Below are 125,835 nucleotides of genomic sequence, written 5' to 3'. Positions count from 1 at the left end.
AATATTTTTTTTTTTTATGTAGGTGGGGAAATGCACCTTAAGCACACTTCATAGAGAACGAAGTAGTGTGGGGCTCCCCCTTGGTAAGGCATACCCACTAAAACCCCACCTATGGCTTCGGCTGCTGTGGCCATTAGCCTTTTACCATTGTTTATATCTAAATGACATTTACTATTACTACATTACGGGATCATATTGTGTGCAATACTGCTATATTCCGCAAGAAGTTAATTAATTTTGTACATTTCGATGGATTTAAAGTTTTCTTCCCACATTGCCTTAATATCGTATAATTGTCGTTGAAGGTCATATTTTGCGCATGCACATATTATGTGTTCGGGGGATATTCCCACTCCACAGGTTTCACATCGAGGTTGTGCTTCCCCGGTAAGAAGAAAACTGTGTGTAAGCGCGGTATGTCCCAGCCGGAGTCTGTAAATTTTTGCCATTGTGCTACGTTCAGCAGGAATTTGAAGTAGCGGTCCTATGTTAGGCTTGACTTTCCTTAACGTAGCATCTGAATTTACCCACTGTGCCTGCCAGTGTTCCCACACCCGGTCTTTGACATTTTTTTTTGACAAGTCTAACAGTTCTGCTTCGCTCAAGTGCATTTCTCTCAGACATTCTCTTGCTCTCTCCCCCAATGATCTGCACCTTTGTAACCGCACGCTTTTGTTATCGTTTAACAGCATTTCATGGTTCGGGTGTTCATTATCCAAGGTGGTCTTCAAGTAATAATTGATGATCATTTGTTTCCGACGCAAAGCAAGGGGAGGAATACCTGCCTCCACATACAGAGCACTAATAGGGGTCGTTATAAAAGCACCAAGGGAGTATCTAATAGCCGAGTTTTGGATTTTATCTAGTTCGCTCAACATTGTATCGCTGCACGTTGAATATGCGTAGCAACCATAGTCCAATGTTTTATATGAGAGGGCTGTGGTGTCGGAGGACTTCGGCACGACCATCATCTTTCTATTCTATAAAAATAAGGGTTCTACGGATGACGTTAAATTATAGGGGTATTAGCTTTCTTAACAGTGTTACAAAAATTGTTACTGCGCTGCTGCACAATAGGGTACGGGAATGGGTGGTGGAGGAGAGGGTGTTGCATGAATTTCAAGCCGGTTACAGAAAGGGATATTCCACGGTCGGCCATATTTTTAATTTGATGGAGCAAAGATTGTATTGGGAGGGTTTATGTGAGCGGTGGGGTGTGGAAGTAAGGAGTGAGTGGAGGCTAAGACTAAGCTGTGTATGGATGTTGAACCAAATTATTGATAGACTCTGATTGGGAATCAGGGGCGAGGCTGAAAAGAAAGCTAGGGAGTCGTCCTTCTGTAATCACTATGGTGAACTCGCGGAAGGAGGGTGTACGACAAATGGACTTACTTTTACGGATATTCAGTTAAGGTGTGGGGTGCTATATTTGAATGACAGACAAGGAAGAGAGGATGACAAAAATCTCTGCTCAATGTGCAACCTTGGAGAGAGGGAGGACACCCTGCAGGTTATAGGGAAATGTCCCGTTCTTTCTATAATTAGAAAAAAAATGGTTTGGGGGACGAGATAAAATAGAAAAGAAGAGGCGCTAGATAAAATGAGGGGTAAAGAAACTTGTGGGTTATTCCAAAGAGGCTTGGGGTTTCAGATGCAGCCTCCTTGCACCCATTAATTATTAGAAGCATGTCAATTATACATGTATTAGTATTAATATTTATTCGGTTGTAATGTATGATAATGTTGTATTTCTCTTGTTATTCTATGGCTGATTGTGATTGAAACCAAATTCGTTCGTTTGTTGTTTCGCATAGTTACCATCGTCAGGGCCATGTAATTATTGCCATAAGAAATACACTGTAAACTTCGAGGCCAAAATTCCCAAATGAAATAATAATAGTGTTTAGTATCGCTGATTTTGTAATTTTTTTCTTCTGCGTCAATTTAAAACAAGGATTTTTCAAAAACCGCCATTTTGAAAAAATGTTCTACGTCCATCGAATTTATCCCATCGAATCTTGCAACTTTTATTTTAAACCTTTTTCGATATCTCTCTTTGTTACTAAAATATTTAACTTTTTAAAACTGGAGATTTTCGCTTTTTATGGAACGCCGTTGTATCTTTTAGGTAATAACTGAACACCCGGACTAAAAAAATTAACTATAATTGACGCAATGGTACTAAAATTTATAGAAATTTACTTTGTGTTAACAACAATTGCCTAGTTGAAATTAATAATTGCATATCTTCCAATAACAACTCGCAATAATTTCCTCTTTTACAATTTCAAATAACGGGTTTTGTGCGAAATTTCAAAAACGTTATTGAAATGGCATATTTAACAATTTCAAATCGGCAGTCTTATTCATATATCACGATTTAGAAATAACGTGTTGAAAATTTTAATGTTCAAAAATTATCGATTTGATATTATTAAATAATCTTTAATATCACCTTCACGCTTTGTAATAATTTTCAATTTCAAGTTGAAATAAAAAATTCAATTCTCTATTTCAGACTCGTAACTTTGGAACGCACAATTTAATTTTTAATATCAACTCTGTGATATTGGTAATTCGATTTACTTATATGTCATGACATATAAAAAATTGTGGCGCCATCTATCGAGTGATGTCAAAAGTGAGGAGCGAACCTAAACCCAACTAATCACGTTTGATGTAATTACCGCGAAAATCTACTTTCAAGTGCTTATTTTATTACCCATATCGTTCATAAATACATTGTGCGAATAATATTGTCAAAAAAAATGTACAATTACGCGAAATGTGCGACTTGATATTTTAAATTCTATTGCACAAATTACTAATTTCTAGTTGAAATTTTTAAATTGTACACGATATGAAACTTAGAAATATAATTCGTGAATTGTATATTTCAATAGGATATTAAAATTTTTTTAACTATAACAACCTTTGTGTTAATTACAATTGTCAATATGGAAACTACTTCTTCCATTGTCGCAAAAATTTCAATCCCGTCTAACGTTTTATTTGAAACTGCATACCTATTAATTGATTTTAATGAAAATTTCAGGTACGTTTTAAAATGTTCAGAATGCAAAATTATAACTTCTGTTACTGAAAAATCGGTTGATGGGTTTTAAAAACATATTTTCGTTATTGAAAATTAAGAAATGAAATAGAAAATTATTCTATGGTTGAAAATAGCTTTTATTTTTAAATATCAGATAAAAATTTTTGATATCAAAAACAGTTTGTAAACATTCAGCAATGAATTCTTCATTGTGGAGGAATAAATTAATAGGGATGGATATTACTTGAAACAAGAAATTGAAAATTATCGTTATGTTGTGGATTGAACATCCAACCAAAGGAATCAATGAAATTTATTAATATTTCAACTCTAAATAATAATAGTTTTGAAATAAAAAATTGTTTTAAAATATAAAGTCGATATCATGAAATGCGTTTGAATTAACAAACTTAACACCATAATTGAAGAATTACAATTATAAATTTCAAATAGCGAACTTCGCAAAGTATTTAAAAATTCCAAGTAGAAATTAGTAATTTGTGCAATAGAATTAAAAATATCAAGTCGCACATATTGGTAAATGAATTAAAAATACCAAGGCGACATTTTTAAATCACATATAGCAAATTGACCTGCCCTCTAGCGACAGTAAGTTTAATAATCGGAACAGAATTTAAAATCTCCATTTCGCGTAATTGTACATTTTTGACAATATTATTCGCACAATGTATTTATGAACGATATGGGTAATAAAATAAGCACTTGAAAGTAGATTTTCGCGGTAATTACATCAAACGTGATTAGTTGGGTTGAGGTTCGCTCCTCACTTTTGACATCACTCGATAGATGGCGCCACAATTTTTTATATGTCATGACATAAAGTAAATCGAATTACCAATATCACAGAGTTGATATTAAAAATTAAATTGTGCGTTCCAAAGTTACGAGTTTGAAATAGAGAATTGAATTTTTTATTTCAACTTGAAATTGAAAATTATTACAAAGCGTGAAGGTGATATTAAAGATTATTTAATAATATCAAATCGATAATTTTTGAACATTAAAATTTTCAACACGTTATTTCTAAATCGTGATATATGAATAAGACTGCCGATTTGAAATTGTTAAATATGCCATTTCAATAACGGTTTTTGAAATTTCGCACAAAAACCGTTATTTGAAATTGTAAAAGAGGAAATTATTGCGAGTTGTTATTGGAAGATATGCAATTATTAATTTCAACTAGGCAATTGGTGTTAACACAAAGTAAATTTCTATAAATTTTAGTACCATTGCGTCAATTATAGTTAATTTTTTTAGTCCGGGTGTTCAGTTATTAAAAGATACAACGGCGTTCCATAGCTTTTTTTTCAATTATGTACGAAACGAATTATTTAGGTCGATTTTGGAGAAAGTTCCACTATCAGCATTAAAATAGGTTGCTTCGTTAGTATTTACGAGGTTTATTGAATTGGTAGTTATAAGATTTTCAATTTGCCGGCTTCTGCTGTCGGTAAAACTTGGTCCCCAGAGTATGTGGTAGCTTTTGAGATCCCCTAGTAGTACAAAAGACTGGGGAGATTACGTCATTAAGATCATCTTCTTCAAAGGTTTGGTCTTTTGCACTGTACTCGTTACAAATTATGATTTTCTTCAGGATCAAACCAGTGACCTCTAAAGCTTCCTTCCAGGTTTGTATGGAGTGGGACTTTTCTGCCCATTTACTGTCTGAATAAAGCATTGAGATGTTAAGTGGATCGGGAGAACTTGTAAATTCTTGGATGAATTCCTTAAAATCCATAAAACTTCAAGGCTGCTGGATTGTTGCATATTTTTGGATCTTATTCAGCCCTGTCTCTAACTCTTCTGGACTAAATGTTAACCGTTTCTACAGTAAGAGCGTTTACCCGTTTGTTACAGTTACTTTCTGCATGCCCAGGGCCGCCGTTAGCCTCGACGGGCCCCGGGAATATTTTTTGATCGAGCCCCTATAATTGAAATTTTTGTTGTCCATCACCCTTATCTTAAACTAGACATTTTCAATCTTGACTACTTAGATTGGAAAGGAGAACATTTGAATAATTTATTACGAATTGTTAGAATTCAAATACCTAACAAAATTACAATTTAACTCTGCGGACTTTCTTATTAGCAAAAGTGAATATCACTCGCTCAAAATTAATTTCTCTAGCAAGTTGAGCTTCAAGAGCTAATGTACCGAGATCGATCTAACGATATTGACCCATAGTCGATCTCAAACGGTTTTTTACCTAGCGAGCCTTCTGCTATTGTGCCGTAATTAGGAAATTTTGCTCAATGGTATGGTTTTCTAAATCTTCTGCTGTGCATTTTTTTATATTCTACTCTCTCATATAGATTTCTGTTAAAAAATACAATTAAAAATCAGGTTTCAAAATCTCTTGGTCGGGCCCCCAGAATATGACCGGGCCCCGGGGCAAATGCCCCGGCTGATCCCCCTTATCGGCGGCCCTGTGCATGCCCATTGCCCAGTCTGTTGACATCTGTCACATGGTTGATTTTGAGAAAAATACGATGCCTTTCTCCGTCATGTATTATGACCACGAATGGTGGTAGGTTTTTTACTGTTCCAATGTTTACGTAGGGGTGCCGCCTAAAGCTTATTATATGGGAGTACCGCGGATTTCCTAGGCCAATTTTGAGAAAGACAGTGTCGGATGTTAATTTTAGTTTTAGATGTTGAACTTCGTTTTCCAGAGCCGAATTTAGAACGTTGGAGATTGTAAGTTTTGTAGAGGTTGAAAGTAGTCGTCGAATTGTTATCACATTATTATCTATAGTACTTAAAGCTTTTTGTTGTTGATAATAGATCGTCGACGGATCACTCATTTTTATGGTATATGCAGATCTGGTTATAGATTTCTGTATTAGTTAAGTACGTAAATTAATTATTATTAAAGTAAGATATTAACAATTTAGTTGGTGTAGATTTAAATGTTTAAATAGGATTTACTATAGAAATAAGTGGTTATCACTGACCTTACTGATTAACGGTAGAACACGTCTGTATTCGTAGGTACACAAACTTGCAATGACCAACTTAATCAAAAGTTCTATATGACAATGAAAATTTTATACGATTTCGGGAAAAATTTAATACAACACGTCAGTAAAATGACATTACTTGACCCGGAAAGAAGCCGAGTACATTAATATTTCTTTGCCAGTAACTTGGGATTAGGACTGTTGACGTATTGGTATAGAGAAATACTGTCCCCGAGTATACCTATAGCGGTAACACAAAAAGTCAAAAAAATTAATAACAGCATAAGAATCATTGGAAAGGGAAGGCCATACCTACTTTCTAACAGTAAAAGAACCAGATTTGAACCAGAAACGATAAAATGGGGTTGTAGCAGGCTTTTTTGCATGTAAGGGGTTTGAATCCCCCCTTTTTGAATTAAAATTGTGACACAGGCTCAGATTTGATTATGATTTGTGCTTCCAGCTTGAACAACACCTACCCATTTATATCGTATGCCGAGAAACGTAATCTTTCACACATGAAATGAACCCGAATTAATGCAGAAGTGCAATGAATTGTACTTGTGAGTAAAGCGCTAGAAATGAAACTTGGAATAACAAAAGACCAAGCCGTTTCAGGGAACATTTACTCAATGTTTATGTTTTCCTAAGCCCTCGAATACTATTTAGATATGAAGAAGAAATATAAAAATGTTTTTCTAAAGCGTGAATGTCGCAGTCTCCTGAATCATGTCGGTTCTGTTGACTGCTGTGTAAGCGTGAAAGTGCTTTTAAAATAAACACACAAGGAATCTCTATGGCATTAGGGTTCTGTCAATTGAATGCAATTTAAGGATGCCAGGATGTCGTTATGCAAATATAGCGTCGAGAGAAACAATTCCCTACAATGTTTCTGCGGATATCTTGATGGAGGCCCACAACTTGTTGGTGATGCTTTTCCATCGCGCTAATGTCGGCGAGGGAATTATGTTTACATAAATCTGACAAAGATAAATGAAGTTTGTGGTCCACGCTCTCTTTCATTTTAACAAGGACGAGCACTTACTGGGATTGGGTGCAATGAAGTACAGGTGAATTGCACCAGACTGTTAACGTGGACAACGAACACAGCCCTTGGGCATTTTTCCACAGCACCGCAATAAAATGTTCCCCAATATTTCAATCAATTTTGACAGAAACGCATACAGCTAGAAGCAAATGGAAGTAAAATTATTAATGGCGTAGAAAATAGTGCACGCCAAATCGTAAATTTTATATTATACGAAAAGCACTACTGATTTTATTTAAAATTTAAATGCAATAAATTTTGAATAACCCGTAAATCACCTGTATAGTGAATAATCGATTCTCGAACTAAACTAATTGACAGAATAAATTTATATCAACTAAATCCATCATCCGTCCTAAATTTACTCTGATGTTCTGTTTATTTTAAATCACTGTCTCGAATTGATTCATATTTATGTAGTTGACTTATGTATAAATTATTTGAGTTTATGTTGCCATTCCTATCGAGATTTTATACGATATTATTTATTGGGGAATCTTTTCGTTCTCCTGTGTGGCAATGACGAGTGCTACTCGCTCCATTTCAATTCTGGAGACTCGACGCTAAGCCATTTGTCTGGAATCTATAGTCTTCCTGCTTTCCTATACATTGTGGGCGCTGCACATTTTCGCTAAACAACCAAACACAGTACCTTTAATGAAACAACAAATCCTGGAATCAACATTTTTGACGAAACTATTAATAAATCAAATTTTAGTACATCCAAACGTTCACTTTAATAAACGTGATGTTTAACTATCAAATTACGAAAACCTTAAGATAATAACAAATAAAATCCCGCCTAAGAACAACTATCAATTTATTTTTGATTTTTTTAAAGAATATGCATTATGTCAGGAAAAACATATTGTATGTTGTACTTCCATACAAACCAATTTTACGCAGATTTTAGTAAAGTATTATAGATAACTTTTCAGAAAAAGGCCCCAAATTATTTCGTTGTTTTAAAATGGCCAATACGATAACAGACCCAGAAGAACAAATAATGCTATTCAAAAATTATCACGAAGGTAAGACCAATCACATCAGAGTTATAAATGAGACTTTACAAAGATTAAAAAAATTATTATTGAAAAAATATGAAACCGGGTCCGTTAACTTGGCCCCCCCACTGATTTGATAGTCGTATTATTTTGAAATAAATGCGCTCGTTATGCGCTCATATCCGCCACCGATAATAACTCTTGCGCCATTATCGTTTTTTTAGAAATCCAAAAAACATTTGGGGGGGAGCCAAGTGAACGTAGCCCCCCCCCCCCAGTACGTATTTTGTCCCTTGTAACTAGGTCACCTGATACATTTGGTTATGCGCTCAATTGCGCCACCTGAATTAAAGCTAGCGCCATTACGGTTAAGCCGTGAAAAATTTTCAAAAAGTGGGGGGGCCAACTTAACGTTTTTAAAAGGCCCCGAAAAAAAAATTTTCTCAGATCGACCAGGAAAAAATTTTTTCTTATAGAATGTGGCCTGTAGAATCCATAATTTCAAACAGTTCCAAGATTGGGCTACTAGTTCAAAAGTTACAGCCCTTTGAATTTTCTTTCCAAAATTGGTTTCTAGTCTATAACTTTTGATTGAGAAGTCTGATCGAAAAAGTACGAATTGTTTTGGATTCTACGCACCAAAATTAATAAGAAAAAGTGTTTTCCCGAGAAATTTTGGCGCAGTCGATTTTTGGTAAAAAAGGAAGGTATACACTGCCTTTTTTTGGGCCAAGAAAAAAAAATTTTCTCAGATCGACCCGGAAAAAAAATTTTCTTATAGAATGTTGCCTCTAGAATCCATAATTTTAAACAGTTCCAAGATTGGGCTACTAGTTCAAAAGTTACAGCCCTTTGAATTTTCTTTCGAAATTCGTTTCTAGTCTATAACTTTTTATTGAGAAGTCCGATCGAAAAAGTACGAATTGTTTTAGATTCTATGCACCAAAATTAATAAGAAAAAGTGTTTTCCCGAGAAATTTTGGTGCAGTCAATTTTTGGTAAAAAGGGAAGGTTTATACACTGCCTTTTTTTGAGCCCCGAAAAAAAATTGTCTCAGATCGACCAGGAAAAAAATTTTTCTTATAGAATGTTGCCTGTAGAATCCATAATTTCAAACAGTTCCAAGATTGGACCACTAGTTCAAAAGTTACAGCCCTTTGAATTTTCTTTCGAAATTCGTTTCTAGTCTATAACTTTTGATTGAGAACTCTGATCGAAAAAGTACGAATTGTTTTGAATTCTACGCACCAAAGTTAATAAGAAAAAGTGTTTCCCGAGAAATTTTGGTGCAGTCGATTTTTGGCAGGGTTTACGCAGTGAAATCACAAACAAAAACTAGAACACGTTTATAAAAATGTTACTGAAAAAAGCAAAAGCAAAAAATAGTAGACAAACGTAATAACGAAGGAAATGTTAACTCCGTTTTCAAAGTCGAACAAAAAGTATTCAAACAAAATCCAAAATCCTCCCACGGTAAAAAAGCATAACTAATTTTTAAGACCATGAACAATAACTAGACTTTTAGAAAGAAGCCGTGCCGAGGTGAATCACAAAAAGAAAAGGAAGCGTGCATATAAAAGAACTTAAAATGCCCCCTATTGTTAGAGGTTCCTCATCGGAACAAACGGGGACAAGAACCCCCCAAATTCATTCCAATGAACGACAACCCTGGCATACTACCTTTGAAAATAGGCACCCAAAATAAAATAGACCATTGGTCATTTATTCAAATTTACGACATTATCTTAGTTATTAAAGAATATTATTCGTTTAGCAATTGTTTCACAACAATCCAAGACTAGTAATACGATCTCATTAATAATTTAGAAGAAAAAATTTACACACAAATTAAACAATTACATTCTTCGGATCATAAAAGGAAAAGAGGTGGACTAATTAATGGATTAGGATTGGAACAATAACAAAAGCTTTGACAAGAAAACTTGATCAAGAAGACGCGGAGAAATACGATTAATTGACTGCGACCTTATCAGATAACCAACAAATTACAAAATTCAATTAACCTTTTTAAAACCAATGTTTAAAAAATGACACATAATCAATATATTTTGAAATTCAGAATAATGCAAATTGGTTACGTTCTTAAAACTAGTGAATTGGGACACATTGAAACTCGCAGCTATTTTCCGATTCAAATGGTAATATTTCAATTAATAACAGCTTTTCAAATTATATACGATGTTTTACTTTTTCGAAATTAAATACTGTTCATAACTCAATTATCGATCCAAATGACCTTATTACAAGAAATGAATTTAATAAACCAACAAATGTATCAAAATAAACTCCCCTTTGAACCCACAGTAGATAATATTTTATTGTTCGAAAAAATCATTGAAGTTTAAAGCTATAGCAAGGGAAACGACTCGGGAAACGAGACAGTTTTTGTTTTGTAAGTTACTTTAGTAGAAAGAGAAAATTATAATTATTACCATTATTATATTCCTTTCCGGCACCCACAGTTAATCTATTCCAAGCAATATTTCCAAAATCCAAATATTTAATCCTTAACAAAAAATCCTATGCTCTTCGACAACAAATGCCGAGAAATCACGTCGTATTGTTTGCGTTTTGTCCGTCCGTCCATCTGTCCGGACCCATTTGGGAGGTTTTGACCTACTTCTAGGGGAATTGTCCTAGAGTCGTTGTTTTCCGATATCTTGTTTTTAAAAGTATTACGTTTTACATGTAGCAATCAATTGGTGTCAGATTGTGCATACGCATGCCTTTAGTTGTGCCAAAAGGAACTACCAACTACCTAACGCTTTTCTTTCGCACCCCTTATCAAAGAGACTATAGGTTCTCATAAAGGGCAAATGGAACGTCAGTGCCAGACATATCTACTGGTGATGTCAAAACTTTCCGTGCGAAAAGTGACCCTAAAATTTACCTTTACACTCATTTCTGGCGTCAAAAATAGTAGTTGCAACTTGCAATTTGAAACACTGAAGTTTTTGACAATTTTTGATAGGTAACTTTGAAAAATCGCAGCAGCTCTGGAAACTTTTTAAGACTTTCGGCGGCCACTCAAAAAATTCCTTACACTTAATGGATTTGAGTATTAAATAGAACGATCTCTTATGTTAAACGGTTCTGAATGGACCCTGCATCAAAATTGACATATGTCAAAAACTATAACAGATAGGTAGGTACTCAAATTTTAATTGCGTTGAATTCGGAATAAACTAACGCATTTAGAAGAAAATAGAAAATGCAATGTTTCTATTTAAAAAAACCAGGATGGCACCAATTCCGGTATTTATGAAAGGAGCGCCATCTTGAAATTATTTTATATTTCAATTCGCAATGGTCGGCTATAGCTGTAAACCAAATTTAAAGTCTATTTCAACTGCAATTTTAAAAACGTTTTTCATAGCTTACGCCTACAAAAATAACATTTTGCCAATTAAGGCTTTTAAACCCAAAGAGGAAACCTCCGACATAAAGTTAACAAATCACAGCCCTAGGATTTGTATTTAAGGATGAAGCGAGGGATGAAGTAGTTATGGTAGCCCTTCACACAACATCAGCAAATTCCTCCGATAAGAAATACTTATAATTATATGTAGTTTTTGCTATAATTGCAGGGAGTTGAGTTCAGTTCGCATACTCAATGTAACTTCAAAGAAATTAAAGTTGTTTTTTTAAATCGTTTTCCATAATTCGGTTTTTATAAGGGCTAGAATTAAATCCCGCAGTATTCAACACGAAAAAAGCATATGTGTTTGACTTATTTTTTCAACAGTATAAACAACTAAAATTTTCTTTCGTTTGTTATTAAATTCAGTACGAGTAAACAATGTCATTTATTTTGTTCTAAACTTTTGCTTTTTTTACTAATGCCAATTTTAATGTGCCTTGGAGCAGTTCAGCGAGTTATATTTATCAAATTTTACCACATGTAACAAATTGGCCCTGAGCATCAATTACTCACCAAACTATAACTTTTATATTTTCACCATATAAATACAATATTTCAAATAAATATTATCAAGTTTAGTATGGACCCTTGAGCAATAATATCTTAAGGCTTCAAGGCAAATGTAGGTAGAGATACTTTCTAGGACCACCACAATAAACTTTTACATTGAAATGGGAAATAAACAGAAAAATTCTTCAATAAACTCGCCATAAACAAGTAAGTTACGTACCGAAATGTTCGTGTTAGAGTTTAATTTGACTGCCGTTATCGAGTTTCCATTCCGCAATTTTGAGAACGCCACAAAAGGAAATAAACGCTTTTCAGCGTTTATTAATGTTGAATAATCAATAACAATTTCTTAATAGAGCCCGTTTACGAACACACTAAGAATGTATGTTATGCACATAACCAAATTGAATTTCGGGAGTTTAATTGGATCCACGCGAGATGGGCGCGTTATAATTCTTAATCAAATTACTCGGATAAAATGAAACTGATAGAGGGGCAATATGTTCGTATTACGCGTCAAATCAATGCCCAGAAATTCTCCCTGCTTTAGAGCTATCAAGAAACTTGGGGAGGTATGCGAAAATTATGTAAGTGAGGGTCGAAAATGTTTGTAGATTATACCATTGGGATTTATAAGTCTGGAATTTCCGAATAATTTCGGGTCATTTCTGATTAGTTGCCACTGACTTGTCGTAAATATTTAAGAGGGTGTGTGTTACCACCCGAAAAGTTACATGCATCGAAAATTTAACTTACCGAACACGAGCATGCTCTTTGTTTTCCTGTCTTCGCTTTGAAACGTTGCTACGTGGCAAGTGTAATCTCCGGAGAGATCGGGACTAGACTTAAGAATATGCAGAGCTCTATGGACACTATTCGCGTCTACACTAGCGGCGTACTCTAAATTTAAACGTCCTCTAAGTACACCCAATTCTTGCGGCCTTTTACTGCTACCTGAAGATAGGGATTTGTAAAATTGCGATTTCGGTTGAAAACCGCTCACCTGGTATCCATTGGTAGACTGGCTTGTGGTCGTTTTCGTTAAAATACCATTTCACAACTAATCCGACGTCTTTGTCGTCGACGTCGTCGAAATCTTCGAGGGCGAAGTCGCAGTCCAGAACTACAGGTGCGCCGTGCTGAATTACTTTCGGTACTTGCAGCTTGTTAATCTTTACTCCGATTCCATTGTGAATTTCAGCTGAAACAGAAAACGTGCCGTCAGGATCTTCAACTAAAGTAATCAAAGTTTTAAATCCTTTTACGTCGCGTTTGAACCGAAATGGTAAAAATAAAATTTACAGATATCGTAAGTTTCCTTCTTAAATGTGAGATTGCCTTTTACTCTATTTTTCTTCCTCAAAAATAAATGTAATGTCAGTAAAGAAACTGAAGCGATAATAAATACTGAATGAAGACCTTATTCGGTGGAAGCTGCTTTCGTTCTTTCCACTCAAATTACCGTGGCAGCTCTTACTGTGTCGCTTGAACCACAATTGCACAAGATTATATTTAGTTAAAAATATTTCCGGAGTACTCGTTTTATGTCATTCCTATCAGATATACAACAAGAGATCCAAAAACCCCTAACACCTTCACGATGAATTCAGATGTGAATTACATTTAGATTGAATTGTGCTGTAAGAATATCGAGGTAATCTTAAAACCACCACACCATTATCTGTCACTTGAAGACCTGTTTCCCCTGGCTATCCGAGGCCAATTCCCTTTTCCTTCTCGAGGTCCGCTGCAAAGTCCCTTGAAATGAATCTTGGATTATTGCAGGATTCAGGAAATGACTAGCACTTATTACACAGTTATTATCGTTATTAAATTATAAGTTTATTGAAAATTATATGAACAATGACTTTTATTATATCTGACATTTAGAAAATTACTTGCAGTTAACTTGATCCGAATTCACGTATCAATCATTTTAACAAATTATCTTCAACACTTCCCCTTGATATGTGAATTATTCTTTATCGACTATTTCACATTTAGACATACCTAATATTTCTAAACATTTTTGAATGCTTTGGCTTCGGTAATCCCATTGTCATTATATCTGCAGCCATTTCCTTCGTAGATATATTCGATTTTTGGACCCTCCTTACTTTGAATAATTTCTCGTATAAAGTGATGTTTCACATCAATATGTTTAGTTCTTTTGTGAAAAACTGGGTTTTTCGACAATTTTATTGCTCCATTGTTATCACAGAACAATATTCCTTTCGCTTTTTGCTCAAATCCGAGTTCTGTAGAAATCGATGTAAGTAAACAGATTCCTTTGCAGCTTCGGTTAAATCCATGTATTCTGCTTCAGTAGACGATAAAGCTGGGGTGCTCTGTTTTCTCGATTCCCATGAAATTGGACTTCCTCCTAAAATGAATGCGTATCCAGTATACGATCTTCTATTGTCGACACAATTTGCGTAATGCGCATCCACGTAACCTTTTAACGATTCTGCTGTCTTCTGATATTTTAGACCAATGTTTGACGTACCCTTTAGATACCGGAGTACTCGTTTTGCAGCTATCCAATGTGTCTTGGTGTAACAGGAGTTGTACTGACTAAGATAACTGACTGCGTGAGCTATATCAGGTCTCGTAGAAACTGCTAAATACATTAATGATCCCACGAGTTCTCTGTATGGGAGATGTTCTGAACCTTCTAGTTCTTCCTTGCTTGTAGGTTTTTGTAATCTGGTTCCCAATTCAATCGGTCTACTGACTGGTTTACAATCTTCAATTTTGAACCTTTCGAGGATATCCTTCAGATATCCTTTCTGGCACATTATAATTCCATCGTCAGTTCTTGAGAATTCTATTCCTAAGCAATAGTTTACGTTCCCGAGATTCTTGATTTCAAATAAATTTGATAAATAAATTTCAAATTCCTTTATCCGTCTCTTGTCCTTTGAGATAATTACAATATCATCAACGTATACCGCCAATAGGAATATTTCTTCCCCTCGTCCCAAATAGAACACACACGGATCATAATTTGATGGTATGAGACCGAATTTCTTCATATCTTTTTGAAATCTCTCAAACCATGATCTTCCAGATTGATGAAACCCATAAAGTGCCTTTAGCATTCTGCACTTTGTTTCCTTCCAAGAAAGATTGTAGCATTTCTTTGGTCTTCTTGCTGATTGTGTTGTTACTTGGCTCTGTTGTGATAATTTTTCGCAACATGTCCGCCAAGTGTTCCGGGGTTTCCATATATGTTTCTTCTTTTAATACTCCATTTAGATATGCAGATGCAACATCATATTGTTTCATTTCCATCTGATGTTGAGCCGCTAGAGGCGTAATCAATCGTATTGCACTTTGTCTTGCCACTGGTGCATACGTCTCGTCGTAATCTATGCCGGGACGTTGGCCAAAACCTCTGGCGATGATTCTTGCCTTCCTCTTATCAAGTGTTCCGTCAGCCTGGTACTTGTTTCTTAAGATGACACGACTTCCAATAATTCGTTTGTTTTTCGGTCGATCTACAAGAACCCATGTGTCATTTTTGATACTGGATTTTAGTTCCGATGCCATTGCTTCAATCCATTCGTTCGAATCTTTTCCGTTGAGTGCTGTTTGAACTGGTATTTCGGCCATGTTTGCAAACTCATTAGGTTCTTCAACGATTCTTATCATATTGTATTGCTTTTGAGGTCTTCCCCTGAATCCAGTATGTATAAGATGAGGTCTTCCCCTGCCTCGTTTCATTAATACCTCTGGTTCAGGTCCTTCTATTTCATCGTCTGGTACATCGTCTTCTGCTCGATAATTCGGTTGCTGATGATTGAAATTTCTCTCTCCTCTGAAATTTTCGTCGTTTTTAACATTTCCTTCTCTATGTGCTATTTCTTGATTTCTTGGATTCTCGTTGTTGACGTCTCCATCTTGCTGCATCATTAGATTTTTAAGAATTCGGTTGTATTCTTCATCAGTTTCTTCCGCATCGAACCAATTCTCTTCTTCATTAATTTCGACATCTGGAACTTCTACTGCATGTGATTTCATCGGTATTTCCATTATTTGTCTACTTTTCTTAATTTCGAATTTACAATTTGTTTCTTTTCGAATTCGTTAATAAATTTGATATCTCGTGTGATGTCAATTTTTCTCTCTTCTGGGATCCACACTCTGTACGCCGTGGATATTTCTGCATACTCGACATATATTCCCGCTTTAGATCGAGCCTCGAATTTTCCTGGATTTTGTTCCCTGTTTCGAGTATATACTTTGCATCCAAATTCCCGAAAATAATTAACGTTCGGTATTTTTCCAGTCCAAAGTTCGTGTGGTGTTTTTCCTCTCAAACTTCTCGATGGACATCGATTTCTGGTGTAGTGGGCTGTGTTGATTGCTTCGCCCAGAACCATTGAGGTAATTTAGATTGTATCAACATACATCGCGCCATTTCTACCAGTGTTCGATTTCTTCTTCCGGCGATCCCATTTTGTTGTGGTGTGTGTGTGACGGTTAATCGTCTATTAATTCCATTTGTTCTCAGATATTCATCAAAGACTTTATTTACGTATTCTTTTCCATTATCGGATTGTAAATATTTAATTTTCTTTCCTGTCTGATTTTCAACCAGTACTTTGTAATCTTTAAATGCGTTGAAAACGTCACTTTTATTCTTTAAAAGTTTTACCACACACCATCCAGAATACTCGTCGATGAATATTACAAAATATTTTGCTTTTCCATTTGATTCTACTCTGGCTGGTCCCCAGACATCGAATGAATTATTTCTAGTAATTCTTCTGATTTCTTTTCTCGTATGGAGTTCTTGTCATTTTTCCTTGAATACAGATTTCGCATTCGAGACCATCCCTGGCTGCACCGATGTTAATACCTCTCATAATACTCTTTCTCGAACCTTCTTGAAGATCTTTAAAGTTTACGTGACCCAATCTTCGGTGCCATATTTCGATTTTATTTAGTCTCGATTCCTTCGTCGTCACTTCTGGTACAGAATTGCATTCATTCGTTTCTTCTTGAATTATGTACAATTCGTTTATTCTCCTTGCTTGGAGAATCAACTTCCCAGTTTCCTTGTCGACGATATTTGCGGTTTTATCATTGAAAGTGACTATCATCCCATTGTCTGTTATTTTTCCCACAGATAGGAGATTCATTCTCAAATCTGGAACGTAGAACGTATCTTGAATTTTTATTTCCTTGACTTTTCCGTCAAAATTCGACTTAATTTCCACTGTTCCTTTTCCTTTGATCTCTGTCGATGAATTACTAGCGAGTTTTAGTTTCCCTCCATTTGTATTCTGCAGTTTTGTGAAACTTTCCTCATCTTTGCATAAATGTGACGTACATCCGCTATCAACACACCAATTGTTTTTCCCATAATTGAGTAATCCTCCAAAAGCTTCTGGTACAACTTCAGAGTACATTGTTGTAGCTTCCACGTTGTTTGCTTTAGCGGAATTGTCTGGCTTTCCTTTTCGGTTACAAAATTTGGCCATGTGTCCTTTCTTTCTACAGCGGTTGCATTTATACGGAAATTTCTTTTTCTTTTCAATTTCCTCCGATGACTTTTTATCGAAATTCTTCTTTGCGACCATGACATTTTGTATTCCTGTTTCTGCATGATGCTTCCTTGAATCTCGACATTCAATGATTTTGATTCTCAATTCTTCGGGGTCCGGTAATGTGTCTTGAGACTCCATTGTGGTGCAAAATACCTCAAAACTTGGCGGAAGGCTTAGTAAAACGAGATAATAAAATAATTCCTTACTAATTTCCAGTGATAGTTCTTTGAGTTTCTGCCACGTTGTAAACATCTCATTTAAATGTTTCCTAACATCCTCTCCGTCTTCTAGTCTCGTTACCGCTAATTTTCTGATCATCATTGATTTTCTAAGTGGTTAATTCAATTTGCTCACCGGTCATTGCAAGAGTCATCAAGGATTGTGCATGCTCATCCTTTTTCAACCAGACTTTTCTTGCAACTGTTGATGCTGCTGTTGAATTTCCATTTTCTTCGATTTGTAATTCTGGTTTCACATTTTCTCCTGATGTGAATTCCCATAAGTGGTTCAGATTTAAAATCGCCTTCATTTGACGACACCATGAACGATAATTTTCGTGTGTCAGTGGTTCAATTTTTGCTGGTCCATACGATGTCATTTTTTTCTTCAAATTAAAAAATGTTTCCCACGTATGTTCGTCCAGTTATTATGATGTAACTAATTTATTTCCATAACTTCCTGGTCTGGGCCCATAACCTCTTGGATTATTGCAGGATTCAGGAAATCATTAGCACTTATCACACAGTTATTATCGTTATTAAATTATAAGTTTATTGAAAACTATATGAACAATGACTTTTATTATATCTAACATTTAGAAAATTACTTTCAGTTACTTGATCCGAATTCACGTATCAATCATTTTAACAAATTATCTTAAACAATGAATAAAAATATCTAAGTGGGGTTATTTAACATTAAAAAACGTGGAATACGGATGCATTGCAATCATGAGATTTTAGTTTAACTTACAAAGTCTAACACTGTTGTAAACGGATACTACGGATAATTTAGTAAAAAAAAGTACAGGTAAAGGCTTAACGCAACTAAGAAAGGTAATAACAATGAAGCAGCTTAAATAAACTAGAAGACGAAAAACGTTTCCATTTAAGCGAGTACTAACTGATGGATAATTAGGTGCATTCACATACAGACGAGCTTAATCATTACTAATCCTTTAATTGAATTAGCGAAACAGGATTGAGTAAACGAGATTTTGTTTGAATCTGAGTACGGTTTCAGTGCCGTCTTTATTATTAAAATTGAAAGAGGCGAGGCACACTGATTAGAGCGAAGAGAAGGTGAATAGGGTATAAGCCGATAGGTAAAACTGATCCATCAACTTGACAACCCCTATATGTGCGAGATGATTGTTGCTGTCAATCTGCGAATTTACTACAAATTACCTGCGCCGAATACCGAAAAGATTCTTTCGCTCCGTCATTTTCTGATATTGAATGCGAGAATAATGCCCTTCTCACCATAATTTTGAAATTACGAGTAGGTAGTGGTCAATGTACGTGTAGTTTATTTTCAGATGCAGTGTTCTTTTACAGATAATTTTCGGCTTAGAAAATTCCAGCTTCATTTATTTATTTATTATCCCTCTCTTGTTCTGGGCCCTCAACTGTATTATCTTTTAAGTTTGATGCAATAAATGAAATCCACCCTTAGTGATCAGCAACCTTGCATTGGGTCATATACATACAGTCTGTCCTGCAAGAAGGACCAAAGGCTGTAGCGACTTAAATTGTAAAGTGGAATTTTATATTATTATAGAGCTTAACTTCCACTGCGATATTCTGGGCCAAAAGTTGTATAACCCAAAAATGCCATCGGGGTTTTTATCCCCAGATCTTTTTGTAGTTTTTTTTTTCAAATTTTGTACTAAAAGGTTAGGAGTTGGTAGTGGAACTGTAAGAATAAATTAGCAAGCATTCGGTGGAATGGAAAATTGTCCTTTTCGCATATTTTAATGTCTATAGAGAATTGTTTTCTTAATGGATTCCGGATGTCTGTAGAGCTATCGGAGATTTGTATCATATTCTGTTATCAGAATTAGGGCTACTTGATTACAGGTCCTTTCAACATGGTGGAATTTCCCCTGACTCTTGATTGATTCGTAGGGCGGGAATTAAGTAAACGAATTAACGATTAAAAATAGCCGCCTAAGTTAAAAAGAACCTAAATTGTAGGCGTTATAAAATGTAAAATAAGAACATTCATTGTTTATTTTAAAAGTTACAGGAAGTTACGGAAGTTACGGAAGGTAAATCATAGCAAATCGTTGCCACTAATTTGATCTAGTCATGTTGAAGATTATTTTGGAAATAACCAATAAGAAAGAATTTGTGAATATATACGGAATTAAGGGGTTTAATTTCGCAAGCAAGCAATTTTCAGAGAAATCTAGGGAAAGAGAAAGATTTGTTGGGGGAATTGTAAGTAGATCTAAGACACGTGGTATTCAATATAATATGTAAAGACCTTAAAATTATAATGAGCGGTGGAACGTCGGGAGCTAAATCCTTTGAAATAATGGAAATGTTGATTTCGAAAACAAAGAAGTAAAACTGCGGTTATAAATCACAATTTAATCCCGTCTTAGTTTTGCTCGGACGTTGTTTGTCTATGTAAATTTTTGTCACGAAATTGAAATACACATAAAAGCCTTGAATAAAATAAGCAAGCACATCTGGATGTTTATTTTATTTTCTTCCAAAGCGGATGAATTAAAGAAAGCTTCAGATTATGTAAAAGAAAAGTTTAATTAACAAAAATATCTTTATTATACCTTATGTGACGCATATACAGGCAGTTTATTTTACAAAGTACTTTAGATAAGTTGCTACCAACATAAGGATATGAAAAATTAACTTAAATACTCCCTCGACAATTTCCTTCGCTCGTGGCCAGACGAGACTTTCCCCGATAGTTCCCCCTTTACGTCCTTGCTTTTCGCGATAATCTGACTTTTCGCTGCGGCAACGAAAATCAGATTTTGCATTAGTGAAAACCCCCGGCAATCGACATTTTCAATTGCGTGCAATAAATCCGACGCGAAACAATTTTTTTTCGGGTCAACTGGCCCGAGATGAGATTTTCCAGTATAGATTAAAGCGTCAGTGAGAATAAACGCGTACATCAATTTTAGTTGTTCCCCTGTTTACCTGAAACAAATAACGTAGAAGTGCCGCGATTTAATCTCTTCATTAACGAGCCATGAGATTTGAATACGATTCTAATCAGGTGAACAATTTGAAAAACAATAATGGAAATGTTTGAGCACTCGGATGCGGGTGGTTCGCGAGGGTGTAACTGATACCAAGGGAATCAAAAGTTAAATTGTTTTATTTGAGATATCAACTTTACCTATAGAGTACAGGGAGGGCGGAAAAACAAACCTCTCCGTATGCCTCTCCCGATGTTAAATTTAATTTCTTGACATACGCATTATTTTGCCTTTAGCGGAAAATATACACTGCGTCGGGACCATTAATCATTTCGGTCGAACCTTTACCTTAACGTTAGATGTATTTTCGCATTCAGTATTGATTTCTTTGTTGCCCGGAATTAGCTTACTCGGCCGTAATTAATATAAAATTAAAATGAGTTCGAATTGGTTTGACGAGTAGCCGTGTTTTCTAACTCCACACCCAGAGCTGGGCAGTATTCGATTTTGTAAATACTTTTTAGTATTCAAATCCTTTAAAGTATTCAAATACTTTGTAATTAAATACTTTTATGGAAGCAGTATTTGTATTAATAACTCAAATACTTTCACAAATATTTAGTATTCAAATACTTCGCAAAGTATTTGGATACTTTGAGAAGTATTCGAAAAAAAAAATCGACTACACCAAAATTTCTCGGGAAAACACTTTTTCTTATTAATGTTGATGCGTAGAATCCAAAACAATTCGTACTTTTTCGATCAGACTTCTCAATAATAATAATAATAATTGTGGCCATTAATAGCTATGTTGGTAAGAATGAATTACATACTATCCCTAGATATCCCTACATAACTTCACCAGACACAGACACAGACACTAATCGTTACTTGATTTTAATCCGTGCGATTAGTTAACCAGGCTAGACCTGAGTTCTCACAAGAAACACCGACCATAATAATAATAATAACTTTATTAAACGCATTCAATTTAAAAATTCTTTGGTTACGTCACATTCACAATAGGTACTAACATAAAAAAATCATGTCTGTGCATGTAGGGGCAGCCATGTACTCATCAATACTGTAAAAACAGTTCTTTAATAAAAATGTTTTGATTTGTATTTTAAACAAATTTAGTGGCAGACATTTTAATTTGTTATTGACTTTGTTGTAAAGTGCAACATTCAATGAGTTTTTTGTTGATACGCATAGTCTACGTTTTACGGGTAAAAGTAACTTACAGTGACGAGTGGCATAACCGTGATTGCTCGTGTCTGACACATTCTTGTTTGAATTTACTAATTTATGAATATGGATTAACGTTTGGTAAATATATATGCATGGTAGTGGCATAATTTTAAGTTTTTTAAATATATCCCTGCAAGGATCCCTAAAACCCCGGAAAGCGATGATCCTAATAGCTTTCTTTTGCATTCTGAAGACGCGCAAGGAATGAGGGGATCTGCCCCAGATAGTTATACCATAGCTAATTCTAGAATGTACAAACGCGAAGTAGCTTGATCGTAGGACATCATGATTTAAGGATTGTCTCAGTCTAATTAGCAAATACGTATTCGATGCTAGAACTGTGCAGAGTTGATCTACATGGGCCTCCCAAGATAATTCATTATCAAGTGTTATTCCCAGTAATTTTGCAGACGTTCTCCTAGCAATGGACTTGGTTGTGGTAAAATGTATATTTAGGGTTTTATCTGAATTATGTTTAAGTTTATTACATTCCAACCATTGCTGTAGTTGGGTGTTCACGTTGGCAATATAATCGGTTAGAGTATTTATGACAGGGGAACTGCACAAGATCGTTGTATCGTCTGCGAATTGAATGCATTTACCAATGCTGATTGCGTTAGGTAGATCATTCACGTATATCAAAAATAAGGTGGGCCCCAAGACCGATCCTTGCGGAACGCTAAGTGTTATTTCCTTTAGACTTGAAGATTTGTTATTAAAGCTAACACATTGAGAACGGCCTCTTAAGTACGAATCCAATAATTTCAATGGTATTCCCCGTATACCATAATGATTCAGTTTTTCTAGGAGTATTGAGGGTGTAACGCAGTCAAAGGCTTTCGTTAAGTCATATAAGAGGGCACACGAACGAATCAAAAGTTATAGACTAGAAACCAATTTCGAAAGAAAATTCAAAGGGCTGTAACTTTGGAACTAGTAGCCCAATCTTGGAGCTGTTTGAAATTATGGATTCTAAAGGCCACATTCTATTAGAAAATTTTTTTTCCTGGTCGATCTGAGACAATTGTTTCTTCGGGACTCAAAAAAAGGCAGTGTATTACCTTCCTTTTTTACCAAAAATCGACTGCACTAAAATTTCTCGGGAAAACACTTTTTCTTATTAATTTTGGTGCGTAGAATCCAAAACAATTCGTACTTTTTCGATCAGACTTCTCAATCAAAAGTTATAGACTAGAAACCAATTTCGAAAGAAAATTCAAAGGGCTGTAACTTTTGAACTAGTAGCCCAATCTTGGAACTGTTTGAAATTATGGATTCTACAGGCCACATTCTATAAGAAAATTTTTTTTCCGGGTCGATCTGAGACAATTTTTTCTTCGGGGCTCAAAAAAAGGCAGTGTATAACCTTCCTTTTTTACCAAAAATCGACTGCACCAAAATTTCTCGGGAAAACACTTTTTCTTATTAATTTTGGTGCGTAGAATCCAAAACAATTCGTACTTTTTCGATCAGACTTCTCAATCAAAAGTTATAGACTAGAAACCAATTTCGAAAGAAAATTCAAAGGGCTGTAACTTTTGAACTAGTAGCCCAATCTTGGAACTGTTTGAAATTATGGATTCTACAGGCCACATTCTATTAGAAAATTTTTTTTCCTGGTCGATCTGAGACAATTGTTTCTTCGGGGCTCAAAAAAAGGCAGTGTATTTACCTTCCTTTTTTACCAAAAATCGACTGCACCAAAATTTCTCGGGAAAACACTTTTTCTTATTAATTTTGGTGCGTAGAATCACAAAACAATTCGTACTTTTTCGATCAGACTTCTCAATCAAAAGTTATAGACTAGAAACCAATTTCGAAAGAAAATTCAAAGGGCTGTAACTTTTGAACTAGTAGCCCAATCTTGGAGCTGTTTGAAATTATGGATTCTACAGGCCACATTCTATTAGAAATTTTTTTTTCCTGGTCGATCTGAGACAATTGTTTCTTCGGGACTCAAAAAAAGGCAGTGTATTATTACCTTCCTTTTTTACCAAAAATCGACTGCACTAAAATTTCTCGGGAAAACACTTTTTCTTATTAATTTTGGTGCGTAGAATACAAAACAATTCGTACTTTTTCGATCAGACTTCTCGATCAAAAGTTATAGACTAGAAACCAATTTCGAAAGAAAATTCAAAGGGCTGTAACTTTTGAACTAGTAGCCCAATCTTGGAACTGTTGGAAATTATGGATTCTACGGGCCACATTCTATAAGAATATTTTTTTCCGGATCGATCTGAGATATCGGCCTTTGGTGTACCTAGGTCCTACCTGCTCTGAATAGAGTAGAATAGAAAAGGCATTTAAGGCAGTTAAGAGGCGTCTGATAAGCCGAGTTTCAGTCGAGGTTTCAGTTAATTTGCAAGCAATAAAAAGTGTATAGTCTGAAAAGGTTTCAGGCAGGCATGGAGAATTTCAGGGGTTGAAAAATATTCAAAGGGTTTCAAAGCAGATTTTAGAGATTTTTAGAGGGCTTCTCAAAGAATCGAAAAGTTTGAGATCGGAATTCGGGTATCTTTTCATAGATTTTAAAATAATTTATCCGAATTTTCAAGTGGAGCTTCACAAAGATGCTTGCCCTGGTATTAAATTTCCCGCAAATATTTGGAACTAAGGCCTGTAAACTTTCGAATTCACGAACGTTAGCTCATATTTCGTCTAGGGGTTTCACGTTCAAAGGGAACAAGACCACGTATTTCGTACAATTATGTAATTATTTGTCATGAAATAGGACTACGTAACCTGCTAAATTGTAGGACTGGGTAAGTTGAAACTCGCTACTCAAATAACGGAACGTGTTGGTGACAGTTACGTAACTAACTAGGCAAGGCACTTCTAAATTGATTTTTTTTTCAAATTGATAGTCTTTTATCTACGAGTTTCCAAAGCAGGTAAATTATTACTAATGAGCTTATAGAACCAGTTAGTTGAATAGAACACCCTTTACGTGCTTATAGTGCGAAAGCTCTTGCAAAACTTTCAAGCCATTCAGTATTGAGTAGTGTTGTGAAGGTAATCTGGTACTTAGGCAGTGTACGTGCAGAAAAACCTCCGCTTCCTGGGATGATATTGGAAATTACTAGTCAACAATAAAAAGCTCATTATTTAATTTTATTCACATTATGCTTGAGGTCCGTATGCAACGTAATCAAGTTATGGAATCACGTTAAATAATCCCTTTATACATTAGGGCATAAAAATAGTCTTAAAGATAAAGAATCTTCAGTCAAAGCGTATCGACTTGCCAAAATTTAGAGCTCAGTCAAACATTACGAGCCGATTTATGGACGATAAAATCAGGATTGGTATCTACTTATTTATTCAATTAGGTCTTAGTAGTTTCCAAGGAGCACCATTTTTGTTCGCTACAAATCAATAGGAACTTTCCTCAGTGGGGCATCCGTAAAAGTTCGTACCGGAAAAAGAAGACAATGCTTTATGACACACTTTTACAACCCCTAAAATTGTTTTATGCGTGAGAACAGCTTTATTGGAATAGTGTAGCCATAAAGGACAATATTAGGGTCAACGGATTTAGTTTTTATAGGAATTTAATAAGTGACTGAAAGGGAATTTATGTATCGAAATTGGATAACGACGTTCGCGGCTTCAATTAATACCCAACCACGATATACTAAAGTTGTCAGTTTCAATTTGTATGCAAACTAGGGTTTGTGTTTTCCAATTTGTGTATTACCGTTAATAATCCACATTTCCACAATGAAAAATAAGGCAACATGTAAAAAGAGTGCAATCAAAACCGCTGTCTGCATAAGAGGCTCTTGGGCTCCCTTAATTACAAAAAGCATTTTAATAACAACCCGCGGTTTAATTACGGTTGCATTTAATAAACGTACGTAAGATTAAATTAAAATTTATTTATAACTTTGGGCGAGTTTCCCTGTACCCCGTAAGTCGAACGCGCTCGATATCTTTTCCTATTAAATTATGCTTCGGTGTTAATTAAATGCCGCCCTATTGTTTGACTTTGAATGGAAATTAATTAACCCAATTCTTACATCAATTAATTACGCCAGTACGGGTACTTGCAGAAAAAAAATTATAAGCCTAATTAGAATTTATTGCCGCAATTTATTACTTATAATGTGTGATCCTCCAACACACAGCGCCATAAAGTCTAATGATCGTGAATGAAAAACGCCGCCTTTTAACAAATTAAATAATTCATATTTTCGACGTCGAAATTATGTTAAGTAATTGAATTTTATTTATCCCCGTACACACATACATGGGGGAGAAGAATAATTTATGAACCTCGCATAAAGTGAACCTGTCGAAAAAATCTGGGTATTGCTGATGGGCTGGCTAAATATAAAATATGAACGCACTAGATGGCATCCTACATGATTTATGAAAATATACGCGGTCAGCCAAAACTGTTGGAAATCAATAATTCTTTTTCGAACAAAAATGTGGTGATAAAAATGGATACCATATTTACTTGACAAATATTTTTATAGGTCTCCTTAAAAGACATCAAATTGACGACCATTCGTTTAGGGACCTTTTAGTGTACTTTACGCTGTGTAAAAAACGTTATTTTATGAGCGACTTGTCGGCAAATGAAAACAGTCTTTGCGTAAATTAATAATCTTTCCTGAATATTCCATAGGGGAGGGAAATGAGTTTTTTGTGTCTACGTTCAAAATATGTCAGTCAATGCCTGATGTCGTTTACCTAATGGATTTTTCGTAATCTACTTAAATATCGGCAAAAGAACGGGATATTTAGATGGAGATATAATAAACATTCAAGCGTTTATTCCAAAAAAAGTCAAATAAAGAAGACAAATGCAAATTGCAACATGAGTAAATAGAGAAGCATTGCTATACCGTAATAGCATCCAACGTTATTAATAAAAACAGGGGTTGCTAAACGTTGACGTTACAAAGGGTTTACTTTAAAAATGTAAGATAGCTACATGCTTTTTAAATTGGGAAAAAAGAGTCCTATTTTCTTGTTTATTTAATTACATCTTTAAACCATTAGTAGATTTTGTCATAGAACAAGATGCAAATTGTAAAGTAAAAGCGCACACCACCATATTTTATTATTATGTGCAACAACCACCAAACTTGTTTGTTATAGCCCAACGAATATGCTTTAGTACCGGTAATTACATCTGTGATACCACAGGGTTCGTTCACTTTCAGAAAAACAAAGAAGTCTACAAATAAAAAAGTGCATTCTCAATCCAGAAACCGCCATATGTGATGGAATAACGTTAACGTCTGCGTTTTTGGATCCGCGTTCTAGTGCAGGCCAATTAACCATATTTTAGGCAAAAATTGGTAATGGAACTTTGCCAAGTGCATATGTTAAAATGACCTATTTATAACAAATACAAAAAAAAATAAATACGTGAGCAGGGGGGTGGGACTAAGTTTTTGGGGAGGGTGAAAAGGGGTGAAAATCGTATGATGGCAATTTCCGACAAAAGTTGAGATCCGAGACAAAAGTGTTCAGCGGAAAAGTTGTAGGTAGAACGTGAAAAACTCTACAACTTTCTCACATAACCTCAAAATAACCGAAAAACTGGTGGAAAACCGTGTTTTTCATTTTAACGAGACTTGATTGAAGTATTTTTTTATGTTTCAAATAACCACAAATTTTTTAAATATACAAAATTACGTTGTTTCCAAAATTGGTTTTTATCGGCAAAAAACTGTTTTTTTCAAATGAAAATTGTCCTTCAAACGTGATGGTCTTTTTATTTTTGCAAGGCCCCGACAAGAAGGTTAGATTCGGGTAAATTTGAAGTTAGGTTACCTGTTTGGAAAGATTATACCGTTTCTTCGTTAGAATAAACTATTTCAAGTTAAAAAAGTAATCGTAAACGATTTACACTTGCATTCATTTCCCATTTGTAAGGTGCAACTTCTATTAAAATTTCGTAAAAATTCGACCACAAATAAGAAAGTTAGAGTTGCATATGTGCAAAATTAAAAAAATTAAATTCCGCATGCGCAAAGCCAACTTTTTAATGGGCATTAGTTTTACTTTTACTCGAGGTGCCTACATACAAAATATCAATTTAGATACCTTACCAATTAAAAAAATGGGATTGCGTATGGGCAAGGCACATTTTTTAAATAAGCACCAATTTTACTTTTTAACTAAGAACATGTGTATCAAATTTCAAAGAAATCGGATATTTCTAAACAAAGGTATCGTTCACACGGACAGATAGATGGACAGACAGACAAAGGAACAGACGGACAGATCAACAGACAGGCGACAGACAGCAATACAAAATTATAAACGAACTCGAGGATAGTTAATAAACGGCAAATGTATAAAATTATGGAACATGTAAAAAATGGTTTTTTGGTTTTTTTACAATAACTTTTTTAGCAATAAGCGCAGAAAAAATTCCTTTCTTGGTGCAAGCCTCGACACCATAACGAACAATAGCTCTTAAGATAAGGAATGAGTAGCGTCCGGACGGACAGACGCGACAGGCCGACGGACAGACGGACGGACAAAGTGGCCAAAATAGCCCATTTCTTTTAATTTGTGTGGAAATGCGCTAAAAAGTATTCCAAGATCAACAATACTGACGAGATGCTACATGCGAATGATTTAAATTTTGGTAACACTTCTACAGGGTGTTTTAAAATTAATGATCATGTTTAATAACTTCTAACCTTAAAATGTTGATTTTTTCAAATGAAACCTGCTTTATTTTTTTGCACTTTCAAATGTCGAAAAACAATTCCACATCATGACCGTTATATGCATCATTTTCTTAGGAAGCCTTGAAATAAACGCGTTAGAGCAGATCTGACGGACAAATCTATTTATGATTATAATTTTTACCTTTTGTTGTTCATGGCATTTATCTCGGTAAATATGAAAAAATCCTATTTACAATACCACAAAAAAATCCGCTGAATCCGAAAATATAGTCCCCCTGGCCGGAAACTCCCGGAACATATTGTTATAAACAAAAAACCAAGAAAAAACGGCAAAATGTCGTTTGTTTTCGCATTTGACTTCAATTGTCTCATTAACTATTACTCTGAGCAAAAAAATAGAAATAGAATAGAAATGAATTTGTTTAAAATAGAATTTTCTATAAAATACAGTTGGTATGGAACGTTCATTTTCAAAAGTCTTTGTTTTTTATGGAAAAATATATAAAAAGTAATCCCGAGGTCTTCCCGAGAGCTTTCCATTCGCCTATTATAGATTTACATTTCTTGTTGTATTTTGGAAATGATTCCATTTGTTAACTAAGGAAATTCTTCGGATTTTTAAAAAAAATTCCCCAGTCCGTCGATTTGCAAGAATCAATTGTTGAAAAATGTTGTTTTAGGGTTCACTAACTGTAAAAAATTGAGAATTCTCTGGGGGTTGCCCAGTGTGAATAACAAAGCATCGTTTTTTTAAATTTGTTTATATAATTAATCAATGACTATGATACCTACGGTGCTCGGGTTTGTAATAAGGTTTTTGATCAACAGCAGTGACCAAATACGGATTTTCAAAAAGATCGGATGAATTTTACTTAGTAAAAACAGATTGTTAATGTTCGGGATTTCTTTTTTATATTTTTCCGTAAAACACAATAAAAACAAAAATTCGATTCCAAACAAATTCGTTTCTATTCATTTTTTCACTTAGAGCAATTGAGATAATTGAAGTCAAATGCGAAAAAAAGACATTTTCCCGTTTTTTTTTGTTTTTTGTTTAAAACAATATGTTCCGGAAGGTGCCGGCCAGGGGGACTATGATTTTTGAATTCAGCGGATTTTTGTACTACATAAAATACACTTGGTCTGGTTGAGTGAAGTGACAACATCAAGCTTAGACTACTTTTGGGGTTAATTTGACTAGACTAATAGGGAAATTTGGTATTAAACGATGTAGATTTTCACACAGATTTCGAAAATTCAATAAAATAGAGTATTCTATTTAAAATAAGAAAATTGCTATCCACATCCGGTAGAACCGGAAGTGAAACGATCATAATAGTAATTTCTTTCGATAGATCATGAAAAACTACGTTGGTATGAAATTTTCAGATTTAAACTATTCATGGAAGTCTAAATACTTTTAGGCAACGGTTTGCGTGAAACAGCCTGTATAATTATGTCGTGGTCTTTTAGTGGCACATTGCACTTTCTGAGACTATGCGATTTGGTTCCCTTCTCTTGTAGATCGATAAATGGCATCCCTTATCGATGTAGAGAGGGAAGGGAAACTACTCGACACGTAAAATTGTCAATGTTTCACTAAATGAGTAGACGTTTCGTGAAATGATGGATTTTACTAAAAGACTACGACATAAATAATCTAATAAATAAAGACAATTATTATATACCTATATTATATATTTGAATTTCCTTATAGTTAGAATTAGTAGCGAAAATAAACTGATCTTATAAACACACGTCTTCTTATGGTGTGGTCATAATTGACCCAACATTTCTTTTTGTTAATATTTTGCGTGTTTCGACTTTATATTTCAATTAATTCCCTTTGTGAATTCTTTTAAACGTGTATAATAAATCGTTTTATAAAAAATAAAACATAATTTTAAAATCACCAAGGATTATGAGATGGTTAGCATTAAAATTAAAATACTTGCCGTGGGTCAGTTGCAAGGTTTGCCATAAATGTACCCTTTTGATATAAAAACCCGTTGCATTGTTAGTTGTCGTCTGTAATGTGTGTACCTTTTTAACAGTCCCTTTACTTTTTGTGTAGGAAAATGCACTCACTATGCAAAATTTATCCCCGTGTAATGTTTCAGTTATTCATACTTGTGTAGCCACGTAAAAACTTATCGTTCGCCTTTAATTATTATTTATTCGGGCGAATTCATCAGCGCACCGCGACGCCGTTCTAATTTAAATGTATAATTGGAAAGCGTATCTATTCTAGTTGTGAAAAAGGGGAAAATTTCTACCCGCGCGTCCGTAGTGTATTTGTAAGCCCTAATAAAGTTTTGTTATTAAAGCCCTCTCCAACATTCATATTTAAATTAAACTGTGTAGAGCATGTCTTTGGTGTCGGCTTTATTTCACTCCAAAACCCCCATTCTGTTGAAAAACCGTGACGAAAGTCATCTGGTGCGTTCATTTAAGAATTCATTACGTTAACCTAATTTAATAAAATGCAACAGTTGTTTTTAGACAAAGGTTTTTTTGAAATATGAAAATAATTGCAAATAGGTCCTGCAGTAACCGCATAAGAGATTCTTGACGAAATTTAGTCAACGTACTTGAGGGGGTTGTAAAAATGCTATAAAACACTAGAACAGACATTACATTTCTATCGCCTACAGTCAACAATTTTCTGCGATGATCAAATATTTATCGAGGATTGAGAATGTGAGTTCCGCATTAAACGTGATATACAACCGTTGACATGACCCAATTTTGAATTTGGCTAAGATCGAAATTTAATTAACTTAAAACATAGCACAATGAAACGAAGTGGCTTTGGCCAAAATCGGATTTTAAGAGCATTGTTTCGGGAACGTAGGAATGGCAGGCTTTAATGATAGCTAATGAGATATTAGAATATAAACACGGATGTTTATTAATTAAATACAACGGGGCTGGGTAAATACTGAATATCTATATGTTGGCCCAAGCTTGCGATATTTGTTCAGTTATTAATAAATCCCCGCAAAGATATAATAAATTATTAGGAATTAAAGCGAAAGTAATGGAAACTGGAGAAGATCGTACCTACACACATTACAGACTACGACTAACAATGCAACGGGTCAATTTCTCACGCTGTAAGGACATTCTACTTCAAACTTTACTTGAGACTTTTTAACTTCACTCGCACTTGTTTTACTGAATTCTTAAGGCTGAGACGCGGATGATTGAAGCGATCTGAACTAATCTTTGGTGCACTGTTTTATTTTCTACATAACTGATGAAAAATTGATTTTTATCGAAGCGTCCGATTGGTTTGGTTTGCGGAAAATAGTTGGGAGATTGCCTTGATACCGCTTGGCGAGATGTAACCGATTGCTATTTCACCAATAGCAATAGTTTTCCTATTTTTATTTTGTTTTGATTGCACGCTTGGACAAATAACTTAGGGTTACGCTGCGTAGTTTAATTGCTACTAATTAAACAATGAGTCAGAGGAATCTTTTTTATTAAATTAGAGAATCCGTCAGGTGCAATTTATTTTACTTGATTGTACAAAATGCCAATTGTAATATAAAAGTCACTAATTGTAATTTAAACTGCATTAAGTATAAAGTGTAAGTAAAAGTTCATTACATTTCAATTAGTTTCTTCATTTAATATCCAGCAATTAAGGTACACCAGTCACCAGTGTAAGTAATATGGGTAGGTAATAATGCTTATTGAATTCCCTAAACTAATAAATTAGGTAGTTACATGTACTAAAGCTTTAATAAATAAATACTAATTTAAATTACAATTGCCACGCCTCCCTCTAATTAGAATTACAGAAATTCGTTTGCTAATTCATCAATCGCACGCTGAGATTCTAAATATCCCAAATGGTCATTCATTATATAATATACGCGATTAAAAATTTGCAGCCCAACCCTTGTTCTAGAAACCTTGTTGTCTATGTGGGAGTTAATTAAACTGAAACCGGATCTACTTTTGAACTAATCAATGAAATGTTATCAAAGCAGATCTAGAGAGCTTTCATATCCTCATCTCATTAATTCACTGCCCCCACACTCCTCATCGTCGGCAATGGAGAATTAACATTTTTATCATCTCGGAACGCCAATTTTCATTCAAGATCATTACGTGAGCATTAGACCACGAAACACCCTCGGAAACTTCATTGCATACAGACTAAAACCGGTAGAAAAAAATCGTCGGACGATCCACTTGAAAACTTCATCAAAATGGCTACTCTCAGGTTTCGCTTGACCTACAATCACTTCGATTTACTATTGCGATCACGAAGGCTATTTCGAAGTCTAACAATTGTGGAATTGCAATTTAGTAGTGAAAGGAAATAGAGAATCGTAAATAAACGAATAATAAAAAAAGAAAGCACCACACATAGCACAATGATTACGTAAAGATTTTCACCCCGAAAACGTATAGCGATTGCCCCTTGTATTGAACCCTTTAATCTTTGTACCTATTCTCAGGCGCCTTAATACAAGAACTTTCATACAAAAAGAGCGCGATGAAAGCTTTTACTCATAAAAGGAAATGAAATTGATCTTAAATAAACAATAAAGGGTTTAAATGGGCATTTCCTTTCATGAACTTAATCATCAATAAACTTGAGGCAAATTAATTTAAGATCCCTTTAATTAATTTCAGCAGCAAAGAACTATAGTAATATCGGAAGATTTATCACACTCGGATTACTCGATGTAAAGACCGAGTAATGTGTGTCATTTTATCTAAAACGTCACGGCACCGGCCCTTCTGTTTTATTTGTGGATATTCTTCAACCAAATTCTCACATTTTTGCAGTTGGAATTGAAGAGAAATCTAAATATTTCGAAATTTTGCTCTTTCTCGTAATGGCCATAATAAATTTACAACTTTTCTCTCCACTTTAGTAGAAAAGTGGACGAACGGTTCTTGGCTCACTTTCATAATGGATAAAGTGTTTTAATTGTACCCTTTGAGTTATTGCAGTATACTAAAAGGGAGTAGACACGTATTCGGGAAATATTTCGTTCAGTGTTGGTATTAAGTTACTGTACTGTAAAGGGGCCGAAATTAGAATTTCATAAAGGTGAACAACTCACCATCAGTACGTAAAGTTCTTTGTGGTGATTTAATCGACTGTAAATGTCCGAATCATCAACTGCTACTTTTAGTTTGTAACGGTAGCTACAGATTTGTATTTAAATTTATTCGAATTTTGGACTAGTTTTCTAAATAAATGGAATTTTTAGTGAAAGTTCAAAGAATAAATTTGTCAACTGCGAGGGAAATGACGCTACTCTTGGCTGCGTTGTTTAATTTGAGCAGGGCATTGTTTCACAATGGGTTTCGGAAGCCTCTCGAGCCGAGATATCTGGCATTTATTCATAAAACGTCCTCTTAATTATATTTATAATTTTTTTTAAGTTTATAATTATAAATTATATCATCTATAAAGTATAAATAAGTTTAGTTAAATATTATCAATAATCAATTTTATGTTCCATCACCTGCATTACGATTTCCATTATCATTAAAGTATTAGTACCGCTGTCATTATTTAGATTTAGTACTTTAGTTATGGTGTTTTTGTGAATATATTTACTTATAATTGAACTGCTTCGTTGTAATTGGGAATTTCCTGTAATGAAGCATGGAAATAAATAATAATAATAATTAATTAGTGCTATCGGGTTGCAGTTGTTGACTCAGCATTAAGTTACTCTCTCGCTCATAAGGGATTTTGGTGCTTAATAACAACTTTTTTCTTTTGCGCTTTCATGAATATAAAGATTTCAATTGGTATAATTAAATGACAACTTTCTTTGGGCAACTTTTCACCTAGAAGACATCTGTGATTTTTCCCGCCGTCCAAGTTACCTTCCCGTTCTAAGCCGAAAAAGAAAGAGAAAACTTGCTCGCGGGTACCTGCGACGATACCAACACGCCGTTTTTAAATTCGAGTTATCCCTAGAATTCCATCGCCGCACAATTACGCTCCTCCACGTCCCCCATGATCTCGAGAAAACCACAAAAGAAAATCCGGTAACGTTTTCAAACCACGAATTTTCTCCAACATTTACAAACTTTATCATCAAGTATATCATCAAAGGATAGGGCGACCCGTGACCCCTCGACTCGCGTCCAGATTGCGCAATTTTACTTTTCGCTCTAACTCTAACTGTTTACCCTGTAGAGGGACTCCAAGTTGGAAAAAGGCTTTTTGTAGGAAATTTTATTACCTTTAATTTCAGACACGAGTAATGTTCCCGTAGGGGGGCATCCTTTTAAAGTTCTAGGCGGAAAACTAAAAAACTGCGAAAATTTTGAAGGTTTTCGCGCATTAAGAGTTGCGCACCACGTTTTCAGGTCGATAACTTGCTTTCATACCCTCCTTACTATCTCCCACAACCCTAAAAAAAAATCTAATTAAGCAATTAATGCACGCTCTACCCTTTATTGCCTACCCATTTACTGATCTATTTTATACTATTATACTGTATAGATTTGTGTGACTGACTGTACAAGAGATTGATTCTGTGAAGAAACCCAGATCCACAGCGAAATGATTATTTCGTATAGTATAGAAGGAGACATAGGGATTTATGTGTATTGTTTTTCCCTATGTCTACTTTTAAATGACAAAATATGAAGGACGCCTAATCTTATGCAACCAAAATATCTTCTTAAAACAAATAAAGGTCTGGCTGTCACATTAGTTAATTTGAATATTGCTGCTTTAACATCGGTATTTTTATTTTCGTTCGTGTGCAATGTATTTCAACTGAAGGAAAAGTTGATATTGTAAATTTGTATAGTTTAAACAGTTATTTTGGATGCATAGAATTAGGCGCCCCTCTTAAAGCAGATACCTATAAGGAAAAAACATACACATAAATCCCTAAGTCTACTTCATTCAAAGGGCTGTAACTTTTGAACTAGTAGCCCGATCTTGGAACTGTTTGAAATTATGGATTCTACAGGCCACATTCTATAAGAAAATTTTTTCCCGGGTCGATCTGAGACAATTTTTTTTAGGGCCTCAAAAAAAGGCAGTGTACAACATTCCTTTTTTACCAAAAATCGACTGCACCAAAATTTCTCGGGAAAACACTTTTTCTTATTAATTTTGGTGCGTAGAATCCAAAACAGTTCGTACTTTTTCGATCAGACTTCTCAATAAAAACTTATAAAGTAGAAACTAGGGAATGCAATACCGGGATTGCGGGATCCCGAAATACCGGGATCCCGCAGCATTTTTGCGAGATTAATCCCGCACATAAATGGAGCGGGATCCCGCGGGATTTGCGGGACTGAGGAATTTGTCGACCAAGGGGACGACTCTGTTTACTTTGTTAATGAAACTGATAACGGCGAATTATTTTTTAAATAATTGTTAAACTTTTTTCGTTAAAAATGTACTATGATTTTTGAGGCACTTTAGAAGACTTTTTGTGCTTTACAGGTAAGGTTTTTTTTGAGTTCTAAGTTAGGCCGAAGGTACTTTTTTGTTAAATATTGTGATAATTAGCGATTTATTTTAATACAGAAGTTAACCGCACAGAATTGCTTATTTGCAAATTTATTTAAAGTTTTGCGGGATCCCGCAAACACCGGGATCCCGCGGGATTAACATCTAACAATCCCGCAAATACCGGGATTGAGATTTTGCTGCGGGATTGCATTCCCTAGTCCGCACTGTTAAAAGCGCCTTAAAAATAGGCAAACCACGTAAAAACCTTAAATAAATTCTCCCTGGTTATTTGACAATTCCCTTCAACCTTCCTAGATGTAAGAAAATACAAAACAAACCCTGGCATTTTTGATGGGCGGGTATTGATATGCTACCTTGCGCTTAAGAAACCCGCTATAGCAAGTGCCGTCCGGGGTTTCGGGGGTGGCGGCATAGCTGAAATTGAACCTTAGGGTGTCTAGAACATCCTCTGAAAGTTTCATAAAGTTATCACAAAATGCAAGGTTGAAACCTATTTTGGCTCTTAACCACTGCACTATTGCCATTTCAACCTATGCAAGCGTTCCAGTTAAATTTTTTGAGAAGCTGGTCCAAATCACCCTAAAATGATAGTTCAAGCACGCGCTTGAAATCTTCAACAATTACCGCAAGTCTCTGATGAAACCTTCCCTTATTCGTCCTGCTTTATACCGTAATTGTAATTACATTGTACAATCGAGTCGGTCATTTTCAAGATCCAATGGAGTGTCCAATTCAGACGTAACGTTAATTTTCGATATCGCAGCGTATATTATCCCCTTAATCAAACTGGATCCCTTACATAACGGGGTAAGTGAAACGTTCCCAATTTAACAGAAACACAGTTTAATCTGCGAAACCGCACGCCGTATCTTTGAGATTTCTTGATAACACCAGATGCGTTTGTCGTTAGTTTCCTTTATATCTCTTCCTAATTTTCCAGTTACATGTATTGCAGGAAAAGCTCGGAGCGGATGCATGTGCTGGCATATGCGCAACTGCGGCACATTAGAAAATGGGAACGCAATTCTAGCGGAAGTAGATTGTCGCTTTTCTCTTGTTTGTGTTTTTCTTTTGTCGTACGACAATGGCCAAGTCGAACCCTTACATAATTAATCAAGTTTACATAAACGCGACTCGACTACAAATGACTAGGCGCGCAGATTTTCACCCGACCGATTTTGCGTTAAATCAATCACTAATAGCTTGTAAAAACGAGCCCCTTCCGATTGGACAAAACGAAAATTACGTTCTTCCGCTCATTTCCGTTAAATGAAATGCGGCACAAGTGTATGACCGCTTTAATACGGTGGTTGACTTTGTACTCCGAAGTTTCCAAGAGATATCTACGGACCTTTCATAATAGGAGGGTTGTAGGACCGATCGATACGAAAGGTGTTTATTATGAACGATATTTCTGCGGAAGTGTTCGCATAGAGTACATAATTAGAAAACCCGAGCTTTTCAAAATGGAAATGTAATTTATGCCATTATTACAATTTAATCTTGGAATTACTGCAATTTATTTAATCGTCAGTAATTCGTTTACTCCGCCTTACTGCACAGAGAAGCACAATTCAGCTCGAATTTGGGTTGGATGAGTGGAAGCAATTTTCTTTCTGTCCGTTTTCAGTGCGGTCACATGCGGCTTTTTTCACCGCTAACTGAAGTACATGTTACACGATTTAAAAGCGACGCCTAAACCTTTCGCAGGAAAGAGGAATTACTGACATGCGACGCCCTTTTCGCAAGAATAAGGGATGATATTTGCATGCTCTAGAAAAAAGATGCCGTTTAAGTTTTGGACGAGCTTGAATTTAATTTTAGGGGGCTGTCGTCCGATAGTTGGGTAGTAACTACCGGTGTAAGTTAGTGAGACTGGAGTGGATTAAAGGAAGTTGGGCCAATTTGGTTGCTAAGTTCAAAGTTACGTTGTATACTTCACAAATTGTGATTGTACCTTTAATGGGGCTGGGAAGACACAAAAGGCACGATTGTTATACTATCAAAGCACCTGATTTCACCTAAAGGGTTTGGTTTCTACAGTAAATACAGTCTATTGGAGTTGACTAAACATTATTGCACCTTTGTTTCATGAAATATCTTGTGCTTTGAATATCCAGATACTCGGATCATAATTCCTTTACCATATAGTAAGTGCCGACAGAAGTGACTATTTCTTTTATTTCAAATGCGCTTTAAACAATTGTGAGCTAGTGAGCCGGCCGAGCTCCTCTTCAGCTGCCGAGCGTTACGTGTGACAAATATGTAGGAGACATTAAAACCAAATAAAGCTCCGGACTAGGATAGAATCCCACGCAGTTTTACAAAAACTGCCCTGAGAATTTGAAACTAAGGCTATTACGGATTTTCAATGTTTTGTATGCGAAGGATGTGGCGCAGGAGGAGGTCATCATCTTTCCACTCTATAAAAATAAGGGGTCTATGAATGACGTTAAAACATGTAGGACTATTAGCTTTCTTAACGCTGTTACAAAAATTTTGGCGCTGCTGCACAATAGGTTACGGGAATAGGAGGTGGAGGAGAGCGTGTTGCATGAACCTCAAGCCGGTAACAGGAAGGGATATTTCCACGGTCGACAATATTTTTAATTTGATGGCGGTAGTAATAATTTTGCAGTCCAGGGGTGTTAAAAAAGTGTACTAATTGCTTTTTCATGGGACAAAATCTGCAGTTTGAGGGAGGGAGGGTACATCTTCGTGGTCATTGTAACATGGAGGTTATGGGGAGTCCCTTACTATTGGCTTATTTTTGAATGATTTAGGTTATTAATGTATGTAGTCTTGTAGATGATTTGGCGATAATTGAACCAAATTATTGATAGAGTGCGAGTGGGAAGGAAGGAAGAGAGGATGACAGAAAGCTCTGTTCAATGTGCAACCCTGGAGAGAGGGAGGACATCCTGCACTTTATAGCGAGGTGTCCCGTTTTTTATAGAATTAGAAAATGGTTTTGGGGAAGAGACACAATAGAAAAAGTTACTAGAAAAATGAGGGGATATGGAGTAAGGGACCTTGTGGGTTATTCCAAAGAGGATTGGGGTTTCAGGTACAGTCTCCTTGCACACTTTAGTTATTAAAATTGACCATTAGTTTTAAAACACCCTGTAGAAGGGCGATCGAAATTTAAAATCATTCTCAAGTAACTCCGAAGTTCAAGTCAACGGAATAATAAAAGTCCCAGCCCAACAGAAAAGCAGTGAAACGTCAAAAATTTTGAAAATTTTTGAAAACCATTGGTGCTAGGTATACGGAAATGTGGTATTAAACGATTTAGATTTTCATATTGAAAATGCAGTAAAATATAGGGTGTTCTGTTTAAAATACGAAAGTTGATACCCACATCCGGTGAAACCAGAAGTGAAACCCTGCGTGAAACGAACACGATAATATTTTCTTTCGGTAGATCATGAAAAACTATGTTACTATACAACTTTTCAGATTTAAATTATTCATGAAAACCTAAATACGTTTAGGTAGCGGTTTGCGTTAAACATTCTGTATATGTTGTTGTGTGCAATGGTATGTGGTCACTACACCACCCATGAAACACCTGTCTATAGCTCAATTGAAACTTGGAATTTTTATCAAATTTCCTCGTACACATCCGGTATCCGCTATAAGAAAAGTCCAATATTGACTTAAGATTTCTTAATTCGTGAGACTCGGGGTCTCGATCAACTTCCATATAATTTACGTCAGAGCTTTTGATTGTCCCTGAAATAAATCTTGGCACTAATAGACAAAAATCCCAAATGAAACGCGTAATCCTTAAGACTTTATCTCGATTAAACACGTGCGTTAATTAATTATTAAAATTTCTAAAACGAAAACAACACAAGAGATGCAAATTCAAATTAAACAAATTAACTCTGTGCTTATTTCATAAATAGTCCCCCAGATTTACTTAGTAAATTCATTCTCACGTATAGGATGTCCTGTCATTATTTTGAAACTTGAAACTTTGACATATGCCTGGCGTCGCCGCCTCTCCCAGGATTTAGTCTTAATTAATTAATTTATTTATTGTCCTTCTCTTGTTCTGGGCCCTCAGCAGGGTTTCGCTCAATTAGAGAGTGACTCGCGTAATGCTTTTTAGAGGTGCCCCTGCAGAAGGTCTGAAGTTGTTCTATACTACTCCGGTATTTATCTTACGAATCAGGAAAACTGCAGAAAAATCTAATTCGGAGTAGCCCGCAGAATGCTTGAAACTGCTTGAAAAATTCACCTCAACTCAGGTTCGAACACACGACCTCTCGGCTATGTAGCCCAACGTTCTACTACTAAGCCACACAGACGATTTTTGTTTTTGTTGTTTAGACCGAAATAACGTCTACCCGACATGGTTTACATCACAATTTTCTTTGATACGAATTGTCCGGTTGCGAAATCTACGGGTGAAAATTGTCCGAATGCGAATTATTCGACCGCGAACTGCTCTAAAACCGTCTGAAAAAGCCCAAAAATTGGTGATTACATGAAGAACTCGTAAATATTGATGATAGTTATATTCCAAAAACACAATTAGAAGGTGTAGGTATTTATTCTTTGGATAAAAAGAATACAGTTCTTCAAAATAGACGGACTTTGCCTTGTTACTGACATTTTAATCCAAAAATTCGTCATGATAGCTGCTACTTGATATTCCGTAGAGGCACTCAATTTTCCCTAAGTTAAATTTCTCCACATGAAAAAGTATTGGATGGAAATGTGCTTAGTTCTCCGATGGAAATCCAGGCAGTGGGCCAGTATCACTGTGTTATCGACTTGAATAACAGGAACTTCTTTGAGTTTTGTGATTTCTTTGAAGAGCCTGCTCAGCCAAATTCCCTCTTTGGCTCTTCGTCCGCTGCTATGATTTCAGCTTCAGTTGTTGATGTAGCTTGTCGTTGACGGAACCAAGAAATTGCTCCTCCCGAGTATTTTACGATAACTCCTGAGGTTGAACGGCCTGTTTTCGTACATCTCCCGAAATCAGTATCACTATAGATCTGCAGAATCTCCAGCCTCTGCTTTGCTCCTACAGTAGACTATCCTTTGATCCAAATTCGCTGCTATGTACCGGAAAACTCTCTTGACCGGTACGACATTCTCTTGACTTGGATATCATCAACTTAAATTCCAGTGATTTTTCCATCCCTTTCTTGAATGAATAAGCATGGATCCTGACCTTGAATCCATTTTCATGAAGAAAAGCTCCCTGACCTTTCTTCCAGCATTTTGGCGCTTGTTTGAGACCGTAGACACTTCTTTTGAGTTGACAGACCTTCTTCATATCCTTGGGGCTGTTTCATGAAAACTGTTTCTTCGTACAGGAATGCAGTAGAAACATCCAATTGGATCAAATGCAAGTTTTCTTTTGCTGCTATGCTAAGAATCGATCTGATTGTCCCCATGACGCTGACTAAACCCCTTGACAACTAGCCGCCCCTTGTACTTGTCGATACTACCGCCAGGAAGTCGGAAGACCCACTTGCCTTGAATCGCTTTCGCACCAGGTAGAAGATCCGTCAAAATCCAGGTCTAGTTTTCCTTCAATGAAGCGATTTCACGATCCATGGCTTTATTCCACACTACAAAATCACTGCTTTTTAGGGCGTCTTCAAAGGTCTTAGAATCCTCAGTCACTTGATTCTCCACCAGCATGGTATACGGTTCCAGATGTTGGGGTTTCGATCTATCCCTCAAGATTCTTTCAGAATTCTTCCGAAGAGTTTCTACTTTTTCCGTCTTGGACTTTTTTTCTGCATCCGCTGCTAGTCTTCTTTTATTGGAAATCGAAATTGACTTTTACATTCTTTGATTTTTCCTTGAAATTGAACATCTCTGGAAAGGATAACGTTGTGATCGTTTGGAATATAAATTCTGTAACGCTTATCACCATAATATCCAACAAGGAATCCTTTGATTGCTTTTGTCCATCTTCTTTCTCTAATAACTCGCAGATGTTTTATCCTTGGTTCCTTCCAACCCACAGTTCATAAGGACTTACCCATCCTTTTACAGATTTTCCTGTTCTATTCAACACGTAAATGGCTGTCATCACCAACTCTATTGAATCTGGAAAATAAACTTCACTCTTTGAGTACTGGAGGGTTCTGGACATTTCGATTGTTGTTCGATTTTGCTAAAAACTGTTTTAACACAACTCGCACATCCATTTTTTCACAAAACCATAACGAAATTTTGTGTAATTGTCTTTGACAATCACAGGAAATCGTTGTACCAAACGGCAGGCGATGCGCCTTTCCAAAAATACAGGGCTCTTTCACCAGCTTCACGATGTTTCCCATTGCCCAACTATTTTTTGAGCATCTCTCTCACGTGTCGCTTGTCTTGGTGTCCCCATCTCTCACGATATAACTGCAGCATTGGGTTTTCTGCTTCTGCGATGTCGATTCCCTCTGTTTTTTTAAGAATCACTGGTTCGATGGCTGCCTTGTACACTGTACAGTGTCCCGCTTTTTTCACGACCTTCACATAGCACAGCTTTTCCATTCACTTCTAACCAGCACTTAGTCACAGTTCAGTGGAACTTGCTGTTTTCGTTTTTATCTTGAGCTGCTAAATCAGAAAAAAGATTTCTTGAGAGAAGAATTTCAATTGTTCCCTTTCCAATGGCACTTCTTTTTCAGCAGCCTTTATGGCGCAGGGAGGTTTAAATTCTTGAAACTCACATTGAAAGATTTTTTTTCAAATACGCCACCATTTCTGCCAAAACTGCTTGCCTCACGACCCGAAGTAGAAATTTATTCTCCAATTATTGGTTTGCTACATAGTTACTAATTGTGCTAAAACATTAAAACCGAACACAAGCTGTGATTTTTTTCATCTAATATCAACAGTATTAAGGCTAGGATATTGGCAAACTTTCTTTTTTAGTGGATACGTTATGAAGGACTACGAGTACATGACCACATCCTTTCAGAGGCGTTAGTGCTTATCAAAATTCTGTGTAGATTTCGTTCTTCATTGAAAGTGTAATTGAAAATGGACAGGGTCAACTGTATTAACCTAAGCTGTAGTTAAATAAAACAATGTATTAATGAGAATTCTAATCGCAGAACTGATCTAATTGTGTCGGTAGCGTATTCTACGGTACCTATTCCAAAAGCTGAAATGAGATTAGCATAGAAGCGTAGGTGCCCGTTAACATTTCCGGCACGGCGGAGTAGCATAAAAACTATTCGAGGTGTAGTATCGATCGCCGTAGGCAATTTTCACCTGGGGAGAAAGCTCGTAGCGTCCCACGTAATTAACTTAACTAAATTTTGGTTAGCGACAATCGACACATACAACGCCAGGAAATTAACATTTGCATAAAGCCGTAGGAGGTTCGCCTATAGCCGCCCTTAATAAAAGTTCAAAGTTGACAGGAGAAATTTTCGGCAAGTCTTCAAGCTAATAGACCTGTGGGGCGTCAGAGTCGAGAGATAGAAACTCATTTGCATTCCACACATGTCCTCATCGGGTAACTCCACTAATACAAGCAAATTTCCTTTATCCAACCGAATATATTCTAATTAGTTGTCAGTGGGACGCATAGCAAACAGTAAAGACAAAGAGATCGCTGCCTGTCGGCTCGAACTAGAGACAACAAACCTGAAAGCGAACAAAATGTGCACGCGAATTACTCCAAAATTATTTAACAACAAACTATTTGCATATTTACATATGATAATCGAAGCCTTAACTCTAGGATAAGGTGGGCTGGATTTCTAATCTTAGATTTTCGAGATTACCCCGGTTTAAGTATACCTTTTCTTAATAGCTTTTCTGCATGGAAAATACACACACCCCACCACAACCTATAGTTCCAGTTCGGTAGGTAATTACGTTGGATGAAAGTACTGAGTATTCCCGTCTCCCGCAACTTAAAATTCCACTGAGATGTCCTAACGTTGCAAAAGTTTTTGTGTCCATGCAACTGAAATGCTGATCATACTTTAGTTGGGCATGTGGTAAGTGAAAATCTGAGGTATTATTAGGCCTATAAAATTATACAGTTTTGTGAAAATTATGTTTGATGAATGATTTAGTTCGAATGTTGACGCCCGAGCTTATGAAAAGTTCTTTGTCTTAGAATGATGTAACAGGTGGTCGTTTAGCCGTTAAAAAAATTTGGTTTTGAATTTCTAGTTTGTTAAACAGCGAAATTTCCGCATGTATGCTTCATAGCGAACGTGAATGAAAGTATGTCTGGTGATAATAACAAGAGGATACGTATTGCGGAAAGCAAGCGCGGTTGCCAGGATCTTTGGACGCTAAAAGTTTCGTTCCGTACTGTTTACAGCCAAGCACGTCAAATGCGGGTTTTCCATTGGTTGTTAGGGCACTTCAATAGAGGTCATTTACGTTCAGAAATAAGTTTTTTTCCAGTTTTTCTCGTGGGCGAAAGAAGTGAAAGAGCGAGAGATTATTGCTTTATTTCGCGAGTCGAAACGTACCGCTTGAGTGCGTTAAAAATTAGATTAAAAAAAAACACCACGTACACGGTTTGAGCGTGAATTTTTCTATCGTTGAAAATTTATTCTAAGTTTAAGATTTTCGCGAACCATCGCGGACCATTTTATGTGCGTTGAAATTGAACTCTTAGTAAAGTAAAAAAATTATCAAAGTCCTCGTGTGAGATAGAAGGGACTTCAGCGCATTTTTGTGTGGCAGATCAGTATTCTATTAGCCACTTTTGACTCAACCGTGAATAAAAGATCTTGTCGAAGGATACCACATTCCCTTTGACGGTACCCACTTCCGACGTCCCGTTCACCCGCAATTCGCGTTTGAAGATTTTTCTCCACCATCAGTTAGATCTTGTCGGAGGATACCACATTTCCTTTTTCGGTGCATACTTATATTACACCCACATTTTGGTGGATCTCGCTAAAAACCTTCCACAAGATAGTACTTAATTTTTGGGGGCACTTCTCATTGCTCGAGCTTCTATTGGCGACACGAGAAAGAGAGACAGCCATTCGAGATTTACGAAACGTTAAAACGCGTGACAGAATTCGCAACGGAAGGTAAAAAGTGCCCGAAGTTGACTACGTGTCGAAGACGCGCGCGCGCGCCATGCAAAAGGTCGTTAATTTTCCCCCAAGGCCAAAAAACAAAATTCCGCCACGCAGGAGTTGTGCGCGTTTACAACATCTTTCCGACGACACCAATTTGAAAAGAATCGGACCAAAACTGTAGTAGAAGATAGGAAAAAACTGAAAAACCTTCACGGTAGTATACTACGCTCGAGGACGACGCCCAGATGTCGCCAACCCCACATCATGTAGCCCTGTCCCCAAGGTTTACAAATTACACGACCTTGTAGATACACGTACACCCGTTGCCTTTCTGCAAGAGTTCTTCTACGCGCCCACATTTGCTGCCAGCCAGCCGACCAGCCAGCCAGCCAGCCAAAGTGAGATTAAAAGCTACTTTTTACAAATAAATTTGCAAAAATGCGCTAAAAAGCAGGCGCGTACCATTTTGGGTTACGCCAGATTTTACTTTTCGTCTGAAAATTAACCATAGTAGTAGTAAAGAAAACATACAAGAAAACAACAAACCCTAAGTTAATAAATTCGGGAAAATTAATATCAACACAGCGAAACATTGGCATTTTACTTCTGTACATAAATAATCACGATCTCGAGTACTACTTTCCCGAAAATGAAACCGGTATGCTCAGATTCGGAATACGTAGGTACATTTTTGTTTTGCATTCATCACGGGGTCAACTATACATGTTTCTACATTTCTAAAAAGAGTTGCATTTTCCAATGGGGACATAGGGTCTATTGTTTCCAGAAGAGAATATTACCGGCGTTGATAATTGTAAGTTATTTTAAAATTTTTGATTTGTAGAAAGTAGTGGTTGGCTGTTTTTAGGAATTTTGATAATCCCAAAGGAATCGACCCAAGAATACCCATAGATTTTAAGCTACGCTGAAGTTAAGTTCCGCTTAAATTTGTCGCTGCAAAGGGCTATAAAAAATCTAAAACTGTACCAGTCAGGGGCGCACGACACAAACTGGTTCTTGAAAAAAAAAATGGTTCACTTAATTACCAGGCGCCATTTTGAAGGGGCATTAATAATAGGTAGGGATTAATCCGGAGAAGAATTTTGGAAGATTCGGGCTCTGATATTTCTGATTCCACGTACATTACTTTTGTCGTTACCGTCTACTTAATTTCGATTCGTTCATGTTAGATTGATTCTATTCTTCAGAATTGCTTGTTATATGAGATATTTAGTGACTTCTGCTTTGTAAATTAGTTTTTGAAGTTACGATTTTTATTTACGTTACTTGTGCCATTACGAAGAATTTGCTTGTGTTAGTTTATTTACATTTGTTGTATAGAAATTTAGGTATTTATACATCGAACCCAAATAACACAAGTACGTACATTGCAAATACATAGTACGTACAGTGCTGGATTTATGGACGTACATTTACGGCTTATGTACGTACATGGTACGTTATTTTTGCACTACTTTGTACATACTAGGTACGAACTCTGCCGTACGTACATTAACGCATGTATTATGTACGTACTCATGCACCCGTACATAGTACGTACGGCAAAGTGCGTTCTTAGTACGTATAAAGTGGTGCAAAATGAAATAAAATGAAATTTCACATGCTCATGATATAATCTGAAACAAAAAAGTTCACTTCTTAAATTATAATAACTTTGGTGTAGTGTCTTCTACCAGCGACACTGTAATCAGAAAAGACACGAGTGGCATCTCATTTCTCGTAAATTACACCTACACAAAATCGCAGAAAACGTCAAAATCAATGATTAATTAAACCGCGCCGTCGACAATGCAAACTCTAAATTAATAATTAAATCTTTCACAAAACAAAGTTCCACAAAAAGAAGAGCGAGTAACTAAATGGAGTGTACCTAAAGCGTTTAGAAACTTTATCGAAGGAAAGCAGCTCAAGATGCGATTGCAGAATCTGGCATTCAATCTTTAACAGCATCAAAATCCTATAATACAGATTGGCAAGATTTTTAACCCTTATCACTTAACAAATGGACCATAAAAAGGTATAGGACCATATCATACTCCCCAATTCTATAACTTTACAAATATTTTCGGAAGGCAGAATGTAAGAGTAAGCTGAATTTTAAGCGCTCAAATTTAAATATTTAGGAAAAAATCCATAATCCACGTTCGAAAAACCTCACGATCGCTCGCCTCTGACGATTCGCCTATGTATTACTTTAAGCGAGAGTACGAAAATTTTCTATGAATGCCAAACACACACAGGGGTTATGCAGAAGTTCGATTTACTATCACTTCTTGTACTGGAAAATCATATCTGTAATTTTGGCAAAAGGGATTACCTTATGGCAATGACTGAAATCACGCTTCAGGTATGTAGAGTAAAAGTTTCGTTTTTATTTTTACCTTTGCAAAATCGTGTGGCTGAACCCTGTTGAATACTCAAAAAACAAAACATTACTGATTCGTAATTTTCAAAACGTTGACTACGCCAAGCAACACAGTTCCGTATAAAATGCGTTTATTTCTTACTCAGTTGTAAACGTTGATTAATAAGACAAAACGCAAACGGGTAAACGTCATCTTTAAACGCTACTGACTTGTAAAACTGACAGCTGACCTGTAAAAGTTTTACAAGTTAGTAATCTAGTAATTTCATTGGCCAGAATTAATGCGAAGTCTCTGTTACATGGATAATATGATATTTTAGACATTCCTTCGAGATCAATTTAATTTAATTTAATTTTAGTTTAAGTTTAATTTAAGAACTAATTATTTACGTTTACAAATGAGTAACAAATAAAATATTGTACATTATACGCCAGGTAATAGTTTTTACTGATTCTAGGAGATGACAGGCTCGCCTGACGGCTCGCCAGTCAACTTCTCCTATCGCCAGTAAAAACTCACTTACCTGGCTAATAATGTAAAATACTATTATAGTATACTAAAACCTAACGTGTAAAAAGACGTACTTATATACTGGTATATAGTACACATAAATGTCCGGCGGATATTACAGTATTCTTGTAGAATATTACGCGTTTATTATTCCCATTGATATACGATTTATATTTGTTTACTGAACACGTATATACCGTTTGTCAGATTAATACTAAAAAACGTATATTTATCTACTTATTTTCACCGTTTCGTTAGAATATGACATCAAATATACCTAATTTTGATACGTAGAAGATACCTAATTTTTATTCGTATTTTAGAGGAAGTAAGTAAACCAAAATGGTATTAAATACTATACGTTTATCATATTATCAACGTAGAACATGACCTCTATGGTTTATATTTATAAATAAAAATCGTATTTTAAACGAAGGGTATAAATTTGGTCTACAAAAAACGTGTATCAATACCGAATTCACCCTTTCAAAGCGCTTTAAAAACGTCTCTTAAACGCTTGTTGGGACACTTTCCAAGCTTCTTAGCAATTAGATATCTCAAAAGATCTGAGATTTTCAGGACATTCCAGAAGGCGTTTATAAAATTTCATACAAATTTCCAAAATTTTGGCCACGTGTTCGAACACTTTAGACATTTCAAAATCTTTTAAAGTCATTACTTCACCTAGAAATAAATCTGAGTCACCGCGGGAGTTTCTTATTTAAGGTCAAAAAATTGACATTGATTGGCAACGTGGAAAATGTGGAAAACATACGTATACCTCGACTGCCGAATTACATACGTTATTGAACGCGCAGAAGGCGGCCAATTTAAAATAACCAATCACGTCGTACTGCAAGCAGCGTTGCCACGTTAACTTCAATCTTAGTGAAGCTACAGCTTAGAAAATCGGGCTGGTGCAACAGGGCTTAAAGTCCGATTGAACCAAGCCGACCTAAGACGCGTTTTACCTAAGCTGAACTCAGAGTTAAGCCCGGCTTAAGCTGTAGCTTAGCTAAAATTTAAGTTAACATGGCAACGCTGGTTGCACTACAACGTAATTGGTTACTTTAAATTGGTCGCGTTCTGCGTATTCTATGAACTGGGGCAGTTCGCACACAAGGGGTGACTTTTAAAATTAAAGAATATTAGCGGAATAATAATTGGAAATTAATTTAAGATATATAAACAAATTATGTTAGTTAATAGCTACAGTAGGAGCAGTCTGGTGCAACCGGAGGAACGGCAGCCAGGAATCGAACGGTTCCAGAAGATCACGCGACGGCGGTCACTTCGGAAAAACTAAAACAAAATTACTGCAAACACTAAAATAGTAATCAGCGGAAGCTGCGGAAAAGCAATTGCAGAAAAGCAAATAATATTCTCCCTCTTATAATTAGCGAAAGGTAAAATAAAAAGCCCACCTGGCAGTGAACGGAGCGGTAGAAAAAAATGCTAAAAGCAAATTCCAAAGAATATGGATAACTTAATACAAAAGAAAAATAGAATGGTACGAATGCACAAAGAATTCGGCAATGGTGGAAACTAATAGGGTACTTCCAAAATGTAATAGGCAATAATGCAAGAAAAAAGACCTAACTACGTTTGTATCAATATCGTCACCTGAAGAAAGGCAGTTTTATATGGGGTACCGTACGTTGTATTCGGTGAAAACTGAAGATTATCAAGGAAGATTGGTTCTGTATTTTGTTAAAGATATCACTCTCTGGGCAAATTTGAAGCGGTTTGTATTGCATGTATTTTCCATTTGTGAAGACCATTAAAATTGAATTGATTAAAAAAACTGTTTTTCATTTAATGTTAGGTTGTTCGAAAAAGTCTAAACTCATGGGTACATTCTGATTAACAAAGTAATTTGTGTATAAAAAATTAGATCATTTACTAAAATAATGGGCAACGAGTCTAAAGCAAACAATTTATACCGATACATGTTTGCGTTTCTAAGAGCAGTATTCATGTCACCATTAATAATAAAATAATACACGAGTATGATGATTTTAAATCACGAGCAAATGAAAGGCCCACACGATCTTACGTTTCTGTTATATAAATATAACCGAAACGATCTTCGTGGTCTTTGTAGGCGCATCATATGTCGTGTAACAAATTGTTTCCGACCGATAAAATTTGAAATAAGGATAAGAGATTGCGCTATAAATACCGAACTTGCATGCCCGTTTAAATGGAAATGTGTTGTAAGAACGATTGTTAACATTCCTCATGCGATTCTATTATTTCCATGCACTTGATCATTATGCACACTTTTTTCTGCGTAAATGGTTGTATTGATTTATTTTACGATGCTCGGTGTTCACCCTCATTTCCCATACTTTGAAACTCAGAGCCAAATCTGGCGAGTGCATCAACTGCAACAGACCTGTACATTTAAAGCAAATCGTATTACATCGGCTGATAGTCAGTGGGTGGATTGTTGTAGTTAATAAATCCCAACTCTCAAAGTTACACGAGCGGAACCATTGTACAAAACTTCGTGTTTGGTTATTACTGTTTGCTAACGAACATTTTCATCGCATATGCTCGGAAAAGAAACGACAGATGAAGCATAAATTATGAGTGACATTCCAAACAAGAGCTCGCCCTTTCGATATGGTTGATAATTTGGTTTTCTAAGGGCGGCGGGCCCATTCATTTTCCCCAATAATTGTTATTCCTGTCATTTCCATCTTTGTGTAATACACCTTCATTATAATTTTAGGCGAGTCAATAATTTTCCGGACGCATACGCGTGACAGTGACGAAGATTCCCTTAGAACTTTCAGTCAAATTGGAGTTAACAGTCACATTTCTGTATAGCGAAACTTTGCGCCTGTCGTTGGGTTTGGGGCTGTCGCCCTTTTTTAATCTCAATTCGTACCTTGTTAATAATCAAATATCTATTATACGTTCATTATTGATTTTGGAACCTGGGATTCGGGGATTAATATGTGATTAACGAGCACTTCAAACATGCCGTATTTTGATTAATCATCGGTAAAAGGCAAAGACTGACCGACGGTTTGCAATCGATTACCAGCCTCGTAACTCTTTTTATCTGCGCCTGTAGGATAACTCTCACTTATCCCGGTCATTTTAAGTGGGATAAGAACTTAATTACCACACTCAGTGGGATAAGAATTTCATTACCACACTCAGTGGGATAAGCTCTTGTCAAAACAATGTATGATCAAAAATCAACTATCAAGATTATATATTGTAAACATTAACGTCTGATGGAAGAGTTCCAGACTCACTCATGACATAAGCAAAGAAATCAGAAGCAAAATTTTTGACGAACAAATTTTCTTGACGTTAGGATTTTCTTGTTTCTATGGCGTCGAAAACTGCTAACTATGCTACTTCGATTGGAATTTAAAAAAATGCATCAAATTTATTTTTCGTTTTTAGCAGTAGAAGAACAGTCGCAGATAAAAAGTTGTATTTATTACTTGGGCTAACGGCCATTAACATACTCATGCTCTTACAATAGCTCGGGCTAACGCCCTCGTATGCGCAATTGTCGCATTCGTAAGTTAATGAGGCCGTTATCCCACTGATTAAATAAATAACTATTAGTTGTGAGTGATTGCTCAAACAGCGATGAAACACCCAGGGGGATAAATGGGTATTAATGCAATGGAACTCCCTCTCTTATACCTAATCGGTTTCTCTTGCGCACGTCCTCAATCCAATGGAATACAGGGTGTTTAGGGTATCTGCGAAATTATTTTGTACGTAGTTAGAGTGCTATGCGTATTTATATATTTTAACGATTTACATGAAAGTGATTTTAAAATTCACTACGATGATTTTTCGAGGCTTTTTGTAGGGGCGTAAGATATTCATTGGAGTTATTTGCAGTAGTATTTTACCACTACCTTAATAATTTTGCATAAATGTAAAATTTGATACTTTTTCATGACTCCTGAGTATCTGAATTTTTATGATATTTTTGAAAACGGTTATGGAATATGGATCTCGAAACCCGTGAGACAGCTTATATCCTGGCCAAAATTCTCTTTCTCATCTTCTTCAACAATTAGACCACTATGACTTTTTATGAATTATGAAAGGTTTTTTTTAATACTTCTATACGTTTTTCTCGAAAAATGTATAGTTTTCCAGTTATTTGACTTTGAAAATCTCATTTAACATTTGACGAACAAAAGCTAACTTTTAACAAGACATAGCACGATTTGTGTTGGCCATACAGCTTCATTAAAAATCATTTTCTTTGTTTTAAAAGCTACAATTTTGTTCTCCACAGTTTTTGCTTTTTGGAATTTTTCGCGGATAACCAATTACAAAATTGATCTTCTCTATGAAAAAGTCATACTTTCGGTCGCGAATAACTCGAAACGTATTAATGTTACAAATTTCTAAATTGTAAGGTACTTGTCTTTAAAAAACACACCAAAAGTTCTATTCCCAAATGACATCGTTTGTGGTTGCGTTACCACCATAATAATTTAATTTCCGAAATTCTTTAACTAACACGCTTCAACTACAGTATTTTTAGTTAATTTTCATATCAAATTTAATTAGCTTGGTTTGATAAATAGCACCCGAAATTTAAAACATCTCTAAAACCGTCGTTTTAGATGTTCCACTTACCCAAACCATGTCTTTACGCAATTGGCTAAAAAATTTGAATTTTCTACAGCATTTCTAATGAGCTTTACCACATCCTTAGGGGCGTCGTTTGGGGTCGCAAAAAAGCACCTCCTTGGATAGGAATGTTACAGATCAGAAAGGCATGCTCGAAACCTGGGTATAGCCGCAAGCGAGGTTTCTAGTCTATAACTTTTGGATTCTACGCACCAAAGGAAAAGTGTTTTCCCGAGAAATTTTGGTGCAGTCGATTTTTGGTAAAAAAGGAAGGTAAATACACTGCCTTTTTTTGAGGTCCGAAAAAAAAATTGTCTCAGATCGACCCGGAAAAAAAATTTCTTATAGAATGTGGCCTGTAGAATCCATAATTTCAAACAGTTCCAAGATTGGGCTACTAGTTCAAAAGTTACGGCCCTTTGAATTTTATTTCGAAATTGGTTTCTAGTCTATAACTTTTGATTGAGAAGTCTGATCGAAAAAGTACGAATTGTTTTGGATTCTACGCACCAAAATTAATAAGAAAAATTGTTTTCCCGAGAAATTTTGGTGTAGTCGATTTTTGGTAAAAAAGGAAGGTTATACACTGCCTTTTTTTGAGCCCCGAAGAAAAAATTGTCTCAGATCGACCCGAAAAAAAAATTTTCTTATAGAATGTGGCCTGTAGAATCGATAATTTCAAACAGTTCCAAGATTGGGCTACTAGTTCAAAAGTTACAGCCCTTTGAATTTTATTTCGCAATTGGTTTCTAGCTCGGCCGCAAATTTAATCGTTCCATTTGTCATGGTTGCTGAGACACTTATGCAAGAGGTAATAATACAAGTTCAAGACAAAATCATCTGGTCTGAAAATGCGAAAAATAGAAATCCACTTTTCGATTCTTCAACTCTTAAGAAGTTTGTGAATACGTTGATATATTGAATGAATTTTTGGGCCAATTAAATGGCTCTAATAAAGACCCGGATTTAACATGAATACAGAGAGAAAGAATGAAATTGCTAGTCACCCTTTTCGTACAGTTTTTAGGCATGAGGTGACACAATAATCTTGAGTTGCATATTTCGATTTCAAGACATTTCATTTTCTGAAGGGATTTGGTTCATTCGTATCAAATTAATTCAAAGTTAATAAACTCTGCCACAATTATTATTAAAGCTAATAAAAAGGCGGTTTTTGTTAAGAATGAAATTATCAAGAGACTTCTAAACACCTGTTTAAAATGCCGATGCCGCCGACGCAATGGACTACACGTGTGTTTCCAATTTTATACTTGGATAGATAAGATGATTGTAATTGTCGTGTATAAATTTTTGATATGGAAAATGATTGATTGAAACTAACGGCAGTTACATGTGTGGAGGTAAATTTCCATACACAATATTTAGTCACACTTAGCCTATTGTGCAACTCCAAAATCATTTTGCATTGTATGCCCTATGTTTAAATTTAAAAATTCAAATTACTTACTGCATTTTACGCGGTACCTAATCTAGGCTTGTCTAAATTCACCCTCAGCTTTCTTGCTGTCGGTACTAGGCACTTTCCTTCGAACCATTTGAAAATTTTGGAGACCATTCCGCACAATAAGCACTGCACTTCGCGTTAACACGATCGAATGATTTGGTCATAAGTTATAGGTATTTTGATAGAGGGGCCGTAACGTGAGCAGGTTGAGATTAATCACCTGATGCGCTTATCTGCACATGCGGTCACTTTTACCTTTCAATAATTGTTTTGCCGCATCGAATGAAGTCGTTCCTGATAAAATATGACAAGTGAACTACAATCTTTTAACCCATGAGATTGTGTTCTAAATTAATTTTCATTCGTACATGGAAAAAGTCAAAATCTGACTTTCCTTGTCTACCTAATTCCAATTGCACTTTGTCACTGAAATAGCTTTCTTTGGCTCGTTCAAAAATAAACTTTAGCTTCTAATTGTTTTACTCAATATTGCCACGCAGTATTTGAAATAATTATAACAATCGCAAATATTGTTATTAATTTATGATACTGTGAGAAGGTGCGTGTGCGTGACGAAGCGTAGGTTTTTCTATATGAAAGCGGTAGTAGTAAAGTATTGGAATGTGTCAAAAGCAAGTATGGGAAAGAATTTAAGAAGATTTCGAAAGGATTTCTGAGGATAAGGAATTTTATCTGATTTCAGGGATTTCCGTGGATCTCCAGGAATTAACGGGGAGCTTACGGGATTGCTTTGATTGCTTGTAAAAATTTTCTATTTGATCGATTTTGTTTGTTCATTTTTTGAAAAAAGTTTGAGATTTTTGGCTGCCAAAAAATTGGTGTGCATTCTTCAAATCCATGTTATTTGGACCCAAATGGACCATTTAAAATGATAAATAAAATCGTGTACACCTCCTTTTGCAGGAATCGGCCCTTCTAACTGCTCCGCATACTTGTCAAAGTTGATTTATTGAACAAAAAACATGGTTTTAAGGGCAAGTTAAGAAATTTTAAAATTTTAGGAAATAGTAGTTTGCATTACTGGAAAGCGATTAACGCTTAAATGAAGTAGATTAAAGCATTTTTAATTTTCATAGGAATGGGTGACTTTCACCCTTAAATCTGTTCTGAATGAACAGAATACACATTTTGTTATGATAGGTATAAGGAAACCGTCCCTTATTTTAAGGTGTTATATAGTGCAGATCTAAGAAAGCGTCTAGGGGCCATAAAGGAAATTAATTTTACTTTTCCTGCGATTGCTAGTTTTTTCTTACAATTGTTAGATTTTACTTGCAATTATTAGTTCTTTCTAGACATTGCTAGTTTTTTTTAATTGAAATTGCTAGTTTTTCTTTGCAAATGAAAAAACAAGCATTGCAAAAAAACTAGTAATATCGAGAAACAACTAACAATTGCAAGTCAGAACTGACAATTGCAAAGAAAACTAGCAATCGCATCAGGAGAAGTAAAATAATTTCCTTCATGATCCCTATAGGTACGCTTTCGTACAGATGCCCTTAATGAAACAAACCAAATTTTTCGAAATTTCTCCACCATTGACGTTGAAGTACATAATATAGAGGGGGGATGTTCCGCGAAAAAGCAATGGTTCTGAAACGTGAAATAACTAAGTTCGTTATGTCTTCTATTTTAATGGTTATAGACACTAATTTTCTAACGTAGCGAAAAATTGCATGTATAACAGAGCTATACAAGTTTGATCAACAATTAGCGGTCGCGTCTAGAATCTATTTCATGCTATTATAGCTTCATTGTTCTCTAGAGCACCAGAAAAGAGGCAGTCGTCGCGTGGCGTATTAAGAAGTCTGAGACCAAAATAAAACCCAAATGATTTTCTCTACATACTGAACTACTCGCTTGTAAAACAGAGAAACTTAGAGTTAAATTCACTCAAACGTGCTTTCAGGAGACTCCTTACATGCAAAAGTCCCGAACTATTAATTGAAATTCGCAACGAAACTATTCCAGCCATTTAGCGCCGTCTTGCCGACACCTATCCAGGGAGAGAAACACAGTCTCGGAGCAATTTACTGAATTATCAGCTAGTTAGTCAACACAAAAAATAAGCGCATAAAAACATTAAGAGGTCGGAGCAAAAAATATTAGCAATTCTTTTTTGCCGGGAGGTGTATTTTAATTAGAGTTAATATCTACGAATATCAGGCAGGCATAAAATTATAACGAGGCAGAATACAAATTATTATTTACATAAATTTTTGGGCTCCTAACCCCCTGAATTATAAATATATGTATGCGAGGTTGGGTTAGGCTTAGTTAAAAAGTAGAGCCGCGGAGATAAAACTCGGGACATAATTAATGCTGGTAATATTTCGACGCTCTTTACTCTTACTATATACAGAATTTTGAGCGTAATACTACACGAATTTAGTGTGATATTTATTTTCTTTTTACTTGTACAAGTGAAGATAAAATAAATTCTTTAAGAGATGAAAATATAGTTTTCTTTTATCGCTGACATGCAGATTCTTGCAAGTAAAGCTAGAAAAACGCAAGCTTGGTCAAAATGTGTAAAGTAGGGATTTTAATATTTCACTTTGCTTCGGCACGTGTTCGGCGTGTGTGCTTTGCGGTTAAGTTCAGGAAAGCCGAATCCTTTTGATTTCCTACCCTAATGCCTTATTCCTGCGATAAGGAGGTCAACAAATGTTACTTTGCATCAGGTATCCGTCACACTCAGTTTTCCTACAAAATTTATAAGGGGGAGCCGCATTTGAAAGGGTAGATGGAAAATCGGCAAAACCATTTCGCCGAGATGCACTTAGTTTTCATTTCCTCGAGAAGCTTATTTCGGTCTAACGCATATGAATTGCAGGCGAATGCACACCATATAAGCCATTTTTCATTATCCACACTAAAAACAGACATGTAATCGGCTATTGGCATCGAATACATTATCATGCATACCAAATTCAATCGATGCATTGTATATTTCAAGCAGTATTGACATTGCAATCTAGATAATAATGATGAATAAATTGCTTTGTGAAGTTCGCGTATCAGTACAGTATGTAAATTTGAATTACCCTCTTTTTTCGGAGCTGCTTTGCATTTGATGCAAGTTTGGAAATATACAGTTTACGTTGTTAATTGGCGTTTGTGCAATATTTTTCAATAGTTGATCCAGATTGTACAACGACGCAACGGTATCTGGCGAATTTTTACGACCGACCACCGGTGGACAATCTCTATTGCAGTTGAACAAATTTAACCTTTCCCAGCACGCAAATAAATTTCGAATAACAAGGGCGATTTTTGTACATTTCATCGTTTGGTACACGGTCTGGCTACAATTCAAATTACAAAATAGAAGGTAGGCCGCTTCATGTTGTTATTTCAAATATAGGTACACATTTTGACACTAACAGAATAGGACAAAGGTTTCCGGTACCGCCTCTTAATTTAGGAAGAGAAATTGATTTTCGTCCAACCGTTAACAATAATTATTTGTTAGCGCGTTTTAAAGACACACCAATTAAACTTGTCCTTGTCTTTTTTTGTTGCGCTCTGGCAGGTTAAACTCGAATATTTTATAAGCCGAACTTTACGAAGGACACAGACGGAATCTCTCCAAAAACTTCCTCCGGATCAATCCCTACTTCTTTTTTAAGTAATTAACACCCCTTTTAAACTGCCGTCTAGTAATAATGAAGTGAACCATTTCTTTTTAAGGGCAAATCAGAATCGCCGCGCCTCCTGAAATGTACGAAAGGTAGGTTGATCCTAGAGGACTCACGCACGAAATTCTGCTGAATTGTATTCCCACAATACAGTGGATGACCTATCCATGACCGTGCGAATAGGAGCACGCAAAACCAATGAAGATAAAATTTATTTGTTGTTCCCTCCGAGCCCACGAATTCCTAAAACCATAAACAAGTCAACAAGTTACGGAACTCAAATGAAATGACATGAAGAAAACAATCGCTTAACTTAAAATGAAAACTAGAAACTTCCCTAAAAATCTACATTTTTTTTAACTATTACTTCGACCACCCTGCATATTCCCTTATCACCACGGGCACACCTAAAATATCGAAAATTTAAACTTCAGTAAAAAAAATTACACCCAATCAGAGCTGGGCAGAATACTTTCAAAAAGTATTTGAATACTAAATAGTAAATACTTTACACAAATCAAAGCTATTTGAATACTAAATACTTTTACGTCCAGCACAAGCGAATACTAGATACAGATACATTGAAAAGTATTCGAATACTTTCAAAAGTATTCTAATACCAAAGAGTATTATGGTTACTCTTTGCTAATACTATCAAAGGTATTCCAATACTTTGAAAAGTATTCGAATACTTGTCACTCAAATACATTAAAAATTTAAAATAGTATACAGTACACAGTGTGCATGATAACTTGTTTAGAAACGTGCGATCGCTTTGAAAATTGGTACACATGGTCTTAAGGATATAAGAAAAGTCCCTATTGTTTTTAAGTTACGTAGACCATCGAGTTCGGTATTCAGATGTATCGGATTTTTATATTTGATTTTGTGACAATGGAAACTTTCCCTAAGCATTTCTAAATTGTTCTCAAATATTTGAATAACTTAAATGCCTCTTTTTGAGGCCGGAAAAAAAAATTGTCTGAGGTAGACCGGGAAAAAAACATTTTCTTATAGAATGTGGCCTGTAGAATCCATAATTTCAAACAGTTCCAAGATTGGGCTAGTAGTTCAAAAGTTACAGCCCTTTGAATTTTATTTCGAAATTGGTTTCTAGTCTATAACTTTTTATTGAGAAGTCTGATCGAAAAAGTACGAATTGTTTTGGATTCTACGCACCAATATTAATAAGAAAAAGTGTTTTCCCGAGAAATTTTGGTGCAGTCGATTTTTGGTAAAAAAGGAAGGTTTGTACCTACACTGCCTTTTTTTGGGGCCTGGAAAAAAAATTGTCTCAGATCGACCCGGAAAAAAAATTTTCTTATAGAATGTGGCCTGTAGAATCCATAATTTGAAACAGTTCCAAGATTGGGCTACTAGTTCAGAAGTTACAGCCCTTTTAAATTTTCTTTCGAAATTGGTTTCTAGTCCATAACTTTTGATTGAGAAGTCTAATCGAAAAAGTAAGAAAATTGTTTTGGATTCTACGCACCAAAATTAATAAAAAAAAGTGTTTTCCCGAGAAATTTTGGAGTAGTCGATTTTTGGTAAAAAAAAAGGAAGGTTAAGTATTCAAATACAATGCGAAGTATTCGAATACTTTATGAAGTGTTCGAATACTAAATATTTGTGAAAGTATTTGAGTTACAAATACAAATACTGCTTCCATAAAAGTATTTAATTACAAAGTATTTGAATACTTTAAAGGATTTGAATACTAAAAAGTATTTACAAAATCGAATACTGCTCAGCTCTGAACCCAATTGGAAGCAACCGTTACAGTAGAAGATTCGAATTAGGATTAGGATCTTTATCCTGGGGACCTCGAAAACCATAGAAGATTCGAAGATGGTCAAATTAGTTGCGCAATTAAAGAGCTATAATTCTTTGTTAATGCGTTTAAAGACACATCAATTAAAATTGCCCCCCGGCCGATAACAGCTACCCTTACTTAATTAGTTCACTTTAAAATTTCTATTTAATTGCAATCCTTTCGGAAAACTCGCACGAAATTAACGTTTAAAACAGTGCCCGACAGAGAACTTTGGTTCCGGACCAATTCTTCTTGTAACTCTCTGGCCGAATATTTTCTGACCTGAACTTTAGGAAGGCAAAAGGCGGAATCCCCCCCCAAAAACCTCCTCCGGGCTAGTCTACCTATTTTATAAAATTAATTAACCCTCCTACAATGGCGTCTAGTAATTTAGTGAACCATTTCTTTTTAATAGCAAATCAGAATCGCTGTACCACCTGATGTGCATGAAAGGTAGGGTTATTCCTAGAGAATTCAAAAAAGCGGTCAATTCCGAAGATCGGATGTGGTAATGGCACCGAGGTCTATCGCTTCAACCCCAGAGCAACCTCGCATTCGAGTGGAAAGACGATGGATTGCCCTTTCCTCAAGAATGGAAGGGGGACCGCGTGATCTGGGAGTAAGGGGGTATGGAATACTCCCCGGCCACACACAGGTATATGTCCTAGGAGGCAAGAGATTTTGGAACTCCAATTACGATTAACCGGAATATTTCTTTCTTGGAATGTATTTACCTGTGGAGTATAATACCCCCTAGACCCCCTCGGTTTTAGACTTTCGCTTAAATTGATAAACCATTAGTACTAAATATGACGCGTTTGCTCGAGAACATTATAGATTTGTTCCAGATCTTTCGAGAAAGAGCGGGCAATTGCTATATAAGCATATCGAAGTGATAGACAGTTCCAATTTCAACCCCGAAGTAATAAATAGTTGTTGTAGAATGTAGCTGCTATAAATTGTGCATATGTGAGTGATAAATAATACCTTAATTGTTACAAATCAATTCATTTCAAGACTGTTATAAATTTATTGTTAATTAATTATAAATAAATACTCCACGTAATTAAATTTATGCTGTATTATTTTCAATTTCCTCTGAATTAGAAGAAATCCTTGGGATTCGAAGCGTTTTCCGTCCCTAAATTAGCCACTTTTATCAGTAATTATAAATTATACCATTGGTTTTCAGCCCTTTGATGTCACTAATAATTGATAGTACTTAGACCTTTGTAGTACTTCGTACACTTTTTAGGGAAAACAAGATCCCCCTTTTTTCCATCTATACCACTATACATTTATTTCATTTTGGTTTTTTCTTGTAGATATTATTGGAAACAAGTTGTAAATCAGCGTATGCATGATTAAGGCGCATTTTTGACAATACAAGTCAGTATCTGATTAGCGAAGTTTAAAATTATCGATCTCACGAGTAATTTTGGCTGCGTTAAATAATTAATTTTATTTAATTTCAATTGAAGGTACGTCTTTATTTTGTAAAACAAATCACCAAGTAAATAATTAATTTTTTATACTGGTAACGCTATCTAACGGTAAAATTATAGCACCTCCGAAAACCATATCGAAATTTTCTTCAATTATCGATCTCACAAGTAATCTAACTCAAAATAGACTAGTGCCTGCACATCTACACTATAGCAGAAAGCTTTTAGTGAAAATTTGAAGTCTCTAGCTATTTGTAGCTGCCGATATCTCACCCGGACAGCCGGCCAGCCAGCCATAAGGAATATAATAGTGTATTTTTTTCAAAAATGCGCTAAAAATATACCTTCTTCGTTTAGTGCATCAGACGATAGCGCTTCGGTGAAGGCTTTAAAAGTAAGAATCTTAAAAAAAAAGAGAAGGTTAAAATAAAGACACAGTCATCAACCAACTATGTCAAAGCATATTTAGTTCTTTATTTAGTAGTAAATAAATGAATTTATTTTGTTACGAAGTTGCATGGTTGTAAAGGCATACCCTACAGTTTGCCTAGGGCAAACTTTTTTGTGACACCTGCCTTTACACAAGAGTAGGAAGGTAAAATCTTGTAAAGGTGGATGGATAATGCATCCCTATGCAAACGAATAACTACCAAGCTCATAAAAAAGGTAAGCAGAACAGTTAACACTCTCTTAACCTTAATTATACTTTGATTCAGAATATTCAGTGGACAATAAAAAGCGGTAATGAGAAAACCAGAATACTTAAATTATTGAACTAAAACAACTCAATATTTGGATGGCCCAGAACCCTTTCCGTGCCAATGTGTGTCATCTTGTGGGCGATTCGGTATAACACTCAGATTGCTTCCGTAAGTGTTTAAACTAAAACCACTATCTAGGTTTATATTACGTAGCATGCATTCGCTCGACTAAAACAGCAACATATTATAGTTTTCTGATCAGCCCACGTATGTTATTACAGTGTCGGAACCGTGTCTTGTTGAACCAGCGACGCTAATCCACGAAGTACCCCTCACGCTAATCCTGTCGCCCGTACTAAAACCATCGGTTTGCCTTCTTGTCTTAACGCGTTTAATCTTATCCATCACGTGGTGGCGCAAACATAGAGAGGAAGATTGGGAGACCTAAAACAGATTGTGCGGTGTGAACGAGTCAATTGGGCAAATTCCGACAATTTCGGGAAAGTCGTCTCTGTTTGTCTGAAATTGAAACTTGGATAAATCCTTTGCGGGAATTATCATGAGCTTGGGATCCACGGTCGTTTCGGAATCGTGAAATTCACTCTTGGGGAAGTATATTTTTTGTACTGTTCTGCAAGTAAACAAAAAGTTACAAAGTGAACAACGAGAATTTACCTGGGGATGCTGCAAGGTGCCACGCTGTACGTGCCACTGTTCGGATAAAGAACCATGCCTTCGATCAGAATCAGATCCTCCATCATATCGTTAATGTCTAAATGTGTGTATTTAGACAAATTTGGTACGAATCCGCGTTGTAGTTGAATTTGAATTTGTTCATAACTGATCGACTGGTAAGCTGGAGTTTCCATTAGAACAGACGCGCATAGTTTAAGAGAAACAAATTTCCACATTTCCGCCTCCAGTCTGAAACAGGTGGGTTTCGGAGGGGTAGCGGTGTGACAATAATTACCCTTTGATAGGATCCCTGGTCAGAGTTAACGCTTTCAGCAAGATATCTCTACGAATGTGGTACACTTGAGAAGCCGTTTCGGCTACTATTGTACAGTCGTACGATCGACCTGTTAATATACAAAGTTCGCCGATGCTGTTACCGGTAACGAGATATTCTTCAATTCTTTGGTCAAATTTTGTGTTGGACATATAATCCATAATGGGCAAGATCCCAAACGATTGAAGGCGTTCTAAAGTGTGCGCGTTCGGCACGTAAGTCATTTTCAATACTCCTGAAACGTGACAGTGAATGGAAACCGTAAACTGTGAGCGTTACCCGTGACGACTATGTAGATGCCTTCCATGACCTCACCATCTACGCACACAACATCACCGGGATCAAAGATTTTTGTAATGACGTTGTTATATAGATAGTGGTAGATTAGTTTGTCACTCATCCAAGGGACTTCGCTTAGTAGTTCTTTAGGAGAGAGGGGTTCGACCGACGCCATCTTAGTGTTAACGTATTTCACGCGTTCTTGAACGGCTTGATTTAGTTTGAAATACTCGTAATCGTCCAAGCACCCTAAAAGTGCAGTGGTAAGGATGGTCGGGCAATATATTGTTTACCTAGAGCCTTTAGGTCGTTGACTGTAGCGTTCATACTGTTGAGCGTGGATCTCACCGCTTGTTTGGTTTTAACGGTGACGGCGATCCAAGGTCTGTCCTTTTGGATGATTCCCAACTCTTTGGTAACGGCAAGCCGGTCAGCATCGAGTCGCGCTTGGCATTTTTCTCTGATATCTTTATGATCGATCATTTGCGAAAGCAACGCTGCCACCTCCTCTTCGCCAGTTACGTAACCCTAAATCACTTCATTATGACAGTAGGTACCTCTCGGTTATGACGCACCTTTCCAATGTCATAGGCAAATGCTAACCGCGCATCCACCTTGGAACTGAAGTACCGTATCATGTTGGGGTACCAAAGCCTACATACTCCAAACAACCGGCCAAGTCGGACTAACCGAAAAACCTTTAATCCCAGACTGACATGAGTGAGATAATTGTGGTGGTCTATTAGAAACAACAAAACGTAGTCTAGAATTAGGTCAGTAAACTGGGTGCAAAGTATTGTGAATTCGAAAACCTTCGAAATTGTACTAAAAGAATAATATTTAATGTTCAGATCAAGGTGCAAAAGAACTTACCGGAAATATGTCCTGAAACCATCCTTACAGACGTATATGAAGGAGTAGGCATATATATTTAGAATAAATTCTGCCAAAAATATACTAAATAATATTGTATTGCATGCAATTAGACCGTATCTTGGCTTAGAAAGCCAAGGTGGATTGTAAAACAGTTCCACCATCACCGTAACTGCACTGCATACAATGATAAAGTAAAGGAAAAAGTCGAAAATCTGATGGTTAATCAGCCAGTAGCACGCCCGCCTCCAACGTTTGCGAGGAGGTTGTACCTTTAAAACGTTTCCTCGCAGCCAAGGTACAACAAATTTGTTACAAACATAATTGAAGAAACTCTAAAAGGTGTCAAGTAAGCGTTGCGATACCGAAGTGACTCGGGTCCGTTAACTTGCCCCCCCCCCCCCCCACTAAGAGATTTGATAGTCGTATTATTTTAAAATGAATGCGCTCGTTATGTGCTATATGCGCCATTATCGTTTTTTAGAAATCCGAAAAAACATTTGGGGGGGCCAAGTGAACGTAGCCCCCCCCCCCCGTACGTATTTTGTCGCTTGTAACTAGGTTACCTGATACATTTGGTTATGCGCTCAATTGCGCCACTTAAATTAAAGCTAGCGCCATTACGGTTAAGCCGTGACAAATTTTCAAAAAGCGGGGGGGGGCCAACCTATCGTTTTTAAAAGTTACTTTTTTTTAACATCTTTTCATACGAAATCGTACTCTCAGGTATGCGCTGAAATGCGCCGTAAAAAGATATCTTTGCCCCATTCTTGTTTTTTGGTTATCCGTAAATATGTTTGGGAGGGGCCAAGTGAACGGAAACCCCCATAACGCATTTTGCTACCGATATTTGTGCCACTCGATACATCTGGTTATGCGCTCAATTGCGCCACTTGAATTAAAGCTAGCGCCATTACGGTTAAGCCATCAAAAATTTTTAAAGAGTGGGGGGCGGCCTAACTTAACGTTTTCAAAAGTTACGTTTTTTAACATGTTTTTTCTACTACATCGTACCTTTCATCATGCGCTAAAATGCGCTGTAAGCCAAAATCTTTGCGCCATTATAGTGTTTCAGAAACACTATACAGGGTGTTTTTTTTGGGAGCTTTAGTTAAACTTTTCTGGGAAAGTAAAATAGGAAGGTTTTTAAAAACTTGTACTTAGGAGTTACTCCGAAGGCCGAATCGATGTAAAATATTTTCAAAATGGACGCACTTCCGGAAATAACGGAAGTGGCTAGTAACTTCGTTATTTTGAATGGTAACCCCTATTTTTTATTACATTTTTGGATTCTACGTGAAATTTCAGTTCTTTTGATATCCACATGTCTATTGTCTATATCTACCATTTATGGTTTTTAAGTTATTTTGACTTTAAGCAAAGAAAAGGCGGATGGAGATGGTACTTTGATAATTGATTACTTGAAAACGGTTGTAGTTATAGCAAGCCATTTTTATCAGTGCATAGAGAATGAATAGGGCTCTCATTTAGTGTACTTAAAAAAAGTTAAGTTGCGGACAACCGCACCTATGGAGATCCAAAATTATGAAACTTCAATGATTAAAAACTCAGGTTTTTTTAATGGAATGACCATTTTCTTACTATTACTATTACTACTATTAACAGACGATCAAATCAAATAACACGTATGGATGTTAATCCATCGTCTTAATAGTACCTTTGACTTCTCCGCATTCCTATTACATTACTCGAGGTGCGTACATACAATTTCATTTATCTGAACAAATTCAAAGTTAGTGTTCGTCGACTCCTCCTAAAAACATAATAAATATGTAAAATATTTCCGTGTTAAAAACAATTAACAGCTTACTTTGTAACCCACATCTTAATTGTCAAATTCTTGTTTCTTGAGTTTTAAATGTAGTACTCCATTTTTTGTTTCACTTTTTGTATGTATCATGACCTGTCTAGTTTAATACACTAACATAAAATAAATTAAAGGTTGAGTGGAAGAGCAGACACGGATGATATCCCTGTCTGAACTCCGCCATTTAGACAGGCTCTGTATAGAAATTGTCTATTAAAGTCATTTATTATTATTATTATTAAATACAAAAATTAGATTGCGCATGCGCAATATTATTTTTTCATCTTCAAAATTGTTTGAGGTTTAATGAATATTTACTGACACAGAAAACCGGGCATTTATATGATCTTTGTAACACGAATTTATTATAAAAGATACCATTCTTTGAAAGTTCGAGCAGTTTTTGGGCTGTAACTGTTTGGTCCGTTAGTCTACGTAACTAAAAGACAATAGCGACCTTTCTTATATCCTTAAGACCATATGTACCAATTTTCAAAGCGACGAGGACGTTTTTAAACAAAGTTATCATGCACAGGCAGACTGGCAGAGGGCAGACATACAGCAGTAAAATAGTATATTAAGATACAAGTGTATAATCAAGTCTTTAAAACACGACGCGAAGCGGAGTGCCTTTAACGTTGCAAGTGCTTTAAAGACCAATTATACACGTGTATCTTATAGTCTTTTTTATTATACCTTCAGTATAATTTAAAAATAGGAAATACAATGAAATCATATTGACGTTATACTCGGATACATGTCTAATTCAGTGGGGTGGGTGTTTGTAATTTCACGATTGCCATAGAAATGTCAGTTGACGTTTGCTTATAAAATTCCTTGTCTTTGTGAATAAAACGATTTCCGTTGAAAAAGATAATACACCGTCCATTAAACCGCTTGTTGTAAAATCTAAACAAACGTTGGTAGATGTAAAATCCAAATCCAGTAAAGCCTATTATAAAGAATATGAACAGTTGTTTCCATGGATGAATAGGTAGCTACTTCCGAATAATGTCTGAAATGCATCGATAATGCTGGCTTATATGAAGGAAATGTCAAAGGTCTCTCTTTTGGTGCATTCATTCAAAACTTCAAACAATGCTACGATTAAAAAGTGGAAGAGATTTGGAAGCATACCCTAAATTACGCGCGTTTGTGAACGGTTCAAGCAAAGGATAGGTAGGTACAAGCCAAAGAAATGTTTTGCATTTACAGAAAGCGACCTAAGAGGATTTTTATTTCAGCCCCTGATGACAGTTTCAAAAGTCATACTTGAAGTATCGTTACTTAGCAACTTTAAAGCACGTGTTTGAGTGTTTAAAACGGATATTGTGATTCAGGTATCATAAAAAATTATAAACAATCTCGAGGATCGTTAATACATGAACTATATTGCGGCATAATGCATCAACTCCAAACCAAATAAGTTAATACCTATGAGTTATTGGCGATTATTGCAAACCGAGTTAAAATTGCACAAATAGAACATAACTTCTCCGCATCCCATATATATACTGTATTCATTATAAGAAGGTAGTAGATGGCGCTGTGTTTGAAGATCGACACAAAATATAAAACGGCACAAAATTTGGAAAATATAATTATAAATCAAACGATATCACGCTTGGATCTTTGAAATTGACAGCTAATGACAGTTCGACAATTTAGTTCGTAATTGAAACTTCTAACAGACAGAATTCGTCACTCGTTTTATTTTTCAGGGTAATAGTGACTCGTGTTTTAACCAATCACAGTGGAGGTCAAACTGTCCCTATGCTTTCTACCGCTACCTTCTTAAAATGAATAGCGTTATAGTTCTATAGGTACTAAAAAAAGGTTCTCAAAAACTATAATGCGCAAAGATTTATGTTTACGGCTCATTTTAGCGCATGATGAAAGGTACGATGTAGTAGAAAAAACATGTTAAAAAACGTAACTTTTGAAAACGCTAAGTTAGACCCTCCACTTTTTAAAAATTTTTTATGGCTTAACCGTAATGGCGCTAGCTTTAATTCAAGTGGCGCAATTGAGCGCATAACCAAATGTATCAGGTGACCTAGTTACAAGGGACAAAATACGTACTGGGGGGGGCTACGTTCACTTGGCCCCCCCCAAATGTTTTTTCGGATTTCTAAAAAACGATAATGGCGCAAGAGTTATTATCGGTGGCGCATATGAGCGCATAACGAGCGCATTCATTTCAAAGTAATACGACTATCAAATCTCTCAGTGGAGGGGGGGGGGGCAAGTTAACGGACCCAGGTGACTCTACCTGTCGTTTGAAGTACTTGTGTAAGCCGGCCAACTCAATCACCGCATCCGGCGTGTTTATGGCAACTTCAATGGCTTGGCACAAGATCTTAATGCTATCCGCGCTGAGCATTCCGTTTTGATACTGACGGATGTAAGACATCTTCTTAGACCTTAGTATTCTGACCCTTGCCTCCCTATAAACCGATTCAGGTATTGAGTACGATCAAACGATGGGTTACCTTAACATCTCCTTCTGGTCTCGCTTGGTAGGCTCATACTGTACCTCGTGTTTGCAGTCAGGACAGATAATCGGGCGCGATCCTGAGTAGGTCTCCTCATCGCCATAGTCTTCATCCGGTCGCACTACCTGTTCGTAGGGGTGTTTAATTTGGGTCACTTGGTAAACCACCCTCCAGTTCACATCGGCTAAAAATCTACAGCAAGTTTACTATCGACGTGCGAGTCAATGGGTACCTGTTCAGTTTTGTTGCGGCGATAGTGTGAATCCTTCGTTTTTGGACGTGGCGCATGCAAGAACTCATGTTCATCTTCCTCAGTTGAGACATTTCGGAAATTCCGAACACATTCAAAAGAAAGGGCGCACTCAGGCCGTTTATTAGCACGGTCAGTACTTGTAAAGCGGAAACAAGTAATAGCATGTCCCTCCTGACTTGTGTTTCAAGTTTTAGTTCAGTATACATATATAAAACCACTATAAAGGGAATTGGCCCTTTCATTACGCTCCAAATTGCGATGATCATCCCTTTGAATGTGAAACCGTAACCAGTTCTACTGATGATGGGTGTTAGCACGGCGTAAGTCAAAATTCTGCCGCATAGCGAAACCACGTATGTGACCACAATCAGTGAGCAGTCGTACATGGCAGTTTCATTCGTTATAAGTTGCACAGTAAAAAGTCCAGACAAAACGCAACTCAAACAGTTCACAACATTTCCAACGAAACTCCAGAAGGCCAGTAGAGAATGGTCTATTTCGCTTGAGAGTCTATGTCTTTCTCCAGCGATCATAACCCCTAGTACGCATACGGCGATTACCCCAGACACGGACAGATAATAATCCGCAATTTGATAAGCAAGACAAGGCACTGCTAACGTTAAGGTCATCATGCTGGCGCTGTCGCTGTAAATAGCACGCATCACAAAAATCAGCAGTTTCGCGACAATTACCCCTAAAAGCATCCCCCCCAGAGAACGGCGCAAACACATTACAATAAATTCGGAAGCGTTCACGATGTCATGATGAACTATTTGGAGTAGTAGAGTAAGAACTATCAACATCGTACCTGTGCCAATAACCGATTCCCCTTCCAGCAATGTGCTCAACTGCTTAGCTCGCCCTACGTCTTTAAGCGCATGCACCACTTCTGAGGGCTGAGTCGAAGAAATAAGTACTCCAAGAGCGATTGACGTACACACACTCCAATGCTCCCGCATGAGCAACAGCTTCATTGTGAGACCGGTTGCGCATCCGCAGATAATCATTCCCGGCACCGCAACTATAGCGATTTGCGCCCAGGACCGCAAAAACATGTGAGCGTCTATGCTAAACGCGCACTTGAACAGAAAGAAAGGTACCATTAGTAATTCCACCGTTGCCATTTCATAGCTCAGTCCTTGCAGTATAACGTCCCAAAGAGTAGGCTGTATCTTAACAATGATACCCAGTGTCAAGCCCACGAGTACCATTGTGGCACGTTTGGAGAATGACGACCAGTAGTACCTTATAAACGACTGCAAAATTTCTACGGTCACAAGTGCTCCGACGAAACCTAGGAACAGTTCGAGAGTGTCTTCGTGATAATCCATTGGCACATTAACTTTATTTATGGACACTTTGACGTTTATGGATTATTTTTATCACTTCTCTTGTTTCCTTGACTACCTATTCAGTGGACACTCGATTACTTAAAAAACTATTATCATTAATGGCCTCTTACCCAAGGTTAGTAAACTTAATAGGTTGCATGGTAACTACTAGCAACCATAACGAAGAGAGGGGGCCGAAGTACGAATGACGTCACAGTGTGCAAGTGACAGCCATTGAACTGTATTTAAGGCAGCAAGATTTAAATTTGAAACCATTTTAAATTGGCTTTTGTGATATTTAAAACTTGTTTTCATTGTGAGATCAGGTAAAGGTAAGTTCTACATACCAGTTAATATACTTATTAATCAAGGCACGTGCAAAAAAGTCTTCTCCTGTGCTGGAAAATATACATACATGTAACCTGTACTTCTTTTAAACTTTATATTCGATGTCTGTCGAATCATATTATAGCTTTCACGGGAAAAGAGTTTTTCTTGCCCGTTGTTGGAACGAATCAAGATTCGACATTCTTACATATCAATGTAACTAACGTTAATATTTTTTTAGATGTCGGGAGGTATGATGTGCAGTGTGGCAACCTGCAAAAGTAACAGGCGTAAGGTCACAGGTGAAAGCCTAAAATTTTTCAGTTTCCCCAAAAACCTGGTAGTACAAAAACAATGGGTACAAAAATGCTACCAAAGAGATAAGTTTGATACGAAGAAAGAAAAGATTTGTAGTAAGCATTTTCAGCCCAGTGATTACGAGGATGAAGTGATGGCTAATATAATGGGAATTCCTGCCAAAAAACTAAAAATAGATGGTAAATGTTGTAAATATCCGATGTCTTGCTATCCCTCATAATTTTTGCAGCCATACCATCATTGTATCTACCATTTTCTCGTAAAGAAACTATCACTGAGTCCTCTAGAAAAGAAAGAGCTGCAAGACGAGAAGGAAAGGAAATAGTACAAGCGTTGATTCAAGAACCAAGCTTAGAAGTTACTGCTGCGATTGAAGTTTCACCGATAGTTGAACCAATTGAACAATCACCCAGCATTAATATCTCAGGGACGGTATTGGACAGTCGTGATAATGAGATAAACATCCTTAAAAGCCAGGTAGTCAAACTTGAGGAAGAAAATAAGGCATTGACAGGAAAATTAAAATTGTTTCAAGAAAGTGAGCAAAAGTTGAAACAAAAAATTGCTGCAATGGAAATGCAACTAAAGGAATTAGGTGGTTTAAAATTTGAAAAGAGGGTGAAGGAATGTTTTAAGGATGTTCTTACTTCAAATCAAGTGGACATCGCCTTAAAGAAAAAGTCAAAGGCACGTTGGACACAAGAAGAACTATCGATGGCTTTCACGTTAAGATATTTTAGTAAAAGGGCATACATCTATTTAAGACAAACTCTTCATTACCCATTGCCTGCCATTTCAACACTACAGCAATGGGCCGCAAATATAAATCTAAAAAATGGGATATTAGATGATGTACTGAGGATTATGGACACCGCTGGCCAAATAAAAACACCCTTGAAGAGAATTACTGTCCTCTCATACGATGAAGTAAAAATATCCTCACAATACGAATATGATCAAAAAGAGGAGGAGGTAATTGGGCCATTTTCATATATGCAGGTTGTCATGGCTAGAGGTCTCTTCGACAACTGGAAGCAACCAGTATATATTGGATTTGACCAAAAAATGACGAAGCAACTTTTACACAATATCATCACCCATCTTCACACTATCAAGTATGAGGTTATTGCTTGTGTATCAGATTGTGGAGGCGGCAATCAAGGATTGTGGAAGGAACTAAACATTACAACAAGTAACACGTCGATAGCACATCCTGTTACTGGTAATTCAGTTTATTTTTTTGCCGACGCCCCCCATCTAATGAAATTGTTGCGCAACTGGTTGATTGATACTGGTTTTGTCACCAGTGATGGTGTTAGCATAAATAAATTTCCCTTTGTCGCCCTTATTGAGTCGAGAGTTTCCGAAATCAGTTCGTGCCACAGGCTGACAACTCAGCATGTTAAATGTGAAAAAGCGCAGCGACAGAATGTAAGACGTGCCTGTCAGTTGCTTTCACATACCACCGCAACCGCCTTGAAGCGTTATAGGCCTGGGAACGATACAATATTAGCCCAAAATGTAGGAAATTTTACCGAACTTGTGAATAACTGGTTTGATGTATTAAATTCATATACCTCAACTGCTTCTCTTCCAACAAAAAAGCCGTATGGTTTAGAATTGGAAATGCAACATAAATGCCTTAATGAAATGGAAGAAACTATTGAAGGAATGAGGTGTGTTGGAAAAAACGCCCTCCAGGTGTTTCAAAAGGGTATCCTAATAACTTCAAAGTCACTACAGTGCCTATTTACTGATTTGAAAGAGAGGCATGGTATTTCATATTTACTTACTCACCGCTTAAACCAGGACTGCCTAGAGAACTTTTTTTCCCAGGTTTGTATACGAATTATGATAAATAATTTTCTAATTTTATTACTTTTCAGTTAAGAACAAAAGGTGGTTTACATGACCACCCTTCGCCATTAAATGCAATTTACCGGGTACGGATGATTTTATTAGGGAAAAATCCAGGAATGGTCCAAACGCATTCCAATGTTGAAATACCAAAGGAAATGGATGGAGAGTACTTGATGGCTGCTGCTGTCAAGCAGGCCCAACTTAAAAATTTGGTGGTAACAGAACCATCTAGTACTGAAGAAACCGAACTCAATGAAAGCTTCAGTTCGGAGAGTACTGCTTCTGATGCCCCATTAAGAAAATCTTGGGTGGAAGATGATGGTACTCAATATTTAGCAGGATTTATTGCTAAGAAATTTATACATAAATACCCATACCTAGGTGGGCACAGTTACAAAGATGAAGAGGCTCTTAATTTACATTCTTACGCCATGCCCTCATGGGTACAAAGTCTATCGTTCGGGGGTCTGATTCAGCCATCGGCTGAGTGGATGCGTCAGATGCAAGTTATGGAAACTTACTTTATTAAATTCCACAAAGATAATTTTTCTCCAGGTAAAATAATTATTAAAAGGACAACAAACTACATTATCAAAAAATTGCAAAAGAAAAAAATAGATGTTCCATATGAATTAGTGAAATCATTTTCGAAGCAAAGAATTTTTATTAGAATTAAATATCTAAATTTAAAAAGAGAATGTACTGATAGAAAAAGAAGTTCTGAAGGTGCTGAAAGAAAAAGAAAATGTAAAATAAGGAAAACTATTAATTAATTTTTGTATTTGTGCTTTCATGTGTTATTATTAACTTTTAAATTTTATACTATAGTCACTAATTAATAATGTTTGACAAAATAATGATAAATTTTAATCTGTACATTAAGTGAAGTACTGAATTATTAATTAATTAATTATTAAGAATAACATGTACTTATTTAACAATCTTGTAAATTAGATAAGACCGTAGTTAATGATTAATAGATAGGAATTCAGGAGTTTGAATAAGGATAATGTAAGACTAAATCTGCTAGTGATTACTTACCGACTGTGAAGTAGTTTATCTGATTAGGATTATTAGTATTTATTTAACATGTGATCAGTTACCCGACTATGATTCACATATGTGAACGCTCACTTTCTCATACTTTACAATATGCCAGGAAAAGAGGATTCCGTGCTGGTACTCGGGTAGAATTGCTTTATGTATTCGTAAGTCTTGTTTCATAAATTACACTAGCCTTTGTGGTCAGAAAACCATTTCCTGTCTGTAGTGTTTTTTTTAGAAACTACGACACTTTGTTAGCAATTTGACATATCCTAAAAGGTAATAGGCATAGAACTTTATAAAAAACGTCATTTAACGGCTTTGTTTTTATTTTTTATAACAATTTAGGAGTAAAAGGAAACATACTCCCACTTTCAACTTTGATGTAAATGTTCATAACCACACATCGCAACACAGAAATGTATGTATGTTATCATAACTTATATATGTACCTCTTGAAAGAACGCAATTAATATAGAAAATATCCAAAACTGGAGGAATTAATTAAAATTTTGAAAATCAGTGTTTAGCTGTTAAAATGGATTTGCACAAAGTTACGTCACACGCTCGTGGTCCCCTATTGGCCGAAAGTTACCATGCAACCTATTAAGTTTACTAACCTTGCCTCTTACCACTCTTTAGAAACGAGAGAGAATATTTGGGAACAGATTTTAAATTTTTGTTACCAATCGTATAAAAACATCGACAATTATTGTCGTATCCAGTGCTCGATCCAGCAGGAATAGACGTTAAAATATTCAAAACGTATTTAACAAGGCATGTTCTTTGGTACAAAAAAAGAGGCGTACTACAAATAATTAGTGACATTTTCGGGCTGGACACCAGGTATAATCCCGATCGAATTTCACTTGTGGTTCGTGACACACAAGATGTGAGAATCTCATAGGATCCTCAGTATAGGCACCTATGGGAAGTGCTTTTAATCAACTAGATTTCCCTAAACGTTGTCATATTTAACCTTAATATTTCATTTCTTTGATAACCATTATACAGGCTGTTTTCTGCAAACCGTTACCTAAAGGTATTTAGACTTTCATTAATAATATTAATTTAAAAATTTGCATACCAATATAGTTTTTTATGCTCTATCGCCACAATCAGAGCTTTCAAAAAGTATTTGAATACTAAATACTTTTACGTCCAGCACAAGCGAATGCTAGATACAGATACATTGAAAAGTATTCAAATACTTTAAAAAATAAGTATTCAAATACTTGTTAGAATGTATTCGAATACTTTCAAGAGTATTCTAATACTATCAAAGGTATTCGAATACTATAAAAAGTATTCGAATATTTTGAAAAGTATTTCATTATCTTACTTTGAAAAGTATTCGAATACAGTAAAAAGTATTCAAATACTTGTCACTCAACTACATTAAAAATTTAAAATTGTATACTAGATAACAGCCTGGATAAAAGTCTTAATACTACTTAAAAAATCAAATTATACTTTGTATGGGGTTAGCTTTTTTTATATTTCTATTGTTATATACAAATTTAAGGGGAGTAAAAGCGTATTATTATTATTATATAATTATATAGGAGGTAGCTACCAGGACCTTTCTTATACCAGTTATATCCTTAAGAATACGTGTACCAGTTTTCAAAGTGATCGTACGTCGTGCACATGATACGTACGCATTTCTGAAATTAATCCTAGCGATTTTGGAACAGATCCATTTTTGACCATCCGTTTGTCTGTGTGCATGATAACTTGTTTAGAAACGTGCGATCGCTTTGAAAATTGGTACACATGGTCTTAAAGATATAAGAAAGGTCCCTATTGTTTTTAAGTTACGTAGACTATCGAGTTTGGTATTCAGATGTATCGGATTTTTATATTTGATTTTGTGACAATGGAAACTTTCCCTAAACATTTCTAAATTGTTCTCAAATATTTGAATAACTTAAAAGTATTAATAATAATAGTATTGCCTTTAATTATCCCAAAAAAAAAACAGAAATAAAATATACTTCTACAAGACGAAGTTCAGTTCGGCGGAAACTACCGCCGTTTGTTCTTCCACTTAACCTTGGAACTATTCCGACTGTTATCTACATTAAAAAAGTACACAAACTACAATATAAAAAATAAAATAAAAAAATAAAAAATAAAAAAAATACTTTCCTTAAAACCTTCCAATAAAACTGCGATGAAATGACTAGATATGTTAAATTTGGATTTGATGAACGAACAACAATTTGCGCAAGTTAAGCTTGAATGATTTAAGCGATAGCAACTTAAGGTTTGCAGGAAGCTTATTATAGACCTTTGTGATCCTATATGAAAACGATCTTTTGAAAAATTGCGTTCTATGCACTGTACTGCCTTTTTTTGAGATGGTTTCTAGTCTATAACTTTTGATTGAGAAGTCTGATCGAAAAAGTACGAATTGTTTTGGATTCTACGCACCAAAATTAATAAGAAAAAGTGTTTTTCCGAGAAATTTTGGTGCAGTCGATTTTTGGTAAAAAAGGAAGGTTGTACACTGCCTTTTTTTGAGGCTCGAAAAAAAATTGTCTCAGATCGACCCGGAAAAAAATTTTCTTACAGAATGTGGCCTGTAGAATCCATAATTTCAAACAGTTCCAAGATTGGGCCACTAGCTCAAAAGTTACAGCCCTTTGAATTTTTTTAATTACAATTACAAAATCGAATACTGCCCAGCTGTGGTCACAATTAAAAAAAAACTTAAACAAAACTAAAACCATAACAGACAGGTATAGGAAATGTCGAGGGAAATGTAATAATTGATCGATGTAGAAGTTCACCAGAATTTCATGAGCGCAAAAGTGCACTTTTTTTTCTTTGAAAGTGAAACTGTACCAAAAAATATTATACTTTAAATTCGAAATTAGGGGGAAAGGTCTCGAATTAATTACACTTTTTAGCTAAAATATCTTTGGAAGACAACTGAGAAGAAGAAAGACGGAAGAACTTTCTCGCTTGCTAGGCACTCTTTTAAATTATAAATTTTCCAGTGAAACGTTAGGTACCTAGTAAATGCATAGACAGGCGGAGGTGCCGACAGACAGATGATTTTCTTTGTTTTCTACAACTTACAACATTGTTTAAATAGGGGTTTAATTGCGTATCCCAGTAAAGAATTAGGTGACTACACTTACCTCTTGTAAGAAAAAAATTCTCCAAATCACTCACTTACGGAGAAACCGAAGGAAACGACAGTTGAACTCATGGATGAATGGAGAAAAGAACGGATAGAAATGTAGTTTTTCACATTACCTTACCACAAATAGCTATTTGTACAACTAGAGAAGAAAGTGGAGTTTTTCAACTCGAGTTCAAAGTTTGACGAGAGTTGAAAACCACTTTTTGTACTCATTGAATGGAAAGATAATGTTTCCAAGCATCCTCGATGCACGGGAAAACGACTTTCCCGCATCGCGGTGTTTTTTAGTTTCCGCTGGAGAGAAGGGGTTATGCGCGTTCTTCGGTTGGTAGTACTTATTGAAGTCAACGAACGTCATGTCATGGTTAACTGTCATCTGCTGTAAAATCAATTAAACCGTTGGTTGAGGGTATTTAGTGCGATTAATCGGAAACAGACGTACAGTAAGTTTTACGTAAATATATAAACAAGAACTTATAACGCAATCAAATTATTTTCCAGAATTGGAACTCAAGAAAAAGTAAAATTTATTGTTAAAACGTCTTAAAATGTGACCAGTGATATTCTGCAACTATTCGCATATGCAGTTTAAGAAAGCACATATTAACACACACAAAGCTTCCAAGGATTTTAAATGTAACGAGTGTATTTACGCAACTCAAGATAAATCAAATTTGAGAACACATTTCTTCACACATGTCTTCTGGGAATATTAAATACGATCAGTACACTTACGCGACCAATAAGAGCACTCTTTTCAAAGCATATTTCTTAACATTGAAGACTTCCAAGGATATTTAGTGCAAACGATGCAATGCCGTGACCAGTAGTAGCACTCATTGCAAAGGCAAAATATGTATTAACCAAAGATGTGGAAGTTTTAAATGTGACCAGTGCAATGGTAGTTACAAAATTATGTTACCAACCAAACATATGATTGTGTTACCAACTCATGATTAAAAAAAAACTAATTTACAAATCTTTATTAATTTTGACCTTTTTTTACGCAATTCGTTACAAAAAATATTGTACCTAACTCTTTCGGAAAGAATTTTCCCGCATTCGCACTAAATGCAGCACTCCCTACGGTCGTGCTGCAAACAAAGTGCTCATGCGGGAAAATTAACTTACCGAACTTGTTAGGTAAATAACTATTCTTCTCAAGTTTTACACATATTTTTATATTAAATTATCGTATGCAATAATGAAGTATAGCGTTAGCAAGCTAGATACGAGTATGTTTCAATTTCAAATGTCATTATTAAGATTAACGCAGTAATTTTTTTTACTTTCCTCCTATTAGGGAGGAAAATCACATTTTCTTTACCCTTTTTAAAGAAGAAAGTAGTTGTTTCTAAAGTAGTTACAGAAAAATGGAATTATCTTGAAGTAACGCTTTCCAGTGAATATTTAGCTTGAGAATGAAAGATTGTACAATGTACATTTTGGTTGTTCGTGTACTATTTCTTCTTATTCTGACGTATTTATTAAATCACTCATTATATTCAAAACTGCTATAAGATATGAGTTTGCTGTTTGGTAAATGGCCTCAAATTTTGGGAACCGTCCAACTGAAAATATCAGCCGGCCAGTTTCACATGCGTGCTGTACCTTTGAATTCATTTTATTGTTAGTATACTTTTGCCGCTTGAAATATTGAAGAGTGAAGAAAATAAGTTTTCTTTATGCCGACTCCTTTTCACTACTTTTGTACGTTTTTGGTATTGAAATGCGTACAAAGAAATCAATTAAATTTCTAAGTTGCAAGTTAATTTCCACCTTTTAGCGATAGAAATTGTATATACGCATAACGGAATGGAATTTTTGCCTGTTTGCCGCAGGTTTTCAATGCCCTAATACACCGCATTTATGTACAAGAACGAGTAATTACCTCAAAAATTTTTGGACTGTTCTCGAAAGAAATTCGTTTTACTTTTGATTGTCATAATAAATACGCATTCCATTTGTTTTCAGAACTTCACTCCAACGGCCACACGTGTTTGATGACGTGGCGCGTTATCTCTGTACAGATGCGGCAGGTAACAATTGAGTTTCTATTTCTGATTTCATATTCGGATAATATTAAGAAGAAGTAGAGAAGCAACGTTATAATTACTATTGATCCTGGTTTGTTTGTATGATCAATAATTACTTTCTGGGACATGAAGTGACGCGGCCGCAATTCAATTGAAGATGCTAATTTTTTGACATGATTAATCAAAAACCCACTAAAAAAGTTAAATCTACTAAATAAATAGAAAATGTTTTTTTTTAATTTTCGTTTACGTAATATATGAATACTTTTGGCCTCTACCCATAAGAAGATATCTCGGGAGATATGCTACCCCTTGTGGTGGGTGCATTTGATTACGTTGGCTTTTGAATTGTACAAACAAAATAACTCACCCCGTAGCCTTAATTAATTAATTCTCTCCAAGGGATGATCCATTGTCTATCACCATTGGAAAAAACACGATACACTCCACTGCACTACGAAACGATTCAAACTATCGCGAACAAATGCAATTTGAAAATTGTGAGGCAGAGGAAATGATAAAGTAACGGAGGTCAAATTCGCGCCGACGCAACCGCCTTATCTCTAGCCGACAGGGAAAGGCAAAATTTATTCGCAAATTTTGTATGCACCTGTTAACTAAGCGTTGTAAAAGTACATTCGGGTTCAAAACTATTCAATTTAGATTTTTGGCGTATTTTGCCAAATGCGAGAGGTGGAATTTTATGGACTCCTTCCCATCAGTATCACCTTTACTCAAATTTTACTTCACTGTGGCATTCTCAAATAACCTGATCTTTTTTTACAAGATACATTACGGAGACGGCTCCTGTACGAAAAATATCTCCACATATCCAACCCTCGGTCTGTTCATCCCTTTGATAAATTTTTAATTGTGAACTGCAATATTGACCTAAAATGTTCCTAATTGTAATGACCAAGGAATTTTTTCATAACGTCCAATTGAAATGTACGCAGAATTCCTCTCTATGAGGATCGTCTACGTCCTCTTTAGAGTTAAAACAGCTCTCTTGGCAGTTTGCAAAGCAATGGTGCAAAATAGCTGTGTTCCTTACTGGGGATGATGGCCATCGTCACTTTTTTCTGAAGGGAGTGAGTTTTCCAGCCACTGCTGAACTTGGATACTTTACAAGGCATTTTTGCCGTTGAGATACTACCAATTGTGGAGCTAGGTGTGGATGCAAGATGGCTGGCGTCTTTTGCACCATTACCTGTGCCAATTGCCAAGGGAGCTAATTATCAATTATTCATGAGGGAAATTTAATTTTATACAATCATCCACTTGTACGTTAAAAGCGAGGTTAAAAGTGAACATGAACTGGAGCAAACGTTCGACTGAAAACGTGTTTTTTTTTAATTACTCACATTCAAGAGCTCGTAGGTAGAAAACAATGGGTTTTTATTGGAAGAAATATATAGAAACAAAATTCTAGAAATCTTTTTTCCCCTACCGCCCACCATTTTGGAGATATGACGGAAAAATCGCAAAACTGTACCCTCAGTCCTCACCCCTCCCACCGGCGGCACCGAAATCGTTCGGGACTTTGTTGCACAATCATCAGGGGACCTTAAACCATACAAACCAAAAAATTTGGAACTACACGAATTATTTTTCTATTTGCCGTTTTTTGGCATAGTATAGCTGAACTAAAAAAATATTTTGGAAATTGCAATTGTTACACCGGGTAATTTATATCAATGTTCCGTTCTTTTTAAATAGAACCCCTTGTATATTGTTACATATTTCGACTGTTATTACACAAGGTATCTAAAATGAGTCGTTTATCCGTAATCTTTCATTTTTTACCGCCCGCATGTTAGTAAGGGAGGTATTAGGATTGTAAAAAATGCCCCCCCCCTTTTTTGAAATACGATAAGTCTTGACCAGACCAGAAATCCGAATCAACGACAAAATCTCGATAATGTCGATCGGTCTGTCGGTATGTCTGTCTGTGCCCTGATTTTCGACTAAACGGCTGAACCCACTGGAACCAAATTTAGTACACATATTCTTAGAGATAAAAGCGCAGAATCGCGCATGTGCAGATCTGCGGGTGGTATCTGTGCTGGATACAGCAAAATTATGAAATACGTAGCGCAAAAGTAGGGAAGAAGAAGATTTATTAATTTCTGAAGACCATTGAAAGAAGAAGAATTTAAGGGAAAATTAGGGATAATAACTTATTATAAAGAATATAAGTGACACGCAAGGGATAGCTTCAGCTTATACAAGAGCGAAAGTTTCTGTAGTATTCGGAGAAATATAGAGGGTGTTATATACAAGTACGAGTTTGTAAAAAAATGGGGTGGTAGAGGGGATCAAAACAAACACTTTTTCCATATAAACCAAGGGTCCAACTTGTTTCGATTGAGAACCACCCTCAAAAAGGGACGAACTTGCATCTCTTCTTTAATTTTTCTCCCAGCAACCATAAGGGTTTCAAAGACTTGTGACACGTCTTTGAGTTGGTTTTGGGGTATGCCCTTTCCGATTTTGCGAAATATTTTTTTTTAATTCCTACCATGAACGGTTGCACTACTAAAGGGGGTAGGAAAAAATTCTGATTTCGATTAAATTTGGTATCTGGGGGTTTTTGAACATCGCGAATCTGAAATTAGTTATTGAAAATTCGAAAATTTGTGGCCGGGCTACGAAAATGGACACAATGGAACGAATTGTCAAACAGTTTTCTAAAATTTACAAACCAAAAGCCTTTGCAAAATCGGAAATAGCACACCCCAAAACCTATTCAAAGATGTGCTGATAACAAAATTAAAGATGCAATGCAAATTTCAGCACTTTTTTGAGGGTGGCCTCGAAACGATACACGCTGGACCCTCGGTTACTTGGAAAAAGTTTTTGTTTTGATCCCCTCTACCACCCAATTTTGTTTTACATACTTATGTGTTACATTACATGAAGGGCAATTGCCTGTAGGGAGTTTGGTGAAAGTTTGGGTAGATGGAGGGGTAGACAGTTTGTTACAAATTACATATTTTTAACATTTGGAATTGTCCAGTAAAAGGTTTGAATTCATTTTGGGTAGTTATATTCTTGCTACTTTAAAAATCCAACAAAACAAGCTTCCTTTACGCCGACTCTTTTTTACTAACCTTTTACGTTTTTGAAATTGAAATGCGTACAAAGAAATAAATTAAATCTCTAAGTTGGAAGTTAATTTGCACCTTTTGGCGATTGAAGTTGTACGCATAACGCAATGGATTTTTCCTATTTGTCGCAGTTTTTTACTGCCCTAATATACCGCATTTATGTACAAAAACGAATAATTAACTCTAAAATTTAGACCTTTGTAGAGCGTAATTAACTTTACCTTTGATTGTCAACGGCCGCACGTGTTTGATGACGTGGCGCGTTATCTCTAAACAGATGCGGCAGGTAACAATTGAGTTTCTATTTCTAATGTAATATTTGGATAATATTAAGAGCAACGTTATAATTACGATGAATCTTGGTTTGCTTGTATGATCCATAATTACTTTTTTTGGACATGAAGTGACGTCACTCTATGTGTGGCCCCAATTCAGTTTGGAAAATGTTAATTTTTTGCCATTGTTGACCAAAAACACCGACTCAAAAAGTTAAATCTACTACATTAATGGGAAACGCTTTTTTGAATTTTTGTTTACGTAATCGGAATATCCTTGGACTTCCCATAAGAAAGTATGCTACCCTTTGTGGTAGGAGCATTTGATTACGTTGACTTTTACGTTTACTTTTATACAAATAAAGTGACTCACCCTTAACTTTAATTAATTCATTCTCCCCAAGGGGTGATCCATGGTCCATTACCATTGGAAAAACACGATACACTTCACTGCACTAACAAACTGTTTAAACTATCGCGCACAAATGGCAATCGGTAATCGTGAGCTGGAAGGATAGGTGATGACGCAGAGGATAAGTGTTCTTTGATAGAGGTTAATTTGGCGCAGACGCTTTTATCTATAGTCGCCAGTTAAAAGCAAAATGTATTCACAAATTTTGTAAACTATGCGTCCTAAGTATAGTTGGGTTCAAAACTTAATTGATTTTTAGCCAAAAATGGGAAAGGTAGCATTTATAAACTTCTTGCCCATCAGTAGGTGCCACTCTTACTCAAATTGATTTTCACTGTTTCACCGTTTATTCTTGACTTGGAGCCTGGATTCTACGCACCAAAATTAATAAGAAAAAGTGTTTTCTCGAGAAATTTTGGTGCAGTCGATTTTTGGTAAAAAAGGAAGCCTTTTTTTGAGGCCCGAAAAAAAAATTGTCTCAGATCGACCCGGAAAAAAAATTTTCTTATAGAATGTGGCCGCTAGAATTCATAATTTCAAACAGTTCCAAGATTGGGCTACTAGTTCAAAAGTTACGGCCCTTTGAATTTTATTTCGAAATTGGTTTCTAGTCTATAACTTTTGATTGAGAAGTCTGATCGAAAAAGTACGAATTGTTTTGGATTCTACGCACCAAAATTAATAAGAAAAAGTGTTTTCCCGAGAAATTTTGGTGCAGTCGATTTTTGGCAAAAAGGAAGGTAATACACTGCCTTTTTTTGAGGCGCGAAAAAAAAATTGTCTCAGATCGACCCGGAAAAAAATTTTCTTATAGAATGTGGCCTGTAGAATCCATAATTTCAAACAGTTCCAAGATTGGGCTACTAGTTCAAAAGTTACAGCCCTTTGAATTTTATTTCGAAATTGGTTTCTAGTCTATAACTTTTGAGAAGTCTGATCGAAAAAGTACGAATTGCTTTGGATTCTACCCTGACTTGGAGTTACTATAGCTCCAAAATTGGATCAACGAAAATTTTGATTAATTCCTGATTATGAAAAATGTAGGAGAAAGGTTTGCCAAATACAGGATTTATTTTCCTTAATATCAGAGGATTTCATTTTGAAAAAAATTGTGAAAAAGTGTACAGGAGTGGAACTTTATTAATTCTTGAGTATTATATTTTATTAATTTCTGAGGACCTTATTAGGACAATTCAATTCAGGCATGGTGCAACTAATGGCCTGCTATTAAGGATCAGATAATGTGAAAAAAAGTGGAATCTCTCTAAATAATGGAAAATGCCACTTCCTTCAGGTGCCGAATTCAACTTATGAGATTGAAATTTCCGAAAGTCGGCAGTCGGAAGCCTGTACTCATGCCACAGTTCGAAAATCTTCGGAAATTGCAAATTGGTAATAAATTAGGGTTAGCTTTAGTGGGCAGAAGAGTGAACGTTCACTAATTCCCGAGGACTTTATTGTAAAGAATTTAGGGGAATAGCTTCAGTAGAAACAGGGGCGGAAGTTTCATTCGTTTCTGGGAACTTTATTTAAAAGGGGGAAAGTAAGAGTAGCATAACGGGATACATGAACAGAGTCTCAATAGGTTCTGACCTCATTATTAAGAATGTATGGGAAAAATAAGCATAACCATCAGTATAGGGGATACAGAAGCAGAAGTTTTCCTTATTTCCTAGGATTTTATTATAAAAAATTTTAGGCAAAGTTTCACAGGAGCGGAAGTTTCAATTATTGTGTGATAAAAAAATGTAGGGGAGGGTAGGTTACAGCCGTAGGGACGAACAAAGTGGCCACAATACCGAATTTGATTTTTTTGGAAATGCGCAAAAAATGTAGGGGACATGTAAACCGTTTCAGTAAATACAAAATAGGTTTATTAATAGAAGATTTTCATTATAACAAATTTAAGGTAAAAGCAGGGATAGCTTTATAGTGTGTACAGAAGGGGATACCTTCTTTTCTGGAAATGTAGGGATAGGGACATTATAGCAGATTGAGAAGTGAAAGTTTCAATAGTTTCTCAGGAACTAAAATTTAAAAGAAAAGAAATACCAGCTTTAGTAGATACAAGAGCGGATGTTTCACGAAAGGACCTTTGAATAAAGTGTTTATGGGAAAAGTAGGGATAGTTTTGCTGGATACAGAATCGAAAGTTTCATTACTTCCGAGGACTGTTATACAGAATTTAGGAAATAAGTACGAATAGTTTTAGTGAATACAGGAGCGAAGATTTCATTAATTTTCGATTATGAGTATGGCAGCTTTTTTCTTGGTAAAAAATGTAGGGTAAAAATTGTGATAGATTTTGTGGTTACAGGAAGATTTTATACACTTCATAAGTCTTTATTATAAGAAAACTAGGAACTTCTTTAGTAGAACTGGAGAGGGAGCTTTAACAGTAATTTACGAAGATTTCATTGTATGGAATTTGGAGCAAAAATAAGGGTTGAATGGATACATTTCTGATGTATATTCATTATAAAAGAAAGATTTAGGTATTGATATCTATACACGAGTTTCATAAATGTCCGACGACTTATTATTAGAAATGGGGGGAAGAGTAGGAACAGTTTTAGTAGAAACGGGAGAGGACGTTTCATTTTTTTCTGGGGAGTTTATTGTAAAGTGTTTAGAGAACGGGCCTCAAATGGTTACATGAATGAAGGTTTGATTGGTTTCCGATAACTTTAATATAAAAAATGTTTATGAAGAATAAGGATAGCCCTACTGGATACAGAAGCGAAAGTTTAACTTATTTCTGAGGATTTTATTGTAAACAATTTAAGGAAAACTAGGGTCTGCCTCAGGCGAGGTTTTATTTATTATTTATTGCCCCTTTCTTGTTTTGGGCCCTCAACAGCCTCAGACTACTTTGTTATAAAAAATGTCGAGGAAAGTGGGTACAGCTTTTGTAGATGCAAACGCGAAGTTTCATAAATTTCCGTTGCAAAGAATTTAGGTCAAAGACAGGAGCGAAAGATTCGTTAATTTTTGATTAAGGTGTTATATAAAACGTGAGGGAAAAGCATGGGTCGCTTTGGCGAACACCGGAGCCGATTTTATAAATTTTCTAGGACTATTTTTTAAAAATGTAGGGGAAAGTGGGGATAGTATTCCGGATACAGAATGACAGATTTTTTATTTCTGAGGACTTTGTTATAAAAAGAGGACAAGTACGAATATGGAAGCGGAGATTCGTTAATTTTTGAGGAATTTATTATTAAAATTATATAGGGGAAAAGTAGAGACAATTTTAGTAGATACAGATGAGGAGGTTTCATTAATTTCCGATTACACGTTTACGAATTTTCCAACGAAGTTGGGTACGTTATTGCAGCCACTTTCTATATCCGTCCGTCCGTCCGGCCGTCCCTCTGTTTATCTGTCCGAGGTTACTAGTTCGTCTTTTTTAATTCGGTTGCTTACTCTTATAGAGATATTTTTTGAAAATTTAACAATAACATGCACGGGCCTGTTTTTTAATTACAGATGCTGCTAAAAAAAGCAAACGTATTCCCTATGTTTAAACTCAAGTACGTACATACGCGTACATAGCATAACTTTTAACTCGTCCATGTTGATTATGCTGGGCCGTTTTTGAATCACCATTTCATTTTGATTCGAAGTGGACTGGGTACTCGCAAGATGATATTCTATACTTAGAAAAGTATTCTGTATGACGCTATGTAAACATACTTTAGTGATGACATCATAATAAACCAATGACATGCGCGCAAACTAGGGAAAATCCTACTATAGTTTCATGGTTCATTAAAGTTCATGAAACCAAAAAAGGAACGCGGCATACATACTGTGTTCATTAAGACGATACAAATTTAGGAAAATCACTCACCGTTGGCGTATCTGACACAATCGCGTTTCATCTTGGAATAAGAGAAAATCCGCGATATAAAAAATTCAACCGTAAATGTCATGCAAAGGAAAACTGACACAACAGACAATCTCTGGCACTTAGTACATTCAAACTTGGGTATTAACATTTAAAGTCGCTGACATCAGGAGTTAGGTTACCGAAATCCATTAACCCTAAAAATTTGTGAATAAAATAATCATGAAGCTGGAGGATGTAGACGAAATTAGATTAACTTCCATTTTTACACGGCCGAACTAATGGAATTAGCAAAATTTTTCAGGAGCTTACTTATGTGGTGAAAAGTGGAAAACGTGTGAAAATGTGTTTTTAAGCTGCAATAAAAGAGCAATAAAACTTGTTAATAAAAAAATTCTATTATTACGAGAGGAGGAAAAATTACTGAATGTGTTTTTAATTATATTGCAAACATGCTTTAGAATTTCCATTTATTTTATCTGAGTTGCTTGTTATGAGTAATTTAATATAAGCTCAATTTGCTAGCAAGTTTTAATGATGTTAACCGTTTCTGAAGCACCTAGCATTTAGCGAGCGAAAAGGCAAAACATATAATCTTTAAATTAACATTGAATTGAAAAGTTTTCCGAATGCTTAATGTCAAAGGGAATTTGGCTTATCCTGGTTTAGCTGGAGTAATACGGCTTTTACGGGTTTTGTAATTGTAATAAACAATTCCATTTCTTATAAAGGAACTCCTCTACCTGAAATTATTCATTTATGGACCTTGATCTAGCAATTTTTGAGCTAAAGCTCTAGGCAGATCACGCAAACAAGAAACTGTGCAATAATTTCCTATACGATTTGTGCTAGTGCTAGTGTCATTCCACCATGAGACCAACTGTATATAAATTCCACACCCCCATAGCCTCCGGTGCTACGTTCGACGGCGTCTTAACGAAACCTGTAATAAGAGTGGTGAGATCAGTCGGTTTTAGGGGAGAATTTAACAATGAATACCCCTCAGTAACGGAAAATTCAATTACCCTTCCTCTATAATCATCATTACCTCAATGAGACCAACTGTATATTCATATAAATTTCAAACCCCAGACCAGGCGATGTCATAACGACAACTGTGGTGAGAGTGGTGAGGCAGACGGTTTTAGGGGGGAATTTATGACTGGCGGTCTGGGGGGTGGGAACATTCAAAAATCTTCCCCTACAATCATCTTTCGCGGTTTGAAAAATAAAAGCAAATTAATCAAACAGTGTATTCTCAAATTTCATATAAAAAATCGCCAAAAATCTCGCCCCCATAAAAAGACCACAATGATTTAGGCAGAATTCATACGAGAAAAACGCTACTTCGCAGCTTTTTTAGCTTGAGTAACTGCCTTATCGCCGTCCTTCGCCAAATCCCCAACCGTCTTCTTCGACTGCTTCTCTATATTTCCGATTGACTTTCCCAATTCCGTCTTTAAGCCATCAATTGACTTGCCTGCTTTTCCTTTAGCATCCTCCGCCGCCTTCTCCAGCGCTTCCTTGGCATCGGCAGCTCCCTTCTTTGCGTTGTCCTTAATTGATTTCGCTTGATCGACTGCTTTTGTCATTTCCTTGGATACGGTGTCGATAGACCCGGAGAAGTCCTTTGCGTAGCGTTTACCAACGTCTTCCGCCGTAGTTTTCAGCTTCTCGATTTCCTTATCCACCCGCTCTCTACATTCTGCCATGGTTTTTTCGGAAGCAACTTGAAGTATCCTTGCCGAGTCAATAGCGGTGTGGAGAAGCTGTTTGAGGTCCTGGAGCGCCTTAGCTGAATCTGCTGAAATTTTCTCGGCATCTTTTTCAGCTTGGCTTTTAATTTCTGCCAGTAGTGGACCCAAGCTGTCCTTGGCGTTTTGGAAATGCGTTTGCGCTTTACTTGGGTCAACCTCGTCAATCGCGGCATGGGCGGTGCTTTTGGTTCGTTCAATTGCGGACACGAGTTTTGTTCGATTTTGTTCGATCAATCGTTCAGCTTCGTCCATGGTCGATCGAAAGCCTTGCTGCAATCCTGGCAAGGACTGCGTAATGGCGTCCTGCAACTTTTGTCCCTCCGCGGTGATCTTCTCAATGCTCTTAACACCCTCCTGGACGTACTCGGTTACATTCTTCCCCGCCTCCGCGATCAAATTACCAACCGATCCAGCGAGATTTTTTAGCGATTCTGCCATGTTAACAAAAATTTCGACGTTGACATATGTCGCGCGTAAATGTAACGACACGCGCCGCCTATAAATAAATAAGGGCGCCCGCACACTAGCAGCCTAGTCGCGCTGCTGCTGCATTTCGCGCGCTTAAAAATCGCCAATGTAAAAGCAGTCTTAATCCTGTGACTTCGTATTCTGTTGAGGTTTTGTTATTCGCAACCGGGTTTGAGGTTTCGTATTAACGAAAACTGTAATGACAGTGGTGAGCCGACGGATTTTGAGGAGAATTCAGCACCTATGGGTCTGGGAGGTATGGAGTACCCCCCAGTAAAGGATAATTCAATTACCCTGTTCTCTACAATCGTCCTTATCATCACGATGCCACGCGTATCTTCATATAAATGCCGGCCTATGTGGCGCAGTGGTGTGGAAGCGCGACTGCGGTACGGGTTGCTGGTTCGAATCCGGGTTCGGGCACGGATATTTGTAAATGTATGGTGCAACGAGTGCAGATGCGTTTTTTAGTGAGCGCTGTTGAAGTAAAGAATCTGTAACTTTGAAACTCGAGGCGGGTTCAGGTATAATTCAAACTTATATTCAAAGTTCAAGCGGGAGTTTTCTTTTTCAAGACAAAAAAAACTCGCGGGGATCTAATTAAATTGTGAGGAGGTCAAGACAGTGTAGGAATTTCCAACCAACAGGTCAACAAAGGTGTAAAGAAGTGGCAGTGCTAGAATTGATACGTAATACCTAGAATTAAGGCTAAAATTAAAATGAATTAAAGGAGAAAAGCTAGAATAGAGAGGCGCAAGTCATGGAGGGCAATTAAGCAGGCTGATTGGACGAACAGGGGAATTGCGAAAGGTAGCGCTCATACGCACCCGCAAATATGCCTACCTCGAGGGGGCGGAAAGTTGGACCCTCACAATGGGAAACATAAACTTGTCAATAATGTCAATCATTGAAATACAGGTACCGTAAACCATAAATCTACCTTCCTACTACATATTATACAGGGTGGTCAAGCTAGACTGCATGGGCACTATTTTAACCCATTTACTAATTCAATTATTTCTCTTTGCGTTCAAGTATCTCTCTCAGAGAGCGCCCATTATCTCCGACCAAGATTAAGACGGCAGAATACCACCTAAACGACTAGCAAAAGCGGCCAAATAAGATGATCGAAAAAGTGCGCACAAACGAGTACATCCTAGATTGCGTCAGGATAAATAAGAACGGGGACTTCCTGTTTTGAGCGATTGGGCACCAACTTAGGGAATTCCCGGTGTCATCAGAATCACACAGGAGGTTAACCAAAAGGATTAGGGAAGAAACCAACACATACATCAATGAGAACCGGAAAGAAATCTACTGACGATTGATAGGGAACGTAGTATGTTCAGTATACCAATAATGAGAAGGTAGAAGCTTACCTCAGGGATCACAGAAAGCATTCTGGGAAGGATACGAGTTACTGGTGGCAGCGACCAACACACAACAGTCAGATCGTGGTTTACGAAGACGAAGGGGGGAAACATGTCATAGAACCGCGAGTTATAACGGGGACCAATGTTACATAGCATACAGACTAGGGAGTAACAAAGTCCGGAACCACTACGACAGCGTGGTGAGGGCAGTAAACATGATAGAGGAGGTAAAAAAAGAAGAGGAACTACGGAGAACAAGGGTGCTGGGGGAATACGAAGGAGCGAGAGGAGCCGCCGTCCTCGAACATAGTCTGAGCGTGGTATCCGGAAGGAGTGGCACGCCGAGGAAGAGCGGAAATAACAACGTAGAACGTACAAGGGACGAACGACCCAAAGAAAAAGGAACGAATTGGTGAGGAATTAAGGAAACAGGGAATACATCTAGCTAGCCTACAGGAAACCAAACTAACAACTGGAATGGGCGCGACAAGGAACTGGCGGATAGTGAGAAGGAAGAAGGAAAGAACCAGCACTGAGGAACTGGACTGAGGGTGGAAAACACATTCAGCAAATCCAAAACGGTGCTGACAACATGGAGGAAAGCAAACTCTGAATCACATATCGATCACATGGTAAGGGTCAAATCAAAGACAATAAGCATCACAAACACAGTAGGAGTATGGGCCTGAACAGTAGAACCGGACCACAACATGGAAAGGGGAAGGGGGAGAAAGGGAAGAGGATGGAAGGACAGGGAGCAAATCTGGTGAACTGAATGGTGGGGTGTGAAACTTGTGACAGGAGAAAAGAAAAGGGAGGAGTATAGAAAGGAGCAGGACTAGATCAGAAACAAAAAGGGGAAAGAGGCACTCGCTTGGAACAGGAAGAGGTTTGAGCAAAAGCCACATAAGCATGAAGCAAAGTCAGAGACAAGGGGGCCAGAGCGAAGAAAAACAGAGCCTTTGAACAACATGAGATAAATGACAGAATGAGAGGAGCTCCTGAAGGAGGAACAAAAAGCACAGGTCCAGCTAATGGACGAGAACGATTACTGGTCACAACCGCCACCCACTATAGAAGAAATGATGGAGATACTAGGAAGATTGAAAAAGGGAACAATGCCAGGACAGGATATAGGATCCAGGTCGAAAAAAAAATAAAGGCAAAAAAATTTGCTACAATACGCATTAGGGTGGCTAATAAAAAGGTATCGTAACTTAAAAGGTATAAATACTGATCAATTTAATTCAGACTTAAGATCAATTCCATGGAATAACATTTACTACTATGCTGATATCAATGCCAAAGTAAACTTTTTAAATACCTCTCTCAATGACTTATTTAATAAGCACGCACCCTTTAAAAAGAGCCTTATAACGTAATTACCGGCTTCTTGCCTAAACGATAACGTCAAATTCCTCATGCAGCAGCGGGACTTTGCTTTTAAACTTTATAAACAAAATAAAACTCTTGATAACAAAATTCAGTATAACCAACTACGAAATGAAGTTACCACATTGTGTAGGCGTGTCAAAAAAAATTACTACGATGAGCTCGTAAGAAACGTACAAAACAAGTGTGCAAAGATCTGAAAAATTGTGTTACTACAATATCCAAAGATAAGTTAACCCTGCCTGAACACTTGGAAGACGTTGATGCAATAAATGATTACTTTTTGCGGTCAGTTCCTAAGTTTCAAGTAAGTCAGAATTATATCGCCCATTATTATAGGCAACGTTCTAATATCGATGGTGCCGATACACAGTTTAACTTTCATTCAGTCACAGAGTCTGATGTCCTTAAGGCGATAATGTTAATTAAATCCAACTGTGTGGGTCATGATGGACTTAATGTCACCATGGTAACACTTTGTTTACCGCACTTATTACCTATACTTACGCACGTAATTACCTTCGGCTTTAGGAGTTCTCAGTTTCCCTCTGATTGGAAAATTTCAGCTTCCGCTTACAAAGACCTTAGGCCAATTTCGATTCTTCTAGTGCTGTCTAAGGTCATGGAGCGTATTATGGATACACAATTAAGAAGCTACTTAACAACTCACAATATTTTGCCTAAACACCAATCAGGATTTCGAACAGGTTGTAGTTCAGTCACTGCGCTACTTAAAATCACCGACGATATTTTCTCAGCAATAGATAAACAACTTGCCACAATCCTAGTTCTGCTTGATTTTTCAAAAGCATTTGACACTCTTGACCACGCTTTGCTTTTGGTCATTCTCAAACACTGTGGTTTGTTCCTTCAATCAATTTCACTCATTGAGAGTTATTTGACTAATCGTAAACAGGCCGTAGTCTACAAGAATAATAAATCCAAATATGTGGATATCACCAGAGTGTTCCGCAAGGATCCATTCTAGGACCTATTTTGTTTGCGATTTATACGTCAAGCATTGGAAGCTGTATCAAGGACTTGCGCATGCACGCAGACGATACTCAAATGTATTATTCTTTTCCTCCACGTGACGTTAAGCAAGCGTGCGATATAATAAACAGAAATCTACAATCGTTTGTGCATTTAGTTGAATTACATTCGTTAAAAATAAACCCGCAAAAGTCCAAAGTGATGTTGCTATGCAGTGAATACTTTTATAAAGAAACGCTTCCACATGAAAAGATTAACGTTCAGAGGAATCTGGAAGTATGCCAAAAGATCAGAAACTTAGATTTAGTTATTGATAGCCATTTAAGGTTTAAATCTCACGTTAATCAATGTATTAAAAATGGTTTTCATTACCTACGCCTAATTTATCAAAATAAGGACTTTCTCAATTCAAGCCTTAGGAAAACGTTATGTGAATCCTTGGTCTTACCGCACTTCAATTATTGTGATGTAATATATGGACCCTGTTTAGACCAGAGGGACACACAACGTATTCAACGTCTCAAAAATTCCTGTTTGAGGCTGATACATGACGTGCCCAGAACTGTTCATAGCATTTCTAATAAACTTATTAGTGCCAATTGGCTTAACATGAGAAATAGACGTGATTTGCACTCTTTATGTCTATATATTATTTTTCATTTGCCTATTATATGTCAATTATGTCTGTCATATGTGATATATGAAGCAGTCTATTACGCCCAAGGGCATAATGAGAGGGCATATTGGATTGTCATCTCATTATGCCCTCAAACGGCCTGTCAAATTGATTGACGGAGTTATATTATGTCATATAAAAGATGTAACTTGATTCGTATGGAGCACTTTAATGTTGGGCAAACAATAATCATGACATTTGTATATTGGAAATGCATTCTTTGGAATGATGAAAAATAAAATGTTGTATGCACCTCAGGCATTACTCAATATTTAACCCTCGGGCGACTTACAATCCCTCGGGCCGGAGGCCCTCGGGCTCTGTCGCCCTCGGCATAAATATCGCCTTAATGCCCTTGATGCATAAATAACTATAAGTCACAATCCCCTCCGTATTTAAATTACAAAATAACTTTTAGGACTTATACACATAATCTAAATCTAAGATTTCGTGGATTATTAACAACCCCCAAACATAACACCTCCATGTTAAGACGATCTTTTTCGTACAACATCGCGGTAAGTTGGAACAATATCCCCGCCAAATTAAGAGAATTAGACGGAGTAAGATTTAAAAAACAACTTAAGTCATACCTTCTGGATAACCAAAATAATACCCTCTGTTAGCAATGCGTTTTACCGGGGTCCAATTTTATTTTATTTTATTTTTTTTATTTTAAATTTCATCTGTATGTACTTTTTGAAATGTGACCAATCTACATTATGGTTCTTATATATTGTTTACTACCCCATTAAAGACTCGCACACATGTACAGCACATCTAATCTATGTTTGACGTTGCAAAGTTTATTATTTATTGTAATTAAACCTAGAGGTTAAGTGAAAGAACAGCATTCGCTGAACTTCGCCTCTACATATTTTTGTATCCCAAAGAACTCTTTTTACTGCAATAAAGGCACTATTATTATTATTATTATTATTATTAATAAAGGACCTACATGAATTAATTTAGGAAGTATGGATCAGGAACTTGGTTCCTAAAGAATTGAAACAGATAGTGCAAATCACAACCCCAAACGGCAGGTTACCACAAGGAACAGACGATAGGAGGATCTCGCCAGGCAGTTCGGGATACAATATACATAGTCCATTATGAAAGTAATGAGCATGTTTTTATTGTGACGCGACTATCCACCACAGAGCGATAAAACCGGCCGGGAATTGTGGTGGGGGGGTCTGTCTTCCAACTCAGCTGATCGCCTGTTTACTTCGAGCAGTCTGAGCGGAAAGACGTGCCTCTGCGTAAAGTCTATTTTTCGAGCTTGTAACACGGCGGGAAGGAAGGGTCGCTTGGACAGCGATACGCCATCAAGTTTTTGCTTGCGGCTTGGAAAGAATGCAACGGAGACATTCCAGATGCTTCAATGGCGACTTCATTTCAAGGTCACAGTCCGGGAAGTGGCACAAGGCGTTCAAGGAGGGCAGGAAGGAGGTGAACCCCGTTCTGGACGCCCAACAAAGGCCAGAACCGACGAAAACGTTAATCGTGTGCGAAGTTTTGCGTCCCGACCGTCGATTAAGCATCCAGCCCATCCCTGACACCCTAAACATTTATTTATTTATTTATTTATTTATGTGTTTGCTCAAAACAACAGAAAAACATTCCATATAAAGTTTTGAGGACAATGATTGTGACTAAAAAAAAAAAAAACGTATAAGTACAAGTAACTATCTGATAAATAGTATTTTTATAAACATAAAACTAAATTTTTCTTAAACTGCGATAAAGACAGGCCAAATAAGTGCAAATTGTTCTTTTGAACTTTGTGCAAATCATTGTACAACGTCATCATTCGGTTAATTGGTGAATTGTCATGCGTTTTTGAACGTACTCTAGGGATTTCAAACATTGTGAATTTACTTCTCGTTCTATGATCGGGGACATTGATATTGATTAGAGACAGCAAATAGGAACAGTTTATCTGATTATTAAGAAGCTTAAACAAAAATATTAATGAGATATTACGTCTTCGATCACTTAGTCTCGTAAAATTATACACATTTATTAAATATTCATAATGTTCGTAGTGGGGGTATACCCTCGTAAGTCTAAAGTGAAGAGAGCGTAAGAATTTACTTTGAATCATTTCGATTGCCTTTATATGCTTTTTCGTATATGGTGACCAAATGGTAGCTGCATATTCCAGCTTAGATCGCACTAATGCATAATATAGAACACTAAACGTTTTTTGATTTCTAAAACAATGCGAACATCGCAAGATAAACCCCAAGCGGCTTTAATGACATTCTGGATATGTAGGTCAAATTTCAATTTGGCATCAAAAAGCACTCCCAGATCTTTGTGATTGCTAACAACCTCTAATACTCTTCCCTGAATGTTGTACTGAAATATAATATCATCTGCCTTACGAGAAAAACGTAGGCATTTACATTTATCTATGTTCAGGGGTAAGTAATTATTAGAACTCCATTGTACTATGGAATCGAGATCAGTTTGTAGCTTTTGACAATCCGAGTAGTCTTTTATTTGGTAGCTCAGCTTCAAATCATCTGCAAACAGTAAAACATTTGCATACTTAATTACTTCGGTCAAGTCATTAATTAACATTATAAATAACAATGGTCCCAAGTTTGACCCTTGTGGCACCCCCGATGGTACACTGAACACCTTAGACGTAGTCGATCCAAAAACCACAAACTGCTCTCGAGAAGAAAGATAAGACGAAAAGAATTTTAATAGACCATTCGAGAATCCAAACCGAGCTAACTTTTCGAGCAAAATGTCATGGTTCACACTATCAAAGGCTTTATAAAAGTCAGTGTGTAATGTATCGTATTGAGTTTTGTCATCTAAGGCCTTTGAAGCATTATGTGTGAATTCGATTAAATTTGATTCAGTGGACATGTTTTTTTGAAAGCCGTGTTGTCGCTCGGAAATGCTCCCCTTCACATGATTATACGTCGGTGTAATATTTTTTGCCGGACCAGATAGGATTGCGATTGGTCGATAGTTAATAATGTGTACTTTAGATCCGGTTTTATGAAATGGACACACCTTTGTGATTTTCCATATATCGGGAAATTTATTCGACCTTATGCACAGATTATAAATTAACGTTAATGGAGGTACAAGTACGTCCTGGCAACCCTTAAAAATGTATGGCGGAATTCCATCCGGTCCAGCAGCCTTCTTCGGTTTGAGCTCTTTAATGGCCTCTCTGACTTCATCCTCTGAAATCGTGTTAATATCCAAAATGTCACATATGGAAACATGGAAACATGTCCACATTATCGATACATGGGATAGTAACCATGGTTAAGCTCCACCATGGCAATGCCCCCAGCCGCACGGCCTTCATCGTTACTAACTTCGTGGCCCGTAGCAGCATTCCGGTGGTTCCCCAACCTCCTTACAGTCCCGACTTGGCTCCGAGCGACTATTTTTTGTTTCCTCGACTGAAGAAGAGTTGAAAAGAAAGCACTGGGAGTCCATGGAAAACATCCAAAAGAATGTTACAAGATTCCTAAAAGACATTCCCGCCCAGGACTTTTTGGATGCTTTCCAAGCGTGGAAAACATGTCTCCGCAAGTTTATTGATGCAGGGGGGGGGGGGGATAGTTTGAGGAATTTTAAGCATTTATACCGATACGATCAATATAACTATTTTTTCCAGAAAATGCTCATTACTTTCATAATGGACCCTGTATACGCAACCTACCTACTACCAGTATACCAAGCAGGCTTCATAACAGGCAGATCAACGGACGACCATATAATATATTCACGACCAGGAGGATTCTAGACGTACGCTGAAGGAAGGAACCAAAATATGGCTTCTATCCTGGCTTCTAGCAATGGATCTGGCGAAGGCATTCGACCAAGTGAAGCATGAAGCAATGGCCACTTCTCTGGCGCTGCTGGGATTGCCCAAATTTCTAACTTGTAGAATTATAAACGCGTGCCTAAGAGAGCAGAGGATGTCCGCTGTCCCCAATAACACTGGGTAACGTCATAGAGCAAACAAGGAGGGTGGTGGAGAACTTCAGCATAGATGACCAATTACAACTACCGAAATTATTAGCGTACGCGGACAACCTACTCGTAATCGCAGACAAGATGGAAGACCTCGAGGACTTCGTCCAAACCAGCGAGTCATACCTGGAAATGGCAGGCCTACAAATAAAGAACGAAAAGAGCTACATGATTATAAGAGATCCAGGAAGCAACACCCAATACAAAGAAAGAGGAAAGATGACAACCGGGAGGGAGATAACCATGAAGCACAAGGGAGCGTACATAAGTAGCACACTCAGTAGGCACAACACAGTGAAAGACAGAATAATCAACGCATTCAGAGTCACACACGGAATCCGGAACTTCACGCGAGAGACAGAATCAGACATGAGCACAAGCAGTTAAGAGGAGGAGGAGACAGAACCGGTGGCAGGGAGGCGGTTTTGGGGGGAAGGAAAATTCAATGATCCTTTCTCTACAACCATAATTCGCGCTTGGACAAATAAAAGCAAATGTATCAAACATGGTGTATTCTCAAATTTCATAACAAAATCGCCAAAAATCTCGCCGCCTTCAAATGTACAAATACTTCAATGATTTAGGCAGCTTCTTGAGCATGAGTAACTGCCTTATCGCCGTCCTTCGCCAATTCGCCGACCGCGTTTTCCGACTGCTTCTCTATATTTTCGATCGACTTTCCCAATTCCTTCTTTAAGCCGTCAATGGAATTGCCGGCTTTTCCTTTAACATCCTCCGCCGCCTTCTCCAGCGCCTCCTTGGCATCCGCAGCTCCCTTGGTTGCGTTATCCTTGATTGATTTCACTTGATCGATAGCCTTCGTCATTTCCTTGGATATAGTGTCAATGGCATCGGAGAAATCCTTTGCGTAGCGCCTCCCAACGTCCTCGGCCGTAGCTTTCAGCTTTTCGATCTCCTTATCCAATCGCTCTCTACATTCCGCCATCGTTTTTTCGGAAGCAACTTTAAGTATCTTTGCCGAGTCTATTGCGGTAAGTAGAAGCTGTTTGAGGTCCTGGAGAGCTTTAGATGCTTCTGCGCCAATTTTCTCGGCATCTTTTTCGGCTTGGCCCTTAATTTCTGCCAGTAGCGGACCCAAGCTATCCTTGGCGTTTTGGAAATGCGCTTGTGCTTTACCGGGGTCAACCTCATCAAGGGCAGCATTGGCGGTGCTTTTGGTACGGTCAATTGCGGACACAAGGTTTGTTCGATTTTGCTCGATCAACCGTTCGGCTTCCTCCATGATCGCTCGAAAGCCTTGCTGCAATCCTGACACGGATTGCATAATGGCATCGTGCAACTTCTGTCCCTCCGCGGTAATCTTCTCAATGCTCTTAATCCCCTCTTGGACGTACTCGGTTACATTCTTCCCCGCCTCGGTAAACAAATTACCAACCGATTCAACGAGATTTTTGAGCGATTCCGCCATGTTAACACAAATGTCGACGTTGACACCTGTCGCGCGTAAATTTACAGACACGCGCCGCCTGCAAATTAATAAGAACGACGCATTCGATAAATTAGATTGAAAGAAAGGGGCACATGAATGACCTAAAAATCGGTAAATCCTGTGACTTCGTATTCCGTTGAGGTTTCGTTATTCGCAACAGGGTTTGAGGAACATGAGCCGTTTAATTTATAGCCCGACGTCTACTTTCAGGATCACCCAGCGGGGCATTCGTTGGTTTTCCCTTATTTACTGCCCACAAGGGCCACGTCACGCTTTCATTCACCTCTAATGCGAACCACACCGTTGCAATATCTTACCTAATTTTTTCAGTAAATTACTCTCAATATAGCATTTTATTTATTTAAAGGTCTACGCTTTAATTTCCAACATAAATCCCGATTTGCACAAAGGAAGAGAAAAAAAAACGTATTTTCTTTCACGAGAACTTATCGTAGCGATGATTTTTCTTTAGTTTTCTTTTCGTGGAAAATATATCGTACCCTACGTTTGGAAGTTGCGATGGCTAAGGGTGTTATGTTTAATGGAGCTAGAAATTATTGATCCTTTACAGAAATTTATGGAAAGCAGATACAGAAACAGACAAAGGTCATTAATTTACAGATTGGATATAACAGACGAGTTCGCTTTTATAGATAGTTTCCTATTACTTATTGTTACGGCCCTTTCAGATTTCTGTTTATCCTCGTAATCCGCCGTGTTACGGTTATGAAGAGGAGTATAAGGTAATTGATCGTATTCGTTATGTTTCCAATATGTTCGTAATATCACTATTATTGCCTTACTCCCACCCATTAAAGGACAAACTTGCCTACACGCCTCGAAAATTTATAATTTTTTAAAGTAAAATTTTGAGTTTCTAAGTGAACTGGAAAATTCTTTAGCAAAGTAACTAATTGACTAACGTCTACCTCCTACCACAAATTTTACGGAAACCTAAATCGTCCCCAAAGTTTCTATATTTACGATAATTATACTAAACTGGAATTTCCCGTCGCACCCCTTTCCGTCGTAGAAACGGTCAGGGAGCTTTTGATCTCTGAATGAAATTCGTTAAACTGCTTAAAACGAAAAACCTTTCACAAGTACCACATTCTACCCGTTAATTTTTTAGTACTGTTTATTCAACTACCAAAGGCTACAACCTCCTTACGGTTACGAATTGCACAAGCAAAGTTCAATCCCCTTTTGTTCACTAACGACGTTAAGTAACAATTCAGAATTTTCCATACTAGTGCGCTGTAACGGGAAAGAAACATCCATCAGTAGTCGAATTTTCCAGAATTGCGAACGTTCAGGGGGTTATGAGAAGTCTGATCGCAAAAGTACGAATTGTTTTGGATTCTACGCAACAAAATTAATAAGAAAAAGTGTTTTCACTGCCTTTTTTTTTAAGGCAAGAAAAAAAATTGTCTCAGATCGACCCGGAAAAAAAAATTTCTTATAGAATGTGGCCTGTAGAATCCATAATTTGAATCAGTTCCAAGACTGGGATATTAGTTCAAAAGTTACAGCCCTTTGAATTTTCTTTCGAAATTGGTTTCTAGTCTATAACTTTTGATTGAGAAGTCTGATCGAAAAAGTACGAATTGGTTTGGATTCTACGCACCAAAATTAATAAGAAAAAGTGTTTCCCGAGAAATTTTGGTGCAGTCGATTTTTGGTAAAAAAGGAAGGTTATACACTGCCTTTTTTTGAGGCCCGAAAAAAAAATTTTCTCAGATCGACCCGGAAAAATTTTTTTCTTATAGAATGTGGCCAGTAGAATCCATAATTTCAAACAGTTCCAAGATTGGGCTACTAGTTCAAAAGTTACAGCCCTTTGAATTTTATTTCGAAATTGGTTTCTAGTCTACAGGGTGGTGACTTGCGTAACGCATCATAGCGATTTCAATGTAAAATTCATAACATGCGATTATTGGCTCCCCAAATTATTTTAGAGCAAAAATATATTAAGGTTTTTTGTAGGAAAATTTTTTTACGTCATTCAACCGTATTAGTTTTCAATTTTTTGCATAATAAAGACGGAAAATTGGAAAAATAGAAAAATATCTTTTGCAATAATCTGTGATGCCATGGAATTTTATAATACAAAAAGAACGCTAATATCCGTCATGCCATGGAATGTCTGCTATAAAACAAATCAAATTCTATCAACATAAAGACAGGCCAAATTACTAAAAACGGTTTCCTAATATAACAATTTACAATAAATGTTCGAATATGTCACCATTAACTGCAATACAGTAACCAAGTCGATCATAAAATCCATTTCGAACTGCTGCCAATTGATAACTGGACATCTATTTGTTTTAGAAAATTCCATGGCATCGCAGATTATTGAAAAAGATGCGGGTTTTATTTTTCCAATTTTCCGTCTTGATTATGCAAAAAATTGAAAACTAATACGGTTGACTGACGTAAAAAATTTGTTTCTACATAAAACCTTAATACAATTTTGCTCTAAAATAATTTGGGGAGCCAATAATCGCTTGTTACAAATTTTACATTGAAATGATGCGTTACGCAAGTCACCACCCTGTATAACTTTTGATTGAGAACGTGGCTAGTATGTATCAGTAACTAAAAATTATAATAATAATAATAATAATAATAATAATAACACTACACTACAAAGACAGGTCCACCCAATAAAGTTACACGTCCTAGCACAGTTAAAAAACGCAATACTCCTTCTTCTCAGAAACAACCCACTCGTATACAACCCAAACGCAAAAACCTTGACAGCACTACTAGCTCACAAAATACTGCAATATCTCCACCAAAAACCCAAGCAACCACACAAATACAACCTCAAGAACAAAGAAACACCACAAATACAAGTAACGCAACTTGCACTACAAAGACAGGTCCACCCAATAAAGTTACACGCCCTAGCACACTTAAAAAACACATAACTCCTTCTTCACAGAAACACACCACATTGTCACAACCCACTCGTATACAACCGAAGCGCAAAAACCTTAACAGCACCACAGGCTCACAAAATACTGCAATATCTCCACCAGAAACCCAAACAACCTCACAAATACGACCTCAGGAACAAAGAAACACCATAAATACAATTAAAAAACACAAAACTCCTTCTTCACATAAACACACCACTTTATCACAACCCACTCGTATTCAACCCAAACGCAAAGCCAAAGAAACACTTACACAATAAACTCTATTTAATAAAATTACAGGAATTATTATAATGATATTTTTGTTTTGTTTTCTTCTTTCCTGATAGCGTTGACTATTGTGGCCATTAATAGCTATGTTGGTAAGTATGAATTACATACTATCTCTAGATTTCCAATGTGAGTGTGTGAATATTTATTTTATTTTTTATTTTTTATTTTTCTTTAGAACCCTACATAACTTCACCAGACACAGACACAGACACTAATCGTTACTTGATTTTAATCCGTGCGATTAGTTAACCAGGCTAGACCTGAGTTCTCACAAGAAACACCGACAATAATAATAATAATAATAATAATGACTTTATTTGGACACACTGTGACAAATATATAAACAATACCAATATTATACATTCAACTTGGCGTCCAAAAGGCGAAGTTCACTAAGAGGCATGCAGCCCTTTGTGCTCTTCCACTTAACCCGTTTAATAGCAAACTAAAATTAATAAAAAATTTTGATGGTCTAAATTAACAAGAAAAAAAAAATATGCAATAGAAACAGAGTAACTTGAAAGTAGATTTGTAACTATAAGATAAAAGATCGTGGTAAACTTTTTGTTTAAATTTAGATGGTATTAATTGTTTAACGTTCGACGAAAGTGAGTTATAGATCTTGGCTATATTATATGAAAATGACTTTTTAAATAGTTCTAAGTTATGGTTAGGAATGGTAATCAAATGTTTCCGACGAACATTAATATTATGAACATCTGTTCGAAATGTAAATTTATTATATAAATAAGGTGGTGATTTAACCAAGATAATTTTGTGAAATGCAGTGGCAGAGTAGAGAAGTCGACTTTTTTCCATGTTTAGCCATGGTATACACTTTAACTTGTGAGAAACCATTTCAAACCTCCTAATTCCATAAATTAAACGAACACATGAATTTTGAATAATCTGTATTCTTCTTTCAAGAAATTTAGAAAGACAGGGGCCATACACTGCGCTACAAAATGAAAAATGGGATAGCACGAGGGATCGACAGAGCATAATTTTTGAATTGCGAGAAAGTAAACCTTTAATTCGATGTATATATCTAAGGCCAGCAAACGCCCGTTGTGAACAATTTTTGATATGCGTTTGATAATTGAAATTCGCGTTTAAGCTTTGCCCGAGATTTTTGGCTTCCTGAACCAACTCTAATTTTTTATTTCCGATTCTTATATCTAAGAGTGAGGAAACTTCGGCACGAGTAGCTGTGTTGTGTGATGCACCAAATAATTAATAGCAACTTACATTTACTGGGGTTAATATGTAATGAATGTTGTTCAGCGTAATTTAGGAAGGTATTTAAATCTTCGTTTATTTCACCATTTGCCTTCTCAACTTCAGTTTTAGAAAATGCATAATATAACTGCGTATCATCAGCATACAGGTGGTAATTGCAATATTTTAATTTGTTTATAATATTAGCAGTATATATTGAAAAAAGCAGAGGCCCTAAAATAGAACCCTGGGGAACGCCATATCGCAAATTAATCATTGTTGAAGTCTTCCCATTAATGTCAACTAATTGGCTCCTGTTTTTTAAATAATGAAGGAGAAGTGTAATAGAATTCGGGTCAAAGCCAATATAATGTAGTATTGCTAATAAAATATCATGATCAATCGTATCAAACGCTTTCGAGAAATCCAATAATATTAAGACTACAAATTTGGACTCGTTGACAGCAGACAAAATGTCGTCAGTAACTTTAAGTAATGCCGTTTCGCAACTGTATCCCTTTCTAAAGCCAGATTGATGTTCGGGAAGAATACGTGATAAATCTAGGAAATTCTGAATTTGATTAAATAACACTTTTTCAAACACCTTAGAGACTAAGGGTAAAATACTGATGGGTCTTAAGTCAGAATACGCTTTAGGAGAGGAAATTTTTGGAATCGGGCGCACGATTGACGTTTTCCATAGATCTGGATAATCGCAACGTTCTATGCAAACATTTACTAAGTGTGTGACAACAGGTATAATACTTGGACAACATAACTTAATCATTTGTAGTGAAATATGATCAATCCCACATGAATTTGATTGAAATTTGGTAATAATTTCAACGACGTCTTTGGTGTCGATCATACGAAAGGTAAAATTTTGGATTTACTTAAAGACAAATTAGAGGCAAAATACTGATTAACAGCATTAGCGTCTGTTAAATGAGAAGGTAATTTGTTTCGAAAGCTATTGTGACCTACCACAAGATCCGAAAATTTTTTATAAACGTTACTGCTATTAGATTGGTATTTAACACTATACTCCATGAACGCATGTTTTTCCCTTAAAATTGCGTTGTTGGCATAATTTCTCAAGCTTTTATAGTAATTCCAATGACTATCCAATTTTGATGCACAAAACTTCCTAAAGGCATTGTCACGCAATTTTATCAGCAATCGTACATTATTGGTTAACCACGGAGCTTTTGGTTTCGTTACTCGACATTCCCGCAAGGGAGCGTGTTTATCAAATAAAAGAAGTATACTATTGTTAAAATATAAAATCTTATCATTTAAGTTATACTATGCTGTATAAGTGATACCAAATCATGTGTGAAAATTGCTGTATTGATTGACCTGAAAGATCGATACTTTAAAAAGGTAGGTTTCCTGAAAGGGGACATTAAATTTAGCTGAATAAAAATGATACCATGATCAGAGATAGAATGATTAATATCCACAGAAGAAAATTTGATTAAATTAGTGTCCGATGATAGTACATGATCTATAAGGGTGCTACTTGAACTAGAAATCCTCGTTGGCATATTGATAACTTGGGTGATACCAAAACTATATAGCATATCAACATACTGTTGCACTCCAGGTTTACTTAAATTCAACAGATCAAAGTTAAAATCTCCTACACAAAGAATTTGATCAGAAATCAATAGCAAATCCGAGTACAGAAGTTCAAAATCGTTTGCAAATCCCGGGTAGTTGTGAAATGAAGGTGACCGATAAACTACCAAAAGTATAAAAATTTGATTAGCTACTATAATTTTAGTAGATATGTATTCAAAACTTGTTGATTGCATACGATTGTTTAATTGTTTTATGCTATTTTTATAGAAAAGTGCAACTCCTCCCCCTCTCGAATTCCTATCATTTCGAACAATGCTGTAGGTATCTGAAAATAAGACTGAACTATCAGGAATATGTTTTCCTAACCACGTGTCAGAAATTGCCAACTGATCGATATCGAAGTTACGAAAATAATCGGTGAAAGTAATATAATTTTTTTATATTGACCTTGTATTTACTCGTATATGCGCTATTGTCAAGTTACTCATACTACCATATATTGTTACTAAATTTAATGAAAGGGATTATTAAAACTAGAAGAAAAAAAACACACAAAAAAAAACAAACAAGAGGGCAGGCACAGACTTGAACACTTTCCCCGCTAAAACTATCACTATATATACCTAAAATTACCTAGGTGGTCTCTAACATATCAACAACCGCAAAACGAAAACTTTGTGATTTCTGTTTGATTGAACTCCAGTGAAAAAAAGATTACATATTTATATGTTCATAATATAAACTCATCTCCAATCAAAACCTTAATTAAATATTAGAACGTCAATTAAAAAGAAAAGAAAATACTTAAAAACAAAAAAAAAATCTATTCCCAAATTAAAACTACATATGTATTGGCAAATGTATAAATTCAAAGCACAGCATAATGCTCACGTAAGATAGCAAATTAAAGGTCCATACGCCACACACAGATAATATACCCATATTGGATTGGATCGAATCCAAAAACGTAACTTCCTATCCTATGTGATCCAGTTGAGATGCCGTGGCTACTATCTTCTTTTCTCCAGATGGGGTCAGGACGATGATCATGCCATTAGATGTCCAGGCATTTTTTTGGCCGAATTTTTCTATTGCAGTTTTTAGTAAAGTATGCCTAATAGTTGTCAATGATTCAGTGATAAGAATTTTAGATCCTTTTAGTTTCTTTTTAATTAACCATACGGTTTGTCTGCATCTGTATGAGGAAAACTTCACTAGTATGGCACGTGGTTTATAACCTATTATTATTTTAACAACGCGATGGCAATAATCTATATTTAATAAGGAAAAGTCGCACAATTTATTGTAAATGATTTACGAAAAGAACATTTTCAATCCTCTCACCCTTAGTTTCTGGGATACCATGTATTAAAAGGCAATTTTTTCTTGAGCAATTTTCCAAATAGTCAATTTTACTTTCGAAAATACACACTTTTTCGCGCATTTTTTCTAGAGCACTTATCACAAACTTTTTAAATGCAATGAAGTTGTCAGCTATTTCATTAATAATGGGCCCCTCAGAATTTGACTGCTTTACCATCGCAGATTGTAGCTGTAGTTCAAATCCCTGCATTTTGGATGTAAAGATATCCGATAGCGCTTGTATATCGCTGATAACACTCATGTTTACACAAAATAATTATAGTAAATTCTATTCCGTATATATTATTTACAAACTGTAATTGTTGTATTGCAGACAATTAATTTCACCACCAGGTAATTTGAGAACTTGAGTAATTAGTAAGAGCGCGGGTTTTGCGTCCGTCTTAGTTGACCATCACGAATTGATTCTTTATAATTATGTGAAATAGAGACACGTAGAAACCCTCCTCACTTATATAGAAGATTCACCTCCATTCTCTACTAGCACTTGCCCACGATGTATTCCACCCTGTAATTTGCGCACCATATTATTCTTCTTACATGGAATATTTGCTTGTTAGGTGTCCTCTCCTCCAAGGATCCTCGACAGGAAAAAAATTGCTTACGAGCGTTCTCATGGAAAAACAAATTTAGGGTACAAGAGGGTACGCCATTCACCCCTTCACTGTTCAAATCTGGCTTTTTGCGACCTTTAAAAAGACATGTACAGCTTTTCGCAAGGCACACATTTTTCGGCACTGTACGTACAAAGCAATTCACACGTGTCACAAAATAAGGTAGGTAACACAACCTGTCTACTTTTTAATTTGAAATTGTGCTCAAATTTTGCTAGAAAATATACAGAAATTTAAACAAAGCATTCTTCCTAAAACAGCAACATAAAGGTAGCATCTCTAATTGAAGACACATCGTCCGGTGACTTGCCATCCTCGTCAATGCCATTCGCGTCATTCATTGTGGGGGTACTCCATCGTCCGCTTGCAGCAAATTTGTTGAGCTTGTTCACCACTTGCATCACTGCCTCCTTGGTCTCCTTGTAAGGGTGGCGTAGAAAATTTGAAAAACTACCCTTTCGCTTGACTGCCGGAGTAGACGCGCCATCTTCCACCTTGCTATTAACGGAATAGTTCGCGTTTTCCATTTTGAGTGTGCAATTTGAAATTTAAGAAAGTTTGGACTGATGTGTCACAGAATAAACAGGTTACTACGGTAACGCGGGGGATATACTTGTGATTTCATTTGTCCAGGTACTCCTATTTATCTGGACCAGTGTGCAAGACGTGTTGAAAGCTTAGCTAATGTCAAAAAATTACTACAGTCAAAATACGCATGGAATTTAATAAAGTCGAGGATACATTACTTAATGGCACAAAGTAAAACTAGGAATTTTGTTCGTATTTAGCTCAGTGGGAAAATGCCAAGTCTTCGAACGACACCTCACCTTCTTCGTCGGAAACTTCAATTTCTGTGGGTAGTTTACCCTTCCCGCTCCCAAACGGTGAGAACTTAGACGTTCCACTGCCGCCATCCGCCTTCGTCTGCGCTTGTTTGATGGCGTTACCGATCGCGTGCTCGTAGTGTTGCTGCATCTCTAAGACGGAGTCCCCGAACTTCCTCGTCTCCTCCAAAATTGTCGCGGAACGCTTCTTCGCGGATTCGATCGCAATGTCGATGTCCTCCTTGGTCTGCCGAATGGTACCGTTAGCCGCGGACGCGAACGCGTTCTGGAAGTCGTTCTTGACGTCTTCCAGAGTCGACGTGGAATAGGCCTTGAAGCCTCTCGCTTTAGTGGCCCTTTCGAAAAAACTGGGACGCTTTTCGTCTTTCATGCTGCACGATAAATTTTTACACACTGACACGTTGCCACTAGATTCAGTTTAATAAGATAAAAAATTCCGGGTGATCGATGAACGACAGCCAATCCTTGCTTTCGCCGGTTTCGGATTTGTACTCCACCTCGCTCAGCTTTAAGGGCGACTTTTCTTGGAATTTAAGGGAATTCGGTACCTGCTGTTTGAGCACCTCCGCGTTCCTCAACGTTTCGTCGAGTTCTTCCGCAAATAAGGCGCTCGCTTCCAAAATAACTTTGTACAGTTCCTGACTTCCCTTCGTTAGGGAGTTCGTGCGCTGCTTCGTTTCGCTAACGTCGCCCTTCCGGCCGATTTCCTGTAGCAGATTTTCGTATTCGGATTTAATTTTACGTAAACCTTCCTGAGATATCTGGCTGAGGTTGGAATTTGGGTCTTTGAACGCCATTTACTAAAAATTTGATAGACTTTGACAGATCATTACTTGATACTTGAAGTGTTTCGACACCCTCGATTCGCAAGTTGTGTGTTTAATCCCACCCGTTCGGATTTGAAACCAGAAAGACCCGAGAATTATTTCAGTTTTCAACGTTGCATTTTGTTCAGATGCTTGCCGGATTATGTAAATAACGCGAGCGTCTCGGCGGCTTTCGGAAAACAGGGGGAAAAAGTCTACAAAGTAACTTAACACTACTTGGTATCGTGTAAAGTGTAATAAACCTAAAAGTACGTCTAAATGTTTACTGTAAACAAAGAGATTTAGATTGGCTTAAACTGCGGAAAGTGTCAAGCTAGTTACTTTGTGCGTGATATTTAGGTCTTGTGTACCCTACAATTTGCAGTGATAAACGTCAAGTCAAAGTTGATAAGTTTCTTGTAGGCGAAGATAGTGTCGTGATATGATGTTTATGCTGTTCTACAACTTCACGAAGGTTTCTTAACCCCCACTCGCTTTGTTTCTAACGTTTCTAAAAGTACGCAATCGGTCTCGTAGGTTTGTTTAAAAAAAATGTTCAAAATTTGACTTACCACCAATATAGCGAAAGGAAGGGTAGACATACCTGTAATGCAAAAGAAAGGTATTAAGTTTTCATAGATACTTTTCCAGTATTCGCACATAACGTTTTTGGGATGTTAGACACAGATACCGTGCAGCAATACCAACGTAAAAACGAATGTAAAAATAATATTAGGAACTACATTTTAACGTTAACCTTTACCACTTCGAAATAAATGTATACACATGTGGGTACGTTATAATTACGTTTAATCAGCACTGTGAGGTATCAGTAACGTTAAACTTAACGTGCAGGTTATCTGTTGTACAAATAACTATTTCTAAATGAATCTGTGCAGTGATCCTTAATTAAAGATAGATTAATAGATAAAAGGGTAGAAGGGAATTTTCATTTTTTCTCTTCTTTCTAATAGTCTCTTCATTCACCCCTCTTCCCCCCTCTCATCCAATAGCTCTCTCCTGCTTTTCTTTGTGCGTTCTACTTCTTTGCATTCTATTATCAACTGAGATTAAAATCTTCCTTTTTCTCTCCGCATAATATACATTTTCTTCCTTTCTCTTCTCTCCACTTCCCCCTTCTGTTCTTTTAATGTTTTTCTTTCTCCCCGACACCCTCTCCGTTATTACGTTGCATTTGGTATCTAAGTATTTAAATTCTCTTACTTCCTCTACCCCGAATGATATAGGAAAAAGGAATGCTATGCAGCAACAGTATAAAATTGAACAAACAAAATATACGAAAATATCAGGAAAGCGAAAAACCAAAATTTAAAAGAATTTATATCAATACACGGAAATGACGAACCAGGGGGAGCTATCTATAAATTAACAATTACAATAATTGATAAAGAAACAGCGAAAACTTGAAAGGTAAGTATTTATTTAATACCGAATGATGACTTCTTGGAAAAAACAGAACCACAAAAAATTAAAAAAAACTGTTTCGGAAACAATTATCACTAACTGTATGGACATTCAGAAAGTCACACACAATGAAATTTCCAGTGCAATTTATAAACAAAAAAACAAAAAAGCTCCTGGCCCAAGATAAAATTAATAATGAAATTATCAAAAAGTTATAGCCATTCATAAGGAAAAAATTAAAAGTTATTTATAACTCTTGTCTGAACTTGATATTTCCCCAAAAAAATGGAAAAAGAGTGATCTTGTAATAGTTAAAAAGTCTGGCGATAGAAAAGACCCTGCAAAAAAGGAAGGTTGTACACTGCCTTTTTTTAGGCCCGAAAAAAAAATTGTCTCAGATCGACCCGGAAAAAAATTTTCTTATAGAATGTGGCCTGTAGAATCCATAATTTGAAACAGTTTCAAGAATGGGCTACTAGTTCAAAAGTTACAGCCCTTTGAATTTTATTTCGAAATTGGTTTCTAGTCTATAACCTTTGATTGAGAAGTCTGATCGAAAAAGTACGAATTGTTTTGGATTCTACGCACCAAAATTAATAAGAAAAAGTGTTTTCCCGAGAAATTTTGGTGCAGTCGATTTTTGGCAAAAAAGGTAGGTTGTACAGTGCCTTTTTTTTGAGGCTCGAAAAAAAAATTGTCTCAGATCGACCAGGAAAAAAAATTTTCTTATAAAATGTGGCCTGTAGAATCCATAATTTCAAAGAGTTCCAAGATTGGGCCACTAGTTCAAAAGGTACAGCCCTTTGAATTTTATTTCGAAATTGGTTTCTAGTCTATAACTTTTGATTGAGAAGTCTGATCGAAAAAGTATGAATTGTTTTGGATTCTACGCACCCAAATTTATAAGAAAAAGTGTTTTCCCGAGAAATTTTGGTGCAGTCCATTTTTGGCAAAAAAGGAAGGTTGTACACTGCCTTTTTTTGAGGCCCGAAAAAAAATTGTCTCAGATTGACCTGGAAAAAAAATTTCTTATAGAATGTGGCCTGTAGAATCCATAATTTCAAACAGTTCCAAGATTGGGCCACTAGTTCAAAAGTGACAGCCCTTTGAATTTTATTTCGAAATTGGTTTCTAGCCTGGAAAAGATCCATCGAACGTTAAAAATTACAGTTATGTTATTGAATAATTTTGGAAAAATTCTAAGAAAATCAATAAATTATCGATTGAACTATTTCTTCAATACAAAGAGTTACTTACAAGACAGAATTACAATATACAGTAGTAAATTTCAATATATTGAAAAAGAGGTCAGCAAATGGTGCCCACAGGGATCGGCCTTAGGACCGACCGTATGGAATATTGTATTTAATACAAGTTTTGAAAGAGATACTGATGAAATCGCTTAGCCCGGTGACAAAATCATTCTTGCACATGAAAGTTCTAGAAAAGATCTATACATAAAAGGAAATAAAATAATGAAAAACTTAGAAGGATGGTTTCTGGACAATAAATTTAAAATTTAAAATGAGAAAACTGAAATGATCCTCGTTAAAGATGAATTAGACATAAAAAAAGCCACATAATACCAAAATTAATAATAAACAAATAAAAATTTTATCAATATTCAGCAAAGTCTGTGGCTAAATTTTCACATTGAAAATATCACGGAGAAAATTAAATATTTATTTGAAAAATACATGTGGGTAAGTAAAGAGAACCGGGTATTAAATAGGAAGACAATTCTAACAATATATAAGGGAGCCAGTACTGTTGTATGGATCTGCACTGTGGGGGAAAGGATTAAAGAAGAAGGATAAAAAAATTATTAGCGCACAAAGATCAATACTTAGCATAATATTCAATACATACAGTAGAACTGCAACGAACTCTATTACAACAATTGCAGGAATAATGCCCAAAGACACAAAAATCAAATTAAGGATACAAAATTGTGAATTTAGAAAAAATAAAAATATTACATTAGGAAACAGTATCATAAATGCTAACGCATATGAAAATAAGAAAATCAAAACAGACTTTGGACATCCGGCTTTTGTTCACAAAGTTCAAGATCAAAATCAATGAAGACCAAATACCAAGAAATGAAATTAAAAAACAAATAGAGGATCATTTTATTAATGAATGGAAATTAAATTGGGAACAATCGATCAAAGGAAGGGAAACATTCAATTCATTATATACCAGACATAAAAAGAAGATTGAAATGGTAATTGCGGAACCCTAATCGAGGAGTAATTCAAATTATAACTAACCAAGGATTTTTTATTATTCATACAACATAGGAAAGAGTGAAACCACAGAATGTGCGTGTGGTAATAGAATTGAAAATGGAGAACATTTAATATTCGAATGTGGAGTTTCAAATACAACGTGAAGACTGATATAGCCCAACCCAGGGAGGAAAAAAAACCAGAGACCATTTCTTCTTTCTTCCCATCAAGATCGTCCTTCATCCTCTATCTCGCAAACTTTCTCCTGGTTCCCATGTAGTATCTTCCATCTGTATTTCTCTGTCACTAAATGTGTTCTTCACTTTTCCTCTGTTCTTCTCTGATTTTATTTCCCTTTCCTTTTTAATACTCTTTGTTTTTCTTTTTTTCCTTACATATTCTTTTGTACGTTTTTTATGCTCTCTCCCGTCCTTCTCTCTCTCTCGACCTTTGTTCTGGATCTGTTATTCTGTACACTTTCCGTCCCACCACTCCTTTATTTTATCTCTCCCTTTCTCTTCCTTTACCTGTTTCCATGTTATTGCCTTTTTAATACTCCTGCATATTTTTTCACTTCTTCTCTGTCTTCTGTCCAATTTCACATACTGGCTTCTCTAGTCTCCTTCTATAATCCTCTTCTCCTGTCCATAACTGCATCTCCCTTCACTTTTAACCTTTTCATTTTTTGCTCTTTTTATCTTCCCTGTTAGCCTTATTTCCATAGATTGGTGATTTGATTCTGCCCATGTTCCTACCATAAAATTGCTTCTTAAACTTTTCCGTGTACTAGTACCTATGGAATCAATTATCGACCTTCCTCTCCCTTTCATGTATATGTATTGACCATCCCTATCTCTCTCCATTTTTCCGTTTAATATTCTCCTACCTCTCTTTTCTGTTAATTCCAGTAACAACTGCCCCTCATTGTTGTATTCTTTATTTCTGGATTTTCTATCTTGTGTAGTTTCTCTTCCCATCTCCACCCAATTTCTTTTATTCGTTGTTTTGGAATTTAAATCTCCCTCCAATTAATTCTCCCTTTATCATATTTTCTAATTAATTCTTTAACTCTTTCATTCCTTCTCTATTATCCATCGTCACCACTCTCATCCTCTTTTCCTCCTTTTCCACTCGCCTATCTTGTATATCTTCTTCCTCTTCCGTTTCCATTCCCGTATATTTTTTACAATGTGCCCTTCTACTCTTCCCTTTGCGTATTCCCTTTCGCATTTAATTTTTTTCGAGGTGTCGTTGTGAGACAGCAATCTGGATCTATTGAAAATAACGGTTCCGGTTCTGACACTTTTATAAAAAAAATATTTTGGTCCGGGTTCCGGTTCTAAAAAAGGTTGCGGTTCCGGTTTAAATTTTTTTTTCGGTTCGACGTTGATCCGTCAAAGGGATATGTAGATTTCATGGTAATCCGTCCACATCGTACGTTTACAAGGTATAACCAATAACATATATTATTATATAATAATATATTTTGTATCAATCCATCGTGATCTTAGGTACGTAGAAATATTTGAATCTTTTGCCTTGAATCTCGAAACTTGCACTTTGATCGATGAACCTTAAATTTGGAGTTTCTAGTCTCGTATCAGGGGACTTTGAGCTTTGAGCCATTAGTCAATGATTCTCTTGCTTTAGAGTGTTTATTCTCCAACCTTGATACTTGAGTCTTGGGGGTGGCGGTGGAGCTTTGTGTATCTTGAACATTTAGTTTTGCATAATGACGGGTTTTCCTACATTTTGGAATTTATTAACTGCTGAAAACTGGAATCAGTCTTTGAAAGTTACGACATCTTAGAAAACTATACAAATACTCAATGTTTCCACCGTTTCCGGACTATATCTTCGAAAATGCAGATGGAGAAATTCACATCAACTTTGGAAGAAGGAAACCTAACCTTACCACCTCGATCAGTCAGTATTTGAGATCAGAATGGTGACATCTGTCAAAATTTTCGTGCTTTCTCATAAAATAATAAATTGGTAGTATGTTTAACGAAGAAAATGGTAAAATAAACTTTAGCAAATACTATGCGACCTTTCAAGGGATAACTGGTAACGTTTTCACAAGAGGACCCTCACTTTCTAAGGGAAAATCGAGCGGTGGTAAGGAGTCGAAAGTATGTACGTTCGAACGCAATTACGGAGAATCAGCCATAAAGCGGGGGGCTGATAAAATTTGGGAGGAGGGTAAGAGGTTGTCGGAAGCCTTAGTTGGAATTCAGCGGGTCGTGAACGAAACCTTCCAGTACGCGGCGGAGTGCAGGCGTAATCGAGAAGAGCAGATTTTGCGCGCGTTGGCCATACAAAACCCGAATGCGTCTAAGGTCACAGGCCAACGTAATGTAGCTAAAGAGAGTACCAATCAAAATGTTTTAGATACCAAAACCAAGCTCTGCGGTAATTACCCGAGCGCTTGGTTTAGGCGAGTCGATTGCGCGAGCACGACGCTCGAACGCGCCGATTTCGTAAAGGACGAACCGCCACAGCAAACCGCATTTCAATCCGTTGGTAGATTCTTTGCGGACTGTTTCGAGAATGTAAAAGGCAAAATTTTTCCGCGAAACTACAGTGATGGTGGAAACGTTCGAATTTTAACTCTGAATAACCCATCAGACCCACTGGATGACCTTGAGTCAGTTCACGAAATCAACCAACATGCTAAAGAAAGCCTGAAGAACTTAAACAAGAAGATGAGCCATAAAGTTTCCACGTACTTGAAATCCACCCGAAGACAAATACGGCGCGCGATCGAAGAGGTGAAGCGAGTATCTGAAGATTCGCTGAAACTTGTGTCAGCTGATTCGAATACACTTAGCGCAGCGTTTCCACACTTTAATCAATGGCAGGCTTTAACGGTCAACAATGAGTATGTCACTGCAGTAGTGGAATCTCAGCAAAAACTGGAGGATAATTTAAAAGAGCTGAGTGATACGTCGTGCAAAGCACTGAGAGGAAGCCGCAAGGGTTTCAGGCGCACCACGTCCAACGCCGCCAAGGAGTTGGACGAGCTCACCTCCAGGTTAGAAAGTCTGGGCTCCTCGCTGAGCCTGTCCCTGGTCGATGTCCGTTCTAGTGTACTCTCACTCTATGATGAAGTGGAAGAGTTCGGTCTTGAGTGCAAAAACGTGCTAGACGAGTGCAAAGGAAAGGCGTGCGAAACAACCAAGACGTTGACGGAAAAGTACAAGTGTCAAATGATACAGATGCGAGACAAGGTTATCGATTGCGGCAAAGCGGAACTTGTCAGGCACATTTGTACGGTCAACAGAAAGTTGGAGCAACGAGACACGGAAACCGAGGAAGAAAAAGAACTGGACGACCCAGTTAAAGCTCTACAAAAAACAATGTCCATTTGCAAAACTCAGCTCGACGAGACAAGGGAGCTGAAGAACAAACTACTGAGTAAGGCTAAGGAAAGCGCGTGCACTTGTGTCGACGAGTACCAGGGAAAGTTTTTGGAGAACGTGCGGGATCTGAAGGATAAAGTTGACGGCGTCGTCAAAATCGCAAGCGCCCAAATCGAGAGCGTCATGGAGGACGTGAGCGCGGTCGGAGGTTGCATCAGGAACGAAATCGAGGCGGTCGTCGGAAGGGCGCAGGGGGAGTTTGAGGTGGTAAAGCAAAAAACTTTGGAAGTTAAAGAAAAGGTCAACGAGAGAGTTGAGGGTTATATGAAACAGTTCTTTGCGGAATTGGAGGACGCGAAAAGAAAAGCCTACTTACATTATGATGATCTCAATCAACGTGTACAAAAGATGCGTCAAGATTTTCAAAAAGAGTGGGAAAAATGTAAAGAGGAAAGGAAAAAGGCTGCGGATGAATGTGGTTGCTGCACCTGCAAGGATAGCAAAGATTAATTTATACATAATAAACTTGTATTTTACTATTTTGCTTATTTACATGGTTCACTGAATGAGGTTTTGGTCTTTTCAAATCCTTCGAATTCTTATGATTGCGTTTTCCTATTCAGATACCTTCTGTTATTAGAAATCGTTAAAATCTTTCAGTTATTATCAGCCGCACGTTAGTAAGGGAGGTATTGCATTGGGGAAAAAGGTGACACCCCCACTTTTTCGACGAAAATACACCAGAATTCCGAATCAAACAAAATTTCGTTGTTGTCGGTATGTCCTTCTATCGGTCTGTTGGTCCGTCTGTACTCTCATTTCCAGCTAAACGAGTGAATCGATTGGAATCAAATTTGGTACAGATATTCTTATGCACGAATTCGTATTGTTTTTCGGATTCCTTTTTGTCAATCAGTATGGAAATGCGTTACGGCGAGAAGCACCTCAAACAGATGTATTACGCGCAACTGAAGAACCACCTGCAGAAAGCTTCTTAGACCAAGTAGCCGGGCAAACATTCACGCTGTACTAAATAGTGAGGATCAGCAAGCACAAATCGTGGTACTCATCGCGTGCGAGCCGTGGAATCCAGCACCAAAGAAGAGGAATGCACAGAACTGCTTCGAAAATTAGTAGAAAGAGTTAACTATCTTCATCAGCGTTTATCCAACAAGGCCAAATTACGTTGCTGAAGGCCATGTCCCAAGAGCTGGGGGCATTGTGCTCGATTTCCCACACATAGTGCAATGGAAAATACAAGATGATGTTTTAAAAGGAACAGTAGGAAACGATGATGGAAAAACTATTAAAATGTCTTGGATTATTGCAGGATTCAGAAAATGATTAGCACTTATTACACAGTTATTATCGTTATTAAATTATAAGTATATTGAAAACTATATGAACAATGACTTTTATTATATCTGACATTAGAAAATTACTTTCAGTTACTTGATCCGAATTCACGTATCAATCATTTTAACAAATTATCTTCAACACTTCCCCTTGATATGTGAATTATTCTTTATCGACTATTTCACATTTAGAAATACCTAATATTTCTAAACAGTTTTGATGCTTTGGCTTCGGTAATCCCTTTGTCATTATATCTGCAGCCATTTCCTTCGTAGATATATATTCTATTTTTGGACCCTCCTTACTTTGAATAATTTCTCGTATAAAGTGATGTTTCACATCAATATGTTTAGTTCTGTTGTGAAAAACTGGGTTTTTCAACAACTTTATTGCCCCATTGTTATCACAGAACAATATTCCTTTCGCTTTTTGCTCAAATCCGAGTTCTGTAAGAAATCGATGTAAGTAAACACATTCCTTTGCAGCTTCGGTTAACGCCATGTATTCTGCTTCAGTAGACGATAAGGCTGGGGTGCTCTGTTTTCTCGATTCCCATGAAATTGGACTTCCTCCTAAAATGAATGTGTATCCAGTATACGATCTTCTATTTTCGACACAATTTGCGTAGTCCGCATCCACGTAACCTTTTAACGATTCTGCTGTCTTCCGATATTTTAAACCAACATTTGACGTACCCTTTAGATACCGGAGTACTCGTTTTGCAGCTATCCAATGTGTCTTGGTGTAACAGGTGTTGTACTGGCTAAGATAACTGACTGCGTGAGCTATATCAGGTCTCGTAGAAACTGCTAAATACATTAATGATCCCACGAGTTCTCTGTATGGGAGATGTTCTGAACCTTCTAGTTCTTCCTTGCTAGTAGGTTTTTGTAATCTGGTTCCCAATTCAATCGGTGTACTGACTCGTTTACAATTTTCCATTTTGAACCTTTCGAGTATATCCTTCAGATATCCTTTCTGGCACATTATAATTCCATCGTCAGTTCTTGAGAATTCTATTCCTAGGCAATATTTTACATTCCCGAGATTCTTGATTTCAAATAAATTTCATAAATAAATTTCAAATTCCTTTATCCGTCTCTTGTCCTTCGAGATAATTACGATATCATCAACGTATACCGCTGATAGGAATATTTCTTCCCCTCGTCCCAAATAGAACACACACGGATCATAATTTGATGGTGTGAGACCGAATTGCTTCATATCTTTTTGAAATCTCTCAAACCATGATCTTCCAGATTGATGAAACCCATACAGTGCCTTTAGCATTCTGCACACTTTGTTTCCTTCCAAGAAAGGTTTTAGCATTTCTTTGGTCTTCTTGCTGATTGTGTTGTTACGTGGCTCTGTTGTGATAATTTTTCGCAACATCTCCTCCAAGTGTTCCGGGGTTTCCATATATGTTTCTTCTTTTAATGCTCCATTTAGATATGCAGATGCAACATCATATTGTTTCATTTCCATCTGATGTTGAGCCGCTAGAGATGTAATCAATCGTATTGAACTTTGTCTTGCCACTGGTGCATACGTCTCGTCGTAATCTATGCCGGGACGTTGACCAAAACCTCTGGCGATGATTCTTGCCTTCCTCTTATCAAGTGGTCCGTCAGCCTAGTACTTGTTTCTTAAGATGACACGACTTCCAATAATTCGTTTGTTTTTCGGTCGATCTACAAGAACCCATGTGTTCTTTTTGATAATGGATTTTAGTTCCGATGCCATTGCTTCAATCCATTCGTTCGAATCTTTTCCGTTGAGTGCTGTTTGAACTGGTATTTCGGCCATGTTTGCAAACTCATTAGGTTCTTCAACGATTCTTATCATATTGTATTGCTTTTGAGGTCTTCCCCTGAATCCAGTATGTATAAGATGAGGTCTTCCCCTGCCTCGTTTCATTAATACCTCTGGTTCAGGTCCTTCTATTTCATCGTCTGGTACATCGTCTTCTGCTCGATAATTCGGTTGCTGATGATTGAAATTTCTCTCTCCTCTGAAATTTTCGTCGTTTTTAACATTTCCTTCTCTATGTGCTATTTCTTGATTTCTTGGATTCTCGTTGTTGACGTCTCCATCTTGCTGCATCATTAGATTTTTAAGAATTCGGTTGTATTCTTAATCAGTTTCTTCCGCATCGAACCAATTCTCTTCTTCATTAATTTCGACATCTGGAACTTCTACTGCATGTGATTTCATCGGTATTTCCATTCTTTGTCTACTTTTCTTAATTTCGAATTTACAATTTTTCTTTTCGAATTCGTTAATAAATTTGATATCTCGTGTGATGTCAATTTTTCTCTCTTCTGGGATTCACACTCTGTACGCCTTGGATATTTCTGCATACCCGACAAATATTCCCGCTTTAGATCGAGCCTCAAATTTTGCGGGATTTTGTTCCCTGTTTCGAGTATATTCCAAATTCCCGAAAATAATTAACGTTCGGTATTTTTCCAGTCCAAAGCTCGTGTGGTGTTTTTCCTCCCAAACTTCTCGATGGACATCGATTTCTGGTGTAGTTGGCTGTGTTGATTGCTTCGCCCCAGAACCATTGAGGTAATCTAGATTGTATCAACATGCATCGCGCCATTTCTACCAGTGTTCGATTTCTTCTTTCGGCGATCCCATTTTGTTGTGGTGTGTGTGTGACGGTTAATCGTCTATTAATTCCATTTGTTCTCAGATATTCATCAAAGACTTTATTTACGTATTCTTTTCCATTATCGGATTGTAAATATTTAATTTTCTTTCCTGTCTGATTTTCAACCAGTACTTTGTAATCTTTAAATGCGTTGAATACGTCACTTTTATTCTTTAAAAGTTTACCACACACCATCCAGAATACTCGTCGATGAATATTACAAAATATTTTGCTTTTCCATTTGATCCTACTCTGGCTGGTCCCCAGACATCTGAATGAATTATTTCTAGTAGTTCTTCTGATTTCTTTTCTCGTATTGGAAATGGAGTTCTTGTCATTTTTCCTTGAATACAGATTTCGCATTCGAGACCATCCCTAACTGCATCGATGTTAATACCTCTAATAGTATCCTTTCTTAAACCTTCTTGAAGATCTTTAAAGTTTATGTGACCCAATCTTCGATGCCATATTTCGATTTTATTTAGTCTGGATTCTTTCGTCGTCACTTCTGGTACATAATTGCATTCATTCGTTTCTTCTTGAATTATGTACAATTCGTTTATTCTCCTTGCTTGGAGAATCAACTTCCCAGTTTTCTTGTCGACGATATTTGCGATTTTATCATTGAAAGTGACTATCATCCCCTTGTCTGTTATTTTTCCCACAGATAGGAGATTCATTCTCAAATCTGGAACGTAGAACGTATCTTGAATTTTTATTTCCTTGACTTTTCCGTCAAAATTCGACTTAATTTCCACTGTTCCTTTTCCTTTGATCTCTGTCGATGAATTACTAACGAGTTTTAGTTTCCCTCCATTTGTATTCTGCAGTTTTGTGAAACTTTCCTCATCTTTGCATAAATGTGACGTACATCCGCTATCAACTCACACCAATTGTTTTTCCCATAATTGAGTAATCCTCCAAAAGCTTCTGGTACAACTTCAGAGTACATTATTGTAGCTTCCACGTTGTTTGCTTTAGCGGAATTGTCTTGCTTTCCTTTTCGGTTACAAAATTTGGTCATGTGTCCTTTCTTTCTACAGCGGTTGCATTTATACGGAAATTTCTTTTCCTTTTCAATTTCCTCCGATGACTTTTTATCGAAATTATTCTTTGCGACCATGGCATTTTGTATTCCTGTTTCTCCATGGTGCTTCCTTGAATCTCGACATTCAATGATTTTGATTCTCAGTTCTTCGGGGTCCGGTAATGTGTCTTGAGACTCCATTGTGGTGCAAAATACCTCAAAACTTGGCGGAAGGCTTAGTAAAACGAGATAAGAAAATAATTCCTTACTAATTTCCAGAGACAGTTCTTTGAGTTTCTGCCACGTTGTAAACATCTCATTTAAATGTTTCCTAACATCCTCTCCGTCTTCTAGTCTCGTTACCGCTAATTTTCTGATCATCATTGATTTTCTAAGTGGTCCTTGCGTAACATGAATTTTCTGCAGTTTATCCCACATTTCTTTTGATGTCTGACAATCATTGGTTAATTCAATATGCTCACCGGTCTTTGCAAGTCATCAAGGATTGTGCATTGTCATCCTTTTTCAACCAGACTTTTTTCGCAATTGTTGATGCTGCTGTTGAATTTCCATTTTCTTCGAATTGTAATTCTGGTTTCACATTTTCTCCTGATGTGAATTCCCATAAGTCATTCAGATTTAAAATCGCCTTCATTTGACGACACCATGAACGATAATTTTCGTGTGTCAGTGGTTCAATTTTTGCTGGTCCATACGATGTCATTTTTTCTTCAAATTAAAAATGTTTCCCACGTATGTTCGTCCAGTTATTATGATGCAACTAATTTATTTCCACAACTTCCTGGTCTGGGCCCATAACCTCTTGGATTATTGCAGGATTCAGAAAATGATTAGCACTTATTACACAGTTATTATCGTTATTAAATTATAAGTTTATTGAAAACTATATGAACAATGACTTTTATTATATCTGACATTAGAAAATTACTTTCAGTTACTTGATCCGAATTCACGTATCAATCATTTTAACAAATTATCTTCAACAAAATGCAAATAGTTTCTCCCAAAAAAAAAGGATTTCGGAGATCCTTCGTCACTTGCACGATGGCTCATCCAAAAGTCACGTGGGCTTGACTAAGACTACAAAAATTTACGTAAAAGGTTCTATTGGATAAATTACAAAAACAGAAGTACAGAACTGGTGGCAGATTTATATACAGGATTTTTATATGAAACTAGCGGACCCTGCGAACTTAGTATCGCCTTTGGGACACCTCGTTTTCTTGGGTGGGACATACGCTCGGTTTCGGCCGCTTCGCCGCCTCACCTCGCACGCCCCCCGAACTTCTAACACCATTCCGTCGCAATTAAATAAACTGTTTAGGCAAGAGACAATTATATACATACAGACAAACATTCATATTCATTTATATAGATTTCGGATTTTATAGAGACGCGCAACTAATACAAGGTGCATAAATAAGAAAAGGGAAACACTTGGACGAGCATTCATTTAACGGGCGACATGGCAGCAGACGGCGGACATCTTAATCTCTGTAATCTTCGTTCCTCATTACAGTTTTAATGAGGGAGATGATGATATATTTGTAGTGTTTCTAGTGCACACTTCCAGATTCATTGCAACTTCGCCTTTTCTTTTAAAGCGTCTCTTGAATATTCATTAAATTCCGTACAAATAAAGGAGCGAAATGTTATTTTCCCCTCGTCGAAAGCATATTCGCCACTTAAAAATAGAAAGCGATTGTTGTTTCGAGATTATTGCGAATAAAGGCAAGGTGCTTCCATTGAGAATAGGCATGGTGTTGATGGCACCGGGAATGATACACATGAGCGCGCGAATTGAATAAAACTTTAAAGCAATTTGTTCTGGGCGATTACTGGGATCGGGGAATTTCTCGGTAGCAGTTGCGAGGACGTTTTAATAACGGTTAATAAAACCCCACGTTTAGACGAGCTTCAAAGGAACTCCGGCGTACTAATTTATTAAAATTCATAGTAAATACCTCATTAGTATCTGAAATAAGCCGATCAGATTTATATACTTAGGTACGATGGTGGTAAAGGTTGGGCCCGTTTAGCCAATTAACTTAATTTCCATTTCTAAATAATTTGATGGAATATATGAAAACCGTCCCTTTACTTTTTTGCACCATCACGTGCTGCATTAGGATAGCAATTTTTTAAAGATGCATTATAATATTATACATGTATCAAAATTGCCGTTGAAAGCAACTTTTCATAGTCTTTACAATTGGTTTTTGAATTTGAATTTTGCAGGTACTAACTTTTCTTCTGCTTCTGCAACAAGCCACTGAATAGACGGCGAATTATTTTTTCAACCGAAGTCATTTTATTTACATTAGGGACATTACATTTAAAGTCAGCAAACTTTAAGTGACATTTCCACGGCAATCATGGAAATACGAATAAGCCGCCCACTTAATCAGGCTTGCATTCTAGTAGAAATGATCTTCTTTTATTTCCCTTATTATTAATTTATAATATAGGTATAATAAAATATGCTACCTATACGTCGTGCCTTTAAACTTGTACATTCACAAAACTTTTCCTGTTTTTGGAGAAATTACAAATGTTCACGGTGGACGTGAATAATATCCCTAATATAATCAGAAATTCGTGTTCTCGGCAACTGCTGATTGTTGAACGGGAATTGTAGTACAAGAAGTAGAGATGAGAACGCAATTTTCCGAAGCCAATTACCAATTGTCCTTTGTTTTCGACTATTGTTCTAAAGATCAAACAAACGACTCTTTTCAATTAATGTTAGGATATGAATGCGGTATTGTATATTATATTTACTCCCATTGCGTCCCTTTGACTGGGTACAGATGTAATTTATTTTGAGAGATCAATTGCGTTTCGCTTCGGGACTAATTTTTGATAAAGAAAACGTTATATCTTGAGAATCGCGGGAGTTCTATCGTGTATTTTTAACATTCAATATAACCCGACCAGCAACGTTGCAAAAAATTACGATGGTCATTGAGTTTTATATTTGCAAACGAAAGCTTAGGGCTATGTCCTATAATTTTGCCATTACTGCTCAACGAACTGGCCAGTACAGATTACAAGGTAATAAATAGGAGAGATAAATCAACAGTAATTATACTTTATCGCTTATATTCAATCAAAAAGTAGATTAAGTATAAGATGTGGAGAAAGTACTCTGTTTGCCAGAAGCTGAAATTATCCCTTTTATGAGAAGGTTAAAGTTATCTTATCCCTTTGTCAACATTGAGCGCTGAAATTGAACACATTTCTGGAATAAACTGCACATGCAATTAATAGCCACACAATTGGACATCCTTGGAGCATTCCATTTGAAAGTGCTTCTCCTTTAAGGACCTTTATAACCGCATATCAAGTGGTTTATGCTAATCGAGCACTGCCCTTCTACTTATAACTCAAAATTTTTTCGAAATCCTTGGATTTCATCTTAAAATTTCTATACGCTTTTGATTTTGTAAAATTTGTAACAGTACATCTAAATTTACAATTAATTTTTTTTCGAAATTTCGTTGTGAATTTATAACAATTTATCGTGTAATTTGGTTATCTAAATAAATGATATCCTTGGTGGAAATTTCAAGAATAAATTTGCCAACCGTAGTGCAATGGGTGATGGTGTTTCTTTGCGTCCTTTATTTCATATGGATGATTCTTAATAGATTCCGGAAATCTAGTGAGCCGAGACGTCTGGGATTTAGATTATATTTCGAATTCTTAATTAGAGGTATTGGGTTACACAATTACTAGCTCCGCATTAGGATCACTCTCTTGAGGAGGAGGATATTAGTCAGCAAGATTTAGACAGTTCTTTCTTCGGTACTGTCATGAATAAAACGATTCCAATTGGCACACTTAAAAAAGACGGTGGGAATGTCTCTGACTGTCATTGTTCCTGGAGAATCTTGGCGATCAGGGCGCGCTTTTCGCTGATGAAAGTCTCGGTCGGCTCTATCTATCCCCTGCTTGGTCGGGAGGCGGTGGGTTGAGATGGTAGAGCCGAAGTTTTCTTCGAGAAGAGCGACGGCTTCATCCCACGAGATGATGGTTTTTTTCACACCTTGCCACCAGGTCTCTGCTTCCCCTGTAGAAGCATCGATAGCCCTTTGATGGCGTTGTCCACTAGCAAAATTCTGGCACCTTCGTGTGTTCAAGTCTATAACTTTTGATTGAGAAGTCTGATCGAAAAAGTACGAATTGTTTTGGATTCTACGCACCAAAATTAATAAGAAAAAGTGGTTTTCTCGAGAAATTTAGGTGCAGTCAATTTTTGGTAAAAAAGGAAGGTTGTACACTGCCTTTTTTTGAGGCCCTCAAAAAAGATTGTCTCAGATCAACCCGGAAAGAAAATTTTCTTATAGAACGTGGCCTGTAGAATCCATAATTTCAAACAGATCCAAGATTGGGCTACAAATTCAAAAGTTACAGCCCTTTGAATTTTCTTTGGAAATTGGTTTCTTTTCTAGTCTATAACTTTTGATTGAGAAGTCTGATCGAAAAAGTACCAATTGTTTTGGATTCTACGCACCAAAATTAATAGGAAAAAGTGTTTTCCCGAGAAATTTTGGTGCAGTCAATTTTTGGTAAAAAAAGGAAGGTTGTGTACACTGTCTTTTTTTGAGGCCCTCAAAAAAGATTGTCTCAATCGACCCGGAAAAAAAATTTTCTTATAGAATGTGGCCTGTAGAATCCATAATTTCAAACAGTTCCAAGATTGGGCTACAAATTCAAAAGTTACAGCCCTTTGAAGTTTTTTTCGAAATTGGTTTCTAGTCTATAACTTTTGATTGAGAAGTCTGATCGAAAAAGTACAAATTGATTTGGATTCTACGCACCAAAATTAATAGGAAAAAGTGTTTTCCCGGCAAATTTTTGGTGCAGTCAATTTTTGGTAAAAAAGGAAGGTTATACACTGCCTTTTTTTTAACCCCGAAAAAAAAATTGTCTCAGATCGACCCGGAAAAAAATTTTCTTATAGAATGTGGCCTGTAGAATCCCTAATTTCAAACAGTTCCAAGATTGGGCTACTAGTTCAAAAGTTACAGCCCTTTGAATTTTCTTTCGAAATTGGTTTCTAGTCTATAACTTTTGATTGAGAAGTCTGATCGAAAAAGTACCAATTGTTTTGGATTCTACGCACCAAAATTAATAGGAAAAAGTGTTTTCCCGAGAAATTTTGGTGCAGTCAATTTTTGGTAAAAAAGGAAGGTTGTGTACACTGTCTTTTTTTGAGGCCCTCAAAAAAGATTGTCTCAATCGACCCGGAAAAAAAATTTTCTTATAGAATGTGGCCTGTAGAATCCATAATTTCAAACAGTTCCAAGATTGGGCTACAAATTCAAAAGTTACAGCCCTTTGAATTTTTTTTCGAAATTGGTTTCTTTTCTAGTCTATAACTTTTGATTGAGAAGTCTGATCGAAAAAGTACCAATTGTTTTGGATTCTACGCACCAAAATTAATAGGAAAAGGTGTTTTCCCGAGAAATTTTGGTGCAGTCAATTTTTGATAAAAAAAGGAAGGTTGTACACTGCCTTTTTTTGAAGCCCTCAAAAAAGATTTCAAATAGTTTCAAATAGTTCCAAAATTCCAAAATTGGGCTACTAAGTCAAAAGTTACAGCCCTTTGAATTTTCTTTCGAAATTGGTTTCTAGTAGGGAATGCAATCCCGCATCAAAATCTCAATGCCGGTGTTTGCGGAATTGTTAGATGTTAATCCCG

The 125,835-nt window shown here is 36.5% G+C and overlaps 4 protein-coding genes and 1 long non-coding RNA gene across 8 annotated transcripts; 1 reads left to right on the top strand and 4 right to left on the bottom strand.

Annotated features, from left to right (window-relative positions):
- Window positions 1-4,505: 4,505 nt before the first annotated feature.
- Window positions 4,506-82,434, bottom strand: LOC116179506. The gene is made up of 4 exons (XM_031499301.1): window positions 82,371-82,434; window positions 13,048-13,245; window positions 12,801-12,998; window positions 4,506-4,744 (listed from the first exon to the last, which is right to left on the bottom strand). Exons 1-4 carry the CDS (start codon window positions 82,423-82,425, stop codon window positions 4,506-4,508), a joined length of 690 nt encoding a protein of 229 aa, XP_031355161.1. The 5' UTR covers window positions 82,426-82,434.
- LOC116178115 (sodium/hydrogen exchanger 10-like) lies at window positions 61,829-69,936 on the bottom strand. Of its 4 annotated transcripts, XM_031497494.1 has the most exons (13): window positions 69,351-69,480; window positions 68,522-69,187; window positions 68,287-68,481; window positions 68,067-68,241; window positions 63,967-64,301; window positions 63,669-63,918; window positions 63,387-63,621; window positions 63,094-63,342; window positions 62,776-63,049; window positions 62,481-62,729; window positions 62,298-62,436; window positions 62,085-62,249; window positions 61,829-62,033 (listed from the first exon to the last, which is right to left on the bottom strand). In XM_031497494.1, the coding sequence occupies exons 2-13, from the start codon at window positions 69,172-69,174 to the stop codon at window positions 61,890-61,892; spliced, it is 3,063 nt and encodes a 1,020-aa protein (XP_031353354.1). In that variant the 5' UTR covers window positions 69,175-69,187; window positions 69,351-69,480; the 3' UTR covers window positions 61,829-61,889. The 4 variants fall into 4 exon arrangements, 3 of the variants coding, with proteins under 3 accessions (XP_031353354.1, XP_031353352.1, XP_031353353.1); XM_031497492.1 differs by having other exon boundaries at window positions 68,522-69,936; XR_004146808.1 differs by lacking the exon at window positions 61,829-62,033 and having other exon boundaries at window positions 62,108-62,249; window positions 62,298-62,431; window positions 68,522-69,936.
- LOC116178118 lies at window positions 70,061-70,838 on the top strand. Its single transcript, XR_004146810.1, has 3 exons — window positions 70,061-70,205; window positions 70,442-70,697; window positions 70,748-70,838. It is a non-coding gene; the product is annotated as an uncharacterized LOC116178118 (long non-coding RNA).
- A 5,168-nt stretch (window positions 82,435-87,602) lies between the features above and the next one.
- On the bottom strand, window positions 87,603-88,454 carry LOC116179505. Its single transcript, XM_031499300.1, has one exon. The coding sequence runs from the start codon at window positions 88,452-88,454 to the stop codon at window positions 87,603-87,605; it is 852 nt and encodes a 283-aa protein (XP_031355160.1).
- A 9,058-nt stretch (window positions 88,455-97,512) lies between these two features.
- LOC116179504 (apolipoprotein A-IV-like) lies at window positions 97,513-98,361 on the bottom strand. Its single transcript, XM_031499299.1, has one exon. It carries the CDS (start codon window positions 98,359-98,361, stop codon window positions 97,513-97,515), a length of 849 nt encoding a protein of 282 aa, XP_031355159.1.
- Between the last annotated feature and the right edge of the window lie 27,474 nt (window positions 98,362-125,835).

Source organism: Photinus pyralis, unplaced genomic scaffold (assembly GCF_008802855.1).
Source record: "Photinus pyralis isolate 1611_PpyrPB1 unplaced genomic scaffold, Ppyr1.3 Ppyr1.4_LG8, whole genome shotgun sequence".
Taxonomy (NCBI): Eukaryota; Metazoa; Arthropoda; class Insecta; order Coleoptera; family Lampyridae; genus Photinus; species Photinus pyralis.
Note: the sequence above shows the minus strand (reverse complement) of the source record. Positions and strands in the feature narration are given on the sequence as shown.

Coding starts and splice junctions, on each gene's coding strand:
- LOC116179504 (XM_031499299.1), bottom strand. CDS start 98,361: ATGGCGGAATCGCTCAAAAATCTCGTTGAATCGGTTGGTAATTTGTTT.
- LOC116179505 (XM_031499300.1), bottom strand. CDS start 88,454: ATGGCAGAATCGCTAAAAAATCTCGCTGGATCGGTTGGTAATTTGATC.
- LOC116179506 (XM_031499301.1), bottom strand. CDS start 82,425: ATGGTAATGGACCATGGATCACCCCTTGGGGAGAATGAATTAATTAAA. Junction 13,246..82,370: donor TGAATTAATTAAAGTTAAGG/GTGAGTCACTTT, acceptor TTTCTGTTTCAG/CTGAAATTCACAATGGAATC. Junction 4,745..12,800: donor AAAGAGCATGCTCGTGTTCG/GTAAGTTAAATT, acceptor TGCTTTATTCAG/ACAGTAAATGGGCAGAAAAG.
- LOC116178115 (XM_031497492.1), bottom strand. CDS start 69,873: ATGGATTATCACGAAGACACTCTCGAACTGTTCCTAGGTTTCGTCGGA. Junction 63,343..63,386: donor CAACGACCTAAAGGCTCTAG/GTAAACAATATA, acceptor CTGCACTTTTAG/GGTGCTTGGACGATTACGAG. Junction 62,730..62,775: donor ACCAGGGATCCTATCAAAGG/GTAATTATTGTC, acceptor CACCTGTTTCAG/ACTGGAGGCGGAAATGTGGA.